Source organism: Scyliorhinus canicula, chromosome 7, assembly GCF_902713615.1.
Source record: "Scyliorhinus canicula chromosome 7, sScyCan1.1, whole genome shotgun sequence".
In the NCBI taxonomy this organism is placed as follows: Eukaryota; Metazoa; Chordata; class Chondrichthyes; order Carcharhiniformes; family Scyliorhinidae; genus Scyliorhinus; species Scyliorhinus canicula.
The window spans coordinates 104702264-104829585 of NC_052152.1; the positions used below are offsets into that span (position 1 = coordinate 104702264).

Consider the following 127322-nt stretch of genomic DNA (forward strand, 5'->3'; position numbering starts at 1 on the left):
TTGATCCAATAACATGTCATGTCTTGTGCCTTGCAGAATAATGGGGACGCGGACACAGAGACAGGGACTAAATGAGGGGACTGTCAGCAACCATCCAGTGCCTGCAGATGCAGATGGAGGAGTCCAACCACCTGCAGGTGCAGGAGGTGGTGCCAACCATGCATGTCTCCCAGGCCAACACCGCACGGGTGGCGCCCACGGTGGAGGCCTTGTGGGGAGCCGAAGATATCGACCATGAGTCGAGATGTCCGAGGCCTGGGGCATTCTGTGCGGGTGGTGGCTGAAGCACAGGACAGGGCTGCCCTGTCACATTGCCACCTGTACATTTCAGCGGTGCTCCATGACCACGAGCATTGAGACTCTGGTCGAGACGAGAGTGGGCCTCCAGGACTGACAGCACCAGGTGGGGGGAGAGCCCCAGGTGTTTGTTCTGGTTGCACTCCCATCCCACGGAGTGACCTGGGGATCATTGGGCCCCCCAGGGTGGAGGAGGTGATGGGGCCTATGCCGGTGACACCTGCAGGGGACGTGCCGGAACATGACAGCACCTTGGCCTCCCCCCTCCTCTCCGTGGTGCAGAAGAGGGTGACACCATTCCACCTGGAACACCCCAGAGATTGCTGGGCCCATCCAGGCCCAGTCATTCCAGCCACCAAAGGGACTGCAATCACAGCAGGCCGCCTCCACTCCTGATTTACCAACTGGGGATCCACCTAGTTGTAGCATTACAGCCTGTAACACCAGAAAGATAGGCACCAATTACGTTGGCATGGGTGCAGCACACGTCCCACTCCCGCCACCCCCCTCTTCCTGGCACCCCATCCCCACCTCTGACACTCCTAGGGTTTGGTTTGACCGTATACTGGAATGACCAGCCCGCATACAGAGATCGCTCAGGGGCAGGTGTCAGACGGTGTCAAATGCAACGTTGTGGAGGACACAACAGGCTGGTCACCCGACCTGCTCTGCCCAGCAAGGTCTGGATCTCGCCCTCACTGGGCGAGATCCAGATCTGAATACTCAAATTGACCAGTCGTAATGACATAAAGAATGGGTCTCCCAGGCCATTGGAGACCCCTGGGTGGGCAGGGACAGGGCAGAGTGCCACCATGTCACTCCCCCTGTCATCTGGGCATCTTTAATAATAATAATCTTTATGATTGTCACAAGTAGGCTTACCTACCGTGACAATGAAGTTGCTGTGAAAATCCCCTAGTCACCATACTCTGACGCCTGTCCGGGTACACAGAGAGAATTCAGAATGTCCAATTCATCTAACATCACGTCTTTCGGGACTTGTGGGTGGAAACCAGAGCACCCGGAGGAAACCCACGAAGACACGGGGAGAAGGTGCAGACTCTGCACAGACAAGTGCCCGAAGCGGGAATCGAACCTGGGACCCTGGCGCTGTGAAGCAACAGTACTAACCACCATGCTGCCCACTGCAGTGCCACCCGTGCACCATGCCAGGGTGCTCAAGTATCATTGCAGGATGCTGTGGCTTTGCTAGGATGCTGTGGCATTACCAGGATGCCAGTCTGGCAGTGCCAGGTGGGTACTAATGGACTCAGGCCCGGAAAGCGGGGACCTGCCAGGTAGAGGGGGTGAGGGCGGGTTCCCAGAGGCTTCCCTAAGTTTGGGTGGGGGGAGGGGGGGGTCCCAAAACATGATGGGGGGCCCTGAAAGGGGGCTGGGAAGACATGGACTACTTTCCAAAATGGTGCCCTGATGCATGGAGCCCTTCCTTCAGCTTACCAGCAGAATATCCCTGAGAAACTCTCCGAGACAAAGAAAGGTCAAAATGCTGTTGGTTTCCGGGATGTTTCTCAGCTGCAGCTGCCAAGAAACACCCCGCTGAACAAGCCTTTCAGATAACTTTAACTTGAGGCAACAGCCACGAGTCAAAGGTCAGAGTGCCACATCTGACCATGTGCTGTCTTCAGTGCATTCCAGTTATTAACATTTATATATTAGTTTAATGTCTTACGATGGCGCGTTTTATCAATAGATTCCATTTTTCATTTACACAATAAATAAAGCAACAACACTTCACACTGTAAAGACAAAAGACTAAATAAGCAATAATACTATATACCTGTACATTAGAGTTAACAGCCCATAAAGCGATGCTTTTAACCAAGATTAAGATTTGGAATTTATTCTGTCAACCAATGATTATTAATTATCTAAAATTCCAGGAGGGCTGATTCTAAATGGACAATGAAATGGGAATGCCCACACTACTTTATTCGTTCTTGGAATGAAGGTTATATGGGAAAATCTAGCTATTATCGCCCAAACCTAATTGCCCATGAGATAGTGATGATGGACTGCCTTCTTGGACCCATTGCTGGTAGATAGAAGTTTCAGGAAAAGGACCCAGTGAGCCTTGTCCTGATTAAGATCAATGCAGTCAGTGACCGCAATCATTGGAAGCAGTTTGGAGATGATTCACCAGGCTTAATCCTCCAATGAAGAGGTTGTCCTATGAGGGGGTGATCAAACAGATTGGACCACATATGAAACTTATCAGATTCTGAAGGGGCTTGACAGGATGCTGAGAAGCTGTTCCTCCTTGTGGGGAAATCTAGAACTATGGAGCACCATTGAAAAATAAGGGGTCTCCTATTTAAGGCAAAGGTCAATTTCAGTCAAAATCCTATTGAGATGGCAGATCAGGCTGGATGGGCCAAATGGCCTACTCCTGCTCCTATTTCTTATGAGTTTATGACATAGCACTTGGCTAAGTCAGCCTCAAATAGGGCATTAATTTTCTGATTGGCATTATTTTAACGTTGGTATTAACCCAAAACAGATCAAGGTAACAGACAGGAAAATCTAGGATCAGGGATTTTTGTGATCAATAAACTGTCCAGGGCTTTAAGCAACAGCTTATCAGGAACAATTTAAAGATACTTCTTCTGTGAGGCACAGAAGGGGCTTCAACTCTTGTCATCAGAAATGTAAATGTTGGAAGCCTCGAAATTCCGAGCTGTAAGCAGGCGGTTCATCCAGAAGCACTGGCTGCTGAAGTTATCTGAGTACTTTCACTGCTGAGACCTTTGACACATTCTGGATTTCTGACACAGAGGCTGTGGTGGTTTGCAAAGAAACATTTAAAACGTGCGACACCCAGGGGAATTTTCTTGCAGTGATGCTTCTGAACAGCTGTGTAACTATTGGCAATGCTGAGATTCACCATGACCCCAACAGCAAGGTGGCCTGGGTCGCCATGAGCAACATTCTTCCTGTCTATTAATCACCAGCTTAAAAATCCTTTGACTAGTCCATACACCCACCATAGTTCAATATATTTTGTGACAACAGGAAGCAAATCTTGCCCCACAAAATAGTCAGATGTAAAATTCCTGCTCTCCCTCTTGATTAGGAGTAGGCCGTCTGCCTTCAGGACAGTTCCCATTTCTGGTTGCACGGTTTGTCTCCAAAGATGAAGATTGTTTTGTTCTGGACCAGAGCCAAGATGCTGCAGTGAAGACAGGGGGAGATGGTGTTCGCGAGGTCAGACAACAGGAAGAGAATTCAGGGAACCGAGGAATCGACCTGGATGAAAGCTCGGAAAAAGAAGGAAGTGAATGATCCGCTGATGATGAAGGTCTGAAGGCTTTGGGCCTGGTATTGCATTTCCCCAGTGAAGGAAGAGCAGCATCCAAATCTTTGCTAAAGCCATTCAGTATTGAGTGTGTGGACTGGATAGAGAAGTCAGAGCAGGATGTGGTCAAGCCAGTGTCGACATCGGTCTCTGCCGCATCTTCTAGACCATTGGATGTGATTTCAGAGGTGACATCAAGTGCTTGGACTTTGATTTGTTGTCCTCTGTCACACGATGAAAGGACCAGGTCACCCAGCATCAGTGAAGAGGAAGCTGAGCCACTGAAAGTCGGCAGACAGAACAAGGACTTACTGCGCTGAGCAACCCGGGATATCCCAGAGGCTCTGCTGGCTGTCTTGCTAGAGTCTCCTTGACCTCCAATCCAGATGTCTTCTTGGGAGTTCCCTCGGAATCGGCTGAACCCACTCTGTTTGTGGTTAATCTGCCGGTGGCGACGGTATCTGTCTGGTGCACCGTAACACTGGGGAAGCAGGCTGCGTGAAGGAATAGAAGAGCTGCGCCTTGCTGTGGTGAATTGAGGAACTACACTTCTCTTCCCCAAGCTTATGGACGAACTTTGTACCTGTAAAAACAAAATTAAAGATAAACTTTACGCACTAACTGCATATGATGCATACTTGTGTCAAGAGTATGGTGCCAAGTTTCAATGCACTTGGTCTTAATGGACATGTTACTGTTGGCAAGGTGGCCAGAGCCATTTTGAAAGAGGATTTCTGATGGGTGGCCAAATCACCTGCCTGTTTTAGGTGATAAGCCCCTTTTAACTTGGATATTGGGGGTCCTGCAACGTTATTAGGAAGCTGGCATTTAGCGTCTGCACAGTGCAAAATCTAACCAGTTACACAAATGAATGACCCAAGGCCTGGCCAATTATAAGCGTCAAATTAATTTTCTGAGCCTTGGAGAGAAACAGTTCCACTAGGCACTACTGAAATAATCTGTTACCTTGCCAGCCAGGGATCTCATCTCTCCCATTGGAATGAAGTTGGGAACAACCTTATTTGTAGCACAGGTTCCAATTTTGTGTTCTGATGGAGATGACTCAGAAGAATCAAAATCTTATCATTGTTACAGATTCTGGCTGATCTGTTGTGTATTTTCTTATTTTTGCACATTCCACCTCATGAGATCCACTGGGATACCAATGAAGGGCAGCGAGGATGGGATTCACTGGGACTCCAGTGAGGGGCCGTGAGGATGGGATTCACTGGGACTCCAGCGAAGGGCAGTGGGGATGAGATTCACTGGGACTCCAGTGAAGGGCAGTGGGGATGAGATTCACTGGGACTCCAGTGAAGGGCAGTGGGAATGGGATTCACTGGGACTCCAGTGAAGTGCTGTGGGGATGAGATTCACTGGGACTCCAGTGAAGGGCAGTGGGGATGAGATTCACTGAGACTCCAGTGAAAGGCCGTGAGGATGGGATTCACTGGGACTCCAGTGAGGGGCAGTGAGGTAGAGATTCACTGAGACTCCAGTGAAGGGCAGCGAGGATGAGATTCACTGGGACTCCAGTGAGGGGCAGTGAGGATGAGATTCACTGGGACTCCAGTGAGGGGCAGTGAGGATGAGATTCACTGGGACTCCAGTGAGGGGCCGTGAGGATGAGATTCACTGGGATTCCAGTGAAGGGCAGCGAGGATGGGATTCACTGGGACTCCAGTGAGGGGCAGTGAGGATGAGATTCACTGGGATTCCAGTGAAGGGCAGCGAGGATGGGATTCACTGGGACTCCAGTGAAGGGCAGTGGGGATGAGATTCACTGGGATTGCAGTGAAGGGCCGTGAGGTTGGGATTCACTGGGACTCCAGTGAAGGGCCGTCGGGATGGGATTCACTGGGATTGCAGTGAGGGGGCGTGAGGATGGGATTCACTGGGACTCCAGTGAAGGGCCGTGAGGATGGGATTCACTGGGACTCCAGTGAAGGGCCGTGAGGATGGGATTCACTGGGACTCCAGTGAAGGGCAGCGAGGATGGGATTCACTGGGACTCCAGTGAAGGGCAGTGAGGATGAGATTCACTGGGACTCCAGTGAAGGGCAGCGAGGATGAGATCCACTGGGACTCCAGTGAAAGGCCGTGAGGATGGGATTCACTGGGACTCCATTGAAGGGCAGTGAGGATGGGATTCACTGGGACTCCAGTGAAGGGCAGTGAGGATGGGATTCACTGGCACTCCAGTGAAGGGCCGTGGGGATGTGATTCACTGGGACTCCAGTAAAGGGCCGTGGGGATGAGATTCACTGGGACTCCAGTGAAGGGCAGCGAGGATGAGATTCACCTAACGTTAGGGGCTGGTTTAGCTCACTGGGCTAATCGCTGGCTTTTAAAGCAGACCAAGCAGGCCAGCAGCACGGTTCAATTCCCGTACCAGCCTCCCCGAACAGGCGCTGGAATGTGGCGACTAGGGGCTTTTCACAGTAACTTCATTTGGAGCCTACTTGTGACAATAAGCAATTTTCATTCATTACATTTCATTTCATTTAACGTTGATCCTCTCAGTGCGAACTTAATTTTCTCAAGTCTAAGAAAACCAGCCATGTTGTTAAACCAAACCCCTGATTTTGGGGGCTTCGAGTCCCTCTACTCTAGCAATATACGTTTCCGGGCTACCAAGGAGCAAAGGCCAAAACGTCAGCCTCTCTCGCCTCCTGGACTCCCGGGTCTTCCGACACTTCAAACATCGCGATCTCTGGATCGGCGGCACTCTCGTTATTAGCACCGTGGACATGACATCCGCAAATCCCTGCCAGAATCCCCTAAGCTTTGGGCATGCGGACATGGTTTGCTGGCCCTCCCGCGTATCTCACACACCTGTCCTCCACCCCAAGAAAACTTGCTCATCCGGGACACCATCATGTGTGCCCGGTGAACCACCTTGAATTGTATGAGGCTGAGCCTGGCACATGATGAGGACGTGTTGACTCTGCTCACGGCATCGTCCCACAGACCCACCTCTACCTCCCCTCCCAGCTCATCTTCCCATTTACCCGTTAGCTCACCTATCTGGGTTTCCTCCCACTCCATGAGTTCTTTATAGATATCCAAAACCTTCCCCTATCCCACCCCCGCTCTAGAAACTACCTTGTCCTGTATCCCCTGTGACGGTAGGAGTGGAAAGGTCGAAACCTGCCTTTGCATAAAACCCCTTATCTGCAGATATCGAAACCCATTCTCACCCGGCAATTCGAAGTTCTCCTCCAAATCCTCTAAACATGGAAAGCTTCCAACAATAAATAGATCCCCCAGACTCTCAATCCCTGCTTTCTGCCATCCCCGAAATCCCCCATCCAGCCTTCACAAATTGAAGCCCACACCGATGCTCCCTCTACTCTCACATGCTTCCTCCACTGCCCCCAGACTCTCAGGGCCTCCACTGCCCCCAGACTCTCAGGGCCTCCACTGCCCCCAGACTCTCAGGGCCGCCACTGCCCCCAGACTCTCAGGGCCGCCACTGCCCCCAGACTCTCAGGGCCGCCACTGCCCCCAGACTCTCAGGGCCGCCACTGCCCCCAGACTCTCAGGGCTGCCACTGCCCCCAGACTCTCAGGGCTGCCACTGCCCCCAGACTCTCAGGGCCGTCACTGCCCCCAGACTCTCAGGGCCGCCATTGCCCCCAGACTCTCAGGGCCTCCGCTGCCCCCAGACTCTCAGGGCTGCCACTGCCCCCAGACTCTCAGGGCCTCCGCTGCCCCCAGACTCTCAGGGCTGCCACTGCCCCCAGACTCTCAGGGCCGCCACTGCCCCCAGACTCTCAGGGCCGCCACTGCCCCCAGACTCTCAGGGCTGCCACTGCCCCCAGACTCTCTGGGCCTCCACTGCCCCCAGACTCTCAGGGCCTCCACTGCCCCCAGACTCTCAGGGCTGCCACTGCCCCCAGACTCTCAGGGCTGCCACTGCCCCCAGACTCTCAGGGCTGCCACTGCCCCCAGACTCTCAGGGCCTCCACTGCCCCCAGACTCTCAGGGCCTCCACTGCCCCCAGACTCTCAGGGCCTCCACTGCCCCCAGACTCTCAGGGCCTCCACTGCCCCCCGACTCTCAGGGCTGCCACTGCCCCCAGACTCTCAGGGCCTCCACTGCCCCCAGACTTTCAGGGCCTCCACTGCCCCCAGACTCTCAGGGCCTCCACTGCCCCCCGACTCTCAGGGCTGCCACTGCCCCCAGACTCTCAGGGCCTCCACTGCCCCCAGACTCTCAGGGCCTCCACTGCCCCCAGACTCTCAGGGCCTCCACTGCCCCCCGACTCTCAGGGCCGCCACTGCCCCCAGACTCACAGGGCCTCCACTGCCCCCAGACTCTCTGGGCCGCCACAACCACCGGGCTTGTGGAGTACCGGCCTCCACTGCCCCCAGACTCTCTGCGCTGCCACTACCACCGGGCTTGTGGAGTACCGGCTTCCACTGCCCCCAGACTCTCTGGGCTGCCACTACCACCGGGCTTGTGGAGTACCGGGCCAGCGAGAACGGCAGAGGAGCTGTTACCAATGCCCCCAATCTTGTGCCCTTACAGGTGGCCACCTCTACTCGTTCCACACCAACCCCTTCCCCACTACCCAATTCCTGATCATGGCTATGTTTGTCATCCAGTAGTAGTTATTAAAGTTCAGCAGTGCCAGCCCACCTACCCCTCGACTCCGCTCCAGCAGCACTTTCTTTACTCACAGGGTTCTACCCGCCCACACAAACCCAGAGATCACCCTATTCACCCGCTTAAAAAAGGCCTTTGGTATAAAAATAGGGAGGCACTGGAAAACAAACAGAAATCTGGGAAGGAACGTCATTTTTATGGTCTGTACCCTCCCCGCCAGTGACAACGGGAGCATGTCCCACCTCCGAAAGTCCTCCTTCATTTGTTCAACTAACCGGGTCACATTTAATTTATGCAACTGCTCCCATCCCCGTGCCACCTGAATTCCCAAATAGCGGAAACTCCCTCCCGCCACTTAAAAGGCTGCTCCCCCAGTCTCCTCTCCTGACCCCTCGCCTGGATCACAAAAACCTCACTTCGGACATCACTGAGCTATTGCAATAGATCTGATACCAAGAATTTGTCATTGCTGTGAAATGAACATTGGCCAGTTTCTGTTTCAGATGTTCTTCTCTGCCAGTTTTATTGCCCAAGTGGCGAAGGTGAAAAACACCCAATTTGGACCACAACAAGGGACCATTACAAACCGGATGGTCTACACCTGGGCAGGACTGGAACCAATGTCCTAGGGGGTGCTTTTGCTAACACTGTTGGGGAGGTTTTAAACTAATGTGGCGGGGGATGGGAACCAGGGGCGGGATTCTCCGTTGCCCGTCGTAACGCGGGTTTCCGGCGAGAAAAATCGGTGTTAATGACTCCGGCGTCGGGGCCTTCTTTAAGGCCGCTATTCTCCGTTCCCGGAGGGGCTAGCAGCTGACTGACGCGATACGCGTCAGTTTCACCAGCTGCGGAAGTGGTGAGACCCGGCGTTTTTTTGGAGGATAAGGAGGAGAGAGACCGGCATTGGGGGGGGGGTGTGTGTGTGTGTGTGTGTGTTCCGGCATTTGGGGGGGGGGGGGGTGTGTGTTCCGGCATTTGGGTGGGGGGGGGGGTGTGTGTTCCGGCATTTGGGGGGGGGGGGTGTGTGTGTTCCGGCATTTGGGGGGGGGGGGGGTGTGTGTGTTCCGGCATTTGGGGGGGGGGGTGTGTATGTGTTCCAGCATTTTGGGGGGGGGGGTGTGTGTGTTCCGGCATTTGGGGGGGTGTGTGTTCCGGCATTTGGGGGGGGGGGGTGTGTGGGTTCGAATTTGGGGGGGGGGGGGGTGTGTTCCGGCATTTGGGGGGGGGGGGGTGTGTGTTCCGGCATTTGGGGGGGGGGGGGTGTGTGTTCCGGCATTTGGGGGTGGGGGGTGTGTTCCGGCATTGGGGGGGGGGGTGTGTTCCGGCATTGGGGGGGGGGGGGGGGTGTGTTTCGGCATTTGGGGGGGTGTGGGGGGGGGTGTGTGTTCCGGCATTTGGGGGGGGGGTGTGTGTTCCGGCATTGGGGGGGTGTGTGTTCCGGCATTTGGGGGGGGGGGTGTGTGTGTTCCGGCATTTGGGGGGGGGTGTGTGTGTGTTCCGGCATTGGGGGGTGTGTGTGTTCCGCATTTGGGGGGGGGGGTGTGTGTTCCGGCATTTGGGGGGGGGGGGGGGGTGTTCCGGCATTTGGGGGGGGGTGTGTGTTCGGCATCTTGGGGGGGGGTGTGTTCCGGCATTTGGGGGGGGGTGTGTTCCGGCATTGGGAGGGGGGGTGTGTTCCGGCATTTGGGGGGGGGGGGTGTGTGTTCCGGCATTTTGGGATTGGGGGGGGGGGTGTGTTCCGGGCATTTGGGGGGGGGGGGGTGTGTGTTCCGGCTTTGGGGGGGGGGGTTGTTTTACGGCATTTTGGGGGGGGCGTGTGTTCCGGCATTTGGGGGGGGGGGTGTGTTCCGGCATTTGGGGGGTGGGGGGTGTGTTCCGGGCATTTAATTGGGGGGGGGGGTTGTGTGTGTTCCGGCATTTGGGAGGGGGGTTGTGTGGTACGGCATTTGGGGGGGGGGTGTCGTTCTGGGCATTGGGGGGGGGTGGCGGTGTGTTCCGGCTATTGGGAGGGGGTTGTGGTTCCGGCATTTGGGGGGGGGGGGGTTTGGGGGCAGCGGCGGGCAGAGAGGGGGGCGACGGATGCCAGGGCCTACGCACCGCGCCCCCCCCCTGCACGCCGCTGCCCCCCTACCCCAACCCCCCCCCTCACCACCCCTACCTCAACCCCCCCCCTCACCACCCCTACCTCAACCCCCCCCTCACCACCCCTACCTCAACCCCCCCCTCACCACCCCTACCTCAACCCCCCCTCACCACCCCTACCCCCTTCACCACCCCTACCCCACTCCAACGCCGCACCCACCCCCCCACTAACGCCGCACCCCCCCCCCCACTAACGGAGGAAGGAAGGGGGGGAGGAGGAAGGAAGGGGGGGAGGAGGAAGGAAGGGGGGGAGGAGGAGAGAGGGGGGGGTGTGGGTACCGGCCTTCAGAGGGAGGGGGACGGGGTGTGGGTTGCGGCGTTGAGGGTGGGGGGTTGCGGCGTTGAGGGGGGGGGACCCGGCATTGAGGGGGGGGGACCCGGCGTTGAGGGGGGGGGGGGGGGGACCCCGGCGTTGGGGGGGGGGGGACCCGGCGTTGAGGGGGGGGGGGGACCCGGCGTTGAGGGTGGGGGGGGAACCCGGCGTTGAGGGGGGGGGGTTGCGGCGTTGCGAGAGATGGGGGGCGGCGTTGGAGGGGGGTAGGGGTGGTGGGGAGGGGGGTAGGGGCGTTGGAGGGAGGTAGGGGTGGTGAGGGGGGGTGGTTAGGGTAGGGGGCAGCGGCGTACGGGGGGGGGGGCGACGGTGCGTTGGCCCCGGGCATCCGTCGCCCCCCCCTCTCTGCCCGCCGCTGCCCCCAAACCCCCCCGATGCCGCAACCCACCCCCCCGATGGCCGCAACCCCCCGATGGCCGCAACCCACTCCCCCGATGGCCGCAACCCCCCCGATGGCCGCAACCCCCCGATGGCCGCAACCCACTCCCCCGATGGCCGCAACCCCCCCCGATGGCCGCAACCCCCCCGATGGCCGCAACCCCCCGATGGCCGCAACCCACTCCCCCGATGTCCGCAACCCCCCCGATGGCCGCAACCCCCCCGATGGCCGCAACCCACTCCCCCGATGGCCGCAACCCCCCCGATGGCCGCAACCCACTCCCCCGATGGCCGCAACCCCCCCGATGGCCGCAACCCCCCCGATGGCCGCAACCCCCCGATGGCCGCAACCCACTCCCCCGATGGCCGCAACCCCCCCGATGGCCGCAACCCCCCCGATGGCCGCAACCCCCCGATGGCCGCAACCCACTCCCCCGATGGCCGCAACCCCCCCGATGGCCGCAACCCACCCCCCCGATGGCCGCAACCCACTCCCCCGATGGCCGCAACCCACCCCCCCGATGGCCGCAACCCACCCCCCCTATGGCCGCAACCCACTCCCCCGATGGCAGCAACCCCCCGATGGCCGCAACCCACTCCCCCGATGGCCGCAACCCACCCCCCCGATGGCCGCAACCCACTCCCCCGATGGCCGCAACCCCCCCCATGGCCGCAACCCACCCCCCCCCGATGGCCGCAACCCACTCCCCCGATGGCCGCAACCCCCCCGATGGCCGCAACCCACCCCCCCGATGGCCGCAACCCCCCCGATGGCCGCAACCCCCCGATGGCCACAACCCACTCCCCCGATGGCCGCAACCCACCCCCCCGATGGCCGCAACCCACTCCCCCGATGGCCGCAACCCACTCCCCCGATGGCCGCAACCCCCCCGATGGCCGCAACCCACCCCCCCCCGATGGCCGCAACCCACCCCCCCGATGGCCGCAACCCACCCCCCCCCGATGGCCGCAACCCACCCCCCCCCCCATGCCGCAACCCACCCCCCCCCATGCCGCAACCCACCCCCCCACCCCCATGCCGCAACCCACCCCCGACACTGAACGGCGTCAACCATCATCAATGGTTGACGCCGTTTTAAATCAACTGTGATTTTCGCCGACGTGACCCGTGGCCACGTCGGCGGGACTTCGGCCCATCCGGGCCGGAGATTTAAGGTCAGTGCAAATAAAATGAAATCCCGCCGGCGCCAGCTGTTTTCACAGGCTGCCGGCGGGATTTGCACAACGCCGGTTTTTTACCGGCGGGAGAATTCGAAAACCTGCGGGAGCGGAAATAACGCCGCTTCCCGCCAATTCTCCGACCCTGCGTGGGGTCGGAGAATCCCGCCCCAGATTAGGAAGTTAGAGGTCAGTAAAGAGGCAGCAACTAAAGCCAGTAAGGTACTAGATAATAAACTCAATGTGACTAAGGGGAAGAGTAGACAGGGAAGAGATGATGAACGCAAAGGGACAGGTGGTCTGAGGTGCATTTGTTTTAATGCGAGAAGTGTAGCAGGTAAGGCAGATGAATTCAGGGCTTGGATTAGTACCTGGGAATATGATGTTATTGGTATTACTGAGACTTGGTTGAGGGAAGGGCAGGACGGCAACTGAATATTCCAGGGTATAGATGCTTCAGGAGGGATAGAGAGGGAGGTAGAAGGGGTGGAGGAGTTGCATTACTAGTCAGAGATGATATCACTGCTGTGATTAAGGAGGGCACGATGGAGGATTCGAACACTGAGGCAATATGGGTGGAGCTGAGAAATAGGAAGGGTGCAGTAACATTGTTGGGACTTTACTACAGGCCTCCCAAAAGCGAGCATGAAGTAGAGGTACAAATATGCAGACAGATTATAGAAAAATGTAGGAGAAATAGGGTGGTTGTGATTGGAGATTTTAACTTCCCCAACATTGAATGGGATTTGTGTAGTGTTGGAGGCGATAATGGAGCAGAGTTTGTAAGGAGCATCGAGGAGAGTTTTTTAGAGCAGTATGTAAATAGTCCAACTCGGGAAGGGGCCATACTGGACCTGGTGTTGGGGAATGATCCCAGCCAGGTGGTTGAAGTTTCAGTCGGTGATTACTTTGGGAATAGCGATCACAATTCTGTAAGTTTTAGAATACTCATGGACAAGGACGAGCGGGGTCCGAAAGGAAAAGTACTAAATTGGGGAAAGGCAGAGTATAACAAAATTCGGCAGGAGCTAGGGAATGTGGATTGGGAGCAGCTGTTTAAGGGTAAATCCACATTTGAAATGTGGGAGTCTTTTAAGGAAAGGTTGATTAGAGTGCAGGACAGACATGTCCCTGTGAAAATGAGGGATAGAAATGGCAAGATTAGGGAACCATGGATGACGGGTGAAATTGTGAGACTAGCTAAGATGAAAAAGGAAGCATACATAAGATCGAGGCAACTCAAAACTGATGAAGCTTTGGAGGAATATCGGGAAAGTAGGACGATTCTCAAACGCGCAATAAAGAGGCCTAAAAGCCGACATGAAATATCTTTGGCTAACAGGGTTAAGGAAAATCCCAAAGCCTTTTATTCGTATATAAGGAGCAAGAGGGTGACTAGAGAAAGGATTGGCCCACTCAAAGACAAAAGAGGGAATTTATGCGTGAAGTCAGAGAAAATGGATGAGATTCTTAATGAGTACTTTGCATCGGTATTCACCAAGGAGAGGGACAGGACGGATGTTGAGGCTAGGGATGGATGTTTAAATACTCTAGGTCAAGTTGTCATATGGAAGGGGGCAGTTTTGGGTATTCTAAAAGACATTAAGGTGGACAAGTCCCCAGGACCGGATGGGATCTATCCCAGGTTACTGAGGGAAGCGAGGGTCGAAATAGCTGGGGCCTTAACAGATATCTTTGCAGCATCCTTGAGCACGGGTGACGTCCCGGAGGACTGGAGAATTGCTAATGTTGTCCCTTTGTTTAAGAAGGGTAGCAGGGATAATCCAGGGAATTATAGACCTGTGAGCTTGACGTCAGTGGTAGGAAAACTGTTGGAGAAGATACTGAGGGAAAGGATCTATTCACACCTGGAAGAAAATAGACTTATCAGTGATAGGCAGCATGGTTTTGTGCAGGGAAGGTCATGTCTTACAAACCTAATAGAATTCTTTGAGGAAGTGACAAAGTTAATTGATGAGGGAAGGGCTGTAGATGTCATATACATATACTTTAGTAAGGCGTTTGATAAAGTTTCCCATGGCAGGTTGATGGAAAAAGTGAAGTCGTATGGGGTTCAGGGTGTACTAGCTAGATGGATAAAGAACTGGCTGGGCAACAGGAGACAGAGAGTAGTGGTGGAAGGGAGTGTCTAAAAATGGAGAAGGGTGACTAGTGGTGTTCCACAGGGATCCGTGCTCGGACCACTGTTGTTTGTGATATACATAAATGACCTGGAGGAAGGTATAGGTGGTCTGATTAGCAAATTTGCAGATGATACTAAGATTGGTGGAGTTGCAGATAGCGAGGAGGACTGTCAGAGAATACAGCAAAATATAGATAGATTGGAGAGTTGGGCAGAGAAATGGCAGATGGAGTTCAATCCAGGCAAATGCGAGGTGATGCATTTTGGAAGGTCAAATTCAAGAGCGGACTATATGGTCAATGGAAGAGTCCTGGGGAAAATTGATGTACAGAGAGATCTGGGAGTTCAGGTCCATTGTACCCTGAAGGTGGCAACGCAGGTTGATAGAGTGGTCAAGAAGGCATACAGCATGCTTGCCTTCATCGGATGGGGTATTGAGTACAAGAGTCGGCAGGTCATGTTACAGTTGTATAGGACTTTGGTTAGGCCACATTTGGAATACTGTGTGGAGTTGTGGTCGCCACATTACCAGAAGGATTTGGTGCTTTAGAGAAGGTGCAGAGAAGGTTCACCAGGATGTTGCCTGGTATGGAGGGTGCTAGCTATGAAGAAAGGTTGAGTAGATTAGGATTGTTATCGTTGGAAAGATGGAAGTTGAGGGGGGACCTGATTGAGGTCTACAAAATTATGAGAGGTATGGACAGGGTGGATAGCAACAAGCTTTTTCCAAGATTGGGGTGTCAATTACAAGGGGGTCACGATTTCAAGGTGAGAGGGGGAAAGTTTAAGCGCGATGTGCGTGGAAAGTTTTTTACGCAGAGGATGGTGGGTGCCTGGAACGCTTTGCCAGCGGAGGTGGTAGAGGCGGGCACGATAGCATCATTTAAGATGCATCTAGACAGATATATGAACGGGCGGGGAACAGAGGGAAGTAGACCTTGGAAAATAGGAGACAGGTTTAGGTAAAGGATCTGGATCGGCGCAGGCTGGGAGGGCCGAAGGGCCTGTTCCTGTGCTGTAATTTTCTTTGTTCTTTGTAAAGATCAAAGCCAAAGGCTCAGCAAGTGATCTGATCAAAGTATTCAAGATTACTAAAGACATGGGCACCACATATGTAGACGCTGCTTGAGATGACAAGGTTGAGTAGAATTAGAGCCATCCATAAAGCACAGAGTCAGGTTGGATATCTGCAGCTCTCACTATGCACAGTTGCTGCCCACTCTGTTGAGGAGGATTCTGAGAGTGGAGTAGGGTTTGATTCCTTGTAGCCCTTTGAGAAAGTGATCAGAACACGAGTAGGTCATTCTGCCGCTCGAGTCTGTTACTCCATTCTATGAGATCCTGGCTATTAACTCTATCTACTTGCCTCGATTCTGTATCCCTCACTTGCCTCATCTTTCAAATCGTAGTTTTGAAACTTCAGTTGACCCCTGGTCTCAACAGCTTTTTCCAGAGAGGTCCATGTTGCCGCCACCCAGTGTGTGAGGAAGTGTTCCTGATGTCGCTCTGAACCACCTTGCTCTAATTTTAAGGTTATGACCCCTAGTTCAGGACTCGCTGTCAGAGGAATTTGTTTCTCTCTATCTACCCTATTAAGTATCTTAAATACTTCAATCAGATCACCTCTTAATGATCTATCTTGAAAGGATTATTATTTTATTTTTTTAAATTTAGAGTACCCAATTCATTTTTTCCAATTAAGGGGCAATTTAGTGTGGCCATCTTTGGGCTGTGGGAGCGAAACCCACGCAGACACGGGGAGAATGTGCAAACTCCACAGGGACAGTGACCCAGAGCCGGGATCGAACCTGGGACCTCGGTGCCGTGAGGCAGCAGGGCTAATCCACTGTGCCACCGTGCTGCCCCTCTTCAAAGGAATATAAGCTTAGTTTACACAATCCATCTTCATAATCTTTTAGCTCCAATGCTATTCTGGTAAATCTGCACAGCAACCCTCCAAGGCCAATATATCCTTCTTGAAATGCAATATTCAGCACTGAACACGGTACTGGAGAAAGCATCTGACCAGAACTCTGTGATATCATTTCCACCCTTTTTGATTCCACCCGCGGTGCAGTACATACATTGATACATAGAAGGTAGGAGCAGGAGGAAGTCTTTTGGCCTTTCGAGCCTGCTTCGCCATTCATCACGATCATGGCTGATCATCCAACTCAATAACCTAATCCTGCTTTCTCCCCATAGCCTTTGATCCCATTCTCCCCAAGTGCTATATTCAGCCGTCTCTTGAATATATTCAAAGCAGTACTGAGGGAGTGCTGCATTATCAGAACTGCGTTTTCCAGATAATCTGGACTCCCATCTGCCCTCTCAGCGGGGCATCAAAGTTCCCATGACTTTATGTGAAGAGGAGCAAGGAGTTTCCTTCTATTCAAACATCACTAAAAAACAAATGATGCAGCCATTATTACACTGCTGTTGTGGGACTGAGCTATGTGTAAATTGGTTGCCGCAGTGCCTACATTGCAATAATAACGGTACTTGAAAAATAATTCATTGGCTGTAAAGTGCTATTGGCCATCCTGAGGCAGTGACAGACATATAACACAAGTTTTTTCCTTCACAAATGTAACTGTTATTGCCTCCAATCGACTTTGAGTCAATGTTAAAGTTGGTCTTTTTAAAATTATGGCAAATATTGCATGGGCAAAAACTTCCCCCAATCATTATCATCGTCCATTGGTGTCTTCCTAGCCAAATTGAATGGGTTCCAAATTGACCCGATATCTACTGCATTCTTGTTCTGTGGGTTGGGGTTCACTGTCCTTTTACTGTCCCTTCACCTACCAGTCCACTACAGGAATGGCTTGTGCCATTTTACAGGCGATATTGAGATCAGGCCTTTACTTTGTGTGCTGATTTGCTCCGGATTCTTTTTTCCCTATGGGAGAGGACAGATTCCCACTGGAATACCTTCTGGCAAGCGCGTTGATTGAGAAATGGTTCCCATTTCAAAATTGGGACTTTGCTTAGCTTCGCTGTGGAAGGCGGTCAGTGCTAAGTGTGCACTACGTGATGTATAAAGCGGTTCCCTTGTCGAGCCAAAGCCTTTAAAGCCTATTACCTCACTCAAGGGTGACCTAGCACAGCCTGGTATCCCCCACTCGTGTGTGTGTGCCAGAGAGAAAGTGCTCTAAATCCATATGAAATGGCTACTGACTGAAAAACAAAGACCATTTGTCTACTTGGCCACTCAATCACTCGGTCAACAAAGAGCGACATCAGAGAGACTTAACAACGACTTAAAGCTGTTATCAAAAGGCCATGCCGCAGCGTACTGGGTTACTGAAATATTTCTGTTTAGCTTTTATTAAGCATCGCTATGTTAGTAGAATGTTTATCATATAAAAAAGACACTAAGTTTTTACTGAATGGTGGTCGATTTTGACCATTTGCTGATCAGCTGGGTGAGGACAATGACCAGCTGCCTTCTTTGGCAGCCGAGGACGCCACCCCCTGACCATTTTAAGGTTACAGCCTCCCTTAAATCTGACAGACGAGCTGCACAGCAGCAACCAGACATGCAACACTTTGTGTTGTGACCCTTCTGCGGTGCCAATGTTTGCAGATGTGATTCCTGTCCAGTAACACAGCAGTAGCATCAGCTGTGGGCCTCAGTTGCTAACACTCTCGCCTGAGTCAAAAGGTTCTGCTTTCAAACCCCACTCCAGATCATGTAGTTGAGCACAGAACTCTCAGCTGACATTCCAGTGCCGTACTCACTGAGTGCCGCACTGTTGGAGATGCCAGCATTTGGATGAGGCTTTAAAGTGAGTTCCCCATCTGCTCTCTAAGATGGATGTAAAACATCACATGACACTATTTCAGGAAGAGTAGGGGAGCCTAGCTCGGTATCTTGGCCAATATTTATCCTCCATCAACATCACAAAAGCGGATTCTCTGATTGTTATCAAATCACCATATTTGGGATCTTGCTGTGCACACATCTGTTGCTGATTTTCCTATATTTCCAACCAATGACTACACTTCCAAAGTACTCAATTGGCTACAAAGTGCTTTGGGATTTCCTGAGATCATTAAGTCTGCAATAAGTGCAAAGATTTCCTTCATTCCACCCTTTGAACCTACACTGTTGTTCAGCTGATCTGTATCTCAATTCCATTGATCTGCCTTAGTCTCGTATCCTTTGATATTCCTACCCAACAAAAATATATTGATCCGTCTTGAGATGTTCAATTGACCTCCAACATCTACAGTCTTTTGAGAGAAAGACTTACAGATTTTTACCATCTTTGGTGTCAACGATCACGCCCTGATTTCACTCTTAAATAGCTCAACTCTTATTGTTCTAATAATAATCTTTATTGTCACAAGTAGGTTTACATTAACACTGCAATGAAGTTACTGTGAAAAGCCCCTAGTCGCCACACTCCGGCGCCTGTTTGGGTTCACAGAGGGAGAATTCAGAATGTCCAAATTACCTAACAAGCTGAGAAAACCCATGCAGACACGGGAAGAACATGCAGTCCCCACACAGACAGTGACCCAAGCCGGGAATCGAACCTGGGACCCTGGTGCTGTGAAGTGCTACCCACTGTGCTACCATGTTCCCCAGACCCAGCTTCCTCAACCAGGAAAAACAGTTCCCCTCTGTCTACCCTATTCCTTAGAACGTTTAAGAGGTATTTAGATGAGCACTTGAAATGCCATAGCATACAAGGCTACGGACCAAGTGGTGGAAAATGGGATTAGAATAGATAGATGCTTGATGGCCAGCACAGACAGGATGGGCCAAAGGGCTTATTTTTATGCTGTAGAACTCTACGACTCTACGGCATCGCTTAAATCATTTTAAACTATTCAGTTGAGGTCATCCCTAAACTCTCTAAACTCAAGGGAAGGCAAACCAACTGCAGCTTCATAATTTAACCCTTTAAGTTCCTGTGTCACTCTGGGGAAGCTGCATTACCCCCCCCCCCCCCCCCCCCTCTCTAAGGTTAATAGAACTACAGGAGGGTCTGTGCCTGAGCTCTGTGCATCTGCACCACTGAGTCCTCACTTCAGTATTCCAAACTCCAAGAGAGAAAAAAACATGTGAATTGTTTTTGTTTTGATTACCTGCGTGCTAGCATGTCGTGATTTGAGAATATGGGCACCTAAATCACTAACTTTTAGTAATTTTCTGAAGGTATGTTACAACAAATGTACACTAGACACTCTGGGCGGGATAACCCGACTCCGCCACTCCCTACGGTGTGTTTTCTGGCCACGGAGGCAGTTTATCATTGGCCACGGTCGGGGTTGTCGGGTTCCACTGCTGTTTACAGCGTTTTGTGTGGTTTGCCCGTCCTGCCACCCAGGAACCTGCTGCACGGGAATCACTTTTGGCGGGATCTTCTGGTCTACCAGTGGGAAGGGCCGGAAAGTGCCACCCTACATGTGCAGGTGTAAATTTCACTACATGTGTGAGCGCAGAAGTGTGTATGTGTGTGTGATAGAATGGAGTTCAGTGTATCTGTGAGTTGTGAATGCATCAATTTATGTTTGAGATGTAAGCGTTGCTGGCAGACAATCCTATAGTTTCATGGTAATTATTAATCAAGCTCGCATTTTATCCCAGATTTATTCATGAATTTAAATTCCTCCAGTTACTATGGCGCAATCTAAACTCTGCCTCCAGACCATTCAGCCCTCTAGATTACTAGCCCAGTAAATCACCACTCGACCACCATCATGTGAGCTCATATAATTGTCTTACATGTTTACATGTGTTTTTCTTTTCACTGAAAATGTAACAAGGTTGTTTTTTCTTTATTTGGCGCAGTGGCTGAATGAGTCTGTACAGCAGGTGGATAAGAGGAATGTCAGAGATGGACATTTCCAAGTTTGAAGGCAGAAACATTGAGCTGTTTTGACAAAGAGATGATGAGCACGGGGAAAGAGACCATGCCCAAAAAGTAGAAACAGTAAACTTGGTCCCTGTAGCTTGTATCATGTGGCTGTCCTGCCTTGCTCAGCCATTTGTCCTGACACTGCTCAATAAATAGATTTTTTTGAATGCCATTGCGTATTTTCTCTTTGTTGTTACTCCCAGCAGCATCCAGAGTTTAATCCTTAATTCCTAGAGACTCCCTAGCAATCCTGGAGGATTGACAAGCTTGAACAGTAATAGCTGATCCCCTGATCATTGTGTTAATTATTTTTTATATTATCTAATTCCACGGTGCTATCTGTCTGGATTTGACATAGAGCTAAGCGGTTAGTATTTAATATTATCTCGAGCAAACTGTAGGTTCCCCCTCCCCAAGTTGAGCCTTTTGCATGGGGCTCCCGCAAGACACAGGCTGCTTCTGATGGTAAAGTGGCTGTGTGGGCACTTCCTGTGTTGCCAGCTGCACCTCAGCGGCGTGCAGAGCTGGTGACAGGTCTTCCTATGAGAAGATAGCTCTTGGGGATGCAGACAGTGTGACGAACACAGACATTTTGAGGAGCCAGCAGCTCCTCCTATCGCTGAAACAGATGCAAAACAGTCGGAGCTTTATCGGAGCTAAAAACGCCACTCTTCCTTTAAGAAGGGTTGCGGCACAATAGCACAGTGGTTAACACTGTGGCTTCACAGCCCCAGGGACTCGAGTTCGATTCCCGGCTTGGGTCACTGGCTGTGCAGAATCTGCACGTTCTCCCCGTGTTTGTGTGGGTTTCCTCGGGGTGCTCCGGTTTCCTCCCACAAGTCCCGAAAGATGTGCTTGTTTGGTGAATTGGACATTCTGAATTCTCCCTCTGTGTACACGAACAGGCGCCGGAGTGTGGCGACTAGGGGCTTTTCAGAGTAACTTCATTGAACTGTTAATGTAAGCCTACTTGTGATAGTAAAGATTATTATTATTATTACATCGGCAAGGGGGATGAACATGTTACCCCCAACCCCAGCAATTCCTTCCACTTTGCAGCAGAGGGTGGTATTACCTGCAACAGGAGCTTGTTGCCATCGCAGTCTTCCGTTTGCCACCTCAAGTCACTGATTGGACTGCAGGGATTGGGCAGGAGTGGGATGAGGTGTCCAATGTTGTGAACTCTGAATTCGAGCAGGGCTGATTCGGTGGGGGTGGGGCACTGACCCTTTGGGAGCCTCTTCAGTGATAGCTGAATATCAACCTCCGTGTTGGAGTAGATAGTGAAGAAGACAAAGTCAGACTTCCGTTTAGACGACTCTCTTCTCAGGATCAGCTGGTACATCCGCACCATGTCAACAAAGTTGTCATAGCTGCAGTAAATGGTGAAGCGGATGATCTCTTTCCCATAGTGCACCTGCCTGACAGCCCAGAGAGCCGTCTGATTGGCCAGAGTGAAGAAGTCCTGGTTCCTGGGCATGTAAGGGAGAATCCTGCCCTTAACACACTCGGTGTGGTGGTATTGCCACGGGGGATGGAGGAAATGCTCATGGAGCTGCGAAATCCGTTGCTCACACTCTTCATGGACGAAGACAATCACAGCCAACGCCAGGTGGGCAGCACTGCCCCCACTGCCTGTCCTCATCAGCTGTGAGGAGCCGTGCTCAGAGGCGATGAAGAGTCGCAAGTTGGGGTTGATCCATGTTATGAGGCTGTCGACTGCTCCCTGCAGGGTGGCTGAGTTTCCTGGGTCGGTGATGATGTGCATGGTGACCAGGAAGGGATCCGGCACGTCCTCCAAGGACAGCTCACCTGCACACAGAGAAAGGAAGAGAAGGGAAAGACATTAGAATTATTGGCGCAGCAGAACCTTACAGAAAGAAGCCATTCAGCTCATTGTGCCTGGGCTGGCTGTTTGTGCTTTGTTCCACTCACCTGCTCGCCTTGCAAATATTTCCCTTTCAACTATCCATCTAACTATGTTAATCTATGTTAAACTATCCATCTAATTCCCTTAGGAAGGTTACTATTGAACCTGCTTCCACTACTTTTTCAGGCAATACATTCCAAATCGCAACAATTCACTGAAAACTTCATTTTACCTTTGTTACCTTGTCTTAGATTAATCCACTCAAATTTAAATCTTTGGAGCAATTGGATAAGCAATTGTACAGACTGGCTGGACTGAAGCAATAAGTGTGCCGACTGTGAGAGCACTAAGCACTAAGATCAGGGAGAATGGCACACAGGTTGTGAAAATCCAATCCCCGGAGGAAAGCCAGCACAAAACATCATAAAAGTTCGTAAAAGAGAAAAACCTGAAAATCCACCTTGCGTCTTTGTCAGTATTGAGATAACATCCTTTCTTGCAGGACTGGAATAATAAATTCTGTATACAAACATTCCCAATTTGGTGTTATCGCAATAGCAATATTGGGTTGATTCAGCATTTAAAGACATAGAGATTACAGCACATACAGTGCTAATCCACAGACCTATCCATGTTTACCCTTGTGATGGATATCTCGTTCATGCTTCATGGTAATAGTTTAGTGGTAAATTTTAGTTCTGGGAAGATTAAAGTTTAACTGCAAAAAAATGGGACAAATGCAACTAAAGCAGCTTGGAATCTATTACACTTAAGGGTTACAGCTAGAAAGGTAAGATTCGAAAACAGCAGGTGGGCTTACTTAGTTAGAGAGTTGTGCAAGTGACATCCAAACTGCTTGCAAAGAAGCGCCGTCCAGAGAAAAGTTTTGTTTCAGGAGTTGTACTTATATTAGTTTAAAAGCATTCAGTGAACCTGAGGGTGGAGTCTGAGACGGTTCTCTGGTTTCAATTTATCTGTGTGCTTGCTGAGAGAGATGGTTAGTTGCAGTTCGGACCTTGTGCAGTGTGCAGCTCGCAGAGAAGACAGCTTAGTGAAGCTAACAGTTTGCAAAAGAGTTAGAAGTGTGCTGGTAATTAGAGGTGGGCGTGCAGCTTTGTGATTATTGAGGCAGTCTGAGTCAAAGTAGTTTTTAAAGGAATTCTGAACCTAGATTTTCAAAAGTGATGGGCCGAATCCCTTGTGAAGGAGACAACATTTAAATGACATATTGTGACTCACAGTGGTCACTGACATCTGGCTAAGTTGTTGAAAAATCCATGGGATCTGTCTTGGTTGCATTTACCATTTAATATGCAGTGTGGTGTGTGTGCAACAACAATTTGCCTGTTAATTCATATGTGCCTCATGTTAATTCTGAATGTTAGAGTATAAGTTAGACATTGTAAATTGTTTTACTTTTCTGACGTTGTACAGTAGATTGTCTTGCTATTTAAAACAATGAAATCTTGCGGCTTGATCCTCCTAGTGGATAACTGGGATTTCCAACTTTGTCTACTGTAAACATATGTTACTAGTCCTGAACCGGACCATAACACTGTTTGCAGAAACAAACTGTCCCAATCCTATTTAACTGCCCTGTTCCCATATAACCTTATTGTCATTTTCCTTCATCCACATATTGAATTTAATTTTTTGGGGGGAATTTTTAAAATTTAAATTTTAACAATTTTTATGCAAAGTTTACAAAAACCAAACAGCAGCACACAAGAACAGTAATAACCCCCCCCCCCCCCCACAACAATATAAACTTAACCCCCCATCCACACTATCCCCCCCCCCCCCCCAACAGCTAACAGTAACCAAAAAGTACAATATAAACAGCCGCCATCTACGGTAAAACCCTTCCACCGACCCTCTCACCGTTAAATTGACCTTCTTGAGGTGTAAAAGCTGCATCAGGTCACTCAGGTGCACCAAGACGCTTGGGGTGTAGTCAACCTCCAGCCTAAGAGGATCCACCTCCTTTCTACAAATGATGCAAAGGCTAGAACGTCTGCCCCCGACCCCGTCTGGAGATCCAGCACAACCAAAACCCAAAATATCACTGCCAGAGGGCAAGACTCCAACCCAATGTTCAGGATTGCCGACATAGTCTCACAGAAGGACCTCCAGAAGCCGACCAGCTTTGAGCACGACTAGTAGTACATGTGCTCGTGGTGTGCCAGCCCCCAAGAACAAAGATCGCAGCTTTCCTCCATCCCATTGAAAAACCGGCGTGAGATGTGCTCAAAACACTGGGAGGGATTCTCCGGTCACCAAAGCCGAAATCTCGTTCGCCGATCGGCCGGAGAATCCCCGTTTCCAACGAAATTGGGGCGGCGCCGCTTTCGTGGTGCTCTGCCCCTTCCAAAACGACGTACTCTAGGAGTACACCGCGCGCCGTATCGATGGCCTCACCTCCCCCCGATGCTCCGCCCCCGACTAGCCGAGTTCCCGACCGCCTGGGTCTTTCATGCTATTATTTGTCAGGAACTCGGCGTGGCGGCTGCGGACTCAGTCTAGCGTCGCCACAGTCGGGGGAGAGCCGATCAGCGGACAGGAGGGACTCTGGCAGGGGCTTGGGGCACTGGTGGGGGGTGGTCCAGGGATCGCGAACCAGCCAAAGGAGGGGCACTATTTTCCAGGCCGAGTCCACACGTGGCTGGCGACATGTTGCACGGCGCGGCCGTTGCCATGCACATGTGCGGCCACGGACCCGGCAATTCTCTGGCTGTATCGGCAGCTAGACCCGGGTGCCTGCCTGCTAGCCCCCCCCCCCCCCCCCCCCCCCCCCCCCTCCACCAAACGGAGGATCAGTAGCCTTTTTGCATCGTAAAACGCCACCTTTCCCATGCCAGCGTCAGGACATAGCCTGAAAATCGGAGAATCCAGCCCACTATTTTTAGTTGAATGAGACTCAGCCTCGCCCAGGATGAGGTTGTGTTCACCTTCCTCAGTGCCTCGCTCCAAACCTCCTTCTCCAAAACTGGCCCCCGCTTTGCCTTCACTCCCTCAACCGAACCCGTCCCCTCCCCCATTATCCGCTGATTTTGGCCCAAAGTAATGGGCACCTCCGACCCCGAGCAGGATAAAATCTGCTCGAGCAAGGTAGAGGCTGCTTCACCAGGAAGGCTGGAAAGAACTTTCTGACCCAGTTACGCACCTGGAGGTATCTGAACCCATCAGCGTCCATGAGCCCATATTACTGCTTCAGCTCCCCCAGGCTAGCAAACTGACCTTTCAGAATAAATCTCCCACCTTCTCCAAGCCTTTTTCCTTCCAGTCCCTAAGCCTCACATCCAGCCTTGCAGGCTCGAATAAGTGGTTTACACAGATGGGAGCTATCCTTGAGGCAGCTTCCAAATGAAAATGTTGACGGAGTTCTGAAGGCAGACATAGTCATGCTGCAGGAGACGCACCTGAAAGTGGCAGACCAGGTTAGGTTAAGGAAGGGCTGGGTCAGTCAGGTCTTGCATTCGGGGCTTGATTCTAAGACAATGGGGGTTGCGATCCTAATTAATAAAAGGGTACAATTTGAGGCAAAGGGCACAGTCGTGGATGGGGGTGGCAGATTTGTTATGGTGAGGGGTAAGCTCGAAGGGGTGAGAGTAGTCCTGGTCAGTGTGTACGCCCCTAATTGGGACGATATGGATTTTATTAGGAGGATGTTAGGGAAGATCCCCGACTTGGACTCGCGTAAGCTGATCATGGGCGGGGACTTTAATACAGACCTGGACCCGAGCCTGGACCAGTCATGCTCAAGAACGGGCAGGTTGCCAGCAATGGAAAAGGAACTGAGAGGGTTTATGGAGCAAACGGGGGGAGCAGATCCATGGAGATTTAGCCATCCGGAAGCGAGGGAGTTCTCGTGCTACTCCCACGTCCACAAGGTGTATTCCCGAATTGACTACTTTGTTGTGAGTAGGGACCTGCTGGCCGGAATGGTCGGGGCAGAGTACTCGGCAATTGCCATATCGGACCATGCTCCGCACTGGGTAGACCTGCAGGTTTGTAAGCGCCCACCATGCAGGCTGGAAGTTGGATTACTCGCGGACGAGGCAGTGTGTGAGAGGCTGAGGAAATGCATGCAGAATTACCTGCAGGTGAACGATACTGGAGAAGTCTCGGCAGCGGTGCTCTGGGAGGCGCTGAAGGCAGTGGTGAGAGGGGAGCTGATTTCAATCCGGGCGTACAGGGACAGGACAGACAGGGCAGAGCCGGACCGACTGATTAAGGAAATTCTCCGGACGGACAGGAGTTACGCGGAATCCCCGAGGCCAGAGTTACTCAGGAAACGACAGAGGCTGCAGGCCGAATTTGGGGTGCTGACTACAGGGAAGGCTGTAGAGCAGCTTAGAAAGGTAAAAGGCAGGATTTATGAGCATGGGGAGAAGGCCAGTAGAATGCTTGTGCAGCAATTAAGGAAGAGGGAAGCGGCTAGGGAAATAGGGAGGGTAGTGGATGGGGAGGGTAATCTAGTGGGTGACCCGGCAGGGCTGAACAAGGTCTTTAGGGACTTTTATAGGAAGCAGTACACTTCGGAGTCCCCTGGGGAACCGGGGGGGGATGAGGCGATTCCTGGACGGACTGACCTTCCCAAGAGTACGGTAAGAAGTCTTACAACACCAGGTTAAGTTGGACTTTAACCTGATGTTGTAAGACTTCTTACTGTGCTCACCCCAGTCCAACGCCGGCATCTCCACATCATGGCTTCCCAAGAGTGGGGAGGGGGTTGGTGGATGGACTGGTGGCCCTGGTCAGGATCCCCATCTTTATCCCGCGGTCCTTCTTTAATGAAAATGAAAATCGCTTATTGTCACGAGTAGGCTTCAATGAAGTTACTGTGAAAAGCCCCTAGTCGCCACATTCCGGCGCCTGTCCGGGGAGGCTGGTACGGGAAGGTAAGAGGCTGAATAAAATTATTCTGGGATTTGTATGGGCAGGGAAGTCCCCGCGGGTGAAGAGGCTGATGCTTGAAAGGAACAGAGGAGAAGGGGGGCTGGCGTTGCCGAACTTCAGCAACTATTACTGGGCGGCCAACATGGCGATGATAAGGAAATGGATGGTGGATGCGGTGTTGGTTTGGGAGAGGACCAATAGTGGTGGTGGCTCTTCGAATCTGGGGCCAGTGGAGGAGGCATGTAGGGGAGGTAAGAGTATCGGTGTGGACCCCAATCTGCGGCAACCACCGATTTGTCCCGAGGAACATGGACAGGGGGGGGGGGGTATTGACTGTGGAGGAGGGCGGGGATTGTGAGGATGGAGGATCTGTTCCTGGAAGGGAGCTTTCTGAGCATGAGGGCGTTGGAGGAGTTTTGGGCTGGCGAGAGGGAATGACTTTAGATACTTACAGGTGCGGGATTTTGTATGCAGACTGGTGCCGTCCTTCCCATGTCTCCCACCAAAGGGGAGGCAGGACAGGGTAGTTTCTAGGGAAGAGGTGGGAGAGGTTAGAGTCTCAGACGTCCACAAGGAACTAATGGGAGCTGAGGATACGCAGACCGAGGACCTGAAGCTTAAGTGGGAAGAGGAGCTCAGGGAGAAGATGGAGGATGGTATCTGGACAGAAGCCCTGAGCAGAGTAAACACGACTGCAACATGCGCTAGGCTCAGCCTGATCCAGTTTAAGGTCATGCACCGGGCCCACATGACGGTGGCCCGGATGAGCAGATTCTTCGGGCTGGAGGACAAGTGTGCTCGATGCGCCGGAGGGCTGGCTAACCATGTACAGATGTTCTGGTCGTTCCCTAAACTCAGGGGGGATTGGCAGGGATTCGCAGATATGTCCCGGGTATTGAAAACTGGGGTGGTAATGAGCCCGGAGGTGGCAATCTTTGGGGTTTTGGAGGACCCGGGAGTCCAGGAAGAGAGAGAGGCCGACGTTCTGGCCTTTGCTTCCCTGGTAACCCGGCGATGAATACTGTTAGCATGGAGGGACTCAAAGCCCCCGAGGGCTGAGGTGTGGCTATCGGACATGGCGAGCTTTCTTGGCCTGGAGAAAGTCAAGTTCGCCTTGAGAGGGTTTGCCTGAAGGTGGCAGCCATTTATTGACTTCTTCGCAGAGGAGTAAGCGTCAGTGGGGTGGGGGGGGGGGGGGGGGGGGGAGGGAGAGAGAGCTAGGGGAGAGTAGAGTAGAGTAGGGGGATATTGAGGCAGGTCCGTGCGTGAACAGAGCCATGGTTTGCACTATGTTTAATTTGTGTCTTTTTTTTTGTACTGTACAATGTGACTTTTTCTATATGCCTAAAATACCTCTATAAAATTGTTTGTTAAAAAGAAAATGTTGATGGAGATGTTTCCAAATTTTTAACATGGCCACTACCACCGGGTTAGTCAAGTGTTTCTTTGGCAACACCCGGAGAGGAGATGTTACCAATGCCTCCAGGCTTGCCCTCCTCACAGACTCTGATTCCACCCAGACCCAAAGCTCTTCCCAATCCCCGTACCACTCCAGCACCTTTTCAGCATTAGTCGCCTATGGTAGTCGGTATTAGGGGTATTACGGTACCCAGGTTGATGCTGTAAGACCATTGGTGTGGGAGGTACCTGAGACAGCTATATCATTGGTGAAGCCTGCCTGCTGGATCCACCCAGTAAGGCGGAGTATAAGAGTCTGTGTCTCCCCAGCAACTGCATTCTGTACCTGCGCTGCTGGGGGAAACATCTAGTACAATAAAGCCTTCAATTGTCATCCAATCTCACTTCGAGAGTTATTGATCGAGCATCAATTTATTGGACTAGATTTTAAAGAATGGAGCTCCGCATCAAGCCGGAGTGTCTGCAACTTGGCCCCCATGCAGCAAACTCAGCGGCAACATTCAAACACTGGTTGGCGTGCTTCAACGGGTACCTCAGGACGGCCACAACTACACCCACGGAGGACCAGAAACTGCAAGTTCTTCACTCGAGGGTGAGCCCAGAGATCTACACCCTCATCGAGGATGCAGACACTTCGAGGCCACGATGGCCCTGTTGAAAGGACACAATATTCACCCAGTAAACCAGGTCCAGGCCCGACATCTGCTAGCTACCAGGCTACAAATCCCGGGGGAATCGCTAGACGAATTCTACAGCGCACTTCTGGTACTGCATCCCCCATCCCCTCACAACTCCATCACAACTCTCTCCACGGGCCACGTGCAGACAGCGGGCGCCGCCATATTTGTTTTCCCGGGCCACGTGCGAGCCCTGGGCGCCGCCATCTTGTTGCCCAGGGACCACGTGCGACGCGTGGGCGTCGCCATCTTGCACACCCCCAGCCATGTGTGACCCGTGGGCGCCGCCATCTTGGCTGGAGTCTCAGGACCCCGATTCGGATAACCACACACCGCCTGAGGAAAATCTTCAACTTTTACCCTGGACCAGTCTCGGCCCCGAACGCTCTCCACCGCGACGACAACCGTGCTCATCAACGGACACAAAACATCCTGCCTGATCGACTCCGGGAGCACAGAGAGCTTCATACACCCCAACACGGTAAGGCGTTGTTCACTTCCCATACACCCAGTTAACCAAAGAATCTCCCTGGCCTCTGGGTCTCACTCTGTAGAGATCAAGGGGTTCAGCGTAGCTAACCTCACGGTCCAGGAAAGGGAATTAAAAAATTTCCGACTCTATGTCCTTCCTCATCTCTGCGCTGCAACGCTCCTAGGGTTAGACTTCTAATGTAACCTCCAGAGCTTAACCTTTAAATTTGGCTGCCCTATACCCCCCCCCCCCCTCACTGTCTGCAGCCTCGCGATCCTCAAGGTTGACCCGCGTTTCCTGTTTGCGAACCTCACCCCAGGTTGCAAACCCGTCGCCACCAGGAGCAGACGGTACAGTGCCCGGGACCGGACCTTCATTAGGTTGCAAGTCCAGCAGCTACTGAAAGAAGGCCCGCCAGGCCTTCAGCCGCATCAAAGCGGACATTGCAAAAGCCACGATGCACACAATCGACGTATCTCTTCCATTCCAAGTCGAGAGCGACACGTCCGACGTAGCTCTGGCGGCCACCCTCAACCAAGTGGGCAGACCCGTGGCCTTCTTCTCATGCACCCTCCACGCTTCAGAAATCCGCCATTCCTCGGTTGAAAAGGAGGCCCAGGCCATAGTAGAAGCTGTGCAGCACTTGAGGCATGACCTGGCCGGCAGGAGATTCATGCTCCTCACTGACCAACGGTTTGTTGCTTTTATGTTCGATAATGCACAGCGGGGCAAGATAAATAACGATAAGATCTTACGGTGGAGGATCGAGCTCTCTACCTACAACTATGAGATCTTGTATCGTCCCGGGAAGCTAGACGAGCCTCCTCTTGCCCTATCCTGCGGCACATGTGCCACCGCACAAGTGGACAGACTCTGGGCCCTCCATGAGGACCTCTGCCACCCGGGGGTCACTCGATTCTTCCATTTCATCAAGACCCGCAACCTGCCCTACTCCATCGAGGAGGTCAGGACCGCCACCAGGAACTGCCAAAGCCGCACATTTACAGGCCAGAGAAAGCGCACCTGGTAAAGGCTTCCCGTCCCTTTGAATGCCTCAGTATGGACTTCAAAGGGCCCCTTCCCTCCACCGACCGCAACACGTACTTCCTGAACGTGATTGACGAGTACTCCCGGTTCCCATTCACCATCCCCTGCCCCGACATGACCGCAGCCACCGCCATAAAAGCCCTCCACAGTATCTTTACACTGTTCAGTTTCCCCGCCTACGTCCACAGCGATAGGGGGTCCTCCTTTATGAGCGACGAACTGCGCCAATTCCTGCTCAGCAAGGGCTTTGCCTCAAGCAGGACAACCGGTTATAACCCCCAGGGAAACGGACAGGTAGAGAGGCAGAACGGAACAGTCTGGAAGACCGTCCTACTGGCCGTACGGTCCAGGAATCTCCCAGTTTCCCGCTGGCAGGAGGTCCTTCCCGATGCACTCTACTCCATCCGATCACTGCTGTGTACCACGACCAACGAAACACCTCATGAACGTCTCCTTGTCTTCCCTAGGAAGTCCTCCTCTGGGACCTCGCTCCCAACCTGGCTGGCAGCTCCTGGACCAATCCTGCTCCGCAAACACGTGTGGGCGCACATGTCGGACCCATTGGTCGAGAGGGTCCACCTCCTTCACGCTAACCCTCAGTACGCCTACGTGGCGCACCCCGACGGCCGACAGGATACGGTCTCCCTCCGGGACCTTGCGCCTGCTGGATCCCCACCCACAGAACCCCCCCCCCCCCCCACCTTCCCTCCCACCGGCGAACCCCACGGCCGCCCCCTTTCCAGGTGGATCAGTTCTCCCACTGGTCCGATCCAAGGGTGATAAAGCTACCGAAGAAACCGAAGTCACGCTCCCGGAGTCACGGATGCCCTAGCCGGCGCCAGCATCACTGCCGAAACTTCGACGATCACAGAGGACGACCAGGGTCCCCGATCGACTAATTGCTTCATTTTGATATGTACATGTAAATAAATACTGTAAATAGTTGTGACATGTAACAAGACAAAACACTACCACTGACGGGTACCACCATAATCTCAACCTCTACCACCGTATAACGCAAGGCCACCACCCCCGCCAGACTCTTTTTTTAACAAGGGGTGAATGTGGTAGTCGGTATTAGGGGTATTAATGTACCCAGGTTGATGCTGTAAGATCATTGGTGTGGGAGGTACCTGAGACAGCTATATCATTGGTGAAGCCTGCCTGCTGGTTCCGCCCAGTAAGGCGGAGTATAAGAGCCTGTGTCTCCCCAGCAGCTGCAGTCTGTAACTGCGCTGCTGGGGGAAACATCTAGTACAATAAAGCCTTCAATTGTCATCCAATCTCGCTTCAAGAGTTATTGATCGAACATCACCGCCCATTAGTAATATTGAACGTTTAGTAAGGCCAAGCCCCCTGCTTGCCTCTCTGGAGCACCACCCTCCTGAGCATCTGATCATCGGGCGCTTACCCGCATGAAGAGTTCGGGCTGGTCTGAGGCCCCGAAGACTGCCACGTTTGGGCATGGCTCCACCCACACTTCCATAATCCTGGACATTGCCTCGAAAAAGCTTGCCTTGTACCTGGTAAGTCTGGGGCAGGTCCAGAACATGTGGGCGTGGTTGGCTGGGCCTCCTTGGCACAATTCATATTTGCTCTCCACCTCCGGAAAGAACCTACTCATCCGGGTTCTTGTTAGGTGCGCCCTGTGCTCCACCTTCAGCTGCATTAGGCTCAGCCCTGCGCACGTGGAGGTTGTGTTTGCCCCGGGCAATGCTTCGATCCAGAGCCCTCCCCTATGTCTATGCCTAGTTCCTCCTCACATTTGTTTCTTGTCTCGTCTGGCAGAAGTGTACCTCCTCCAACAGGCACCCTTACAGGTTCCTACAGTTCCGGAGCCATGAGGTCATGTTGCAGCTGTACAAAACTCTAGTACGGCCGCATTTGGAGTATTGCGTACAGTTCTGGTCGCCTCATTATAGGAAGGACGTGGAAGCTTTGGAACGGGTGCAGAGGAGATTTACCAGGATGTTGCCTGGTATGGAGGGAAAATCTTATGAGGAAAGGCTGATGGACTTGAGGTTGTTTTCGTTAGAGAGAAGAAGGTTAAGAGGTGACCTAATAGAGGCATACAAAATGATCAGAGGGTTAGATAGGGTGGACAGTGAGAGCCTTCTCCCGCGGATGGAGGTGGCTAGCATGAGGGGACATAGCCTTAAATTGAGGGGCAATAGATATAGGACAGAGGTCAGAGGTGGGTTTTTTACTCAAAGAGTGGTGAGGCCGTGGAATGCCCTACCTGCAACAGTAGTGAACTCGCCAACATTGAGGGCATTTAAAAGTTTATTGGATAAGCATATGGATGATAAGGGCATAGTGTAGGTTAGATGGCCTTTAGTTTTTTTCCATGTCGGTGCAACATTGAGGGCCGAAGGGCCTGTACTGCGCTGTATCGTTCTATGTTCTATGTTCTATGTACAGTTTCCGTTCCCTAGGTCTTCAACTAATGAGTGTCCTGGTATGTGGGCGTACGTCGTTATTTCCTTACAGAGGAAGCTTTTGACCTGGATGTCATAGTGTCATAGATGTTTACAGCATGGAAACAGGCCCCTCAGCCCAGCTGGTCCATGCCCCCCAGTTTCTATCTCTAAGCTAGTCCCACTTGCCCGAATTTGGCCCATATCCTCTGCACCAACCCTGCCCATGTAACTGTCTAACTGCTTTTTAAAAGACAAAATTGTACCCACCTCTACCACTGCCTCTGGCAGCTCGTTCCAGATGCTCACCACCCTCTGTGTGAAGATATTTCCCCTCTGGTCTCTTTTGTATCTCTCCCCTCTCACCTTAAACCTATGCCCTCTAGTTCTAGACTGCTCTACCTTTGGGAAAAGATGTTGACTATCTACCTTATCGATGCTCCTCATTATTTTATAGACCTCTATAAGATCACCCCAAAGCCTCCTACGCTCCAGGGGAAAAAGTCCCAGCCTACCCAGTCTCTCCTTATAACTCAGACCATCAAGTCCTGGTAGCATCCTCGTAAATCCCTTCTGCATTCTTTCTAGTTTAACAATATCCCCCCTATAATAGGGTGACCAGAACTGAACACAGTATTCCATGTGTGGTCTTACCAATGTCTTGGACAACTTTAACAAGGTGTCCCAACTCCTGTATTGAATATTCTGACCAATAAAACCTAGCATGCTGAATGCCTTCTTCATCACCCTGTCCACCTGCGACTCCATCTTCAAGGAGCTATGAACCTGTATTCCAAGATCTCTTTGATCTGAGCTTGTTTCCTTTTGGCAACTGAATATCTCTGTGAGTTCCCCAAATGTCACTACTCTGTCGTCCATGCTCATGTCCTTAACCAGCAGTGTCCCCTTGTCCTGTCTCCACCTCTTGAAGGTGGCATCCATTATTGTGGTGTAGCCACCTGGGGTGGCCACGTCCCGATTCCAAAATGGACACTCGCAAAGAGCGCAGGGAAAAATGGACAGCACTAGAGAAAACAAGCAGGTGCAAGGTTTCCTGTGTATTAGGACCTGCAGAGCCCAGACAGAACTGAAATCAATAGCCATTAGCATAGTAATGAGCTATCTCCGGGGACAAAAAGAAACATTGAAACAATCGAGACCAGGACAGACTAGCCAGTGAAAGCTAAAACAAAGGCAGGCCAACGATTACATAGGGCCCGCCCAACGATCAGGGAACAACCCCGGTATTGGAGAAAATCAATACGAACGATTGGGACATGGTCCAATTAATTGGGACCCAGTCCGGGGTCCGCCCAGAAGGGCGCAAAACCCTGGGGACTATAAAGCAGAGTCCCCAAGGTCAGTTCGCTCTCTTGGTAGCTCTTGGAAGCTCTTGGAAGATCTCTTCACCTTGGCCTTGGCTCTCAGTGACGAGAGGCCCGCCAAGCACCAACCAAGTAAGTCTAAGGTCAACGCACGCTACGAGATAGGCGCTCCGAGCTACTATTCTATACCAGTTCGAAGCCAGCAGTATCAGAACCGGACAACGGCCATTGTTCCTCTGACTGAGTGGGCCACTCGAAGCTAAGTATAGGCTTTTAGTAGTAGTTGTAGTTTAGCGAGTAGAGTTTGTGCATGAGTAATAATTGACTGTGTGTGTAAATAAATGTGTATTGATTTCAAACTTACTAACTGGTGTATCGAGTCATTGATCAGTATTCGGCTTTGAACCCTGTGGTGGCATCAGAAAGATACCTGGCGACTCTTGAGCAAAGGTAATTAAAACAGAGCAAATTAAGGGAAAGCATAACGAGCAACAGCGGGAGTAAACCTGTGGTTGTTGCAGATCTGGGCCCTGGTGGTGGGCAATGTGTTGCCTCATTTGGTACCATGTCCGGAGCATGGCTACTACCACTGGGCTTCTGGAGTGCTTGGCTGTGGGGGGGGGGGGAGAAGAGCAGTTGAGACTAGGGCTCGAGGGGCATCCCAATGCGGCACGATAGCACGGTGGTTAGCACTGTTGCTTTTCACAGCTGCAGGGAAGTAGGTTCGATTCCCGGCTTGGATCACTGTCTGTGCGGAGTCTGCACGTCCTCCCCGTGTGTGCGTGGGTTTCCTCCGGTGCTCCGGTTTCCTCCCACAGTCCAAAGATGTGCAGGTTAGGTGGACTGATCGGTAAATTACCCTTAGTGTCTAAAAAGGTTAGATGGGGTTACTGGGTTACGGGGATAGGGTGGAGGTGTGGCTTAAGTATGGTGCTCTTTCCAAGGGCCGGGGCAGACTTGATGGGCCAAATGGCCTCCTTCTGCACTCTATGTAATTTCTATGAGTCTATGCAGGAACCCTCCTCCATCTTCACCCACTCTGCTCCCAGTTCCTTAACCACCTCCCCCCCTCTTTTTGCTGTGGCTACCCAGTGGTAGAACTGTAGGTTTGGATCTCATGTTTCTTTTCCTTTGTAGACCTTCTTTTGGATCCTCGGGTTCTCTCCCCCCACCCCCCCCCCCCCCCCCCCCCCCCCCCCCCCCCCCCCCCCCCCCCCCCCAACCCCACACACACAGACGCCATAATTAGTTTATCTGCTCTGTTGAAAAAGGCTTTGGGGTGTAGATCAGGAGAGATCAGAGCAGGAAAATGAACCTGGGCGGTAGGTTCATTTTGATCATCTGGACTCTCCCTACCAGGCTCCACTCGACTCCACCAGACTTTTCAAGTTCCATTTGTGTATCCGTGTCCAGTCAGAACCTATTTGGATCCCCAGGTAGCAGAATTTGGTCTGGGCTTGTTTGATTGGCAGTTCCTCTAGCTCTGCTTCGCCCCCCGCCAGTTCACAGGGAAGATCTCACTTCATCTCAGGTTACGTTTATAACCCAAAAAAGCTCCGGACTCCTTTAGGACTTTCATAATCCTTTCCATTCTGGCTGGGGGATTTTGAGATGTAGAGGAGCAGATCATCAATGTAGACTGAAACTCTATGCTCTCTGTTGTAGCCATCTGGGATGGCCACTTCCAACTTGTTACAGAGCAACCCGCAAAGACTGTTGGGTAAAATGGATAAGCCAAGAGTCAGGCAGGTTCTGAGCCTGAAATGCATATTTGTCAGCAAAGTCCAGACGGTATCGAAACCCCGTCCCATTAGCATGTTAATCAGGCTGATCAGCAGGTGATGGCCCATCTCCCCCAACACAAAGGACAGGTACTCCAGCAACCGGGACAGTCCCGGTCAGTGACCGCCTGAGACACGCCCAGTCATCCAGATCCCCGCCCACTTATTCGCTAAGGAATCGAACGGAGTGATCGGGGATCACCCAATTAGTAAGGCCCAAATCGATGGACTGCCCAAAAGATCGCGAAAGCCCCCCGAATATAAAGGAGGAGTTCACCATATGTTCACTCTCTTTTGGCCTTGGTACCCCGGTCACGGTCATCGCCAATCGCAGCAACACCAGAAACAAATTCGAGTTCAACGCCCACTACCAGACGGATGAGACTCGCTGAGCAGCAGTTACTCCTTCGAACCCAAGAGATCCAGAATTGAACAGCAGCCACTGTTTCCTGACCTAAACCGGGTGCCCGAAGTTAAGTACAGGTTGTCTTAGTAATAGGAGTAGTTAACTAGTAGTGTTTATGTTGCATGATTGATTGTATGTAAATAAAGTGCCCTTGACCTTGAACTAACTAACTGGTGTTTGGCTCTTTGATCGATAGCCGGTTGAGACTTGCGGTGGTGTCATTCAATACCTGGCGACTCTAAGCATCCGGACAGAGACAATATAGAAAGAAGGTAAATTCACTGATTGCCCTAATTGGAACAGAGCCACAGAAAAAACCAAGTAGAGAAAATGCACAATACTGTCCCGCCTTTGGATTCCTCTCCATCCCATTGCCTTTCAGAGGGTGATAGCCAGTGTTTGTCCATACGCTCACCATGGGAGCGCTGTATAGTAGTTTCACCCAGGAGATGAACCCTGGTCCCAACCCAAACTGTTCTATGAGGTACTTCCACTCGACTCTGTCGAAGGCTTTTTCTGCATTCAGACAGATATTCACTGTAGTGATATCATGGTTGTGTTGTAATTCACCGACTGACCACTAGGAGTCTCATTAGTATATAAGTGAATGTTGGAGTCAGGTGACCTCAGACTGACTAGGAGCAGGGGAGAGAGGTTGCTTGTGCATGTTCGTACTGTTATTCATCTGTTGTTTTGTATATATTTGACCAACAGTTAATGTTAATAAAGCATTTATCGCTTCAGCTACAAGTGTTCTTATAATATAAAGCAGGCCATCCGGCAAGAAAATTACATGGTACCAGGCTTGGATGGTATTAAACACTGAGAAACCCTGCTACGAGGATCACAGAGATTTGAAGATTTTGCAGACTGCAGGAATTAACAACATGGAACTGTTGAAGCCACCAATGAGTCTCAGATTTCATGGTAATTTGGACAGCAACTGGCTTGTGTTTAAACAACTATTTAGTCTGTTTCTTACTGCAGAAATTTAGGAGAGCAATCAAATTCACGGAAGGTAGCAATGTTCCTAACAGCGGTAGGGCCTGAAGCAATTGCGGCGTTTAATACGTTTAAATTTGCAAGCGATGAAGATAGTAAAAATTTTAACAAACTAATTTGAAGATTTGATGAACATTGCAGCCGCAGAAAGAATGTAATTAATGAACGCTATGTGTTTAGATTACGTTTACAAAAGACAGGAGAGTCCATGGATCATTTTATCACTGATTTAAAGCTAAAAGCTAAAACCTGCGGTGGAATCTTCCATGATCCGGGACCAGATTGTGTTTGGTATGAATGAAAATAAGATGAGGGAATGGTTGCTGAGGAAATCGGAGCTGTCTTTGGAACAAACAGTTAAGATTTGTCAGGCTCACGAGCTAGCAGCACAACATTTTAAAATGTAATGGCAGTGTCTTCTTGGAGGAAAGTACTCCGGTTGCCACCCATTTTCCAAAAAGGCGGGACACTTCCGAAAAAAGGCGGGAAAGTTCCTGCCGTTTCTCGCCCACCAACAAACAGGTTAAAGATCAGGACAAAGTATTTCTGTGTAAAAGATGTGGTCAAAAGCACAAATTAAGGCAGTGTCCAGTGTTTGGCAAGTTTTGTTCCAGATGCAAAGGAAAAAATCACTTTGCTCAGATCAGTCAACGCAGTGGAAGACACAGTCTCCAGTGATGAAACATTATTTTTTGTTGGAGTAATAACAGAGAAGAATTTTTTTTGTAGACATCAAAAAATTCTCAAGCACTTAAATAGATGCAAACTGATGCTCCATTTAAAATAAATGCTGTTGATGAGGACAAATGGCTGCTATCACTTGAAGTGAACGGTACAGTGGTCCAACTGAAGTTAGACACTGGTTCAAAGCCAATTTAATCAGCATGACGGATTTATAAAATCTAAAAATTCAGTCAATTAGAAAAAATCACAAAATCTCTCTGAGAGATTATAATGGTTCAAACATTAAATGTTATGGTGCTTGTGACCTGAGTATGGTAGTTAAGAACACAGTTTATTCCGTCCCATTCTGTATTGTATCCGAGGGCTTGGAATCATTATTAGATGATCAGTCCTGTGAAGAATTAGGTCTAGTGCAGTTGGTATATAGCATCCACAAAGGATTGGATCAACACTCCAAAGACTCTGAGAACATTATCCGCAAATTCAGTGATGTGTTCACTGATTTTTAGTACACTATCATTCACCAACGAGATACAATTTAAAGAAGATGCATTATCTAAAGCACCGATACAAACTATTAGTAGTGAAATTGCTGAAATTGTAGATATGCATGTCAATCTCATTTCTACCCTGCCACCCATATCAGATATGAAACCACAAGTTATCAAGAAGATAGAACGTACCAATGGGGTAAATTCCATGGTATGTGTGAAACAAAAAAAATGGTGATGCTCATATAGGCATGGAACCCATGGATCTCAACAAAAAAAGTGTACAGATTGTAAATCAATCATTACAGAAAGCAATGGACAGCCACTCTGATCCATATCTTGTGAAATCACATTTCAAAGCGTTACTATTGTCACATAGTAGGTCGCCAGCAGAGTTACTCACAAATAGAAGGTTGTGTACCACACTTCCATACTTGGCAAAGAAGGAGTAGAATGCAGGGGTACTGCAGGAAATGAAAAACATTAAAGCAAAACAAAAGCAGTTCTAGGATAGAATGTCTAGAACTTTACCACCTCTGAGTATTGTGAGAATAGAAGATTCAGGCAATTGGTTGAGAAAAGCCATTATACTTGAAGAAGTAGCGCCTCGTTCCTACAATGTACAGACAGAGGATGGGTTGGTTTTAAGAAAAAATCGTTGCGCGCTCTTGAAAACCAGAGAAGACTTTCACAACAACGTGATGGATGACGAATCTACATGAGAATCAGCGTCAGCTGCAGTGTCAGATAATTCAGCAGTTCCTGAGCATGAGAATGTCATGGAGAATATTGAATCTACAAGTTCTGAGCAGCAAGGTCAAACTTTGAGAAGATCAACCAGAATCAGAAGAAAATCTGATTGACTCAATTTGTAGATTTGGACTATTTGGACATACAATGCTTGCTGTCCTTGTGTACATATTTTTTTATTTATCTATATATATATATTTGTCAAATCAGTCTAAAAATTTAAAAAATATATTGTTAGATTCACAGGCTAATGATATCAGATGTAAATCTGAGGGGCAGCACGGTAGCATGGTGGTTAGCATAAATGCTTCACAGCTCCAGGGTCCCAGGTTTGATTCCCGGCTGGGTCACTGTCTGTGTGGAGTCTGCACGTCCTCCCCGTGTGTGCGTGGGTTTCCTCCGGGTGCTCCGGTTTCCTCCCACAGTCCAAAGATGTGCGGGTTAGGTGGATTGGCTATGCTAAATTGCCCGTAGTGTCCTAAAAAGTAAGGTTAAGGGGGGGGTTGTTGGGTTACGGGTATAGGGTGGATACGTGGGTTTGAGTAGAGTGACCATGGCTCGGCACAACACCGAGGGCTGAAGGGCCTGTTCTGTGCTGTACTGTTCTATGTTCTAAATATACCGATGATGATGTATTAATTGATTCCTTCAAAGGAAAGGGGATGTAGTGATATTATAGTTGTGTTGTAATTCACCGACTAACCACGAGGAGTCTCATTAGTATATAAGTGAATGTTAGAGTTAGGTGACCTCAGACTGGCTGGAGAGCTGGTGTTCTCTTCCTGAATGGGGTCATCATCACGTTCAACAAGCATCTGATGTTCGATGTTAGCTTCGTGCCCTTGACAAAACCCGTCTGGTCCTCCACGACTACCTCTGGCACGCAGCTCTCCAGCCGCTTTGCCAGGATCTCTGCATCTACGTGGTGCTATCTTTCAGATGAGATGTTAAACCAAAGCTTTGTGTGCCTTATTGGGTAGATGTGAAAATGATCATGCATTAGTCAAACAATAATTGAATGATAGCACATCGGAGACAACCATTCAGCCCATCGTTCCTATGGTGGAACTATCCAATTAACCATGCTCCCCTGTATTTGTGTCCTTCTGCGTATTTATCCAATTCTCTTTTCAATGTTACTATTGAATCTTCCCAAACCACCCTTTCAGAATATTGCAAATTACAGCAATTTGTTGTGTGAAAAACTGTTCTTTTTAAAAAATTCTTTGATGGGATATGGGTGTTGCTGGAGATACCAGCAGTTGTTGTCCATTCCTAATTGTCCCTTGAACTGTGTCTTTGAGGCTTTTTCAGAGGGAAATGGGTTTTGATGAGATTTCCATGATAGTTTCAAGGTCGCTGAGATGATGGTGCGATTCAGCGGACTTCAGTTCAGTCTGCTGAACTGCGTGTTTAGCGGGGTGCTTCATGGTGTCTGCAGCGCCAAGAAACATCTCACTATTTCACGGCACTTTGCCATTTATTTATACCTGGGGTAGATTCTCTCCGCCAAGGCTGCACTTAGAGGGATTTCCTGAAGCTCCCAGCAGGAAAGGCTCTTGCAGATTGGTGTGCTATTTTGGAAGGCTGCCTCGATCTTACCCCCCCCCCCCCCCCCCCCCCCCCTCCCTCAGACGCGTCCTGTTTTCGACTCCCGCCCCGCAGCTCCTCAACCTCGGGAAGGCCGGTGAGAACCCTCACTCACTCTCCCTCTACCTGGTAAGGCCCCCCCCCCCCTCCCCCCGGGACCTATCCATGGCAGTGCCAACCTGGCACCTCGGCATCCTGGCACAGCCAGCCTGGCACTCTAGCAGTCCCCCTGCCAGCCTGGCAGAACCACTCAGGGTGTCCAGGTGCCATATGGATAATTTAAATATGCCGATCTGGCTCACACCCGCGGCGTTTTAAGCGTCGCAAATCTCATCGGGCGTGACAAGGCCGCTGAATGAAGGGCAGGACAAATTCTAGGCTGGTGCAAGTGTCTGGAGTGGGGCTTGAACCTATAGCTTTCTGACTCCAGAGGTGTGTTACAACTGAGTCATAGCTGTTATTGCAATGGCAAAATAGCAACACCCCACAGGAGACACAATTACACAAACCTTCTAATCTAGAGCGTATATCAATGCACAAATCTTCTGTATTAATCATTGTTGATTGTCTCCCTGAATCCAATGTTGTGTGTCTTTGTGATTGGCTTTCTGTTGGCAGGATAAACGGGCAGCCCTCCTTTGACCGGGGCTGCAGTGTGCCTATCTCCACCAGCTCTGAGGAGTGAAAAACAAATAGAGACACACAGTTCAAAGCACAGTGCACAATGGAAGGTCACACACCCACCCATGAAAAGCAGCTTTTGTCTGAGACGGATGACACTGAACACTGGAGCGATGGAAGGGAGAATAACCAGCAGGCACCATCACAGTTCAGAAAACCAACTCAAGTGATTACTTTCTGACAAGGCCCTCCCTTCATCTGGGCAACTGAATAAAACTATGATCCCACACTGTTTGACAAGGACATTTAATTAAACAAATTGAATGTTTTTCTCTCGCTAATTTGCACAGATAATACACAAAGACAACCTGTCCCAGGTTCCACAGGATCTGAGTTATATTAAGTAGCTCCTTAATCTGTTCCCCAGCTGCTTTTGTTTGTTAATACCACATATTAATTGAAATCATAAATCATTAATGAGTTTCAACGGATTCCGGTTTGCAACTGAATCTCAAAATGCATCATTAACTTTTAATAAAATGAACTGTGTTTTAAAAGAGGAGCAATGAAAGTATAGGTACCAGTTTTAATAATAATAATCTATATTAGTGTCACAAGTAGGCTTACATTAACACTGCAATGAAGTTACTATGAAAATCCCCGGGTCAGGGGCAGCACAGTGGCGCAGTGGTTAGCACTGCTGCCTACGGCGCCGAGACCCAGGTTCGATCCCGGCCCTGGGTCACTGTCTGTGTGCAGTTTGCACATTCTCTCCGTGTCTGCGTGGGTCTCACCACCACAACCCAAAGATGTACAGGGTAAATGGGTTGGCCATATCTTTTTATTAAAACAGTAAAAAATATAGGCCAAACGGTACAAACACTAATTTTGTAAAAACAAAAGAACCTTCAATTATGATATGCCAGATTCCGGTAGATGGATTGGCCATGCTAAAATGCCCCTTAATTGGAATAAAAAGTGAATTGGTACTTTAAATTTAAAAAAAAAGAAAATCCCCTAGTCACTGCACTGCGGCGCCTGTTCGGTTACACTGAAGGAGAATTCAGAATGTCCAATTCACCTAACAGCACGTCTTTCGGGACTGTGGGAGGAAAGCTGAGCACCCGGAGGAAACCCACGCAGACACGGGGAGAATGTGCAGACTCCGCACAGACAGTGGCCCAAGCGGAAATCGAAGTCGGGTCCCCGGTGCTATGAAGCAACAATGCTGCCCACTGCGCTTCTATGCCTTTTAATAATAATAATAATCTGTTATTGTCACATTAACACTGCAACAAAGTTACTGTGAAATGCCCCTAGTCGCCACATTCCGGCACCTGTTCGGGTACACAGAGGGAGAATTCAGAATTCTCAGCTGGTACGGGAATTGAACCCGCGCTGCTGGCATTGTTCTGCATTACAAACCAGCTGTCTAGCCCACTGAGCTAAACCAGACCTTTAAAACCTTTAACCGAGGGTGCACCCGGACAGCAGTCAGCCTATCAATTAATAAACATTCAGTCTGCCTGTGAAGCAGATTTTATCTAGAAATTTGAAAATCAGAGCCGCTGCATAAGATAGTTTCTCTTACTCACTTCACATACATTTCCAAAGCGTGAACTGCATTTACATAGCATCTTTAACATAGCTAAACGTTCCATGATGCCTCAATAGATGCATAATCAGAAAAAAACATTTACATTGAGCTAAAGAGGCAGTTCTGTGTTTGGGTGACTAAAAGTCTGGTCAAAGAACTAAAAGGAGCATCTCAAAGAAGTGACCGATAGAGTGGCTCAGGAGGGAATTTCAAACGTTTAGAGCCCACACAGCTGGTGAGGCAAAGGAAGCCAGCATGGATGAATTCCAGAGTTAGAAGATTGCAGTAATCTCAGGGAATCGCAGGGCTGGAGGTGGTTCCAGAGATAGGGAGGGATGAGACAATTGTGGGATTTGAACACGAGGATGAGAATTCTAAATATCTGGGTGCTGGTAGACTGCAAGCCAGTATGCGTAAGGGTGCAAGGGTCTTAGGGAAAGTTGGGATATGGATTGATGTCTTTTCCATTTTTAAAACAAAATCATTCATAGGGTGTGGGCATCGCTGGCTGGGCCAGCATTTATTGCCAATCCCTAATTGCCCTTGAATGGCTCGCTGGGCCATTTCAGAGGGTATTTAAGAGTCAGTTTGTTTCTTTGCATCATATTGTTGCATTACCTGTGGAACTACTTGTCAAACCTTAAGAAAATGCGTATGATATTTCTGGCTAATAAATTGAAAGGTTTTGCATCATACAATTCTTTAAGACATTAAAGGTCATTACGCTTTCAGGCTATCATGGTTTTTGATATATCCTGACTCGTCATATTACAGGCGAAGCATTAGGCTGAGGGTTCCTCTGGCCTCTCACATGGGCACAAATGAAGAGGGGCATGGATGTCCTCTATGCTGACCTGACTGGCATTATATTCCTCAGTCAGCAGCAGTAAAACATAACACCTCATCTGGTCATTTTCCTATTGCAGTTTGTGGGATCTTGCTGTTCGCAAATTATCTGCCCTATTTTTCAACAGTGACTACTCCCCTTCAAAACTAAGATGTTCCAAAGTGCTTCACAGCCAAAGTCTGCAAGGGACTATGTAACTACAGGTTTTCTCTTATCAACCAGCTCGACAGAACACAGGTCTGCACGTTCTTCTGACCTCTGCTGGACATGGGCGAAGCTAGGCTGGGCTATTTGGGGTTGGCTGGATCTTGGTTTTTGGCCAATATGGCATTAAAGGGGGCTGAGCTAAGAACTGAGGAGGGTCAAAGTATCTGTTTCCAAGTCTCAGTCAGGACCCCCACAAACTTGCAGGTCAAACATGGAGACTGAAGATCGGCGGGGGAAGTTCCTGGGTGTGAAATGCCGAAGCCATGTGGGGCCAAACACAAAATGATTCTGGATCATAGAACATGGAATTCCAGCAGCACAGAAGGAGGCCATTTGGCCCATTGGGTCTGCACCAGCCCTCCGAAAGACCTGAGGCCCAACCTCCCATTCTATCCCCGTAACCCAGTAACCCCACCTAACCATTGGACACTAAGGGACAATTTAGCATGGCCAATCCACCTAACATGCACATCTTTGGACTGTGGGAGGGAACCAGAGCACCCGGAGGAAACCCACGCACACACGGGGAGAAAGAGTAAACTCCACACAGTCACCTAAGGTCGGAATTGAACCCGGGTTCCTGGCGCTGTGAGACAGCAGTGCTAACCACCGTGCCACCATGCAGCCCCATCATGACCTATGCCTGACCCACACCCCCACCAACTGGCGCGATGCCAAGACAAGAGATTGTCCATGCAGAGGAAGTGGTGAAACTCAGAGAGGCAGACTACATCTCCAGGTGGCAAGTTTCAAGAGTGGCTTTGGGAGGAGCTTGGAGGCAGAATTTCCTTTAGTTCTGCGCCACAAGGATGACACTGGCACGAAAGCCATCCTGGAGTTATCAGAGAAAGCACAAATATAAAACCAACACCCCTCCTTTCCCATGCTATTTGGTCGACATGCTATATAAATATTTTATAGAAGTTCTTCCTCTTGGCTGGCTTTCAATCATTGCAATGTCATACAAGTATGTTCAGACTAACTTATACTGGCTTCTCCAGCCATGACAGTGTGAAGTGCACAGCCACACACCCCCCCCCCCCCCCCCCCCCCCCACACCCCTCTCCAGACCTTTCCTAATGTCCTTACGTTTACCAAATCTGTTCATCAACCTAGACTGGCACTCTTTTCAATATGCTGAGGGGAAGTGGTGCACTGGGGGGGGGGGGGGGAATACTGAACTATTGATTGTACCGTTTTGTGGATGAGACATTACACGTCTGTCCTCTCAGGTGGGTGCAAAATGCAACTGGACATTATTTCTAAGAACAGCCGAGGATTTATCCCTGTGGCCTGGTCAATTATTTATCCCTCAAACCAGCACCATTAAAATGGATGATCTAATCATTGTTACATTACTGTTTATGGGAGCTTATTATATACAAATTGGTTGCTGTGTTTTCCTACATCACAACAGCGAATGCCATGAAGTTGTGAAAGGTGCTATATAAATGCAAGTATATTCTTTCTTTATTTGTGACTCTTACTGTAAATCCTCTGTTGAACTTTCAGCCCCCTCCCCCGCCCCACGCCCTCCCCTGACATTCAGAAAACGAATGTGTGAGTGAACGAATGTTTCCTAAATGTACCGCTTTGCTTAGTTATTTTGTTTCGGAGTCCAGTTTGTTGATAGGTGGTCTAGTGGCAATGGGTAGAGCCCCTGCCTCTGAGCCAGAAGCTCTGGGTTTGACTTGACTTGACTTGACTTTGACTTCCCAAGACTTGAGAATCAACCTGTAAATCCTTCCACTACATGTCAATCGAAGGTGGTAAGAAAGGGCGAGATCTCTGGTCAACCATAAGACATAAAGAAAATTGGAACCTTTACCATCACTATCCACAGCTAGAGGTCACAACCTGCATGTTGCCACAGCAACTGGGATTCCCAGAGTAACTCCACACCAACTTCTAGTTCATACTATCGATTGTTGCTGATGCTTCCACCTAACCCTTGATTTTGCATTAGTCCCTTAATCTGATGTGACATTTCTTGAAGGCTGTTTGTAAAGTTGCCACCATGACTTTAAATCCTGCCATTGCCAGTTTGTGCGTTCACTTAAAATCAGGAAATAAATAGCTGGTAAGAATGATCGTGAAATAGTTGGGTTGTTATAAAAACCGAACTAAAGATCAAGGAGAAATGGGAAGCGGAGTTGTGAGGGGAGATCAATTGGGGAGTACGGAGTGAAGCACTGCGAAGGGTAAACTGGATCTCCTCTTGTGTAAGGATGAGCCTGATACAGTTTAAGGTGGTGCACAGGGTTCAAATGACTCAGGTGTGAATGAGTGGGTTCTGTCAGGGGTTGCAGATGAGTGTGAGAGGTGTGGGGGGGGGGGGGGGGCAGCGAATCACGCACACATGTTTTGTGGTTGCTAAAAATTGGGAAGATTCTGGGCGGGAGTGTCCGCAGTCTTAGCCAGTGTCGTGGAGGAGGAGGTGGACCCGGACCCTTTGGTGGTGATATTTGGGATTTTAGAGAAGCCGGAGTTCATGGAGAGGAGGAAGGCTGATGTCGTGGCCTTCGCCTCTCTGATTGCACGGCGCGGCTTTACTGGCGTGGTAGTCGGTATTGCCGTCGGTATGAGTTAAGGGGATCTGCAGAAGGGTTTGAGAAAAGGTGGGGGATGTGTGTGACTGTGTTTAAGGGGCTGTTCGTCGCGGTGGGAGGAGGGTTAAAATGGGGAAAATCTGTACAGACTGTATAGCTGATTGCTGGGAAGCATGTTTCCCGGGGTGTTTATTTGTTGTAACCCGCTTTGATACATGTTTGTAATAAAATACATTTTTTAAAAAACGAACTGCAAGTTTTTCTTCAGGGAAGGACAGCTGATATCTTTATTCCGTCTCGTCCATCTATGGCTCCAGTCCCACACCAAAGCACCCGTTTATAACTGGCCCCTAAAATGGACTAGGTACTCACTCAGTTGCACCAACATGTTACTGTGGGTCCAGCAGATGTCCCATCACCATCTTCTCAGTATATCTAACAGCAGGCAATAAATCCCACTCTGGCTAGTGACACCCAAGGCCCAAACCAGAAGAATAATCATTTGTGATTTGAGTTCTACATGGATTCACACACTCTCTTTGACATGTTTATTTTCCTAAGTCTTCCATCAGGTTGTGCCAGACCCATCAGCAATCCTTCCTTCCCGTGACTCACAGACACTGCCAAAGACATGCGACTGTCAGGAACAAGTGGACCTGGAGATATTGCTCAGAGATTATTATCCTACTTACAGGAATAAACAATTTTAGCTGCCTCAGAGTACAGTGAGTAACCAGAAATTCAGCAGATTCTTGCCACCCACTATAATATAAGCAGGCACCATTCGGAAAAGTCCCAATCCAGGAGCTGCTCCTTTATTTTCTTTTAATAAAAGCAAAAGACTGCAGATTTTGAAATTGGAAATAAAACTGGAAAATGCTGGCAAAACTCAGTAAGTCTGGCAGCATCTGCAGGGAGAGAGAAACAGAGTTAGAATTTACATCTCTGAAGGAGAGTGATACAAGTTTGAAACATTAACTCTGTCTCTCTCTCCGCATATACTGCCAAACCTGCTGAGTTTGTCCAGCATTTTCTGCTTTTAGAACATAGAACATAGAAAAATACAGCACAGAACAGGCCCTTCGGCCCACGATGTTGTGCCCAACTTTTGTCCCAGATTAAGAACAAATTAATCTACACTCCATCATTCTACCGTAATCCATGTACCTATCCAATAGCTGCTTGAAGGTCCCTAATGTTTCCGACTCAACTACTTCCACAGGCAGTGTATTCCATGCCCCCACTACTCTCTGGGAAAAGAACCTACCTCTGACATCCCCCCTATATCTTTCACCGTTTACCTTAAATTTATGTCCCCTTCTAATGGTTTGTTCCACCAGGGGAAAAAGTCTCTGACTGTCTACTCTATCTATTCCCCGATCATCTTATAAACATCTTTTTTTTTTAAAGTTAGCTTATCTGATTTGTAAATGGGCTCGCTGCTCTGTCAGTGCTGCATGATGCCTTCTGTTGTAAGCACATTTGGGATGATGAGGTCATGAAAGGTGCTTTATTAATGCACTTTAAGAGCATTAAGTTTTAGGAGCAGGAATAGACCATTTCAGCCCCTCGAGTGTGCTCCACCATTCAGTGAGATCCTGGGTGATCTTTCACCTCAAATCCACATTTCCGTCTGGTCCCCATCATCCCTCAATTCCCTCGCAATCTGAAAAATTATCACAACCTTGGATACACTCAATGACTGAGCACTCCGTGTCCCCAGGGATAGAGAATTCCCCAAAATATTTTTCTTTCACTTAAGTGTCCTCAGTTGTATCAAATCGCTTCAAAGACTACAAAAATAATGAAACCGGACGGACCACCCAGCATCAATCCAAATCAGACCTTTCCCACAATGTCCCAGGCACCACTATCCCATTCCTGGTTATGTCCTGTCTCACCGGCAGGACAGACCCAGCAGAGGTGGGGGCACAGTGGTGTACAGTCGGGAGCGAGTTGTGCTGGGAGTCCACAACATCAACTCTGGACCCATGAAGTTTCACAGCTTCAGGTTAAACATGGCAAGGAGACCTCCTGCTGGTTACCACATACCGGCCACCATCAGCTGATGAATCAATACTCCTCCATGTTGAAAACCATTTGGAGGAAACACTGAGAGTGGCAAGGACACAATATACTCTAGGTGGGGGACTTCAATGCCTATCACGAAGATTGGCTCATTAGCATCACTACTTTTTTTGTGTGTACCTTTGCACACTTCCTTCCCTTTGGGGAAGGGGTGGAAAGATTCCCAAAATGGTTATCAGCCCATTGAACCAAGTTATGAATGCTCCTTTCCATTCGTGGCCAACAAGTCCTGGCACTGAACTTGAACCCAGAGCTTCTGGTCCAGAGGTAGAGACGCTGACACTGTGCCACAAGACCTCCTAGCGCTACTACTGAACAAGCCCTAAAGGACACAGCTGCTGGATTGGGTGGCAAGCAAAGCAATAAGAAGTACCTCCTCACCAACCTGCCTGGTAGAGGTAGAGACGCTGACACTGTGCCACAAGACCTCCTAGTGCTACTACTGAACAAGCCCTAAAGGACACAGCTGCTGGATTGGGTGGCAAGCAAAGCAACAAGAAGTACCTCCTCACCAACCTGCCTGCCGCAGATGCATCTGCCCATGACCTTGTTGGCAGAAGTGACCAGCGCACAGTCCTTTTGCGGACAAAGTCCTGTCTTCACATTGAGGATATCCTCCATCGTGTTGTGTGGCACTATCACTGTGCTAAATGGGATAGATTTAGAACATATCCAGAAACTCAAGACTGGGCATCCATGAAGTGCTAGGTGCTACCAGCAACAGCAGAATTGTATTCTGCCACAATCTGTAATCTCATGGCCCGCAATGTACCGCAGTCTACCATTACCACCACGCCAGGGGATCAACCCCGGTTCAATGAAGAGTGCAGGAGAGCATGCCAGGAACAACACCAGGCATAATAATAATGAGGTGTCAACCTGGTGAACTACGACACAGGACTATTTGTGTGCCAAACAGAATAATCAGCAAGCAATAGACAGAGCTAAGCGATTTCACAAGGAGGTTTCACAAATATCCCCATCCTTGGAAGGGGCGGCATGGTGGCACAGTGGTTAGCACTGCTGCCTCATGAATCCGAGGGTTCAATCGTGGTTCCAGATCATTGCCCTTGTGGAGTTTGCACAGTCTCTCTGTGTGTCTGCGTGGGTCTTTCCCCCACAATCCAAAGTTGAATTGGCCACAATAAATTGCCCCTTAGTTGGAAAAAAAAAGAATTGGGTATTCTAAATTTATATTTAAAAAAATAAAAAAATAATAAATCTCCTGCATATGCTGCAAATGCTATGGGTCCTGATAATATTCCAGCAATAGTCCTAAAGACTTGTGCCTCAGAACTTTCCATGCCCTCAGCCAAGCTGTTCCAGTACAGCTACAACACTGACATCTACCCGGCAATGTGGGGAATTGCCCAGGAAGGTCCTGTACACAGAAAACAGCTCAATTCCAACCTGGCCTTTTACCGCCCATCAGTCTACTCTCCATCATCAGCGAAGTGATGGCAGGGGTGTCGACAATGCTATCAAGCGGCGCTTACTGGGCAATAACCCGCTCATGGACGCTCAGTTTAAGTTCCGCCAGGGCCACTCAAGCTCCTGACCTCATTACAACCTTGGTTCAAACATGAACAAAAGAGCTGGACTCAAGAGGTAAAGTGGGAGTGACTGCCTTTGACATCATGGCTGCATTTGTCTGAATATGGCGTCAAGGAGTTTTGCAAAACTAGAGTCAACAGGAATCAGGATGAAAATCCTCCACTGAGTGAAGTCATACCTGGCATAATAGAAGATGGTGTGGTGTTGGAGGTCAGTCAACTCAGCTCCAGGACATCACTGCAGAAGTTCCTCAGAGTAGTGTTCTAGGCCCAACCATCTTCAGCTGCTTCATAAACTGCCCTCCCTCCATCATAAGGTCAGAAGTAGGGTGTTCACTGATGATTCCACAATGTTCAGCACATTTGTGACTCCTCAGATAATGAAGCAGTCCATGTCCAAATGCAGCAAGACCTCAAATATCCAGGCTTGGGTTGACAAGTGGCATTTACATTCGTGCCACAAAAGTGGCAGGTAATGACCATCTACAATAAGTAAGAATCTAACCATCGCACCTTGACATTCAATGGCATTACCATTGCTGAGACCTCATTAACAATATCTTGGGAGTTACCATCGATCAGAAACTAAGCTGGATCAACCACATAAATATTGTGGCCACCAGAGCAGGTCAAAAGTGAGGAATCCTGTGGCGAGTAACTCACCTCCTGACTCCCCAGAGCCTGTCCACTGTCTACAAGGCACAAGTTGGGATAGTGCTCCACTTGCCTGCATGAATACAGCTCCAAGAACACTCAAGAAGTTTGACACTAACCAGGACAAAGCAGCCTGCTTGATTGGTATCCTTTCCACAAACATTCACTTCCTCTGACACAGTGGTCACAGTGTATACCATCTACAAGACGTACTGTAACAACTCACCAAGTTTCCTTCAACAGCACCTTCCAAACTTGTGACCACTATCACTTAGAAGGACAAGGGCAGCAGGCACATGGGAATGCCACCACCTGGAAGTTCCCCTCCAAGTCACACACTATCCTGACTTGGAAATTTATTACCGTTCCTTCACTGTTGTTGGGTCGAATCCTGGAACTCCATCCCGAACAGCACTATGGGTGTACCTACACCTCAGGGTCTGCAGCGGTTCAAGAAGGCAGCTCACCACCACCTTCTGAAGGACAATTGGGGATGAGCAATAAATGCTGGTCTAGCCAGTGATGCCCACATGGCCCGAAAGAATAAAAATAATCCGCAATATACAAGGACATTTTTGAACTGGAAATATATGGAATAATAGTTACATGTTGCCAGGGTAGATACTGCCTCAGTAATGAGACATCATCTTCCAGTTGTACATGATGAAGAATAGTTTGATTTTGTGTGGTCACATCCAAATTGCTCCTATCAATACAATATACTTGATAAGTAGGAAAATAAGCATATCGAAAATGCTTTTAATACTCACTGCTCGTTGATGACATTTGACTGTAGACTGACCTGAAACAGAAACAGTGACAGTTTTAGTACATCATATCAGTCATTTGAAAGCTCTAGCTAAAAGGAAAGAGGTCTCTTGGCACAGTGGATAGCGTCCCTATGCGGAGGCTCGAAGCCCCGAGTTGCTGTTCCACTCAGGACGTGATGGTCATCGGAAGTGCAGGCGTAATGTGGTGGAACAGGTTGTTTATCAGCCTGTAAATCCTTACAACATGCCTGATGATAGGCATGAACGAGTGGCAAAGATTTCTGGTCAGACATACTGCAGAATTCCGCAACAACCAAACCTCTCCAGTACTTTGCCTAGCATAACCATGGACAATCCATTGGAGGTCCCTAATCACCAACAGCCCTCTGAGGATCATGGTGCCTGAAGGAGGTGGCTTCAGGCACTGCTGAAAGTCACTTCCTGGAATCTGGGTCAACAGGTCAATGGATGTGACAGGGGCCCCTTCTGCTTGATTATATAAACAAGATAATACAGATGTTAGACTGTTAAAATACTGAAGTTAAATGAAGCATATGTGAGGGATGTTACAAACTGTGAAAAGAAAAGCTCTAATGAGCAGTGGAAGTCAGCAGATCATTGGTGTTAGATCACAGCCTTAAACCTGCTCCCTGCCAACATACAATGATGCAATGTCTACATTTTAAATAACCTTGACATTTAAAAAGAAACCTTTTTGGCTGGGTTTGTGGATGGAGTAGGATTACAAGTTTCAGAGTGATAACACTTCCGAGCTCACCTCAATTGTTACTAATCTCACAAGCTCACTCTCAAAGCAAATGCAGCAGGTTAGTGAGAAACATTGGGCAGGATTCTCCAGTCGCCGACGCCAAAATCACATTCGGCCTATGGCCGGAGAATCCCGTTTTCCGACGAAATTGGAGGTGGCGCCGCTTTTCCGATGCTCCGCGCCCTCCAAAGCAGTACACCACGCGCTGTATCGATGGCCTCAGGACGCTTCTTGAGGCCCACTCTCAGTACTCCTCCCTCGACTGGCCTAGTTACCGATGGCGTGAGTTAATGATGCCACTTTTGTCGGGAACTCGGCGTGGTGGCTGCGGACACAGTCCAGCACTACCATGGTTAGGAGAGAGATGACGTGCGGGCAGGGAGACTTTGGCAGGGGCTGGGGGTGGTCCGGGGCTCGCAAATCAGTGAAAAGGGGGACACTATTTTGCAGGCCGGGTCCCGTCTGCATTGTACAATTAGCCTATCAAAACTCTCAGCTCAGTTCTCTGCAGACTCACGATGTTGCATTATCATTGCTCCCATCATTCCAGTTCATCAATTCCATCTTTGTTTTTTTAAATGGACGGGCAAAAACAACATGCATTGACACATCTCCGGCAAAGTAAAGTGTCCCAACAAGGCACCTCACAGAGTGTTAGCAACAGAATTTCATACCGAGTCACATAAAGAGATATTCCGCCAGTGACCAAAGGGGTTGATTTCAAGAAGTGAGCTAAAAGTGGGGAGTTAGAGAGATGGAGCGGTTTTAAGAAAGAATTCTGGAGCTTAGGGCCCACTGTCAGTGACAGAGCGATTGAAATTATGGATACGCAAGAGTTCTCAGTGGGTTGTGGGGCTGGAAGAGGTTACAGAGGTAGGGAGCGGTGCAATCGCGGAGGGATTTTAACACCAGGATAACAATTGCAGTCATCTTGTGGAGTGTTATTATGTTTAAAGTACAAATTACAATTCATATCAATTGAAGGTATCCATCATACTTTGTATTTTACAAGTACGCAGCTATGTAAGATAAATTATTTTGTACAGACAATTGACCCTTGATTATATGTACCTATATATGTCCTTTCAAACACATAGTGGGTAAAAATAATGGTACACTAGCTATGCAATGTTAAACCGGCTTGTCAGTTAATATAGCATGTAAAATACTTAATGACAATGGTTTACCCTGACCAGGAGCAGCTGTCAGGGTATATCGCTTGTAACACGACCAAGGGCATGGGTCAGACAGCAAATCAAAGCCTTGCTCCAGATCTAAACTTGAAACAGGTCTTCAGCTTCCATTTTAAAGGCTGATACAAACAATTTAAGATATCCAAAGGTTCTTTCTCTCTATTATTACGAACCCAGACCCCAACAGTGACCAGGATACTGGAATAAAACCCTAGGTAGTTTATTTTAAGACCGCGGATCACCCCAGGAATGATTGCATGAAAAAATAGGGCTTTGGTATTTGTAAAACAAAATATTTATTATAAATAACATATTAAACTTTTAACTTCACACCCAAAAATGAACAGCTTACAATTATCCCTTAACACAACTATACAATTTCCCATTAAACAACAAGATAAGAAACATACAGCTCTCAATCCACCTTAAAATTAGCGGGGCAATAGAGTAATATTTGCAGTACAGAACAGGGACGGGATTCTCCAATAATGGGGCTATGTCCCCACGCCTGCGAAAAAACACAGAGGAATCACTCTGGATTTACCTGGAGAAAGTCCAGGGCGATTCTCCGATTTGCAGGGGGCAAGCAGGGCCCTTGAATGCTCCTCGCAGCTCCGGCTGCCGATATGGGGCCCTGAACTTCCGGTCGGGGGTCCGAGCATGCGCACGGCGGCAGCCGCCCTGCATGACATGACCAACCCACACCGCGGACTGGCACCGAAAATATAGGCCCACACCAGATCGCGGGCGCCCACAGATCGGTGGCCCCTGATCGGTAGCCTGCCCATCCTGGAGGCCCCTCCCCCGGTGAATGATCCCCCCACCGGCGCGGTAGTCCGCAGCCACTGCACCAAGTTCCCGACAGGTGGAACCATGAGAGAACCACGCCGTCGGCAAATCGGCCACCAGCACTCGGTGAATCGCCGCAGGGGCCTCGTTCAATGGCCCCCAACCGGCACCGCGTCAATCGCACGCGCGCGATTGCTGGTGACCCGATCTCGAGATGCCCATTTTCCGCCTCCGTGCCCACCCAATTTCGGCTCAGAGAATCCCGCCCCCTATTCTGGCTCTTGTTAGGACCTCTTCAGACTTTGGCTGAATATCTTCAAATAGCTGCTTCCACTAAATGGTTTCAGCCTCTTTGTCTTCAGAATGAGACTGCTCTGCTTTAAAATATTATTACTCTTTTCCCCCTACCCTATTGGGAAAGAAAAATGCCTTTACCTTTGGTCCAAAAAACAAGGATTACCAGATCAGACTTCACTTCTCTTCCAAACGCCTGTCTCCCAAACTCTGTCTCTCTCCACAGCTTTCTCCAAAACTGCCTCTCTCCTCAACTTCTCAAAATGTCTGTCTAATTCACTTGCCCCACTCAGTAATGACCTCCTCTCCACAAGATTAACAAAAACAAATTCTCTCTGCAAAAGCACATTAACACGTCCATGACCTCCCCAGTCAAACACAGCCCATTAGCCTAGAGCAGTGTTCTTCAAATTTTTTTCCCAGGTACCCATTTTTGCCAACCGGCCAACCTTCGGGACCATACCCGGCCGACCTTCGCGATCCACGCCGGCCGACCTGCGCGACCCACCATTTTCTCTTACCTTTTTTGCTGCTGACAAAAATGGAGGAAATGGTTTTGGGTCCCTTTGGCCCTCTTAGACCATCCTCCAATGGAACCTGTTGGATGAAGGGGAAGCCTTCCGGTGTCGGAAAGTATGGAGTCTCCAACTGTCCAAAGTTCTGCATTTTTTTCCTGTAAAATTTTATCAATATGCACATAGTTTTGCGCATGCGTGCCGATGATCTGGCACGCATGCGCAGTGCGGCCGCATCTTTTTTACATGTTCGCGGCCATTTTCAAGGCCGTTTGCAGCTGGCGTAATTAACAGCTGGCTGCTGCGGCTGTTGTGCGCAGATTTGCGCGATCGGGAGCGCCGCTACGGACGGCTCCACGACCCTCCCGACACCCACCCATGACCCACCCCCAAGGTTGACAATGCCTGGCCTAGACTGAAAAACACATTCCTTGTCAACTTCACCTGCCATTCCCGAAAAGCAAAACAGAATCCTTTTTAAAACCATGATCACTGCAGCCACACATTATACCCCCAGGCTTTTAACTCTTAACTTGTCCCAGTATTTAGAAGACAATATTCCTAAAATCCTCCAATTGTTACACCGCTCATTATTAATCTCAAGGTTCATCGAATCTACATTGTAGAAGGAGGCCATTCGGCCCATCAAGTGTGCACCTGCCCCTGGAAAGGACACCCTACTTAAGCCCACACCTCCACCCTATCCCCGTAACCCAGTAATCCCTACCTAACCTTTTGGACATGACGGGCAATTTAGCATGGCCAATCCACCTAACCTGCACATCTTTGGACTGTGGGAAATGGGAGCACCCGGAGGAAACCCACGCAGACACGGGGAGAACATGCAGACTCCGCACAGACAGTGACCCAAGCCAGGAATCGAACCTGGGACTCTGGAGCTGTGAAGCAACAGTGCTAATCACTATGATTGTGAATGTGTCTCTAATTCACTTGTCTCTCAGTCCGGAAGAAACGGTCTCGAACACGTTCGTACTTTAGAATATTCTTTATTGCGATCGGGGCAGCCCTCTAGGTATTCCAAAGAAACACCTCTGAGTGTGCCAAAGTTTTGCTCAAAACATCCTGTCTTTATATGTTTTTTTAAGGGGCTGTCCCTTACATTCACTTGAGCTTGCCCCCATTACAAAGCATAACTTGTTATTGCCATAATTTCAATACATGATTTTACAGACTTTGAAGTTATCTATTGGCACATGAGTATATAGCAACTTTAGCAAAACAACAGGTGTTAGCCATAATTGCAAGCAGCTCCCACATTTCATATTCCGTCATCCAGCCATCTTCCTTGTTTCTCAAGGCTATTCGGCTTACAGTCATGAGCCGGCTCACAAATTCAATAATAACTCCCTTATTAGTAACTTTCCACTAATGTGTCCCATTAATTCTGGAGTGTTCTAGCTATTAACCCTTGCTTCACATTCTCATGATAACATGCCGCCCTACGAAGGGACTGATGTTCAGAAGCTTCACTTGGATCACTAGAAATAGGGGAAGCCATTAGTCCTTTAAGCCAGTTCCACCTTTCAATTGGATCACTGCTGACCTGTACCTCAATTCCATTTTTAAAAATTACAAGATGGGGGCATCACTGGCTAGGCCAGCATTTATTGCCCATCCCTAATTGCCCGTGAGAAGGTGGTGGTGAGCTGCCTTCTTGAACCGCTGCAGTCCCTGTGGTGTACTATGAGGGAGGTAGATTCAGGATTTTAACCCAGCGACAGTGAAGGAACAGTGATATATTTCCAAGTCAGAAGGGTGAGTGACTTGGAGGGGAATGTACAGGCAGTGGTGTTCACATGTGTCTGCTACCATACTCCATATCTGCCAATAGTCTTACCGAATTAAACTCTATTTATTTCACACTTAAAAACTCCAATTGACCCCCAACACCCACAGACGTTTGGGGAAAGCGATTTCCAAATTTCCACTACACCTTGTGCAGTAAAACACTCTCTGCTTCCATTCCCGAATGTCCCGCTCTAATTTTAAGATTGTGCCTCCTTGCTCAGGATTCTCCTCCCCTGTCCCCCCATGAATGAAATAGTTTCTCAGCATCAAATCCTTCAATCAGATCGCTCCTCACCTTCTATATTCAAGGGAATACAAGGCACATTTGTGCAAACTGTGCCCGTATTCAAAGCACTGAAGTGTAAGTGAAAAGTTTGGCTGTGCATTATCTTTTCACCCATTCAGCCACCTGAATCAGAAGGTCGTGAGTTCCAGTCCCACTCCGAAAACCTGAGCATATCATCCAGGATTGCACACCAGTGCCGTACTGAAGAAGTACTGCATTGTCAGGGTGGGTGTGGGGAGGGCAGGGGGAGTCTGCAACGGTGAGGGCAAGGTTGTCATCTTTCCAATAAGATGTTAAACCAAGGGCTGTTTTTGTCTCTCGGGTGGGCATGGAAGAAGAGCTGGGGAGATCTCCCCTCGGGTCCTGGCCAACATTTGTTCCTCAGTCAACATCCCTAAATAGGTCATCTGCTCAAGACTCCATTGCTGCACGAAGGAGTTAGGACAGGGGTGGGCAAACTACGGCCCACGGGACGCATGCGGCCCGCCAAAGGTATTTCTGCGGCCCACCAAGTCATTTAAAAAAAAAAAAAATTTTTTTAAAAAAAATTTTTTTTTTTAAGGTTAATGGGGGTGGGGGGGGGGGGGGGCTGTTGGGTTACTTACTGGTATAGGGTGGATACGTTGACTTGAGTAGGGTGATCATTGCTCGGCACAACGTCGAGGGCCAAAGGGCCTGTTCTGTGCTGTACTATTCTATGTTCTATATGAGGCGTCCAGAATCATAACCTGGTGAAGTAATTATTTTACTTAATATACTATGCGGCCCTTTATGAATTGTGAATTTCTGAATGTGGCCCTTGCACGGAAAAGTTTGCCCACCCCTGAGTTAGGAGTTCCCTACGTTCTAACAGTGACCACACTTCCAAATACTGCAATGATTGTCAAACACAGTTGGGGTGTCCTGAAATTGGGACAAATACTGTGTAAACCCCAGTCTTTCCGTTTTTGTTCTTAACTAAAATCTTGATTTCCCAAATGTTTTAACATGAGCCTAGAACCAAGAACTCACCACAATCAGTAAATTGAACTGGTGTTTGGATAGCAGTGGGAGAGGGTTTCTGTACTCGTGCTTGTGGACTGACTGGAGGATGTATGAACTCTCTGTATTCCACTGAACAGAGTGGATTCCAAAGCTGTCCGACAGAGATGTTGTGAGGAGCTTGCCAGTTCAATGCTTGCTACATTATTGAGGAAATAGGTACGAGGAAATAAATTCCAAGGCTGGATTCTAATTGCTGGACCTAGACAATGCTTATCGTTTCTGTTAGCTTTGCTTCTGATCCAGGAATCTGGCATCCCTTTGCCAGATTCCAACTTCCCATCTCACTCCCAGGTACCTTTGTCGTCATTTCTAAAAAATGGAATTAATTAAGCTGTTTGCAAACACATAAAAATGCACGATCCTCATTTTATTGCATCATAAAATGACAACATCAATTTACATTTATCTAGCACCTTTAACATTGTAAAATGCCCCAAGATAGTTAGAGTATAGTCAAGTAAAGCAGGACATACAAAAACTTGGCCGAAGTGGCAAGTTTGTGAGAAGGTTCTCAATGGAGCACAGTGAGAGGTAGAAATGCTGAGAGATGGGGCGGAACGGTGGCAACAGTGGTTAGCACTGCTGCCTCAAAGTGCCAGAGACCCAGGTTCAATTCTGTCCTCGGGTGACTGTCTGTGTGGAGTTTGTACATTCTCCCCGTGTCTGCGTGGTTTTCCTCCGGGTGCCCCTGTTTCCTCCCACAGTCCTAGATGTGCAGGTTAGGTTATGGGGATAGTGGGGAAGTGGGTATGGGTAGATTGCTCATTCGATGGATTGGTGCAGACTCGATGGGTCGAATGGCCCCTTCTGCACTGGAGGGATTCTATGATTTGGGCAGGGAGTTCCAGAGTTTACCACATAGATGGCGGAAGGCACAGCTGCTAATACTGGGGCAAGAGGAGTGTGGAATTCACCGATGGAGGAATGCAGAGATCTCAAGAGGGGTGTGGGGTTGGAGGAAGGGCGAGGTTATCCAGGGATTCAAAAGGAGAATTTGAAAATCATGGCGCTGGTGGGCCGGGAGAGGGTGTAGGTCAGCGAGCACAGAGGTGATTAGTAAATGTGACTTGATGCAGGCTAGGATATGGGTACCATATGGATGAACTCACGTTTATGTGGAGTGGGGGGGGGGGGGGGGTGTCAAAGAGGGGTCCACTGGAACATTTGGGAGAGATCAGAAACATTGATGCTGCTGAACAAAAGCTCCAACATCCACAAGAGTTCCATCTCCTTTGTTTTAAGAATGTTGCCTTTGAGTGACATGGCCGTGCTCTTATCTGGGAACTGGCGCACACTGCATCTTACTGATTGTATTAGAGTCAGACAGTTGTGCCATTTATTCCTAGCTGCGAAATCTAACCCCTGTGTTCACTGCAGGCCATGCTGTTTCTCACATAACCAGTTAGTCACAGCTTCACCCCATGTCATGTTCCAGGGATTACCAAGAGCCCCACACCTGCCAGTGACAGATAGCTGCAATTCTTTTCAACAAGCCTAACTTTTGACAGCTTTCAGAGACTGGATATGTGAGAGATAAACATATTTAGAGAGAGAGAGAGAGATTTATATCACATATAAACAAAAAAGCACATCCTCCAATTAAAAATAAAACTCAAAGGCGTTGTTCCTGTGGACTTGTGTATTGTTATTTAAGAGGAAACTGTCTTTCAAATGGGGACCTCATTCAATGTGTTCACAGCAGGTTCCCCAGGGACCGTTTAATACGGATCAGTTACCAGGACTGACAATTACTTTGTCTCCTCTCGTTCTCTCTCTATTACACACACTGACAATCTCACAAAGAGACTTGCAATTACAAACACATATTACTTCTCCAATTGTAACAGTCTGATTTTGTTTGCACACACACACACACATACTCGCTTACCCTCCGGTCTCTGCTCCCGAGTCCTCCCCTGGACCTTTCCTCTCCATTGCTCTGTTTCCACTCCACTCGCCTCTCCTCCCCTGTCCTGATCGCCCAGTCACCCAGGCTCCACCTCTCCTGGGCTGGGCTGGCTTTCGGAGGCTTGAGATGGACAATGGCCAGAGGGGCTGAAGAATAGCGCAGAGCAAACAAAAAATAATACAAGGGTTCCAAAAAAAGAAAGGATGCAGAATCGAGCTTCTAATACTCTCGAACAATCTGAATTCTGAACTAATATATTCACCATTTTGATCCTTGAAACTAAAATCGGTAATAAACTGGAGAGCATTTCACATCATTGGAAATTACTTCGGCGTCTGGACAAACTAAAAGTCGTTATAGTGCATGGGGCAGTTCTAATAAAGAGGAAGTAGATTTTTTTTCCTTATGTGTACTAAACCGGTGAGGTCACCAAGGGTTAATTGTCCCTGCCCTTCTCCTGGAGTTAATGTGGCATTGCCCATGGTAATCGGGTGGGATAACCCTATTACCTCCATTTTGAAGAGGGCTGACCACCAGGTGACAAAGAGATTGTCCACCCCAGGCAATGGGGTGCTGTGATGGCAATTGCCATTTTAGACTGGAACCAGTCAGGGTGTGCCTAGTTCGACAGGCGATGGAAGAAAGTGGTTCGTACAGAGCTGGGCATGCAGTTACCTTTGTGGGTCTTGGAGGAGCAGGAATTTTGCCCTGGGCCTCCTCCTCGCCATCCCTGGGTTTTTAGTCTTCAGTCTGACACGCTTTGTCAGGAGCCCGACTCTGCAGCTCACCCAGAACATTTAAATGAGGGCCGGGATCTCAAAATCAGGGAGGCCTCCTCTTCACTGAGACTGACGCTTGGCCGCTGCACTTCCACCCAGCGACCTCAAAGACTCACATAATACATATACAATAGTATTATCATCTCAGCAACAAAAGTGGTTTATCACTGCATTTAATTTTCCTTAATTTGATCTGCCTAGGACACCGTGTCATTTAGGAAACCAAATAAACAAAATCAACAAATTGAGGGATAAATTAAAACGCACCTCCTTGAAGGGATATTGCATCAAAGTAAACAGGAGCTCACAGGAAACTTTAAACATCAAAACAAATGTGATTAAAGGGGTTGATAAAACACCCCAGTCCCCATGGTGCCCACCGGGCATGGAAGGCCTAGATCATGCTAGCGGGCACCATGTGCTCCCTTTCCAGGGACACCTGGTAGTGAGCATAGCCACGGACGAGGAGCAGACAGTGGAGATGCATGAATCCTTCAACCGCATGCTGCCTGGACCTATTGATAGTCAGCTTGGCCAGGCCAAGGAGCAGGCCCACAAGGAGTCCTCTTCCCTCCCCGACTCCCTATGTACCGGGTTAGGACACTGTGTGATTGCACAGGTTTAATGGGTTTAACAACCTACCCTCCCCCACCTGAGAGACACATGATCCACATCCAATTCTCCACCCTATCACAGAGAAACTCTTCCCACCTTCAATCCCCCCAGTCCACACTGACACTCATCATATTCCATCTAACGGTTCTTCTCTAATCCACGTTTATAGGAGTTAGACTCTCTCACAGCTATTTCCACAGTTCAAACTGACACACTCTCTCCCAGCCAATTCAAACTCATACTCCTTCACTCTCAGTGTTGGCTCTTTCCTTCCCCCCCAGCCTCAAAGTTCCTTCCTCCTTTCCCTCCCGCTTTCATGTCCTCCATTCATTCCCCTTCCATTTTTCCCTTATAATCTGTCCCCTTCATTAGCATTGTTTTCTTCCTGTCTTCCTTGTATACTACCATCCATTTTCTTCTTCTCCTTCTTGTTTGGTGTAATCTGTTCCTCTATACCCCACGCTTACCTCAAGCCATTTTCATGCTGTCCTTAATGCTACTTCAAGCTGAGTCCTGTTGGCATTTAACTGACTCCAGCTGCTGCATACTGTAGGTGGGAATTTCTGTTCTTGGAAGAATTCTTGCGACGGTATTCCCATCCATCAACGGCAGTACTGGGATTGAAACAGGACTGAGGGCGGGGGGGAGGGGGCTCATCGGTGCAAGTTCTTTCTTACTTTTCAATTGGGATAACATGCCCCTGGCCTCCAACTCCACTTCATCTGTAACACCTTGTTATAGAAAAGGAATTCTTGATGCAAGTGTGGGCTGTTTGATCACGCTCAAATGGAGCTTTCCATTCCACGAGTACTGTGGAATTATTCTCCAGGATATAATGAGGCACCAATTAAAGTGAACAAAAGGACGAGGAAGAAAATGCTATGGAAGCTAAGTTCAAATCCTGAGCTGGGCCATGCTTTGCCTATATCCTGCATCCTCTTGTGACCCCTCTTCGCTTGATTTTCGATGCTTTTAATAAGTTGTGAATCCATTGCTCAAAGTTGAAACGAGCACCATTTCAGCCTCCTGTTTTTCCAAAGATCAAATATTGCTCCAATAAAGGAGAAAAAAGGATTTTAGACTGGGTTAAACTGCAGGGATGTTCCGGCAGCCTGAGGATTATTGTAGAATGTTTTATGAATACAGGCCTGCCTTCTGTTGTAGAAATGTTCATTGTTTTGCATCGAAGCTCCCTCAGGGGGATAGGGCTAAAGAGGATCAGACACCAGCAGGGAAATATTGTGATTGCAAAATAGGTGCATTTGCTGGCTTTTCTATGTTTAATCTTTGTTTTGTGTTAAAAGTGGCAGTGAGGTGTTGAGAATCATTGCAAAAGCAGACTTCATTACTTTGAAAATCATGTTAGGCAAATGAGTGGGGGGAAAGCACGTCACCCTAAACTGTCTGGTCAGTAAATTATCCATGCTTTTTCGGCAAGTAACAGTGCTTTGGGACAGCCTAAGTTTATGAAAGGCGCTATATAAATGCAGGTCTTTCTTTATTGTAGCAATGGTAGTTGTGTTTCTTCGGCAATCAGTGAAGGATTCACTTCACCATCATTGTGGATGCTGGTTTTGTGGTTGAGACGTTAAGCCCGGGTAACATTACTCAGGGAAAGACGCACCTTCCCATTTTAAATACAGCACTGAGTTTCCCCAATGTTCTGATTAGCATTCCTTCCTCCCCAACACACCGAAAAACAGATGAGCTGATTATTCATTCTTTGGCTGCTTGTGGGAGCTTGCTTTGCACAAATTGGCTATCATGTTTGTCTACCTTACAACAGTAACTGCCCTTCAGAAGTGCTTCATTCACTGGAAAGCATTTTGGGCCATCCTGAGATCATGTTAAGGTACAAACATAAATGCAGGTTTTTGTCTACCCTGTTACTCATTACTGAACACTGTCAGCGTTAAGAAGGGACAGAGAGGTCGACACATTTAGCAAAGCCATTGGGCGGGATTCTCCATTGGCGGGATCCTCCTCTTCGCCTGCAGCGCACTCACGCCCACGGATTTCCCGACAGCTTGGGGGTGGCTACAATGGAAAACCCCATTGGCTGGCTGCCGGGATGGTGGATCCCACTGCCGGCGGGCGCATGCCGCGCCAGAAAACAGATCTGGCGGGGTGGAGAATCCTGCCCAATTTGCTCCCAATTTTATTGAATATTTGTTTGTCCCTTCCTTAACGGACAGATTGCTGTTTGCCAAGAAAGACAAGTAATAAGGGCGAATTGAAAACTTTTACAGTGTTCATTTTGTACCTAATAATAATCAATAGCATAGATATAAATCAATATGATTATATCCTTTCCACATTAGAGATCTCTGACATGAGAGAGGGATCTTGTAGGGTCAAAGTAGAGAAAATATTTGATATAGTGGGGAATTCAGAAGAAGGGGACACAATTTTACATGTAGTGGTAAGCCGTTTAGAAGTGAAATCAGGAAGGGTGTAAGGGATCTGGAACCCTTCCTCCACCATTGTCCCCCACAATAGGGTGATGGATGCTGGGTGTTAACTGAAATATTCCAAACTGAGATTGGTCGATTTTTGTTGGGTCGGGGCGTTAAGTTCTATGAAGCTTAGGCAGGTAAATGGAATTGAAATACAGATCAGCTGTGATCTGATAGAGATGGGGAGCTGGCTAAGGAGCTGAACAATATCAGAAATAAAAGCTATGATTTGGTGGTATGTTTCTTCCTTCGGAGTCCAGATGTTGGGGATTTGAGTCCCTCTCGAGGCCTGAGAATAATTTCCAGGCTAATACTTTAGCACAGTACAGGGGAAGCGCTGCTCTGGCAGAGGTGTGGTCTTACAGATGACAACATTGATGTTGTGTCTGTCTTCTCAGGTCCCATGAGATTATTTAAAGAGCCGATTATCAGGCCACTATCAAATTGAAGTTTATGGGAACTGGCTTTGTGCAAGTTGGCTGCAGTAATTCCCTTATGCTCCCAAAATTGAAAGAAACTCTCTGAGGAGACCCCTGAAGCGCAGGAGCATTTCAATGAGTAAATTGTTTGCGGTGCTGGAAGGGTTAATGAGGTTGTTAAAGGGAAGCAAACATTTTAAATAGAAAAACATCATTCTCTGAGATGAGGATAAAGACTATCTAGAATGTAAACTTCAAATGCATTGTATCAGTGCTGCGTGACATTTGTTAGACATTTGGAATGCAATGACTTAAATATAGTGGGTCTTCAAATAAACACAAAGTCTATCAGGTTTCAACTCTTAACCTCCTCTGCTGAGTAACTCTAACCACGATGCCGTGCGGGACACAGACACATGCAGCTGCCTTTGTCTCTGATGCCCCATTTCCTGAATTTTAAAGTAAGTTATTCAATTGTAAATTAACTAAAAGGTGCTTCGAAGTGGATATCTTTGCAGTGTCTGGTTTAGCTCAGTTGGCTGGATGGTTGGTTTGTGATGTAGAGCGTGGGGTCAATTCCCTTACTGGCTGACGTTATTCACAAAGACCGTGCCTTCTCAACCTTGCCTGAAATGTGGTGATCTTCAGGTTAAACCAGCACCAATCAGCTCTCCGCCTCAAAGGGAATAGCAGCCAATGGTCATCTACCATCTAGCACTATGGCAACTTTATTCTGCTCTGGCAGCAGAATGGCAAGAGAAATACGTTCTTGCAGTCTGGTGCTGCTAGGCACTTCCCCATTATTTGCCTTATCTTCAAATAATGCAGTTTCAATAAAATACGGAAGCTCAACAAGATCTGATGTTGCATTGCAGCTGATTTTGGGGCAGATCCTGAGACAGGGTGGATGTTGAAAGGATGTTGCTCCTAGTGGAAGAGAGTAGGACACGACTTAACAATAAGGGACCTCCCATTGAAGAAGTAGATGTGGGGAAACATTTTCTCTCATGGATCATGTGTCTTTGGACCTCTCTTCCCCCAGAGAATATTGGAGGCAGGGCCATTGAATATATTTGAGGCTGATTTGGATAGGTTCTTGACTAATGAGTGAGTCAAAGGTTATCGGGGTTGGGTGGGAATAGAGTTGGCCACAATCAGATCAGCCATGATCTTACTGAATAGTGGAGCAGGCTCGAGGGGCCGAGTGGTCTCGTCCATAGAGGGGGGCGAAAGGAAGATTCATGACCATGTCCCAATTTCCTGCCATCATTTCCTATGGGCAGTGGAACTGCCTGTCCATATTTAGGAGTAAGCATGGAAATGAGGTGCTGATGATATGGCAAACTCAGATTTCCATCTTCTGTTATTACTGACTTATTTCCGCCGAGGCTTAATCACTCAATACATCGGTCATTCATTCATAGGCACTGAGCCAAAGACCTGGAATTCTCAACCTAACAGCCTTGAGGTAGCACCTTCATCACATGGACTACTGTAGCTCAGGAAAATGCTCACATGACACCACTTTCCCCAGTGCAACCTGGGTGGAAAATAAATGCCAGCCTGACCTGCGATGGCCACCCTACAGGAAAGAGTAAAAAAGCATTTTCTCCTTCAATTCCTTGAGCAATATCTCCCATCTGGAGATTTAATGGTCACTCCTTTTGTGGACCATGATGGTCAGCATGACTCAGGCATATTCATGTCAACGTCAATTGGTTATGGGACCAAAGCCCACATTAGCACGTGTGACAATCCAGTACAGTACTGAGGAAATCTTACATTGCCCAGGGTGCCCTTACATTGCCCAGGGTGCCCTTACATTGCCCGGGGTGCCCTTACATTGCCCGGGGTGCCTTTGCATTGCCCGGAGTGCCCTTACATTGCCCAGGGTGCCCTTACATTGCCCGGGGTGCCCTTGCATTGCGTGGGGTGCCCTTACATTGCCCGGGGTGCCCTTACATTGCCCGGGGTGCCCTTGCATTGCCTGGGGTGCCCTTACATTGCCCGGGGTGCCCTTACATTGCCCAGGGTGCCCTTACATTGCCCGGGGTGCCCTTATATTGCCCGGAGTGCCCTTACATTGCCCGGGGTGCCCTTACATTGCCCGGGGTGCCCTTACATTGCCCGGGGTGCCCTTACATTGCCCGGGGTGCCCTTGCATTGCCCGGAGTGCCCTTACATTGCCCGGGGTGCCCTTACATTGCCCGGGGTGCCCTTGCATTGCCCGGGGTGCCCTTCCATTGCCCGGAGTGCTCTTACATTGCCCGGGGTGCCCTTACATTGCCCGGGGTGGCCTTACATTGCCTGGGGTGCCCTTACATTACCCGGGGTGCCCTTGCATTGCCCCGGGTGCCCTTACATTGCCTGGGGTGAGATATTAAAATCCTGCCTCCCTGATAGGCTGGGTGTAAATATTCCCTCAGCATTTTCTAAAAGAAGAGCAACCAACCTTACCAAAACTGGTCCTTCTTCACATTCTTGCTTCTGGGATTTTATTGTGCATGACTTTACTGTCATGTTTGCTTACCTAACAGCAGTGACTACACTCCATCAGTTGTGAAGCATCCCCTGCTTTAGGGATGTCCTGATTACATGAAAGGTGCTGGATAAAGAAAATGAAAAATGAAAATTGCTTATTGTCACAAGTAGGCTTCAAATGAAGTTACTGTGAAAAGCCCCTAGTCGCCACATTCTGGCACCTGTTTGGGGAGGCTGGTATGGGAATTGAACCATGCTGCTGGCCTGCCTTGTACTGCTTTAAAAGCCAGCTATTTAGCCCTGTGCTAAACCAGCCCCTGATGAAACTCCAACCCGTCCAAAAACCGCCTCATCCCTTCATCCCCCACTGGAGGTTCAAGTTATACAACCTCCTATAGAAGGTCTCAAAAATCCCATTCATCCCCTCCGGCTCTGATACCATCATGCCCCCCCTCACCCCTAATCCTTCCAATCTCTCCCGCCACCACCTGCTTCCTCAACTGATACACAAGCATCCTACTTGCTTTCTCCCTACACTCATAAACTTCCCCTCTGACTATGCAGTTGTCCCGCTGCCTTTCCAGCGGACACCAACCCAAATTCCATCTGCCTCTTCTTTAGCAATGCCTCCTCAGGCCCCACCGAATATCTCCGGTCCACCCTCAGGATGTTCTCCACCAACCTCCGCCTCTCAGCCCATTCCGCGCTCTCCCTGTGTGCCTGAATCAATATAAATTCCCCCCTTACCAACTCTATCAGCGGCTCCCAAAACGGGGAAGCAGGTACCTCCCCTCATTTCGGATGGCCACCCTCTCACAGACCGCCTTGTCCACCAGTAACCCCACATCCAACCTCCACTGTGGCTGAAAAGTCTCCCCCTGCACCACCCGCAACCCAACCCAGTGCTGATCGTGGTCACATATCACAGGCCGGATTCTTCATCGGCGGGATCCTCCGCTTCGTTGGCAGTGCACTCATGCCAGTGAATTTCCCGATGCCACGGAGGTGCCCATAATAGGAAACCCCATTGGCCAGCTGCCGGGATAGAGGATCCTGCTGCCGGCGGGGGCACGCTGCACCAGAAAACGGAGAATCCCGCCCCACAATCGCCAAATACTCCAATCCAACCACCTCCTAACAACAAGACCTTGTCTTACACAAATAAATCTATCCGAGAAGTACGAAAACTCCTTCGCCTTCAGCCACTCCTGCAGCCATGGGGTTCTCCCCCCCCCCCCCCCCCCCCCCCCCCCCCCCCCACCGATACGCTCCATAAACCTGAACAACTCCCTCGCCGTAGCCAAAACCTTCATGGACCGAAGGCAGGACTGGTCGAACCTAGGATAAAGAACCATGTTAAAAACTCCCCCCATAGTTAGCACTGCTGCCTCACAGCGCTGAGGTCCCAGGTTCGATCCCGGTTCTGGGTCACTGTCCGTGTGGGGTTTGCACATTCTCCCCGTGTCTGCGTGGGTTTCACCCCCACAACCCAAAGATGTGCAGGTTAGGTGGATTGGCCATGCCAAATTGCCTCTTAATTGGAAAAAATGAATTGGGCATCTAAATTTAAAAAAAAATAATAATAAATCTCCCCCCATAATCAGCCGGTACGTGTCCAGGTCTGGAATCCTCCCTAGAATCCACCGCAAGAAATCAACATCATCCCCATTTAGGGCATATATATTCAGTAGCACCACAGGTATGCCCTCTAGCTTCCCACTAACCATCACAAACCCATCCCCAGGATTAGTTACAATACTGCTGACCCAAAGGCCATCCTCTTATTGACCAGCACCACCTCCCTCCTCATAGATCATAGAATTTACAGAGCAGAAGGAGGCCATTCGGCCGATCGAGTCTGCACTGGCTCTTGGAAAGAGCACCCTATTTAAGCCCACACCTCCACCCCATCCCCGTAACCCCTTCTAACCTAAGGGCAATTTAACATGGCCAATCCACCTAACCTGCTCATCTTCATATCCACCCCCGAGTGGAACAACTGTCCCACTCAGCCCTTCCTCAGCCTCATCGGGTGCCCCAGCTTCAGGTGCGTCTCCTGAAGAAACACATCGTCTGATGTGTTATGTACTCTGGGATGTACTCTGCAACTCAATGCAGCTTTGACCAAAAGATACTCCAGACTTTGAAGTAAGTTCAATGTGATTTATTGAACCATTAGCATAGTTCTCTGAGTTCGACTCTCCTGCTAATCTCGCTGTAGCAAATCAGTCTAACTAACCAATCTGCTCTAAGCCACGTGGTGGGTGTGATGCTTCTGATCTGCCCCTGTCCTTCTCTCTGAGTGTTGCCTGTGGAAAGAGACAGAGCATGTGTGCCCTGTCCTTATATATGGGTTGTGTAATGCTCCCTTGTGGTAGTGTCACCTCTGGGTGTCTTGACTGCCCATTGGTCATGTCCTATTCTATGTGTTCATTAGCTCTATGTCTGCATGTCATGACATCTCCAGTGCTTTCTCTAGTGTTTACTTAGTTGTAGTGTATGTACACTAACCCCTTGGGTATTTACAGTGATGCATATCACCACATCGTCCACCTTCAAACTGCTTAGATGTGCGTAAACACGCAACCTTTTGACTGGGCCATTAAACCCCTTACATTCCACGTAAACAGCCAGGTCGGGGGGCTAACTGCCTCCTCCCCTCACAAATCAGCCATAAACCCTTTTTAGCCAGCTCCCCCAGGTCCATGCCTCACTCACCCTTGGGCCCTCTCTAAGATGTCTACCGCCATTTCCTCTTAACCAACTGCGTCTCATGAACACCACCCATGTCAGTAACCCCCCCCACTCCACTCCCCTCCATAAACACAGACAAACAAAACCCAACCACAATTTTCCTCCCACAAGTCCTGAAAGACGTGCTATTAGGTAATTTGGACAATCTGAATTCTCCCTCAGTGTACCTGAACAGGCGCCAGAATGTGGCAACTAGGGGATTTTCACAATGACTTAATTGCAGTGTTAATGTAAGCCTACTTGTGACAATAAATATTATTATTATTGATTGTTTTGAAAATCCAGTTTTATTAGAGATACAATATGGAGTTTAACTAGTGATGCTATAAATTCAGTCAACTATATATCTCGCCAGTACCAGTTTAAACCACTGTCCCAGTTTAGAGAGAGAAGACAAACTTAAAACTCACCAACCTGCTCACCTAATTAAAGTCTCGAGGATATCACTTTTTCAGCTCCCTTTGTTGGATCGCTCCTTTTTTATCAGAAGACCAGACAACACCTCTTCTCCCACTGCATCAAATTCCCTCACTTTCCAAACTCCCAGAGTTAAACAATCTGCCTTACTGTACTCAGGTGAAAGCTGCGTTTTTGTGCTACTATATCAATGCCTTAGATGAAAGGGTTGTGTGTATTGTGCCCAGGTTTGCTGGGAAGTTAAGCTATCAGGAGGGCACAAAGAAATGAAATTATAATTTGGAACAAAATGAATCACTTAGGAAAATGTGGCATAGTTAAGGAAACCCAACATGAATTTGTGAAGGGCAAACATGTTTAGCTAACTTGCCTGAGTTGTTTGATGAGATAACAAAGAGGGTTGATGAGGTGTACACGGGCTTCCAAAAGGCATTTGATAAACTGTCATGCAGCAGACTGTGAACAAAGTTAGAACTCATGGAATAAATGGGACAGAAGCAACATGGATATGAAATTGGCTGAGTAATGGGAAACGAAGAGTAATGGTTAATGAATGTTTTTCGGATTGGAGGAAGATTTATCGTGAAGTTCCCCAGGGGTTGGTGTTGGGATCATTGCTTTTCCTGATGTATATTAATGACCTGGACATTGGTGTACAGGGCAAAATTGGTGGACGATGCAAAACTTGGAAGGAATGTAAATTGTGAGGAGGTTTCAAATGGAATGGGCAGACAAGTGGCAGATACAATTTAATGCAGAGACGGGTGAAGTGAATTATTTTGGTAGGAAGCATGTGGAGAGACAATATAAAATAGTGGGTACAATTCTAAAGGGAATGCAGATCAGAGGGGTCAGGGTGTATATGTGCATAAAACATTGAAGGTGGTAGGACAGGTTGAGAAGGCGATTAATAAAGCATACAGTATCCTATACTTTATTATAGAGAACAAGAGCAAGGCGGTTATGTTAAGCTAGAATGGAACACTGGTTCAGCCTCAGATGGAGTATTGCATCCAGTTCCGGATGCCACACCTTAGGAAGGATGAGAAGGCATTAGAGAGAGTGCAGAAAAGATTCATGAGAAAGATGCTGGGGATGAGGACCTTCAGATATGTAGATAGATTGGAGAAGCCAGGACTGTTTTCCTTGGGAAAGAGAAGATTGAGAGGAGATTTGATTCAAAATCATGAGGTGTCTGGACAAGTAGATAGGGGGGGAAAAAATCTTCCCACAGGTCGAAGGATCGAGAACAAGCAGACATAAGTTTAAAGTAATCGTCAGAAGTAGCAACGATGACCTGAGGATAAATTTTTTAACACAGCGAGTGGTTAGAATCTAGAATGCACTGCCTGAGAGTGTGGTGGAGGCAGGTTCAATTGAATCAAACAAGAGGGAATTGGGTTCTTATTTGAAAAAGAAGAATGTGGACTTCCAGTTGCGACCATGCCGAGGTAGGTCGCACGTTCGGCAGCTCCCGCCAGGAACGGACTTTTGGGCTCTTTTGAGGGGCCCCAATGGCAATTGTTCGACGGTTACCAGTGTGGGAAGGTGACAGCACGGTTCCCCCGGCACTGGATGGATTGGACCAGGAGTAGAGCGGTCAAGAAAGCGATTTTAGATCAGCGAAAAGTGCGAGAGAGGAGAAGCAAGATGGCGGCGGGTGGAGACCAAGCAACATGGGCGCAATGGTCACAGGAGCAGCAGGAGTTCCTCAAACGCAGCTTTGCGGAGCTGAAGGCAGAAATTCTGGCGCCAATGAAGGCGTCGATTGAGAAGCTTGTGGAAACCCAGAAGGCCCAAGGGGCGGCGATCCGGGAGGTGAGGCAAAAAGCCTCGGAGAACGAGGATGAGATCTTGGGCCTGGCGGTGAAGGTGAAGGTGCATGAGGCGCTACATAAGAAGCGACAGGAAAAATTTGAGGACCTGGATAATCGGTCAAGGAGGAAGAATCTCCGGATTCTGGGTCTCCTTGAGGGAGTGGAGGGGTCCGATGCCGGGGCATATGTGGTCACGATGCTCAATTCGTTGATGGGCGCGGGAGCTTTCCCAAGGCCCCTGGAGCTGGATGGGGCTCATCGAGTCCTGGCAAGAAGACCAAAAGCCAACGAGCCGCCAAGGGCTGTAGTGGTGAGGTTCCACCGCTTCATGGACAGGGAGTGCGTCCTGAAATGGGCCAAAAAAAAACAGAGCAGCAGGTGGGAGAATACGGAGGTCCGAGTCTACCAGGACTGGAGTGCGGAGGTGGCCAAGAAGAGGGCTGGTTTCAATCGGGCTAAGGCGGTTCTTCATCGGAAGGGGGTGAAGTTCAGGATGCTGCAGCCAGCGCGATTGTGCGTCACATTTCAAGATTGACACCATTACTTTGAGACGCCGGATGGGGCGTGGACCTTTATTCAATCAGAAAAGTTGGACTCAAACTGAGGGTTTGTCGTGGGGGTTATGGGGTTCACTGTGTTTTGGAAAGGTTCTGTTTTTGTTTGGTGGTGGGTGGGGTTGGGTGAATGGATTTGATGTGAGGGCTGTGTGAGAGTGTGGGCACCGGGGCCTCCGGTGGCGGCAATGCGGAGCTAAGCCGCACGATCGGCAGCACCCGGAATAACAGACTTTGGGGCTCTTTTCAGGGTCCTCAACGGAACTTTGTCGACGAATCCTGACGTGGGAAGGGGACTGGAGTTGATCCCTAAGGTCCCTAAGAAAAACGGTGGAAGCACCCCTGGAAAAGCGGGTGAAGAAAAACAAAATGGCGGCCGGCGGAGGCCCGGAGGAGTGGAGGCAGTGGGCGCAGGAGCAGCAGGAGACTCTGCTGCGCTGCTTCCAGGAGCTGTAGGTGGAGCTGCTGGAGTCGCTGAAGGCTACCACCAGAGAGCTGATGGAGACTCAGACAGCCCAGGGGGCCGCGATCTGGGAGCTGCAGCAGCAGGCCTCCGAAAGGGAGGATGAGGCCGTGGCCGTCGCGGGGAAGGTGGAGATGCACGAGGCGCTCCATAAAAGGTGGCAGGAGCGGTTCGAGGAGCTGGACAACCGGTCGAGGCGGAAGAATTTGCGGATCCTGGGCCTCATGGAGGGGCTGGAGGGGTCGGACCTGGCGGCCTACGTGGTTGTTGTGCTGAACTCGCTGATGGGAGCTGGGTCCTTCCAGGGGCCCCTGGAGCTGGAGGGGCCCACAGAATTCTGGCTAGGAGGCCCAAGCCGAACGTGCCGCCGCGGGCGGTGTTGGTGCGGTTTCACCGGTTCGTTGATCGTGAGTGCGTGCTTCGGTGGGCCAAGAAGGAGCGGAGCAGCAAGTGGGAGAACACGGAGGTGTGGATCTTCCAGCACTGGAGTGCGGAGGTGTCTAAGCGGAGGGCTGGGTTTAACCGGACGAAGGCGGTGCTCCACAGACGGAGCGTGAAGTTTGGCATGTTGCAGCCGGCACGTCTGTGGGTCACCTACAAGGACCGGCACCATTATTTTGAGTCCCCGGAGGAGGCGTGGGCCTTTGTGCAGGCCGAGAAACTGGACTCAAACTGAGGGTCTAAGATGGGGGATTTTGTATGATAATGTAATTGTCTTTGCTCTGTTTAATGCAAGATGTGGGTTGGCTTTAGGGTGGGTGGGGTGATGTTGTTATGTCTTTTTGTATGGGTCTGGTGGACGGGTTCAGGCAGGGAGGTAATACTGGGAGTGCGGGGAGCTGGTGGTGGGGACCGGCAATGGGAGTTGCCCTAGAGGAGGCGGGGTTGGGCAGGGCGAAAGTGCGGGCTTTTCTCTTGTTTCCCGAGCTGCTGGGTGATGGGGGCGGGGTCGGGGCTGAGAAGCGCGGGCCGTTGCTGGCTGTTATTTTCCCACGCAAGAGCGGGGGGGGGGGGGGGGGGGGGGGAGTAGGGCCTGCTGATGGGCACGAAGGAGGAGGAGTAGCCCCACGTGGGGAGGAGTCCGAGGTAGGGCGGGAGTCGCCAGGGTAAGCAGAAGTTAGCTGCCTCACGGGAGTGCTATGAAGGGAGGGGCGCGGCTAGGAGGGGCCTTGCCTGGGGTGGGGGGGGGGGGGGGGTACCGGGTTGCTGCTGAAATGTTCAGGAAGGAGCTGGAGGATGCAGGGGGTGCTGGAGGGGGGGGAGTTGCCGCCGTGGGGAACTGGCCGAGTGGGGGACACTGGCCAGTGGTGGGCAGGGGATGGGTTATGGCTAATCGGCAGGGGAGGGGGGCAGGGAGCCCTCTGATCCGGCTAATAACCTGCTGGGGGCTGAACGGGCCGGTCAAACGGGCCCGGGTGTTGGCGCACTTGAAGGGGCTGGAGGCGAATGTGGCCATGCTCCAAGAGACACACCTGAAAGTGGCGGACCAGGTTCGGCTGAGGAAGGTATGGGTGGGCCAAGTATTTCACTCAGGGCTGGATGAGAAGAGTCGGGGGGTGGCGATCCTGGTGGGAAAGAGCGTGTCGTTTGAGGTGTTAAATGTGGTGGCTGACAGTGGCAGGAGGTATGTGATGGTGAGTGGTAAGCTACAGGGGAAGCGGGTGGTGTTGGTGAATGTTTACTCCCCAAATTGGGACGAAGCGGGGTTTATGCGGCGTATGTTGGGCTGCATTCCGGACCTGGAGGCTGGGGGCCTGATCATGGGGGGGGGGGACTTCAACATGGTGCTGGATCCCCCATTGGATCGATCCAAGTCCCGGACGGGTAGGAGCCAGCGGCGGATAAGGTGTTGAGGGGATTTATGGATCAGATGGGAGGGGTGGATCCCTGGAGGTTTGCGAGGCCAAGGGCCAGGGCGTACTCGTTTTTCTCCCACGTGCATAAGGCCTATTCGAGGATTGATTTTTTTGTCCTGAGCAGGGTCTGGTTTCGAGGGTGGAGGATGCGGAATACTCTGCCATAGCCATTTCGGATCATGCCCCGCACTGGGTGGACCTTGGGCTGGGGGAGGAGAGGGACCAACGCCGCTCTGGCGCTTGGAGGTGGGGCTGCTGGCAGAGGAGGAGGTGGCCGAGATGGTTCGGGGGTGTATTGAGAGGTACCTTGAGGCCAACGATAACAGGGAGGTCCGAGTGGGGACGGTCTGGGAGGCATTGAAGGCAGTGACTAGTGGGGAGTTGATTTCCATCCGAACCCATAGGGAGAGGGGGGAGCAGAGGGAGAGGGAGAGACTGATAGGGGAGATGGTGCGGGTGGACAGGAGATATGCGGAGGTTCCGGAGGAGGGATTGCTGGGGGAGGGGCATAGCCTTCAGGCCAGGTTCGACCTATTGACTACCAGAAAGGCGCAAGCTCAGTGGAGGAAAGCACAGGGGGCGGTGTATGAATATGGGGGGTTTCCTCTTGGGGTGGCGCTGGGGTTAGGGTGGGGTGTTTCCCGATCTGTGTTCTTATTGTTATATGGGGGGCTATTGTATTTTGGGAAATCCTATGTATGATTATTGTGCGTTGTGTTTCTTTTTTCTGTAAGGGGGGAGGTTTTGTTGAAAATCTGTTGAAAACTTCAATAAATATATTTTTTAAAAAGGAAAAGGAAGAATGTACAGGAGTAAAAGTAGAAGATGGGGGCATTGCACAAGGTGAATGGTTTCTTCACAGCTCCGAAAGCGGGACGCGGCCAGGGAGATTGGGGGAGTGACGGATAGAGCTGGGAAGGTGGTGTGGAGGGGGGGTAGATGTTAATGGGGTCTTCAGGGATTTCTATGGGGAGCTGTACCGGTCTGAACCCCCGATGGGGCGCTTCTTAGACAAGCTGCGATTTCTGAGGGTGGAGGGACTGGGGGCGCCGATTGAGCTGGATGAGCTGGTTAAAGGAGATAGGGAGCATGCAGTCGGGGAAGGCGCCGGGGCCGGATGGGTTTCCGGCCGAATTTTATAAAAGGTATGCGGACCTGTTGGGCCCCCTGTTGGTCTGGACCTTTAACAAGGCAAGGGAGGGGGGGGCTTTGCCCCCAACTATGTCACGGGCGCTGATTCCTTGATCCTGAAGCGGGACAAGGACCCTCTGCAGTGTGTGTCATATAGGCCGATCTCGCTGCTAAATGTAGACGCCAAGCTGCTGGCAAAGATCTTAGCCACAAGTATAGAGGATTGTGTGCCGGGGGTCATTCATGAGGACCAGACGGGGTTTGTGAAGAGAAGGCAGTTGAATACAAACGTACGAAGGCTCCTCAACGCTATTATGATGCCGGCTGTGGAAGGGGAGGCGGAGATAGTGGAGGCATTAGATGCGGAGAAGGCCTTTGATAGGGTTGAGTGGGGGTATCTGTGGGAGGTGTTGGAAAGGTTTGGGTTTGGGGAGGGGTTTGTCCGTTGGGTGAGGTTGCTCTATGAGCCCCCGATGGCGAGTGTAGCCACGAATAGGAGGAGGTCGGAGTACTTTCTGCTGTACCAGGGGACGAGACAGGGGTGTCCCCTGTCCCCCTTGCTCTTTGCGTTGGCAATTGAGCCCCTGGCCATGGCGTTGAGGGAGTCAGGGAACTGGAGGGGCCTGGTGCGGGGTGGGGAGGAGCATCGAGTGTCACTTTATGCTGACGACCTGTTGCTGTATGTGGCAGACCCGGTGGGGGGGGATGCAGGAGGTGATGAGGATTCTTAGTGAATTTGGGGGCTTCTCTGGGTATAAGCTGAACCTGGGCAAGAGCGAATTGTTCGTGGTGCACCCGGGGGATCAGGAGGAGGGGATTGGTAGGCTCCCACTGAAGCAGGCAGGGAAGAGCTTCAGGTACCTAGGGGTCCAGGTGGCTGGGAGCTGGGGGGCCCTGCACAGGCTCAACCTCACAAGGTTGGTGGAGCAGATGGAGGAGGAGTTCAAAAGGTGGGATATGTTACCGCTGTCACTGGCGGGGAGGGTGCAGTCCGTTAAGATGACGGTGCTCCCGAGGTTTTTGTTCCTGTTCCAGTGATTCCCCATCCTTATCCCAAAGGCCTTTTTTAGGAGGGTCAACAGGAGTATTACGGGATTTGTGTGGGCGCATGGGACTCCGAGGGTGAGAAGGGTGTTCTTGGAACGGGGCAGGGATGGGGGGGCTGGCGTTGCCCAACCTCTGTGGGTACTACTGGGCTGCCAACACAACGATGGTGCGTAAGTGGGTAATGGACGGGGAAGGGGCAGCATGGAAGAGGATGGAGGTGGCGTCCTGTGTGGACACGTGCCTGGAGGCGCTGGTAACGGCGCCGCTGCCGCTCCCTCCACACGAGCCCGGTGGTGGCGGCTACCCTCAAACTTTGGGGACCATGGAGATGGCATAGGGGAGAAGTGGGGGCTCGATGGAGGCCCCGATACGGAGGAACCATCGGTTTGTCCCAGGGAGCATTAATGGCGGATTTCTGGGCTGGCACAGGGTAGGGGTTAGGAGGTTGAGGGACCTGTTTGTGGAGGGGAGGTTCGCGAGCTTGGGGGAGTTAGAGGGGAAGTTTGGGCTCCCCCCCAGGGAACATGTTTCGGTACATGCAGGTTAGGGCGTTTGCCAGGCGGCAGGTGGAGGGGTTCCCCTTGCTGCCCCACGTGGGTTACGGGACAGGGTGCTCTCAGGGATGTGGGTTGAAGGAGGGAGGATTTCGGACACATACCGGGTAATGCAGGAGGTAGACGAGGCCTCGGTGGAGGAACTGAAGGGTAAATGGGAAGAGGAGCTGGGTGAGGAGATTGAGGAGGGGACGTGGGCAGATGCCCTGGAGAGAGTGAATTCCTCCTCTTCCTGTGTGAGGCTTAGCCTCATAAAGTTCAAGGTGCTGCATAGGGCCCACATGACTGGGACGAGGATGAGTAGGTTTTTCGGGGGCGAAGACAGGTGTGCTAGGTGCTCGGGGAGCCCATCGAACCACGCCCATATGTTTTGGGCGTGCCCAGCGCTGGGGGAGTTTTGGAAGGGGGTAGCAAGGACGGTGTCGAGGATGGTGGGATCCAGGGTCAAGCCAGGCTGGGGACTCGCAACTTTTGGGGTTGCAGTGGAGCCGGTAGTGCAGGAGGCGAAAGAGGCCGGTGTTCTGGCCTTTGCGTCCCTAGTAGCCCGGCGGAGGATCTTGCTCCAATGGAAGGATGCGAGGCCCCCAAGCGTGGAGGCCTGGATCAATGATATGGCGGGGTTCATTAAATTGGAGAAGGTGAAATTTGCCCTGAGGGGATCAGTACAAGGGATCTTTAGGCGGTGGCAGCCTTTCCTGGACTTCCTGGCGGAACGGTAGGGAAATAGGCCGGCAGCAGCAGCAGCAACCCCGGGGGGGGGGGGGGGGGGGGGGGGGGCGCGGGGGGGGGGGGGGGGGGTTGGTTAGGTGGGAGGGAGAACTGTGTACATGGGTTTGTGGGATGTGGCAGGTGTTATCTCTTTCCCTGTTGTTGTTTGTTGTTTTCTGTTTGTTTACAGTTGCTTTTGTAGTTGGGTGGTTGTTGTTCTTGGGTTTTTACCATGGTTGTTTTGTTAATGTTGTTTTGTTGTTTATATTTTGTGAAAATTTTAATAAAAATTATTTTAAAAAAAAAGAGAGTGTGGGCACCGGAGTTGGAGGAGCAGGGCCCCGCGGAGGAAGTGGGGGTTGGAGGCCTGGGGATGGGGAGTCGGGGTTAGGCCGCAAAATGGGAGCTGCGCCAGAGGGGGCGATGCCGGCTTGGGTGGAAAGCGCGGGCTTTTTTCCGGCACTTGGGAAGGAAGGGGGCGGGGCCGGAAGAGAAGGGCGATGCTGGAGAGGAGCACGCACTGATTGCCAAGGGGAGGTGGGGGGATTCTCACAAGGGGGGGTCGACGGAATGGCGGGAGAGGCCGGGGTCAGCAGGAGTCAGCTGACTTACAGGAGTGTCATGGGGGGAGCAAAATGGCTAGATGTGGATCTAGCTGGGGGGCGGGGAAGGAGGCAGGGAGGGGGGGGGGGGGGGGGGACTGGGTTGCTGCTGCATTGACCAAAGGGGAGCTGGAGGTAGGAGAAGGAGTTGAGGCGAGGGTCCGCCGCCTGGGGGACTGGAGGGTGCGGGAGGCGCGGACATGTGGCTGGCCTAGAAAAGGAGATGGCTAGTCGGCGGGGGTGGGGGCTGATAACTTGGAATGTGAGGGGCCTGAACGGGCCGGTCAAGAGGGCCTGGGTGTTCGTGCACTTAAAGGGACTGAAGGCAGACGTGGTTATGCTCCAGGAGACGCATCCCAAGGTGGCAGATCAGGTTAGGCTGAGAAAGGGGTGGGCAGGTCTTCCACTCGGGGTTAGATGCGAAGAATAGAGGGGTGGCGATTCTGGTGGGGAAGTGAGTGTCGTTTGAGGTGCTGAACATCGTGACGGATAATAGAGGGCGGTACGTGATGGTGAATGGTAGGTTGCAGGGGGTGCGGGTGGTGCTGGTGAACGTATATGCCCCAAACTGGGATGATGCCGGATTTATGAAATGCATGCTGGGTCGGATTCCAGATCTTGAGGTAGGAAGCTTGATAATGGGGGGGGGGGGGACTTCAACACGGTGCTGGACCCAGCACTGGACCGGTCTAGGTCCAGGACGGGTAGGAGGTCGGCTGCGGCCAAGGTGCTCAGGGGGTTTATGGACCAGATGGGGAGAGTGGATCCATGGAGGTTCGCTAGGCCGGTGGCCAGGGAATTTTCCTTTTTTCTCCCATGTCCATAAAGCCTACTCCCGGATAGATTTTTTCATTATGAGTAGGGCGCGAATCCCGAAAATGGAGGGAACGGAATATTCGGCCCTAGCCATCTCGGATCATGCCCCGCATTGGGTGGAGCTGGAGCTTGGGTAGGAGAGGGACCAGTGCCCACTGTGGCGTCTTGATGTGGGTCTGTTGGCGGATGAGGAGGTGTGCGGGCGGATTCGGGGGTGCATCGAAAGGTACTTGGAGGCCAATGACAATGGGAGGTACATGTGGGGGTAGTCTGGGAGGCTTTGAAGACGGTGGTTAGCGGAGAACTAATTTCCATTAGGGCCCATAGGGAGAAGAGAGAGAGGAGGGAGAGGGTGGTGGGGGAGATATTAAGGGTGGACCAGAGCTATGCAGAGGCCCCTGAGGGAGCGACGGAACCTCCAGACGGAATTCGACTTACTGACTACAGGGAAAGCAGTGGCGCAGTGGAGAAAAGCGCAAGGGGCGGCATATGAGTGTGGGGAGAAGGCGAGTCGGATGCTGGCACATCAGCTTCGTAAGAGGAAGGTGGCCAGGGAGATTGGTAGAGTCAGGGATAAAGGGGGGAACACGGTGCGGAGTGCGGTGAAAATAAACGAGGTATTTAGGGACTTCTATGGGGATCTGTATAGGTCTGAGCCCCCGGTGGGGAGGAGGGGATGCGACAGTTCTTAGATCAGCTGAGGTTCCCGAGGGTGGAGGAGGAGCAGGTGGTAGGGCTGGGGGCACCGTTTGGGCTGGAGGAGATGGTTAAAGGATTGGGGAGCATGCAGGGAGGGAAGGCCCCGGGGCCGGATAGGTTCCCGGTTGAATTTTACAGGAAGTACATGGACCTGCTGGGCCCATTGCCAGTGAGAACTTTTAATGAGGCGAGGGAGGCGGGGACCCTTCCCCTGACAATGTCCGCGGCGCTGATTTCTTTGATTTTGAAGCGGGACAAGGACCCATTGCAATGTGGGTCGTATAGACCGATCTCGCTCCTCAATGTTGATGCTAAGTTTCTGGTGAAGGTTTTGGCCACGAGAATTGAGGACTGTCCCGGGGGTGATTCATGAGGACCAGACGGGATTTGTGAAGGGTAGGCAGCTGAATACTAATGTGCGGAGGCTCCTCAATGTGATTATGATGCCCTCAGTAGAGGGGGAAACAGAGGTAGTGGCGGCCAAGGACGCGGAGAAAGGCCTTCGATCGGGTGGAATGGGAGTATCTTTGGGAATTGCTGCGGAGGTTTGGGTTTTGGGGAAGGGTTCATAAGTTGGGTTAGGCTACCATACAAAGCCCCTGTGGCGAGTGTGGCTACGAACCGGCGGAGGTTGGAGTACTTTCGGTTGTACCGGAGGACGAGGCAGGGGTGTCCCTTATCCCCCTTGTTGTTTGCACTGGCAATTGAGCCATTGGCCATGGCACTGAGGGAGTCCAGGAACTGGAGGGGACTGATTCGGGGGGGGGAGAGGAACATCGGGTGTCGTTGTACGCCGATGACCTGTTGTTATATGTTGCGGACATAGTGGAGGGGATGTCGGAGGTCATGCGGATCCTTAGGGAGTTTGGGGACTTATCGGGGTATAAACTCAACATGGAGAAGAGTGAGCTCTTTGTAGTGCATCCAGGGGACCAGGAAAGGGGGATAGACGAGCTTCCGGCTGAAGAGGGCGGAAAGGAGCTTTCGGTACCTGGGGATCCAGGTAGCTAGGAGTTGGGGGGCCCTGCATAAGCTCAATTTGACGTGGCTGGTGGAGCAGATGGAGGAGGATTTTAAAAGATGGGATATGTTGCCACTCTCACTAGCGGGTAGGGTGCAGTCGATTAAAATGATGGTCCTACCGAGGTTTCTCTTTGTGTTCCAGTGCCTTCCCATTTTGATCTCTAAGGCCTTTTTCAAATGAGTAAGTAGGAGAATCATGGATTTCGTGTGGGCAAATAAGACCCCGAGGGTGAAGAGGGTGTTTTTGGAGCGTAGCAGGGACAGAGGGGGGCTGGCGTTGCTGAACTCTTGTGGCTATTATTGGGCAGCTAACGTGGCGATGATTCGCAAGTGGGTAATGGAGGGAGAGGGGACAGCGTGGAAGAGGCTAGAGATGGCGTCCTGTGTGGGCACGAGTCTGAGGGCGCTGGTGACGGCACCACTGCCGCTCCCGCCGACAAGGTACACCACGAGTCCGGTGGTGGCGGCAACTCTGAAGATCTGGGGGCAGTGGAGGCGGCACAGGGGCGAGATGGTAGCCTCAATTTGGTCCCCGATTCGAGAGAACCATCAGTTCGTTTCGGGAAGGATGGATGGGGATTTCTGAGCTGGCATTGGGCAGGGATCAAGAGAATGGGGGACCTGTTCATTGACGGGGCGTTTGCTAGCCTAGGGGCGCTGGAGGAGAAATGTGGGCTACCCCCGGGGAACACTTTCAGGTATATGCAGGTGAGGGCGTTTGTGAAACGACAGGTGAGGGAATTCCTGCTGCTTCCAGCAAGCAGTATTCAGGATGGGGTGATCTCAATGGTATGGGTTGGAGAGGGCAAGATCTTGGTGATTTACCAGGAGGAGGAAGAGGCCTCGGTGGAGGAACTGAAGGGCAAGTGGGAGGAGGAGCTTGGGGAGGAGATTGATGTGGGTCTGTGGGCTGATGCCCTAAGTAGGGTTAATTTTCCTCCTTTTGTGCCAGGCTCAGCCTGATACAGTTCAAAGTTGTTCACAGAGCGCATATGACAGGGGTGAGGTTGAGTAGGTTCTTTGGGGTGGAGGACAGATGTGTGAGGTGCTCAGGGAGCCCAGTTAATCACGGCCATATGTTCTGGACGTGCCCAGCGCTGTCGGGATTCTGGAGGGGCTTTGCGATGACTATGTCCAAAGTGGTGAACACCCGGGTCAAGCCGAGCTGGGGGATAGCAGTATTCGGGGTATCGGACGAGCCGGGAGTGCAGGAGGCGAAAGAGGCCAGTCTTCTGGCCTTTGCGTCCCTAGTAGCCTGACGGAGGATTTTGCGACCGTGGAAGGATGCGAAGCCCCCTAGCGTGGAAGCTTGGATCAATGACATGGCTGGGTTCATCAAGATGGAGAGGATAACGTTTGCCTTGCGAGGGTCTGTGCAGGGGTTCGCCAGGCGGTGGCAACCATTCCTAGACTTCCTGGCGGAGCGTTAGGAGGAGGTCAGCAGCAGCAGCAACCCGGGGGGGGAAGGGGGACGGGGGACGGGGGACGGGGGACGGGGGGTTTCCTCTTGGGATGGCGCTGGGGTTAGGGTGGGGTGTTTCCCGATCTGTGTTCTTATTGTTATATGGGGGGCTATTGTATTTTGGGAAATCCTATGTATAATTATTGTGCGTTGTGTTCTTGTTTCTTTTTTCTGTAAGGGGGGAGGTTTTGTTGAAAATCTGTTGAAAACTTGAATAAATATATTAAAAAAAAGAAAAGGAAGAATGTACAGGAGTATAGGTAGAAGGTGGGGGCATTGCACAAGGTGAATGGTTCCTTCACAGAACCCGTACAGACACAGGTGGGTTTAATGGCTCCCTGTGCTGTAACCATTCTGTGATTCCCTGGCTATGATATATAAATAGGTTAAGTGAGTGGGCTGGAATGAGACAAATGGAACACATTGCGGAGAAATGTAAAGTTATCTAATTATCTAATTCGTTCACAAAAATAGAAAAGCAGAATATTTTTTAAAAGGTCAGTCTGGGAAATGTTGGCGTTCAGAGGGCTCTGGGTCTCTGTACATGAATCGCAGGCAGTTAGCATACAGCTACAGCAAGCAAATAGGAAGGCAAACTGTGTGTTAGCCATTATTACAAAACCATTGGAGTAAAAGGATAAAGAAGTCTTATTGTAATTATATAGGGCCTTGGTGAGACCATAGCTGAAGTATTGTTTCTGCTTTGCCTCTTTGCCAAAGGAATTAGGGGCTGGATTCTCCGATCCTACGGCTATGTCTGCAGGATCTGTCCGGTCTTACAACCAGAAAGTCGTCACTGCCCCCGCACCGATCCTCCACCCAGTGAGGGGCTAGCAGCCGCACAGCGTAATAGCAGATACGGCTGCAGAATGGCCAGGTCCAAGGCCGCTCATGCGCATGATGGCGGCCTGCGCCATGCAACATGGCGCCGACTGCGTGGGGGCCCGGAGTGCCATAAACTGCACCCTTGTAACCAGCCTTGCCACCCCTGGACCATCCCCACCAGTCTCCCCAGTCCCCGCCAAAGCCCCACCTGCCAGCGGAACGCCCCCCCCCCCCCCCAGACTGTGGCTGCGCTGGACTCAGTTCCCAGCCGCCACGCGAGGTTCCCGAACGGTGTGAGCACACGCGAGCGATGCCATCAGGTAGTTGGCCCATCAGGGGAGGAGCATCGGGGGAGGGCCTCAGGTGATGTCCTGAGGCCGTTGCAATGGTTTGCGGCGTACTCGAAGAGTATGCCGTTTTTTGAGGGGCGGAGCATCGCAGAAATGGCACCGCTACCGATTCCGGTGTAAAAGTGGATTCCCCGGCCGATCGCCAAACGCGATTTTACCGTTGGCGATCAGAGAATCCAGCCATGTGTATTTCCCATTCAGGAAGTGCAATGAAGTTTTTGCGAGACTAATTGATAGGATGAGAGGCTATTTAATAAAGAGAGATTGATGTCTGCTGTCTTGGTCAATCTTCATCCCACAACCCACCGGGCAGCATGGTAGCATTGTGGATAGCACAAATGCTTCACAGCTCCAGGGTCTCATGTTCAAATCTGGCTTGGGTCACTGTCTGTGCGGAGTCTGCACATCCTCCCCGTGTGTGCATGGGTTTCCTCCGGGTGCTCCGGTTTCCTCCCACAGTCCAAAGATGTGCAGGTTAGGTGGATTGGCCATGATAAATTGCCCTTAGTGTCCAAAATTGCCCTTAGTGTTGGGTGGGGTTACTGGGTTATGGGAAAAGGGTGGAGGTGTTGACCCTTGGGTAGGGTGCTCTTTCCAAGAGTTTGTGCAGACTCGATGGGCCGAATGGCCTCCTTCTGCACTGTAAATTCTATGAAACCAACACTAACAAACAGATTGCCTGGTAATTTGTGTCATTGCTATTTGCTGTGAGCAAATCGGCTACTGTATTTGCCTATACAACGAGGGTGCAACACGCCAAGGGTATTTCATTGGCTGTGAAATGTTTTGGGATGTCCTGAGGGCAAGAAAGGTGCCAGAAATCAAATCCATTCAAAGATGCTATGTGGAGCTACCTCCCTGTGTTAAAAATTCCCTTTGTGATGACCCACCAATGATTGTACAAGAGTCCCTCAAGGAAAAGACTTTAATAAAACCTCACCTGGCATGCTCAGAGAGTAATTTCTCTCTTTGGCTAGGGTCCAATTGTCATAATATACACACAGGTATATGATGGAGTGCAGACAGGCAGTGATTGACACACAGGATGACCAGTGAGCACACAGAACACAGCAGCCAATCACCGGACAAGACACAACCATTATAAAGCCAGAGGGCACTAGTTTTCCCGCTCTCTCGGGATCCAGCCTCTGAGACAGTCAGAGCTCGTGAGCAGCAGCTAGTACAAACACCATGTGGTAGTCAGTTAGTCTGGTCAGGTTAGCCTCAGGTCTCCAGTCAAGTCAGCATAGTGTCAACCCACAGTTAAAGCATGTATTATAGTTAGTTGTTCAATAAAATCGTGTTGCATCTCTTCAAGTGTTGGAAGCCTGTCTCTCTCTACACTGCATCAAACACAGTCCACGTAGACCCAGCATACCCAACACATCACCAATCTTCTGTTTTTAGAGTTGTGGGACTCCTTAGAAAAGTGAAAGTTCTGTTGCTGTTTTCTACTTTTTTTGGAATAAATGAAACCCAGCCCCTTCAGTTCCTGGGCTGTGCGTTGAGAGACAGGCACAGTAACTTTATCCAATCCCATTCATGATTTAACACTCCTGCAGCTCTGAAATGTTTAGTGCTGAAGAAGACATAGCCACATTACTTTCAGAATTGTTGCAAAGAGTTGCTGTTTCCTAAGCACACTGTATTCAGTGGAATACAGTATGCTACCTCCAGCATCTTTTGTCCGTTAATACCTGTCAATATTGATGGCTGAGCTACTCATGCTGTACCAGGCTGTCTCTCCGTTTTTCCTAATTGATATTTTTGGATTAATGATATTTGATTGGGTGACGTAGGCAAAAGCTTTTGTTTGCAAAGGGACAGGGACACTTGAGCCCAAATACTCGTGTGACAGAGAAGGAGATACGATCAGATTTCAGCTTGTGTTACTGGAGAATCAACTGTCCCCTGGCACTTTACTGAGCTCTACATTTATCCCGGCACAATGCAGGTCTGAGCATCTTGGAAGCGGGGACTGTGAGCCACAGTTTTAATACTGGGCTGCTTCCATGTGTGTGGCTCTGGATGTCCTTTCAGGACCTTGGTCAGTACCCATCCTTTTGGTAAATATAAGAATGGCCACAGATCTCTGATCATTAAAGGATGAGGTTGGAAAGACGCTTGCTGAACGGATGATGTTTTAAGTGATCAGCCCAGGGTGGTAGTACAAGGCAAAGCCTCTTTTTCACAGACTTGTCGAAATGATAACCCCACCGATGCAAGCACACTGTCAACTAAGGTTCAGCTTCTCTCTGTGAGGATATCAGCCATTGACTCCTCACAGCCCAGGGACACTGCAGCAGGGCCATGCTGAAGAAACTAAACTCGATGTTTCACCCGCACGTGGAAAGAAAACTGGGTGAGTCTGAAGGAAATACAAAGTGGCAAAGAGAAGAGTCTGGCATCAGGTTGGTCCGCAGCACCTCCCTTTACCTGATCGGGGAAAGTCACCAAAACCAGGGCAGCTCTTTGAAACGGAGCCAGAGCGCAGTAAGTGTGAACTCCTCTATCTACCACATCAAGGCCGAAGACCGCCTCTGGATGTTCTCCAGGACACAGGACTGCCTACAGTACCTGCAGGACCTGATAGTCCTGCGCCAACAATACCAGCAGGTCTGCAACCTCAACAAGAATAAGGAGAGTAAGCCAGATCCATCCGCTGCATCAACAAACCATTTCAAATCAAACAAGAAAGTGTCAGCTTCTAAAGTAAGTATTTCACATCTCTCCATACTGAACAAGGATTAGATTTCTAATAACCAATTGAATCTCATTGCAGCTGTTTGCAATTATATTAATGGTAATAAAATAAGACAGATGGCAAAAAGGAAACCTTGCCATTTAACCCTTTTAAAAATGTACATGAACATTAAATGATCTACACAGAGGTGTACATACCTGATTCCAATACACTGCTCAAAGAGAAGGAGCCTTCTTCTGGCCAATACAGAACAGACCATCCAGTCAGTACTGGTGTGGGATCCTGCTGTAGAGAATTGGCTGCCACATTTCCCTCCATTACAGCAGTGATTAAAGAGATTTATTGGCTATTGGTTGCTTTGGGCTATCCTGGGATAGTGAAAGGCCTCGTAGAAATGCAAATCCTTTTTTCTTCACTTCACTGGAAATGATGTTGAGTCAGATATGTTTGAAATGTATAGCAGTTTGTTTTCAGGGACTACAGCTTGCATGTGCCAAGCATTAAAACATTTATTAGTTAGTTTTGTCCTGCAAGATGTATGAGGATTAAGTCATTTTTGGTCAGAGTCTCTAATTATGTCTGAGAGTTGCTTCCTTTACAACCAAACTAAGTTACCTCAAGATTTCCATCTGAGAAAAATGATAAACAACTTCAGGTCTTTGCAAATATTGGTGCCAATTAAAGAACAATGTGAAAAAGGACGCTTAGATCAGCTGCTTCATGGAATTTTCACTCTCCATTGTTGTACTCATCCATCACCCTTCCACCCTCATGCAGCCATTCAATCTCCTGGGAGAGGCAAACAGAAAACAGGGAAAACACTTCCACTAATTAGAGAGAAAGCCAATGGGACATTTCTCTCCAACACTCCCAGGAAATCAACGTGACTGTGATCACGGGTTAATGTAACGACTGCGTGTAACAGGAAGGATGTCAACCATGGTTCAATGGGTAGCACCCTCGTCAACAAGTCAAACCTTTGCAGGTACAGGCCCCACTACGGAGACTTTTTAAACGTTAATTTCCGGGATGTGGCCAACACTAGCTAGGCCAGCATTCATTGCCCATCCCTAATTGTCCCTGATAAGGTGGTGGTGAACTGTCTTCTTGAAATGCTTCTGTCAATGTGGTGTAGGTACACCCATAGTGCTGTCAGGGGGGATTCTGGGATTTTGCCCCAGCGACACTGAAGGAACGGTGATATATTTCCAAGTCACGATGGTGGGCGACTTGGAGGGGAACCTCCAGGTGGCGAGGTTCCCATGTATCTGCTGCCCTTGTACCTCTAGATGGCATTGGTCGTGGGTTTGGAAGGTGACATATCGCAAATTGAGCACATAATGTAGACTGACATTTCAGTGTAGCACAGAGGGAGTGCTGCATTGTAGAGGTGCCTATTTTCTGGGTGTAATGTTGAACTGAGGCTTTGTCTGCCCTCTCCAGAAGGAGCAAAAGATCCATGGAAATAGGGAGAATACAAATTAGTAGGGGTGAGCCTTGTCTAGCATTATGAGTTTAGCTATGTCAGACAGACTGCAGTAGTTCAAGAAGGCAGCTCACCACCATCTTCTCAATTAGGAATGGACAACAAAAGCTGGTCCAGCCACGATGCTCACATCCCATAGGAGAACAGAATAAAATGTCTTGCAGCAGTCCATAATTCTAATGTGGAACTGGGAAGAGCACTCCTATCTTCACATCCTGATAAATAAGATTAACTTTAGCTATATCTTCAAGCAGAAGATCCCAAGAGTGCTTTTAAGGACCCAACAATTTGGCTACTAAGTGCCTGAAAAAACTGACTAAAGCCCGCTAATGCAAGCTGTGGCCAGTCATGAACTGTTATCACAAAGGGCTTGAAATAGGCATCAGACAATTGATTGTCATATCCAATGTGTGTAACTCTTGGATGACTAGAAGGAGCCATAACCAAAGTGGCATAGCAGCCGTTTTATTTTTGCAATATTGAGCTCAGCAGACCCAAGTTTGCCTGAAATTCTAGGCCAAAATCTCTTATTAGATGGTCAAATGTCATTCAGCTGAAAAAAATATACAGCTTTGACATTGTAAACTTGGTTTACCTTTAAGGGGTAACAACACTTTGTTCAGGTCAATCTTGTCACCTCCACATTTAGTGAGGTTCTTCACTATGAATGGAGCTGTGCACTATCATTGTTCCTGTTTATAAATCCTTACAGCTGTCCTGTATCATCAGGGTCACTCTGTCTCATCTCAGGTGAGTGGATTTTGATGTTCGCTGTGGTTGACTGACCAGTGACAGGGCCAATAGCAGCCTGCGTAGTTTTGAGGCTAAGCTGGGAGGGAGGGCACTCCTGGTCTCCATATTTATGTTAAGTATATTTTATTAAATCTACCTTGTTGGTTGTGGTCTGCAGTGGTCCTTTAAGAACTGCCCATTAGGCTGCATATGGATCAGATTTTCCTGAGCACAGTTGTGAGGGGGGCTCTCAAACAGATGTGAGGCACCTTATTTGGACATGCTGAGGGACTATTGCTGGTTTTGGATGGGCGCCCTCCACACCTATTTTGGCTTTTTCACTTGCAATGACTGTGTATTTCCTGTCCGCCAGTTTGGAGTCTCAGAAATCTGTTTAATGCCTGAAAAACAGGCACTTGATATGGCTGATTTTCTACATCAATGAGTTTTCAAAAATTACTTCCCTTCAGATTAATTTTTGGGGTATGGGCGTTGCTAATAAGGCCAGTGTTTATTTCTCACCTATAGTGGCTGACAAATACATAACACAGAAAACATTGTCAATCATTTGGGCGGCACGGCAGCACAGTGGTTAGCACAGTTGCTTCACAGCTCCAGGGTCCCAGGTTCGATTCCCGGCTTAGGTTACTGTCTGTGCGACGTCTTCACGTTCTCCTCGTGTGTGCGTGGGTTTCCTCCGGGTGCTCTGGTTTCCTCCCACAGTCCAAAGATGTGCAGGTTAGGTGGATTGGCCGTGCTAAATTGTCGCTAATGTCCAAAAAGTTTAGGTGGGTTACGGAGATAGGGTGGAGGTGTGGCATTAGGTGGGGTGCCTTTTCCAAGAGCCGGTGGAGACTCGATGGGCAAATGGCCTCCTTCTGCACTGTAAATTCTATGGGGCGGATTCTCCACGAACCGGTGGGGCGGGCCACTCCGGCGCCGAGGAGTGGCATAAACCACTCCAGCGTCGGGTCACCCCGAAGGTGCGAAATTCTCCGCATCTTCAGGGGCTAGGCCGGCGCTGGAATGTTTGGCACATGCACAGGAACGCCAGCATGTGCTGGCGTCACCCCAGCGCATGCGCAGGGGGGTTCTTCTCCGCACCGGCCATGGCGGAGGTTGACTTCGGCTGTTGTGGAGGGAAAGAGTGCCCCCACGGCACAGGCCCTCCTGCAGAACGGTGGGCCCCGATCGCGGGCCAGGCCACCGTGGGGGCACCCCCCAGGGCCAGATCCCCCCGTGACCCCCCCTAGGACTCTGCAGGCCGCCCATGGAGCCAGGTCCCTCTGGTAAGGATCTGTTGTGATTTACGCTGGCGGGACCGGCCGAAAACGGGCGGCCACTCGGCCCATCGCGGGCCGGAGAATCGCCGGCGAGACCGCTGCCAACAGCCCCCGACCAGCGTGATTCCCGCCCCTGCCAAAACCCCGGCGCCGGAGAATTCGGCAGCAGGCGGTGGTGGGATTCATGCCACCCCCCCACCCCGCGGCGTTTCTCCAACCCAGCGGGGTATCGGAGAATCCCGCCCCAGGATTCTATGACTCATTATAAAATCCCATCTGGTCACTAATGTCCTTTAGGGAAGGAAAGCTGCCATTCTTACCATGGTCTGGCCTACTCATGACTCCAGATCGAATGTGGCTGACTCTTAACTGCCCTCAGAAAAGGCCGAGCAAGTCACTCAGTTCAGGGCCAATAAGGGATCGGCAACAAATGCTGGCCCAGCCAGAGATGCCCACATACCACGAATGAATTAAAAAATTATTTACTTCACTGCATATTAGAAAGGGGAAATAATATACACTATGGATTCAAGCATTTTGCATTTGGCATTGTATACAGAGGGTCCATAGGGGGCGGGGAAGTTCTCAACATCTCTTCAAGTAGATTGGTTGTTATTTTAGTAATTGTAATATTGAGGTTAATGAAAAAGCACTTCATTCCAACATCTCTTGAAACAAAAATATAACTTACTTAAAAAATATATTGAACAAAACCAACCACCATCATGAAAGTAAAAGCCTCTGGATCTCCTTTGAATGGATTTGTTTGCAGCCCATGCTGCTGTACAGAGATGATGACGATGGCTGAGTGGGCCACACTTTCAATAAGAAAGTTGCAATTTCAACTTTCACTCTTGAGAGCTGAGCACAAAATACAGACTGACACTCCAGTGCAATACTGGGAAATGGCTGCAATGTCAGAGGAGTTTGGAGGAATTCTCCGTTCCTGTGTTGAAGCCGGGGCAGGATTCTTGCACTTCTACGACAGAAAAACTGGCGCCGCACCTGGACAGAATCAGTGACCGTTAAGGGGCTAGCACCGACGCTACATGGAACACAATCGATTCCAATGAGAAACGGTGCCAGATTTGCCGGATTCATGACTGACACTCAGGAGGCTGACAAGCTGCAGCCACTTTTACACACTTCACTCCCCACACACCAGCCCAGCCAACAAGATGGCAGCGAGGAGAGCGGCACCCCGTTTTACAGACACCGAGTTTGAGACCCTGCTGGATGCCGTGGAAGTGATGCAGGCCACCCTTTGCCCCGGCCCAGGAAGGAGGCTGCCAGCCGTTGCCATCGCCATGCCTGGGCTCAGGTGGCAGAGGTGGTCAGCGCCATCAGCAACACTGTCCAAACCAGCCAGCAGTGCCTGAGAACCTGCACGATCTCCTCAGGGTGGGTAGGCACGACAGACGGCAGTGACTGACAGCCTCCTTCCCGGACCATGTACAGGGTTATCCGCCTCTCCTCCACCGCGTCCAGGAGAGTCTCCAGCTCGGCGTGGGTGAAGCGTGGAGCTGCTCTCCTTGCTGCCATCTTGTTGGCTGGGATGGTGTGTGTGTGGGGAGTGAAGTGTGTATATGCGTCTGCAACCTGTCAGCCTCCTGAGTGTCAATTGCGAATCCCGCACCATTTCTCAATGGAATCGATTGTGTTCCACATTGCGCCGGTACTAGCCCCTCAACAATAGCAGAATCATTCCAGGCATGGCGCCAGTTTTGCTGTCGTGGAACTCCAAGGATTCTGCCTCGCCGTCAACACTTAGGACTGGATTCTCCGATACTGCGGCTATGTCCGCAGGTTCCGTCTGGTCTTCCGACCAAAAAGTCAGGGGCGCTCCCACACCAATGCTCTGCCCGGTGAGGGGCTAGCAGCCGTGTCACGTAGGCTTTACCTGTCGATACGGACGCAGAATGGCCAGTCCCGTGGCCGGGCATGCTCACGCCGGCGGCCTGTGGCAGCCGGGCCGTACAACATGGCGCCGGCCCCACTGCCTGCCAAAAACAGCCCCCTGTAACCCACATCCGGACCCATCCCTCACCAGTCCCCTCCAGCCCCTGCCAAAGCACCCCTGCCAGCAGAACGACTCCCCCCCGCCCCCGACCGCCTCGACTGTGGCAGCACAGGACACAGTCCGCAGCCGTCACACGAGGTCCCAGAAAAGTGAGAGGACACACGGTCCACGCCATTGGGTCTCGGTCCATCAGGTATGCTGTTTTTGAGGGGGCGGAGCATCCAAAAAACAGCACCGCCCCCGATTCCGGCCGATCACCGAACGTGATTTTGGCGTCGCCGATCGGAGAATCCAGCCCTTAATCTCAGAAATGGAGAATGCAACCTCTTGTGTCTGTCTTCATGACAGAGAGGGGCAGTGCAGAAATTGCAGTGAGGAGGAGGACTATGAAATATTTGACAGGGCAAACTTAACGAGAGAGGAACTATTGAGGGTTTTACATCTTGGGGAGTAGATAAATTGTCAGACCTGAATGAAATGCATCTCAGGTTGTTAAGCAAAGCAAGGAAGAGAATGATGGAGCTAATTATCCAATCCTCTCTGGCTACAGCCACGGAGCCATTGTCTTGGAGGACAGTCGGCCTGCTAACTTTATAACCATCATTTAAAGAGGAGAAAAGGAACGGATCAAGTAAATATACCTTGAAGCTGGCAAATTATTGAAAAGCATAGTGAGAGTATTAGTTGTCATTTAGGAAGACATATTGGGCGGGATTGTCCCGTACCCAGCGGGGCAGGGGGTCCCGGCAGGACGGAGTGGCGTGAACCACTCCGGCATCGGGCCGCCCCAAAGGTGCGGAATCATCTGCACCTTCAGGGGCTAGGCACGCCCCGGAGTGGTTGGCGCCCCGCCGGCTGGCGTGGAAGGCCTTTGGCGCCACACCAGCCAGGGCCGAAGGGACTTCGCCGGCCGGTGCTGGCCCGCATATGCACGGGAGAATCAGCGGCTGCTGACGTCATCCCCGCGCATGCGCGGGGGGGTCACATTCGCGCTGGCCATCGCGGAGGCTTACACGGCTGCCGCATTGGAATAGAGTGCTCCACGGCACAGGCCCGCCCGCGGATCGGTGGGCCCCGATCGCGGGCCAGGCCACCATGGGGGCACCCCCCAGGGCCAGATCATCCCGTGCCCCCCCCGAGGACCACCAGGTCCCGCCGGTAAGGGACCAACTCCAATTCACGCCGGCGGGACCTGCATATAATGGGTGGGACTTCGGCCCATTGCGGGCTGGAAAATCGCGGGGGGGAGTCTGCCGACCGGCGAGGCACGATTCCCGCCCCCGCCAAATCTCCGGCGCCGGAGAATTCGGCAGCCAGCTTGGGCGGGATTCACGCCGCCCCCTGGCAATTCTCCAACCCGGCGGGGGGGGTCAGAGAATCCCACCCATTAATTGAGACAGTCAACATGGGTTTACTAAGAGTTTGTGTCTGGCAAACTTGGTTGGATCTTTGGAGAGTGTAACAAGGAGGGCTGTGAGGTAGCATGTTTGACAGAACCTACAGGAATTTTAACAAGGCTTTTGACAAGGTGCCACACAGCAGGCTGGCTAGTAAATTAAATGTTCATGGAATCTAAGCGAAAATAGCAAATAGATCCAAAACTGTCTCAGTGGCAGGAAGGGAATGGTTGACGGGTGTTTTTATGATTGGAAGGCTGTTTCTAGTGGGGTTCCATAGTCCTCAGTATAAGGGCCCTTGTTTTCTGTGGTTGATCGTGAGGAAGAAAGCTGTAGACAGCAGGAGGATATCAATATAAAGTCAGGCAATAGAGAGCTGGCAAATGGCATTCAATCAGGTGAAGTGTGAGCTGATGCACTTGGAGAGGACAAACAGGGCAAGGGAATACACAATAAATGGTAGGATATTGAGTAGTGTCAAGAAGCAGAGGCACCTTGGGGTGCATGTTTACAGATCCCTGTGAGTAGGTAAAGTGATAGAAGGAATATTTTCCTTTATTTGTCTAGGCATTGAATATAAGACCTGGAAGGTTATGCCAGAACTCAATAAACCACGAGTTAATATGTACAGTCTGGTAACCGTATCACAGAAAATATGTGTTTACACAGGAAAGAGGGCAGGGGAAGTTTATAAGAATATTGCCAGGACTGGAATAAATTCGCTGTGGGAAAAGATTGGATGAACTGCGGTTGTTTCCTTTGGAGCAAAGGTGGCTGATGGGAGATTTAAGTGAGGTCTATAAACTTATGAGGGGCCTAGAAAGGATAGGAAGGAATTATTTACTTTAACTGAAAGATTGAAAACTAGAGGATACAGCTTTTAACACAATTGCCAGAAGGATTAGAGGAGAGTTGAAGATATCTTTTCACCCAGAGGGTGTGGAATTCCTAAAATCACTGCTTAAAAGGTTGGTAGAGGTAGAAACCCACATTGCATTTAAAACAAACATTTGGCTTTGCATTTACAGTGCTGTGACCTCCAAGCCCATAGGCCAAGAGCTGCAAATTGGGATTGAACAAAGCTTTTTCCCAGTTGCCACAAATAGGATGGGCTGAATGGCCTCCTTCTGCGCCATAAATTTCTATGATTCCACAATCTTTTCAGGCGGATGGGAAAGATCCCATGGCATTATTTCAATGTTGAGCAAGGGAGTTCTTCCTCAAATTCTGGTCAATATTTATCCCATCAACCAACATCACAAATACAGATTCTCTGACCTTGATCATATTGGGGCAGCAGGGTAGCATGGTGGTTAGCATAAATGCTTCACAGCTCCAGGGTCCCAGGTTCGATTCCCGGCTGGGTCACTGTCTGTGTGGAGTCTGCACGTCCTCCCCCTGTGTGCGTGGTTAGGTGGATTGGCCATGCTAAATTGCCCGTAGTGTCCTAATAAAAGTAAGGTTAAGGGGGGGTTGTTGGGTTATGGGTATAGGGTGGATACGTGGGTTTGAGTAGGGTGATCATGGCTCGGCACAACATTGAGGGCCGAAGGGCCTGTTCTGTGCTGTACTGTTCTATGTTCTATGCTATGTGTGGGAGTTTGCTCTGTGCAAACTGGATGATGTGTTACAACAGTAACTATGCTTCAAAAGTGACTCATTGATTGATTGATTGATTGATTTATTGTCACATGTACTGGAGTACAGTGAAAAGCGTTTTTCTGGGAACATACGCAGTACATGCACAATAGATAAAAAGAATAATCAACAAAGTACATTGACAAATAATGATTGGTTACAGTCCAGAACATTGCCAAACAAAGCAAATACATGAGCAAGAGCAGCATAGGGCATTGTGAATAGTGTTCTTACAGGAAACAGATCAGTCCGAGAGAGAGTCGTTGTGGGGAAGAAGCTGTTTATCTGACTGGATTTGTGGGTCTTCAGACTTCTGTATCTTCTGCCTGATGGAAGGGTCTGGAAGAAGGCAATGCCTGGGTGGGAGGGGTCTCTGACAATGCTGTCTGCCTTCCTGAGGCAGCGGGAGGTGTAGACAGAATCAATGGGAGGGTGGCAAGCTTGTGTGATGTGTTGGGCTGAGTTCACCACAGTCTGCAGTTTCTTGCGATTGTGGGCCGAGCAGTTGCCATACCAAGCTGTGATGCAGCCGGATAGGATGCTCTCTATGGCACACGTGTAGAGGTTTGTGAGAGTCGATGCAGAAATGCCGAATTTCTTTAGCTTCCGTAGGAAGTAGAGACGTTGTTGGACTTTCTTGACTGTTGCATCAACATGAGTGGACCAGGACCGACTGTTGGTGATGGTGACTCCCAGGAACTTAAAGTTAACGACAATCTCCACTTCAGAGCTATTGATGTAGATGGGAGGTTGTATCATGCTATGCTTCCTGAAGTCGATGATCAGTTCCTTGGTTTTGCCAACATTTAGGGAGAGGTTGTTTTCGGTACACCACGCAACCAAGTAATCCATCTCCCTTCTGTAGTCTGATTCGTCGTTGTTTGCGATACGACCCACCAGTCGTATCATCCACAAACTTATAGATTGAGTTGGAGTTAAATCTTGCCGCACAGTCGTGTGTGTACAGAAAGTACAGTAGAGGACTGAGCACAGATCCTTGCTCACAGATGGTGAGGACTATTGTGGAGGAGATGCTGTTGCCTATCCTGACAGATTGCAGTCTGTTGCTGAGGAAGTCAAGGATCCAGCTGCACAGGGAGGGGTCAAGTCCAAGGTTGCAGAGTTTGGTTATTAGTCTTGTCGGGATAATGTTGTTGAAGGCAAAACTATAGTCTATGAACAGTAGTCTGACGTAGGTGTCCTTGTTGTCGAGATATTCGAGTGTTGATTGTGGAGCCAGGGAGATAGCATCTGCTGTGACCGGTTGCGGTGATAGGCAAACTGCAATGGCTGTAAAGTGTTCTGGAACAGCCTGCAGTTGGGGAAGATGATATGTAAGTGCAAATCTTCCTTTCTAATTCATTCCAGAATTTAAAATGTATCAAAACACTCATTAAATCTGAAAGATCTTTAACCTTTAATGAGCTAGTTTATTCCAGCGACACACTGTTCTTTACGCACCTCCTGTGTACGGTTAGAATTTTTGTTGGTAATATTTTCCAAACTTGCATCAATAAAACTGTTTTTATTTATTTAACAGAAACCAAAAGACAAATCTAATCCTGCACCAGTGTCAACAGAAGCAGAGACTCTGGCATATTTTGATTCCGTCATCGCTGATTTTGATCAGGAAAGCAAACCCAAAGTTCAACCAGCAGATGACACGCACCTTGACGTGGATTTTGTTAGTAAGTATGTCTTAGTAGGAAACAAAAGCTACATTAATTACTATGGGTACGATCTTAACATAAAGTGTCAGATCTGGTGAGAAAAATCGAATTTCGAACTTCTGACGCAAAGGTTTTTTTGCCACACGAATCACTCCACCCTCTTGGTGGCCTCCTGCTGATTCGCTCACCCCGGGGAAACTTAATCACTTCAATCACTGGGGAGATCCTCCCCAGCACTCCCCAGCATTTGTTCCAGACCCATTGGAGTCAGGAAACCAGCTCCAAGATTCTTGGAGGGAGGCCTGACTTTTGGATGGTGTCAAGCAGAGGTGGGGCGTTCTGTACCCACAATCCAGGAAGCGTCCCACCAGCAAGGTGACCACCACTACCTGGGACGCTATAGCAGCAGTAGTGAGTGTCAACTCACTGTAGAAGAGGATGGGCAGAGTGCCAGCAGAAAATGAATGGCCTTCTTCACATAGCCAGGATAAGTCTGCCATCTCCAGTCTCTCAATGCAACCCCTCACCCCCCCCTCGCACCTCCAAGGTGATCTTGCACCAGCCACCTCACAGGTTCATCACCTGCCCCCCCCCCCCCCCCCCCCAAACCCCATGGTGTCTTGCAGTCTCAACTCACCTCCTCACATCCCTGTTCCCACTCCAATCCCACACGTCATACTCCTGAATCATAGAATGGACAGGACTCCCGCCTACACTCTCCCCATCTGTATCCACGCAGGACAAATTGGAACACAACCGGCGTGAGGGGGCGCAGCCACCCGGAGCTATGAGAGAGCTCCGCAACCGCACCCCATGAGGAAAGAGCCCCTGAGCTGGGTGGAGCTTGACCACACCTGTGCTGATGGCGAAATGGGGGAAGCGAACAAAAGTGAGACCCCAAGGACAAACAATCATTCCTCACACCTCACGCGCATAAACATCACGCATCATTTATCCCCTGTGATGTACTAATGCATTTCCCTTACCTTGCATGGCCATCAGGAGAGCAGCCCGGACCATCCTCGTGCCCCCTGGACACCAAAGACCCGAGCAGCTCAGAGCGCGAATTCTCGGACATCACCTTCAAAGAGGCATCACAGCTGTCACCCTCCACCACCGCTCAGAGGGATTAACTAGTTGGCAGGTTTCTGGATCATCACTGGTGAGCACCTCACACCTGATGATCCACAGCAAGTGGAGGCAGGGATGTCCCAGGGATCCAGTACTCGGGGCTTAGGACTCTGCTGATGAGGTGCCCCTAGGTCCGGTCATCCCAGAGCTGCTGGAACTGCAGACGCAGAGTCACCAGAATCAGGAAAGGATGACAGGATCCCTCCTCGGATTGCAAAGCTGACTGGAGGAGTCCATTCGCTTTCTTTCTGAGGAGATGGTGCTGTCACGCCAATGCAACAAGGCCAAAACTGCTAGGGTGGCATCCACAATGGAGACCTTGGTGCAGATTGTGCCCTCCATGGTGGGGGATGCCTGCTCCATGGTTCCGCTCATGTCCTCCATGGCTGAGGGTGTGAGCTCCATGGTGCATGGTGGGAATTCATGAGTGTTGGTGCTGGAGGACGGCGGAGCTTCGGGATCTCACCCCAGCTGCCCTGTATCCCAGGGGAGCACAGGGGCCCTCGGGCACCTGAAGGGAAGAAGATTGACAGGAGCGCAGCCTGGGACCCTCCACCCATGGGATCTTGGGACTGTCCGGCCCATCTGACACCCCCCCCCCCCTCCCTGTAAGCAACACACCTCCACCCCCACACACACTGAGGAGGGTAGCACTACAACATCCGTGCTGCTCGAAAGAACACCCGGACCCTCAAGGTCCCAGCCCCTCAGGAAACACCTGACAAAGTTATCTCAGGCAACAGGGCATGGAAGGCAGCAAACCACCTCAACCTCCACTGTGGATCCTGGAGAAACACCTAGTGGGAGGGTGAGAAAGAGTAAGAAACAGTAGGCACCTAGTGGGCATGGGTGAACATGGCCACTAGTTAAGATAGGTCACCACTGATGTGTTAGGCAGGTTGGTTCGATGTTGACTGCAACTGGATGCAGGGAAGCTAGAAACAAACGTCTAACACTGGAGATGATCCAACACTGTTTTATTTAACTATGGACTGCTGTACATGTTCAGCTGTGGGTTGACACTCTACTAATCCTACTGACGACCTCTTACTGGCTCGACCAGACTTACTAGCTACCACATGGCAATAATATCCACTGACTTGTGCACTCTGACTGTCTCAGTGTCTGGGTCCCGAAAAGAGCGGGAGTCTTAATGCCCTGTGAGCTTTATAGTGGTGGTGTCTTGTCTGGTGATTGGTTGTTCTGTGTTGTGTGTTCATTGGTCATCCTATATGTCAATCACTGTCTGGAATCAGCCGTTGAGCCGTAATTACATGACAGCGCCAGGATGCGGAGCTGGGTCAGGAAGGACTGAAAAGGTTCATCCTTACCCTGAAGCCTCTGTTGGAAGATGTACCGTTCAAAGCTCTCATTCATTTTAATGTCGCAGTGGCTGTCGAATTTTAGCAGGACTGTTTTTGAACTTCGTCTCGTCTTCGCCATCGGCAAACGTGAGTGAGTTATAGATGTGGATGGCATGGTCCCCCGCAGTCGACAGGAACAGCGCGATCCCCCCCCCCCCCCCCCCCCCCCCCCCACCGATCAGCCATCATCTTTCTTGGGCCAGTTTCCAGCCAGCACTCCACACATCCACAGGCCTGTCCCCCAGCAGCCCCTGTCCCTGACCTCCATATTGTCCCACGGCAAAAGTCCCTCCCCCGTCAGCAGAACATTCCCCCCCCCCCCCATAGCAGCACTATACATACAGCCCCTTCAACAAGCATAACATCCTCTCACCCCATGCAGCACTTCCGTGAGCTAGCCCGCCCAGCTAGCTTGGTGGCCCCCGCCCATGACGCCAGACATTTTCCCACCTATTGCACCCCCCCCACCCCCCCTCGTGCGTAGCCCAAAGACGGGCCGGGTACAGTAGTCCAAACTTTACCTTCTTCTTAAAATGGGTCAATTTTATCTTGTTGAACCCTGCTCTTCTCCTGGCCACATCCGCGCTCAGGTCCTGATATATACGCAGGACACTGATATATAGGCAGCTCCGCGTCTGCCTGGCCCACCATAGAATTCACTCCTTGTCCAGGTACCTGTGGAATCTCACCACCATTGCTCTCGAGGGGGGTGGGGGGTCACCCACACACGGCTTCCTCGCTAGCACTCTGTGCGCCCTGTCCACCTCCAATGGTTGGGTGAACGGCCCCTCCCCCAGTCGCATCTCAAACATAGCCACTATGTATGCCCCTGCGCCTGTTCCTTCGGATCCCTCCGGGAGACCCACAATTCTCAGGTTCTGCCGGTGGGACCTATTCTCTAAATCCTCCACCTTCTCCCCTGGAGCCTTTTCTGCTGGTCTCTCAACATTCCCACCTCCAACTCTACTGCAGCTTGGTGCTCCTCCTGCTCAGTCAGTGCTTTCTCCACTTTCTGGATCGCCCAATCTTGAGCATCCAGTCTGAGTTCCAGTCATGCAATCGACTCCTTAATTGGGTCCAAGCAGTCCTGTTTCTGCTTGTGAAGCCCTCCTGAATAAACTGCATCAGCTGCTCTGTTAACCGCTTGGTCGTCGAGCCAGAACTCCGGTTGTCCGCCATGCTTTCTCCCATTGCAGCCTCAGCCCAAGCCTTCTCTGTTTGCCTATGTTTGCACTGTTTGCACTGATGTAGGATTCCTCGTCACAGTTGAATCCAACATCAATTTTCCACTTCAGATCCGACAAAAGATCGGGGGAAAAGGTCCAAATTTCCGACCCGAGCAGGAGCCACCAAATGTGTGACCTACTCCTTCACAGCCGCCATTGGAAGTTGGGTCGGTAAAATTCAGTCACTGCTGGTGGATTTATAGAGAAGCCCAGGAAGGCTGACAGATATATTCAAAAATAGCTGTTGGGGCATAATTTGGTGTAAAGTGGAGCCTTGCTCATGCTGAAGGCCATCTGAATATTCCACAAATAACAACACATCCTTCTGTCAGCTCAAATTTCTGGCCAATTACCTCACTTTGCCAGGTAAATGTGGGTGATGGTGGTTGGGGGCGGGACTTGCATTTAAAGAGTGCCTTTCATGACTGCATGATGTCCCAAAGTGCTTTGCAGCGAATGAAGTACCTCACACAGTGGTCATTGCTGTAATGTAGGAAATGCAGCAGTCAATTTTCCCGCAACGTTCCGTAAGCAGCAATATGATCATCTGTTTTAATGATGTTGATGAGCAATGAATATCAGCCGGGATGTCATGGGAAAGTCTCCTGCTCTTCCTCAAATAGTGTGCTGGGATATTTTACACCCACCTGTGGTGAATCACAGTAGCGTAATTCACACTGTTATTACATATGATGTACTATGTCTGTGTAAGCTTGGCACACGAGCAGTTGCGCAGCTCTGCCCCTAGGGGGAGATGTACTGGGAGTGTACGGGAGTTTGTACTGGGCTCCACCCTTGACTCCGCCCATGGCTCCTCCCACCAACTGGTTGTATAAAGCTTGGCAGTCTGAGCCTGCCTGCCAGTTCATCTCGTCGCAGGCAGGCTCCGTTGTGAGATTATTAAAACCACTGTTCACTTCTAACCATGTGTCTTGTGAATTGATGGTCACATCACCGCCTCAGTGGGCAGACGGGAAGTGAGGGCTGGCAGTTAGGAAAATGCAGGAACTGGATTCTCCAGATATCAGGAGGTTTTCCTGGAGCCATTCGATGCTCTTCCACCACATGGTTCGGTGGTGACATTGCAGCACTGCTGTACACGCATGCCTCATGTGATGTCACTCTGTGGAGGCAAGTGGTCTGATTGGCCCAGCTTAGTGCCGTGCTCTGTTTGCAGGAATGAGGAAGGTGATATGTAGCTCTCAGGCTATAATGTAAAGGAAGTTTAGGAGTTGATTAAACGCTGACTCTCTCACTTAGTGAGTGCTGTGCTGGAGAATACAGAGCAGATGGGAATCAATAAAAGCACTCAACAGAGTAAACAGTAGTTGAACAAATACTGATCTGATCAAGTGTTTAAAATGGTTACAAAATTGGAAACTTTCCTCTGGTGAGCTAATCCAGAATAAGGAGACATTACGGGCGGCATGGTTGCACAGTGGTTAGCACTGCTGCACCAGGGACCTGGGTTCGATTCCAGTTTTGGGTCACTGTCTGTGCGGAGTCTGCACGTTCTCCTCGTGTGTGCGTGGCTTTCCTCCGGGTGCTCCGGTTTCTTCTCACAGTACAAAGCTGTGCAGGTTAGGTGGATTGGCCATTGATCAATTCACGGATTTAGAGGGATATCGGGAAGAATGCTCTTTCAGAGGGTCTTTACAGACACAATGGGCCCAATGGCCTCCTTCTGCACTGTAGGAATTCTATGAATTCTACCTTAAAATTAGAGTTAAGCTATTGAGAGGTGATGTCAGAAAACACTTCTTCAAACGAAGGACAGCCGACACTCAGTCCCTCAAAAAGGTGTTGAGGTCGAGAGTCAAACTAAGAGAGAGATTTCTGTTAGGTACCTGATTAAGAGATCCGTAAGCAAGGAGGGTGAATGAAGTTAAGACATAGATTATTCATGATCTAACTGAATGGCGAAACAGGATGATTGACCTGCGGTTGTTCCTATGTTTATCCATGTCTTTGTTACCTTGACTCTGGACTATTCCAATGTTCTCCTGGTCAGCCTCTTACCCTGAAACCTCCATAAAATTAAAGTCACCCTTTACTCTGCTACCCGTATCCTAACTTGCACCAAATCCCATTGACCCATCGTCCCTGTGCTCAGTGAACTACACATCTCCTATCAGGCAAAGGCTCAGTTCTAAAATCCTCATTCTTGATTTCAAATCCCTTTTTGTCGCGTCACCTCTTTCCATCTGTGTAACCTCCTGTCGACCTGCAGCCCTCCAATATATCTGCACTCCTCCAATTCTGACCTCTTGCCCAGATTTTCAACTCTCCACCATTCATAGATTATAGAATTTACAGTGCAGAGGGAGGCCATTCGGCCCATCGAGTCTGCACCAGCTCCTGGAAAGAGCACCCTACCCAAGGTCAACACCTCCACCTTATCCCCATAACCCAGCAACCCCACCCACCACTAAGGGCAATTTTGGACACTTAGGGCAATTTATCATGGTCAATCCACCTAACCTGCACATCTTTGGACTGTGGGAGGAAACCAGAGCACCCGGAGGAAACCCATGCACACACGGGGAGGATGTGCAGACTCCGCACAGACAGTGACCCAAGCCGGAATTGAACCTGGCACCCTGGAGGTGTGAAGCAATTGTGCTATCCACAATGCTACCGTGCTGCCCATTGAAATGAAATAAAATGAAAATCGCTTATTGTCACAAGTAGACTTCAAATGCAGTTACTGTGAAAAGCCCCTAGTCGCCACATTCCGACGCCTGGTCGGGGAGGCTGGTACGGGCAGCAATGCCTTCAACTGCCCAGGCCCAATACACTGGAATCCCCTTCCTAAAACTCGCCATCTCTCTCTGTTTAAAACCTATCCCTTTGACCAAGTTTTTGGTCATCTGGCCTAATGTTTCTTTATGTGGCTCAGTCAATTCCTGCCTGATTACTCTGATGCCATGTTAAAGGTGCTTTTGAAATGCTCATTGTTGGGTTTATTTGTAACAGACAATTGGTTGCTTTGTCGTTATAACATCCAATGTGCTTCTCTATCTATCTCTTTGTGTAAAGTTGCCAGCAGCACCAGTGAACACAGTTTACATTCAAACTGGATCCTGAAGTCACCGAGAAGGTACTCGATTGACGTGGCGCACTTGGCAAAGACTGATCACCTGCCTCGAAGACACAGTGATGGTATACGGATGAGCTTCAAGAGATTTGAGCGACGCCCGATGTACCTCCCGAAATTGGTCGAGAGTCCGATGCACACGTTAAGGTTTAAGCCGAAAGCACGTAATGAAGATGACGAGTTTTAGGAACAGAGTGTCAAATGCTTTGAAACTTGGAGCCCCCTGACAACAAACTTCTGTTTAATCCTTCATAAATGCTTTGTTTCGCAACCTAAATTCCTTTTGCAACCAAATCATGTAAAATCATTCATGTTTGGACGAGGCTTCATTGCTATTTTGTTACCGTTTTTTTTTCTATATCTGATGGAATTTTAAAAAATGTATTTGCACTATTTTTCTAACTTTAGTTTCTTTCTCGGAGAAGGGGAAACCCTAACTGTGTGACTAGCAGCCTCAATTCTGAGCTGTGTCCACTCAATGGGACACGGGGTTATGCCAATAGAGCTCCTCACTGTGAGGTGAAGCAATTTACCTTCATTGGAGAGATTGAGAACCCAGCACAGCCCAGCATGGTGTGGGTAACATGGACGGCTCTCAGACAGCAGTTACCATCTCATCTAAATGATAGCAACTACAGACAGGGAGGTCATCGGCCATGACCTCTGAACCCCTCAAACTGTGCACATGGGTAAGTGGTGTTTGAAGCTTATACTCCAGTGGGAAGAACATGGATTGAGCTACGAAGGTTGAAGAAATGTTCATACTGTGCAGGATGAAGATCTCATGCTCACAGTTCCCCATTCGGCTGTTTCTTCTTTCCACCCAGGATGACAGCAGCAACAACTTGCATTTATATAGCGTCTTTGGCCTAGTAAAATGTCCCATGCTGCTTCACAGGAGCATTGTCAGATACAATGTGGTATCAAGGCCACATCAGGGGCGTGGCCAAATGCTTGGTCAAGGTGGAAGGTTTTAACAAGCGTTTTAATGGGTGATAGAGCACTGGAGAGGTTTAGGGCAGGAATTCCAGAGTTTAGGCACAAGGCAGCTGAGGGTACATTTGAAATTGGTGACGTCGTTAAAATCAGGGATGCGCAAGAGGCCCGAATTGGAGAAGTGCAGATTGTAGAGCTGGTCAAGGTTACAGAGATAGGGAGGGGCATAGCTATGGAGAAATTTGAAATGAAGGATGAGCATTTTGAAGTTGAGGCAAAGGAATTTCCACAAGGTAGAGGGACTCATGCTGGCCAAGGTTCTAGTGTGTCACCACACAATAAATACTAGGAAGCAAATTATCACTCTGTAAGCTGCAAATACTGTGAAAGTGGTTAACAATGAGGAGGAATATTGAAGCTTGTAGGGTAGCAATGAAGCTTTACATTAGCAATCTCACAGTGACTCTGGTGGCAATGCCAGGGCACTTAGTCAGAACCAAGACCCAGTCCAGTTCATATTCATTCAAAAACATATTCAAAGTCATTATTATATTATTTTTAAAATAATAAATTTAGAGTACCCAATTCATTTTTTCTAACTAAGGGGTAATTTTACATGGCCAATCCACTTGCACATCTTTGGGTTGTGGGGGCGAAATTCACGCCGACACAGGGAGAATGTGTAAATTCCACACAGATGGTGAATCAGGGCCGGGGTTGGCCTTGGTGCCGTGAGGCAGCAGTGCGAACCACTGCGCCACCGTGCTGCCATATTCAAAGTAATTAAACAATCCTGACAGTTGTTGACCCCCCCACCACCGATTCTGCTGACAGCTTCAAACCACCTGCCCCCCCCCACACTGCTCCACATGGAATAGTCTTGATCCTGTGACTATATTCCAGCCCTTTACCACAGGAATGATCTTGCTGAATGTTCCACCTCCATCCCATGGCAATGATTTACTCTGTTGCCATAAATTCCTCCAGCCTGGGAATTAGACTGCGATCCTCCATCCAGTTCTGTGGAAAGAAATTGAACTGACTGCGATATGAGGTTCGCAGACGTGCGGTGTCCAGTTTAAATCGGATGCGAGCCTGGTTGACTGTGAGGATAGCACACCACTCGTCGTCGGGATCCACACTGAGGATCGAAAGGCGGGTTGCCGGTGCAGTGGGGACCAGCACGTGTGTGGTTATGATGCCCACCCAATATGGAGACTCGAGGCAGTCAGCATCGGGATCCGTTAGGCTGTCGGGATCAGCATCATGCATGTCTTGTACCGAGTGGATACTTCTGCGCCGTGTCTGGGGCCGCTGGCTGATAATCGGTGGAGTGGACGTGCAGCAGGCCGCATAATGGCCAGGTTTCCCACACCGTAGGCATTGGACATTCTGAATTCTCCCTCCGTGTACCCGAACACGCGCCGGAATGTGGCGACTAGGGACTTTTCACAGTAATTTAATTGCAGTGTTAATGTAAGCCTACTGGTGACAATAAAGATTATTATTAACATGAATCAGGGGCAAGAGTAGGCCACTCGGCCCCTCGAATCTGCTCTGCCATTCAGTAAGATCATGGCTGACCTGCTTGTAACTTCAACCTGCCTACATTCCTGCTTACCCCTGATACCCTTTAACCTCCTTGTTAAACAAGTGTGAAAATTGGCTGCCATGTTTCATACGTGTCAACAGTGATGACATTTCTATGGTTGTAAAGCCGCAGACCATGAAAGGTGCCATATAAATGCAACTTCTTTCTTCCATTTCCATTAAAGATTTGAACAACAATAAAAAAGGGTTGTTTTTCCCTCGTGAATGTAGTTGAGGCATGTTGATTGAATTGAGACAAAATATGAATACTGCTCATGTTGCGATCTCTTTGTGACTTTGATGGGGTAAGGGGGAGATATTGTGAAGTTCACCTCCAGTGTAATGGTACAGTAGATGGTGGACATTTGGATGGTTCGCAGTATTTTCTATTTAAATTGAGGCGCCTTCTTTACAGGTGGGGATTCGAGACACCTAGTCCTCCATTACTTGCTACACCCTGGTGTGCCTGGCAATGAGTACAGTCCCACAGCATTCCCCCTTTATCCTGTAGCAAGGGTTCAGCATTGGTGTTCATGGCATGTTTTGTGCAGAGGCTTGGTGCAGTTAATGACTTCACTCGATTACATACTGCTGTCCATTTTTCTGTAAATATTTTGCCTATTTTCACCTCATGTTTACCTGTGCCTCGGAACGACCCTAACCGGAGAGGGGAATCAGCTGACCTGTGCTCATCACTGCACTTCAGCTGACCATTTTTCTGTAAATATTTTGCCTATTTTCACCTCATGTTTACCTGTGCCTCGGAACGACCCTAACCGGAGAGGGGAATCAGCTGACCTGTGCTCATCACTGCACTTCAGCTGACCGCTGGAGAGGGTGACCCATGAATGTTACCTCTCGCTATTGGTTAAACCACCTGACTAAAAGGTATAGCCAATATTGGGAACTCAGTGTGGAGAATTGTGAGTAGGAATTCACATTCACGCAATCTCAGCATAATATATATTTTTTTAATTTAGTGTACCCAATTCATTTTTTACCAATTATGGGGCAATTTAGTGTGTTCAATCCACCTACCTTGTACATCTTTGGGTTTTCGGGGTGAAACCCACGCAAACACAGGAATAATGTGCAAACTCCACACGGACAGTGACCCAGATCCGGGATCGAACCTGGGACCTCGGCGCCATGAGACTGCAGTGCTACTAGTGCGCCACCGTGCTGCCCTATCTCAGCATAATATAGGGGCAGAATGGTGGCACAGTGGTTAGCATTGCTGTCTTACGGTACCGAGGACCCGAGTTCGATCCCAGCCCCAGGTCACTGTCCGTGTGGAGTTTGCACATTCTCCCCGTAGTTGCATGGGTCTCACCCCCACAACCCAAAAAGATGTGCAGGGTAGGTGGATTGACGACTCTAAATTGCCCCTTAATTTGAAAAATTTAAAATATATATATATTAGGGATTGTGTCTAAATAGCTGAAACTAAAAAAAAACATATTACTTGTTGGGAAAAGTATTACTTCTAGAATTGTTCAAGTCGAAGGCATAAATTATTACTTTGAAGACATATCAGCTAAGGACAGCAGAGTGGAATGTGTGGCCTGTAACATATAAGAAGTTTAAAAAAAAATGAATTTACAGGATATGAGCATTGTTGGTTAGGCCAGCATTTATTGCCCATGCATAATTGCCCTTCAGAAGGTGGCGGTGAGTTATCTTCTTGAACTGCTGCAGTCCTTGAGGTGTACGTACACCCACTATGCTGTTGGGGAGAGAGTTCCAGAATGTTGCCCAAGTGACAGTGAAGGAGCGGCGACATATTTCCAAGTCAGGGTGGTGAGTAACTTGGAGGGGAAACTCCAGGAGGTGAGTTACTCGCTGTAGGATTCCTAGCCTTTGGCCCTATCTTGGACCATAATAATAATTAGTGTCACAAGTATGCTTGCATTAACACTGCAATTAAGTTACTGTAAACAGCCCCTTGTCGCCACACTCCGGTGCCTGTTCGGATACACTGAGGAAGAAGACAGAATATCCAATTCACCGAACAGCATGTCTTTCGGGACTTGTGGGAGGAAACCAGAGTGCTGGAGGAAACCCACTCAGACACAGGGAGAATGTGTAGACTCCACACAGACAGTAACCCAAATCAGGAATTGAACCCAGGTCCCTATCGCTGGGAAGCAACAGTGCTAGCCACTGTGCCACTACCAGTGTCCTAGATGACCACATGTGTGAGAAGTGCTCCCAACAGGCTGGGTATTACGTGGGTCGCTTCTTTAGAGAGGTGGTCCCACAGCTCAAGGGACAAGAAGAAAAAAGGAAATGGGTGAACACTAGGCAGTCCAGGAAGAACAGGCAGACTTTGCTAGAGTCCCCTAGGGTCCCACTCGCAAATCGGTATTCCATTTTGGAAGCTGATGATGGTGCTGGTACCTCAGAGGAGTTCAGTCAGTGCCAAGCTTCTGGCACCACAAGCAGCGTAACTGTACAGGAGGGGAGGAAGAAGAAAGGAAGAGCAATAGTATTGGGGATTCATTAGTCAGGGGAGCAGACAGCCATTTCTGTGGCCACAGGCGTGACTCCAGGATGGTGTGTTGCCTCCCTGATGCCAGGATAAGGGATGTCATTGAAAGGCTGCATGGCATCCTAAAGGGAGAGGGTGGAAAGTCAGAGGTCATGGTACATGTTGGTACCAACGATATAGGTAGAATGCAGGATGAAGTCTGGTTTCAAGAATTTAGGAAGCTAGGCAATAGATTAAAAAGCAGGATCTCCAAGGTTGTAATCTCTGGATTACTCCCGGTGCCACATGTTAGCAAATATAGAAATAGGAAAATAGGGCAGATTCATGCATGGCTCAAGAGTTGGTGCAGGAGGGAGGGCTTTAGATTCTTGGATCACTGGGAGCGTTTCTGGGGAAGGTGGGATATGTACAAAAGGGACGGTCTGCACCTAAACCACATTGGGACCAACATCCTTGCAGGTAGGTTTGCTAGTGATGTTGGAAGGAGTTTAAATTAGTTTGGCAGGGGACAGGGACACAGGGTATAAGTAAAATAGAGACACATCATGCTATAATAAAGGAAGCAAGTCAGAGTGAGTTCAGCTATGTTGAATGTCAAGAGAGTAGTCAAGGCTGGATGGTCTTTACTTTAATGCCAGGAGTGTAATAGGTAAGACTGATGAGTTAAGGGTGTTGATTGACACATGGAATTGACATTGTTGCCAAGTTGTCATCACAGAGACATGGTTAAGGCAAGGGCAGGACTGGCAACTTAACATTCCAGGGAGTAGGATTTTTAGGCAGACAGAGGAGGGTGTAAAAAGGGAGGTGGTGTTGCACTATTAATCAAGGAATCAGTTACTGCAATGAGGGGAAATTATGAGTGCGACTGAACGGAAAAGTTTCTAAGTGTCATTTGTGGCGGGTTTTTTCAGGAAGTTTCCCGCTGGCTCTGCCGGCGAGTTCCCCATTGCTACTCAATGACACTTAGTCACCTTATTGGGCCCTGGAGAGTTTCTCTCCGGTTTAGCCCACACTTAAAATTTATTTCATCACTGGGGAGCTGAAATCAGAGATCGGGCCCCATTTAGAAAAGGTGCCCCAATCTCTAAGCGAGCTTCCCCCCACCCATAGACAATGTCACCCCCAAAACACATGGGCATTATCCCCCATCCCCCCGTCCCAAGTGAGGACACCCCACTATGGGGTCCCTGGGGGCACCTCCTTTTCAGCACCTCCCCCACATCCCTTTGCAGGTCCCCGCCTTCCAGGACTCCCATCCATCACCCTCCTCGAACGGGCCCTTCTTAGGTGCCCTGCAACTCCCATGCTTCATACCCCCTCTCCACTCTCCTTTCATTGTCATGGACCCCTCGGGCCCTGACCCTTGGTAGTGTTGCCCTGGCACCCGGGCATCCTTGGACGGCACCCAGGCACCCTTGCACTGCTGGCTTGGCAGTGCCACCTGGTCATCTTGGCAGCACCAAAGTGCCAGCCTGACAGTAACAAGGTACCCATGTTCCAGGGGGAGGTTCAGGAGGCCACCCTGCACTGACCATGGCCACCCAGGGGCATCCAATGGCCTGGGAGACCCCCCCTGGTGCCATTCTGCCTGGTCCATGTTTGTGTGGACCAGCACTGAATGGCGCCCGGCTTCAGCCTCCCTGGGAGGCCAATAGATCCTGGAAAGCTGGTAGAGTAAGTTTAAGGCCTACTTACCCGTGTGCGACATGGTCCCACCCATTGTGATTGTGGCCGGGTTCCTGTCCCGGTGCCTTGTGGGACTTGGGTAGATCCCGCGAGGCATCGTGGCTGTCAGGAAGCTTCTCCCTCTCTAACATCCAGGCCACGCTCCCATTGGGGCACGGCATGGCCGGTAGATCGCGCCCGATATCTTGGAAGGGTCTTTAAAAGAAATTCATGGGTAGAACTGAGGAATATAAAGGGGGCAGTCACATTACTGGGAGTATATAATAGGCCCCAAAGAGTAATTGGGAAATAGAGAAGCAGATATGTAGACAAATTACTGAAGTGTGTAAGAATAATAATCGGATAATTACACAAGGGGATTTTAACTTCACCAACATAAATTGGGATAGTGATAGTGTAAAGGGTTTAGAGGGGGTGGATTTCTTAAAATGCATTCAGTGGAGTTTCTTGTATTAATATGTAGAAACTCTTTCAAGAGATGGCGCAGTGCTGGATCTGTTTCTGGAGAATGAAGCTGGACAAGTGTTCAATGTGGCAGTGAGGGAGCATTTTAGTGATAGCGACCACAACACGGTACAGTTCAAGTTAGTTATGGACAAGGTAAAAGTTGACCTGCAAAAGATGGTTTTGGATTGGGGAAAGACAAATTTTACTAATATAAAAAAGAATCAGCCAATGTTGACTGAGAAACAGCTTCTTGTGGAAAAATCTACAGCGGAGCAGTGGAGGTCATTCAAAAAGGAAATGGGGAAAGTACAGGTCCAACATGTTCCCTGTAGGTGGAAATGTAGGAGCAATAAGTTCAGGAAACCCTAAGGTCGAGAACAATGCAGGAGTGGATATGGAGGAAGAGAAAGACTTTGGCAAGTCCAAAGGGAGAAATTCAGCTGCAGCCTTGGAGGAATGTAGGAAGTGCAAGAGGGAATTTAAGAAAACAATTAGAAGATCAAAAAGGTGGCATGAAAAATGACTTCCAAATAAGATTAGGCAGAACCCGAAGATATTCTGTAATACATTAAGAGGAAGAGGTTAACCAGGGAAAGAATAGGGTTCATTAGAGACCAAGGGGACAGTCTGTGGGTGAAGCCGCAGGACATTGCTAGGCTGTTAAATTAATACCTATCGGTCTTCGCTGAGAAGGAGGTCACATTGGTACAGATTCAGGAAATGGGACTGTGAGGACCTTGAGCAGTTTGACACAGGGTGTGAGGAGATATTGGAGGCTTTGACAGGCTTAAAAATAGACAAATCCCCAGGCCCAGATTAATTACATCCCAGGCTGCTGTAGGAGGCAAGGCAGGACATTGCAAGGGTTCTGAGGCAAGTTTTTAATTCCTATCTGGCCGTGGAGGATAATAATAATCTTTATTGTCACAAGTAGTTTACATTAACACTGCAATGAAGTTACTGTGAAAATCCCCTAGTTACAACATTCCGGCGCCTGTTGAGGTACATGGAAGGAGAATTCAGAATGTCCAATTCACCTAACAGCACGTCTTTCAGGATTTGTGGGAGGAAACTGGAGCACCCGGAGGAAACCCACGCAGACATGGGGAGAATGTGCAGACTATGCACGGTGACCCCAGCCGGGAATTGAACCTGGGACCCTGGTGCTAAGAAGCAACAGTGCTAACCACGGTGCCACCGTGCTGCCCACTAGGAGAACAGCTAATGTTGTTGCACTGTTCAAGAAGAGTGATAGAGATAAATCAGGGAATTAGAGACCAGTGAGTCTCTTAGTAGGGAAACTGTTGGAGAAAATTCTGAAAGAGAGAATTCCTTTCTACTTGGAAAGGCATGGGTTGATTAGGGATAGTCATCATTTTGCCAAAGGGACGTCATGCCTAACAAATTGATAGAATTTTTTGGTAAAGTGACTGAGTGTGTGGATGAAGGAAGTATAGTTGATGTAGTTTACATGGATTTTACCAAAGACTTTTAAGCATGAAATTAGGGATAGTTATTGTCGGTGCAGACTTGATGGGCCGAAGGGCCTTTTCTGCACTGTACCGCTCTATGACACTATGGCTCTATGATGGCCGGTGCCTACTGCAGCTAAATAACTGACCCCAACACCTAAAGCAGTACCCTGAAACATCTGATATGCGGCACTTGTGGAAGAACCTACCTCACCCAAATTGGTCTCTTCGGACATTAGCAAAACATGGACCATATGAAATAATCCCATCTTGAATGGATTTGCTTCATGCCCATCTTCTATAGAGGTGAAAGGGTGTCGATGGTGATAAAATAAAAATGGCAATATGGGAAAAGACCATTTGTAGTGTGAAAAATCATCCCTACAACTCCTCATCATTGCATCCAACTGTCTGCTGAACTTTCCTGACTAAAGTATTACTGTGGTATCCTGTAAGGCTGATGACCGCCAAGTAGATCAATGAATAGATGGTTTATTTAGGTAAGTAACTATTTACAGAGTGTGAGATAAAATCTACCGGACTCCACGACTCCAAACTGTCAAGGAAAACCCACGTTCAGCTCCAAGATTTGCTGCACTCCGGCTCATTAGCTGAACAGGTCACATGATCCTCCAAGAATTTGCCCTTTAGAGGAGCACAGTACCACATCCCTCTCCCTTTAAGTTCCTGATTACTGCACTTCAATAACAAAATTTTATCGAGTCATGATGTCCTTTCTCTGCGTTCAGTTTTGCCTCCACTGCCAGATTCAGAAATACCAGATCCAACTTTTTCTAATACGTCTGCCCATCAGTAACTCAGCAGGTATAACAAGGTGGCACAGCAATGGTTAGCACTGCTGCCTCACAGTATCAGGGACACGGGTTTGATTCTGGCCTTGGGTGACTGTGTTGAGTTTGCTTGTTCTCCCCGTGTCTGGTTGGGTTTCCTCCACGTGCTCCGGTTTCCTCCCACAGTCCAAAGATGTGGGGTTAGATTCTCCGTGGGCGGGATTCGCCATTACACCAGCAGCGCAGCCACGCCCGCTGATTTTCCGGTGGCATGTGGTGGCTACAATGGTAAATCTCATTGGCAGGTGGTGGGAACGGTGAATCTCGTTGCTGGCGAGGACGTGGCACCCAGGAAAACGCACCGGAGAATCCCACCCATGCAGGTTAGGTGGATTGGCCATGCTAAATTGCCTCTTAGTATCCAAAGGTTAGGTAAGGTTAAAGTGTTACGTGGATAGGGCTGGCGAGTGGGCCTAGGTGAGGTTCACTTTCAGAGGGTTGGTGTAGACGTGATGGGCCAAATAGCCTCCTTCTGCACTGTAGGAATTCTATGATTCTATGAACACCTGTGGTGACATGAGTTGTTCTATAGGCGATCGGGAAATGGACCAGTCTGGTTTGTAGAGAAGCTGTTTCTTCATGTCAGCTTTGAATGTTTGGACAGCTCTCTCAGCCAGTTCATTTGAAGCAGGGTGGCTGGGAGCATTTCGAAGATGTTGAATGCCATTAGTTCTCATTAAATGCTGGAATTCTTCAGTGAATGCAGGCCCATTACCCAAGACCAGCATCTCGGGCAACCCATGCGTGGCGAATGTCTGTCCTATTTTTTCTACCCTTGCTGATGAGATTGTGGACTTAATTTTGTTTATGTCCAACCACTTGGAGAGCAAATCTATTATGAGCAAGAATATGATGCCCATGAATGGGCCTGCAAAATCGACTTGCAGACGCATCCATGGTCAACCTGGCCACTCCCAAGGATGCATTAGGGCCGCAGATGGCAATTTTTGCTGCATTTGACATTGGTCACATTGTTTGACCAGATTCTCTATGCCAGTGCCCATCCCAGATCACCACATATAGCTGCATGCGAGCATCTTCATTTTCTTCATCCTAGGATGGGCACAATGTAACTCTTGTAATAATAGCTTTCTAACAGGAGTGGAAACAACCACCCTTGCTCCCCATACTAAAATGCCGTCTTCACAAATTAACTCATCTTTTCTTATCTGAAAGAGTCTCAATTGCTCAGACCTATTATCGTAATTCCAGCCGTGGAGGACCATGTGCTTAACTCTAGACAATATGGGATCCTTCTGGGTCCAAAACACGATCTGTCATGCCGACCTAGGTAGTGTATGGAGAAAGTATAGAGTAAGAACAATTTCCAGTGGTACTGGCGGAGACGGTATACTTTCCAGTAGGGGAAGGTGGCTTAAAGAGCTTGCGTTTGATATGTGTGTGCCCAGCCTGTGCTGAAAGGTATACTCGTGGCCTACCAATAATAGAGCCCAGCTTTGGATTCTAGCTGAAGCTATGGGAGGAATGGCCTTATCCTCTCTAAATAAGCCGAACAGGGGTTTGTGGTCAGTAACTACTATGAAGTGCTGTCCATAAATATATTGATGGAACTTCTTCACTCGGTCTTCGAGGCATAGGCAATAGGCCTTTCTGTCCCAGAAAGTGCATGGAGTGCAGCTGTTCAAGAAGGCAGCTCACCACCACCTTCTCAAGGGCAATTAGGGATGGGCACCAAATTTTGGTCCAGCTAGCGAAGCCCACATTCTGTAAAAATGAATTAAAATTTAAAAAACCATCTTCCATCTCATGCCATGAAAGCCGTTCCGATTCCGTAGGGAAATGTGTCGCAGGTAAGAGGATCAAAATGAACCAAGAGCCTGGATGACCGCAAAGTTAGTTTAACTTGTTTAAAGGCTTCTTTCTGATGTTCTCTCCAAAACCACCTCCAAAGGGGCAGCACGGTAGCATAGTGGTTAGCATAAATGCTTCACAGCTCCAGGGTCCCAGGTTCGATTCCCGGCTGGGTCACTGTCTGTGTGGAGTCTGCACGTCCTCCCCGTGTGTGCGTGGGTTTCCTCCGGGTGCTCCGGTTTCCTCCCACAGTCCAAAGATGTGCGGGTTAGGTGGATTGGCCATGCTAAATTGCCCGTAGTGTCCTAAAAAGTAAGGTTAAGGGGGAGTTGTTGGGTTACGGGTATAGGGTGGATACGTGAGTTTGAGTAGGGTGATCATTGCTCGGCACAACATCGAGGGCCGAAGGGCCTGTTCTGTGCTGTTCTGTTCTATGTTCTATGTTCTATGTAAAGCTGTTTCAGCAGTGTGTGTAGGGGCGCCAACATTGTAGAAAGATTAGGAACAAATTTTCTGTAATAATTCAACATTCCTAAAACAAATTTAAATTTTGACACATTTTTGGGGGCCGGTGGTTTCTTAATTACTTTTGCCTTCTCCCCAAATACGTCATTCCATGAGACTGGAACGTACACATTTCCTTTTTGGCTGTATCCTGGCCTTCTTATATCTTTGAAAAACTTCTTGGAGATTTACTAGGTGCTCCTCTTCGCAGGCTACTGTAATCAGTACATTATCTAGATAGACAACCACCTTAGGTAGGTCTTATAACAAGCTGTCTATCGTGCGCTGGCAAACCACACTCGCTGATGAGACTCTGCAAGGTAGTCAAGGTTACTGGTACAAACCTTTGCGAGTATTTATAGTGACAAGTTCTCTAGATGTCTTGTCTAATTCTTTTTTTTTGGAAAATAAATTCCATCTTTGATCGAACCCACCAATTGCCCCCTCACCATGAATTTAACCTTCTCGAGATACAAGACCTTCATTAAATCACCCAGCCATGCTGTGGCATTGGGCTGTGCTGCCTATCTCCAACTCAGCAGGATCCGCCTCAAAGCCAACAATGAAGCAAAAGCCAAGTGTCCGCCATCACCCCGGTGCTCAATTCCGGCTGGGCTGACACCCCAAATATCGCTACTAATTGGCAGGGCTTCAAAATCCACATTTAAAATTGCCAATATGGTCTTTTAAAAAAGGCCCCCAAAAACCCACCAACTTGGCGCAGGACGAGAATATTATCTGCTTCTTACCTTTCCACCGCCCAAACAGGGCATCAATTTTCCTCGGCTGAGACAAATGGGGCTGAATTCTCTGATTCTGAGGCTATGTCCCCAAGCCGGCGTGGGAACGGTGGCGTTTTACAACCGAAAACTCAGCGTAAAATGGCCACCGATCCTCCGTTTGACTGGGGCTAGCAGCCGAGCAGCATAGAGGACCCGGCTCTAGCTGCCGATACGGCCGTGGAATTGCCGGGTACGTGGCCGCACATGCGCACTCGCGGACCCGGCCTGCAAATAGTGTCGCCACTTTGGACGGCTCGTGAGCACTGACCACCCCCCAACAGTGCCCCCAGCCCCTGACAAAGTCCTCCCTGCCCGCTGATCGGCTCTCCCCCGACTGTGACGGCGCTGGACTCAGTCCGCAGCCGCCACACCAAGTTCCCGATGGATGATAGCACACGCGACCGATGCTATTGGGAACTCGGCCGGTCGGGGGCGGAGCATCTGAGTACGCCGCTTTGGCGGGGGCGGAGCATCTGAGTACGCCGCATTGGCGGGGGCGGAGCATCTGAGTACGCCGCTTTGGCGGGGGCGGAGCATCTGAGTACGCCGCTTTGGCGGGGGCGGAGCATCTGAGTACGCGCTTTGGCGGGGGCGGAGCATCTGAGTACGCCGCTTTGGCGGGGGCGGAGCATCTGAGTACGCCGCTTTGGCGGGGGCGGAGCATCTGAGTACGCCGCTTTGGCGGGGGCGGAGCATCTGAGTACGCCGCTTTGGCGGGGGCGGAGCATCTGAGTACGCCGCTTTGGTGGGGGTGGAGCATCGCAAAAGCAGCTCTGCTCCCAATTTGAGCGGAAACGGGGATTCTCCAGCTAATCGCTGAACATGATTTCGGTGTCGCCGACCGGAGAATCCCGCCCATGGTTCCCACAAATAGGGGATCACCTTGGCAACAGCCACCCATGCAGCTTGAAATGCTGCCGCCATATCGTTAGTGTAGAGATGACCACCGGGTTCGACTAATATTTTGCTGGAGTGAACGCCACAATAGCCACAACCAAGCTTCCAGACACGACCTCTTACATGACCCCGATTCCATCCATACCCAGACAACGTCCTGGTTCCCGAATCAACTCAACACCGTCTACGCATTGGCCGCCCAATAGTAAAACAACAGGTTCGGCAGCGCCAGCCCCATCCCCCGCCTCTCCCTCTGCAAAACATAACCTCTGAATTTGAGGTGGCCACCCTGCCCATATTATCCCCATTATGAATCGCTCCAGACCCTTAAAAAGTGCTTTAGGCAGAAAGACAATAAGGCACTGGAACAAGAAGGCGAATCTTGGCAAGATATTCATCCTAATTTCCTGCCCCCGATCTGCCAGAGATGCTGGAAGGCTGTCTCAGCTCTGTAAATCCACCCTCCCCCTACTCACCAAACTCGTAAAGTTCAGTCTGCGAAGCCACGACAGTGTCGCGTCACCTGAACCCTCAAATAGAGAAAGCTAGTCCCAGCACACTGAAAGGGCAGCCCCCTCACCTCAGCTCCTCCCCCATCATGGGCCCAATCACAAAAATTCATTCTTCCCAATATTCAACTCACCCGAAATAAACCAAACCTCTCCAATATTCCCATAATATCACCCATTACTGTCCCTGAGTCCCTTACATACAACAAAATATCATCAGCGTACAAAGGCACCTAATGCTCTACTACCCTCCACCACCCCGCCTCACAATCCCACTCAATTTATCTGTGGCTCTCAAAGCAATTGTCAATGGCTCAATGGCCAATGCAAATAACAATGGGGACATAGGACAACCCTGCCTTGTCCCCAATACAATTAAAGGCCCCAGAATTTGTGTTGTTAGTTCGTACCCTAGCTGAAGGTACCTCACACAACAACCGCACCCACGACACAAACCCAGGCTCAAACCCAAATTCCCCTCGAACCGTAAACAAGTATCTCCATTCAACCCTATCGAAGACCTTCTCTGCGTCCAATGGCTCAATTATCTCTAGTTCTGGTCCTGTCTGAACCACATTGAGTAAAAGCCTCACATTAGGTGACAGCTTCCTGCCCTTCACAAAGCCTGTCTCTCCCACAACCTTAAGGCTAAAACCTTAGCTAGAAGTTTGCGTCCACATTAAGCAGGGAAATAGGCCGATATGACCCACATTCTGTGGGAACCTTATCCTTCTTTCGGAGGAGGGAGATCGAATCCTGCTCCAGCATCCCCAGAAGGGAACCCCATGACCGTGAATCATTAAACATCCCCAACAGCAATGGGGACAACTAATCCACAAATCTCTGAGAAACCTATGTCAGGAACCATCTGGTCCCGGCGCTTTCCCAGACTGCATCTTCCCCAAAGCTGTGCGCACCTCCTCCAGCACCAATGGTGCCTCTAATTCTTCCTAGAACTCCTTTGCTGCCTGAGGAAACTTCAACGCCTCTGAGATCCCCAACATACCCTGCTCGTCCTTCGGCAGCTCCGACTTATAAAGCCCCTCATAGAAGCTCCAGAACATCCCGTTAATCTTCTTTGGGGCAGAAACTCTGTACCTTTTACCCAGGGTGCAAAGTCTTACCCATCATGAAGAAGTCAAGCCTTGAGTACACCTTATGCACCAGCAAAAAATATGAAAGTTCCTTACCGCCTAGGTTCACAAACCGTGAGGCATCCACCCCCCTGCTCCCACCCCACAGCCTCATTAATGAATACTGCCAACACCTTCACCATCCCCAAAAGAGTCAGTGACCTTGGCCTGGAGCGCTCCAACTTTGGATCTAATTAAAATCCCCCCTAAAATCATCTGGTTTGTGTCTAGCTCCAGAATGGCAGCCAACTCCAGAAACTTAACTTTGTCCCAATTTGGGTCATACACGTTCACAAACACCATTCCCTTCCACTCCAGTGTGCCTGTAACCATCACATAGCGACCCCTCACCCCCCCCCCCCCCCCCCCCCACCCCCTGGCCTGCCACTACCTGCCCCGTCTGAAACCGAACCCTCTCACTAAATAAAATCGCCACCACCCTTGGCCTACCGTCAAACCCTGAATGAAAAACCTGGCTCACTCACGCCTTCCCCAACCTGATCTGGTCCCGCACCCAAAGGTGAGTCTCCTGCAGGAACACCACATAGGCCACCAAACCTTTCAAAAGGGGAAACATCCGTGCCCTCTTTACAGGCCCCGCAGATTACAGGTGATTAACCTTGTCACGGCTCTCTCACCTCCCCGCTCCCCCCAACAGACTGTAGCCTCTCCCCCCACTCCGCTCCCATTCACTAGCCTCCCCTCTCCTCATCACTAGCAAAGTGGCCTCTAGCCAAAGCCCTCCTCCGAGATCCCCTCAGAAACAACAACCACGCCATCCCTCTGGCCCAACCGTCCCACCAACACGCCCAAACCCATCATTAACAAGCATCTTTCCCCAGAAAAACACACAGGACCAACCCCTTATCTATGCTAAAACCCCTGTAGAGTCTGCCCAGAGTGAATACACATGGAACAGCAGACTGGATGCAACAATACTGATTTATTCTTTAGACACAATGGGCAGGATTCTCCGTCGCGACATACCCGTATTCTGGTGTAGCACATCCCGCCGGCAACGGATTCTCCATCCTGGCAGCCGGCCAATGGGGTTTCCCATTGTGGGCACCCACACACTGTCGGGAGATCTGTGGGCGTAAGTGCGCTGCTGGAGAAACGGGGAATCCTGCCGATGGAGAATCCAACCAAATAACTCTCCACTCCCTGAAGGGTCTTCCTCCTGGACCAGCACCCAGGTTGGAGTTTTGACACTATAAGGGGAAGCCCTGCCCCATTGCCGGGGAAGTTCATATTCCACGGAGATCACGGGGAGCTGGATGGTCCACACAGGTGACCTCCATGGGGGTTGTAACACTCCTCCCTGACCCCCCCACGTCTGAAGTGGTGTTCGCAGACCGGCTCGAAGGACCCCTCATTCACTGAGCCCAGGGATGGTGCTTGGGCACCATCTGTCCGGGATCCGGAGGTGTTTGCCGGACAGGAGATCAGCGTGTGAAGTGTCGAGGCAGGATCGGTGTGGCAGAATCGGGGATTGCTGCTCCAGGCTCCACTGGCAGCTGAATGTCCATGTCGGAGTCGGATAGGTCTATGTCTGGCATCGATGGGTCCTGGATTTTGATGGTTGCAGGAGCCAGGGACGGTGGCGGCAGTGGTGGCAGCAGGGGCAGTGGAACATGTGCGACTGGGGTGTCCGGAATCGGGTCCGGCACTTCGGGAACGCGTCCACGGAGGTGGTCCACGTGTCGGTTGGTCTCCCAGCCTTGTGCCCACACTTTGCAGGTGCCTGGCCCAGACTTCAAAACACCATGGGCGAGATTCTCCGCACTCCCGACGGTGCGGAGAATAGCGTGGCTCGTAAAATTTTACGGCCACGCTGTTCCGACGCCCTCCCGCTATTCTCCCCCCACGCCCAACTCCTAACACGAATCGCTGCCGCCGTTTTTTTACGGCCGGCAGCGATTCACAGCTGATAGATGGGCCGAGTTCCCAGCCCTTTACGGCTGTTTTTACGAACGGCAAAACACCTGGTCTGGCCGTTCGTAAGAACGTAAACACTCGCATTTTATAACCATGGCACCGATTGGCACGGCAGTACCACGGCCGTACTACGGCCGTGCCAAGGGTGCCATGGGCCCGCGATCGGTGCCCACCGATCGCGGGCAGCGGGCCCGATGCCCGCGCACTATTTGTCCTTCCGCCGCCCCGCAGTATCCATTCGCGGGGTGGCTGAGGGGCATCCCGGCCCGCGCATGCGCGGGTTTCGCGCAAATACGCGATGACGTCATCCGCGCATGCGCGGGTTGGAGTCTTCCAATCCGCGCATGCGCGGCTGACGTCATATGACGCGTCAGCCGGCGCTAACTCGGGCAAGCGGGCTTAACGAAATTCGTTAAGCCCGTGATGCCGGAGCTTACGGCGTCGGGCTGCTAGCCCCGACCGGGGACCAGAATCGGTTCCCGGTCGGGAAGGGGGGGCTGGCGTCAAACCAGCCCGGATTTGACGCCAGCCTTACGATTTCTCCCCATATGGGAGAATCTCGCCCCATGTGTGGGACCCATGTGGCAACGTTGCCAAAATTGCAGACATATACTGAATGTCCTCGGGCGAAACCGCGCAAAGGACCTGCATCGGCCTCGGTCCTGTCCTGTCCGCTGTGGACCTTCCCCGAAATGTCCGGGATGACCAGGCTCAGCGGAGGTAGCAACCTATCAACAATTTGGCTTGCACGTGCCCGTCGTGGCATGCGGTGTGGTCCGGTAGCAGAATGGGAATCGTGCCAATCGAACATCCCAAGCTCCGAAGGTTTGCTGCTCCATGCTTTGTTGGAATGTTTGGACCGCCCGTTCGGCAAATCCATTGGAGGCCAGGTGGTACGGGCCGGTGCATACATGACAAATCCCACTGGTGGTCACGAAAGCCCCAAATTCTGACCTTGTAAAATCCTCAGGGATGCAGTGCGTACTGAAAATCTGGTGCAGTCCCTCAACGGTGGTCATAGCAGTGATTGCATGCATTTGTTGGACCTCCATCCGCTTGGAGTGGGTGTCCACAATAAGGAGAAACATTGCCCCCTGGAAAGGACCCACAAAGTCAATGTGGAGGCGGGACCAGGGCCAACCCGGTCATTCTCACGGGTGGCGCGGTGTCACCAGAGGCAACTTCTGATGTTCTTGGCATGGCACACAACCCTGGGCCAACCTCTCAATGTTGGCGTCGATCCTAGGCCTCCAGACGTAGCTGTGGGCCAGCATATTTATTTTCAGCACCCCTGGTTGCCTGTTGTGAATGTCTTGCAGGAGTAGGCGGCACCCGTGTTCTGGAATTGCCGCATGTGTTCCCCACAGAGTAACGCCATCCATGATGGATTTTGGAAGTATCGGCCATCAAAACGTCCGGCAAAACCCGGTTCTGGGCCCCATACTGAATGATGAGTCAGACACGGGATAATTGCGGGTGCGTCTGGGTCCAACCTCAGATACGATACGCCGTGACTGGCAAGGAGTCCATCAAATGGATGACAGTGATAACTTTGTCGACCGGTGCTGGAGGCCTGGTGGGGAGGGGGAGGCGGCTTAATGCATCCGTGTGGGGAATCTTTGCCCGCGAACAGTGTTCCAGAGTGCACACATATGTGGCCAGCAACAGTCCCAACACTGGATCTGAGCGGACATTATGGGGAGAATCCTCCTTGCACAGGCCGAACAAAGGTTTGTGGTCCGTGAATACCCTAAACATGTGCCCGTAGACCAGGGGTGGGCAAACCTTTCCGTGCAAGGGCCACATTCAGAAATTCACAATTTTAAAGGGCCGCATAGTATATTAAGTAAAATGATTAATATTTTAAATAGCCAAAATAAAAGGTCTTTAAAGAAAAAAAAGCACATTTATTTGAAAAACAAAGTAACTCAGTAAGTAACAGAACAATGTCAATGAGAATGATGCATCTGACTGCAGTCATTTACCAGTTTGTTGAAATCAGGTGTCAAGTTGCTTGTGCTGATCCTTAACACTGACAGAAGCACAGCCTAGCCGAGTCAACGATAAAAACGCGCATAGTGGGGTGGATGAGTGGGACTGCCTTATTGGTCGGCTTAGTTGGGTGTGCGACCAATAGGAGTCCAGGTTACAAACAATAATAAGGCTTATTGTTTGTAACCTGGACTCCTATTGGTCGCACACCCAACTAAACCGACCAATGAGACAGCCCCACTCATCCACCCAACTACGCACGTTTTTATGCGGCCCGCCAATGAGGTGCCCGGAATCATAACCGGCATTTTTGAAAAGCCGCCGGGGAAAAGCCGCTGAAGTAAATGCACTTATTCAATAAGCGCATTTACTTCAGCGGCTTTTCCCCGGCGGCTTTTCAAAAATGCCGGTTATGATTCCGGGCACCTCATTGGCGGGCCGCATAAAAACCTTTGTCGGGCCGCATACGGCCCGCGGGCCGTAGTTTGCCCACCCCTGCCGTAGACATACTGTAGAAATGTTTTCACTCCAAAGAAGATGGGTAAATATTCCTTCTGGATCTGTGTGTCGTTCTCTTACACATCTGCGAGTGTCCTGGATGTGAACGCGATGGGGCGCTCCGAACATTCGTCCATACGGTGGGAGAGGACAGCCCCAACCCCATAAGGAGATACATCGTACGTTAAAATGATTGGCTTGGATGGGTCAGCAATTTGAAGGATGAGAATTACCACTTAACTTAAGAAAAGGTTGCCCTCTGCGGCTGGGCCCATTCCCATGGTTGGCCCTTTTTCAACAGTCGGTGGAGGAGGGCTAATAGGACAGCCAGGTTTGGGATGAACTCCCTTCAATAGTTCACGAGGCCCAGGAAGGAATGGAGTTCTGTCACTCCTCCTGGCATGGGGGCCTGTCTAGTGGCCCAAACCTTGTCCTCAATGGGGTGTAGCCCATGGCGGTTTACACAGTAACCCAGATATGTACCATTGGCCTTGTGGAAGGCACATTTCTCCCGTCGGAGGCAGACACCAGCTCCCTCGAAACGCTGAAAGACTTTGGCCAGGTTTTGTAGGTGCTCCTGGTCGGAGGAGCTCGTGATCAGGACGTTGTCTAGATACACCGCCACTCTGGGTAGGCCTCACAGGATGTTCTCCACTACAATGGAAGATTGTAAAACATGCCAAGGAGACCCTGAAAGGCAATCAGGTATATTTGTTTAACCCTTGGTGCGTATTTGTTGTCACAAAATGTGGTGCCAAACTCGCAGGTTTCAGCCAGTTTGCGCAGTTGGGCCTAGATGCCGTTAGTCGATTCGCCCTCAGCCTGAATGGCGGGTATGGAACCAGAATCGGTGAACTGTTAGCAGGGCATAAAGGGGATCAAAGTGGTCCCCAGAAAGGACCACTAAGGCGGCAAAAGACCGCGTATCCAGCACATTCGGATGAATCAAACTTTTTATGATACCGTAGGTTGGTCCACCACAAACTGTTAGTAGTATTATTATTTGCCGTTCATCCCCAACGATTACATTGATCCCAAAAAAGTATTGAATGCGTTCAATGTAATGTTCTCAATCATCAGTGCCTGCATCATACGGCACCAATTTTATGAAATGAAGCATCTCTGCCGGTGAGTGGGAGGCCGCCTGAGGCCTAAACAAAGTAGTCTGGGTGCGTAGCGCTTGTTGACGATGGCAACTCCACTTAACCCTCGTCGCCAGTGTAGAATCTGTGCAGAGTGAATACACATGGAACGATAGGCTAGATGCAACAATACTGGTATATTCTCTGTGCACAATAACTCTCCACTCCCAGAAGGGTCTCCCGCCTTGACCTGCACCCAGGTCTAGAATTTTGTACCTTGAGGGCTCTCCTCATTAAAGAGGCAGCCCCACCCCTTTACTGGGGAAGTTGGTGTTCCGTGGAGGTCACAGGGAACTATTGGTCCACACCCCATGCCCTCCATGGGGGTAGTAACACTCCCCTTCCAAACAAGACCAAAAACATATAGCCCACAAGAACACAGGCATCAGTCCTTCATACCCAGACTCCCAGGCAATCCATCTCACAACGGTCCAACTTCTTTTCTCTGGTGACGTCGCCTCCTCCAGCATATGGAAGAGATGATCCTTTGAGTCCACAGTGAGCTGCAACCTTGACGGATACACTTATCAAATCGCACGCCCTTTCTGCAGAAAACAGCTTTAGGCCTACTGAAGGCCGCCTGGTCTTCGCCAGCTCAGTCCCAGTGTTCTGGTATATCCACACCGAGTCCCTGTCCCAGTCGATAATCTGAATCTTCTTCACCCTCTGCAAAACCCGCTCCTTCCATTGATAATTACGGAAATGGATAATCACCGCTCGGGGAGGCTCCAACATCTCATCCATTACCCCTCCAAAAAAAAGACGGAAATTCCCCAATTCCTACCCCCACTTCAAACATGCTCCCAACCATTATAAAGTGCCAGCACCCCAGTTCCCAAGCACTGTCTGCTCAGTTCTCCCCCAGTTTCTGCTCCTTAATGAAGTCTTTGGCTGTTTCTGGGGTCTCGAAATAATACTCCCGGCCTCTGAACGTCACCCATAATTTCGCCTGGCAGAGCATCCCAAACCTGATCCGCCGCCGGCTCAGCACCACCATGACCTTATTGAACTCTTCCTGCCGCTTTGCCAACTCGGCTCTGATGTCCTGATAAATTTGGACCTTACTCCCCTCTGAGTCGCAGGTACACTTCTCCCTGGCCCAATGCAAAATCTTCTCTTTCTCCACATATTTGTGGAGTTTCACGATCACTGCCCACGGTAGCTCCCCAGCTCCAGGCTTCTACCTCAGGGACCTATTCGCTTGGTCCAGTTCAGAGGCCTTATAGAATCATAGAATTTACAGTGCAGAAGGGAGGCCATTCGGTCCATCAAGTCTGTACCGGCTCTTGGAAAGAGCATCCTACCCAAGCCCACACCTCCACCCTATCCCCATAACCCAGTAACCCCACCCAACACTACGGGCAATTTTGGACACTAAGGGCAATTTAGCATGGCCAATCCACCTAACCTGCACATCTTTAGACTGTGGGAGGAAACCGGAGCACCCGGAGGAAACCCACGCACACACGGGGAGGATGTGCAGACTCCACACAGACAGTGACCCAAGCCAAGAATTGAACCTGGGACCCTGGAGCTGTGAAGCAATTGTGCTAACCACTATGCTACCGTGCTGCCCCTTATCTAGCACCCCTTCTGCCACCAGCCCCGCCAGCATCTTCAAGACGTACCTCGTGGCACTCACGCCTTCCACTCCTTCAGGCAGGCCCACTATTCGCAGGTTCTGCCTTCAAGAGGTATTCTCCTGCTCCTCCACCTTTGCCCTCAACATTCTACAGAGTCCTCCTAAGAACCTACCTCCGCCTCCAGAGCCACCACACGATCGCTGTGGCCCGAAATCACTCCTTCGATCTCCCGAATCTGTAAACCCTGCATCTCCAAACACTTCTCTTCCCGTTCCAACAAACTCTTCAGGGTTGCCACAGCTCCTTCGACGGCCTCCGAGCGATCCTCCTGCATTTCCTTCCTCTGCTGCTGGAATTCCTCCTTAATAAACGCCATCAACTGCTCCATCTGGGGCCTTCCAGCTTGCATCAATCCTTCCTCCTCCGCCTTGCTTGCACTGGCTGCTACTGCATCACAGGCTTGTTCCAACTCTTTAGCCTGGTCTCTCACTGTCTATTGCCGGGTTTGATTACCAGCAAATGTACCTGAGGGAAACTACCAGTTTCCTGAGGGAAACTACTCCTCCCACTTTCACCTACACCTTTTCATCAAAATTGCACCCAGCAGCAGGTAAAAAGAGGACTTGTCTGTGCATTCAAGCAGGAGCTGCCCTGTATGTGACCACTCACACCATGGCCACCACCAGCAGTCCGGCATCTGTTTTCTTAACTATTACTAGGGCAGCACGATGGCTCAGTGGGTTAGCCCTTCTGCTTCAGGGCGCTGAGGTCCCAGATTCGATCCCGGCTCTGGGTCACTGTCCATGTGGGGTTTGCACATTCTCCCCGTGTTTGTGTGGGTTTCGCCCCCACAACCCAAAGATGTGCAGGTTAGGTGGATTGGCCATGAT

The 127322-nt window shown here is 50.0% G+C and overlaps 2 protein-coding genes across 2 annotated transcripts; one reads left to right on the forward strand and one right to left on the reverse strand.

Annotated features, from left to right (window-relative positions):
- Positions 1–1384: 1384 nt before the first annotated feature.
- On the reverse strand, positions 1385–60633 carry LOC119969241 (protein FAM124A). Its single transcript, XM_038802592.1, has 4 exons — positions 60570–60633; positions 51983–52014; positions 21342–22078; positions 1385–4193 (listed from the first exon to the last, which is right to left on the reverse strand). Exons 1-4 carry the CDS (start codon positions 60614–60616, stop codon positions 3354–3356), a joined length of 1656 nt encoding a protein of 551 aa, XP_038658520.1. The 5' UTR covers positions 60617–60633; the 3' UTR covers positions 1385–3353.
- Positions 60634–86728: 26095 nt separating this feature from the next.
- On the forward strand, positions 86729–104353 carry LOC119969111 (uncharacterized protein C13orf42). The gene is made up of 3 exons (XM_038802325.1): positions 86729–87130; positions 97219–97366; positions 104109–104353. The coding sequence occupies exons 1-3, from the start codon at positions 86729–86731 to the stop codon at positions 104351–104353; spliced, it is 795 nt and encodes a 264-aa protein (XP_038658253.1).
- The last annotated feature ends 22969 nt before the right edge of the window (positions 104354–127322 follow it).

Excerpts from the sequence above, each read along its gene's own strand:
- LOC119969241 (XM_038802592.1), bottom strand. The coding sequence starts at position 60,616 with ATGGAGAGGAAAGGTCCAGGGGAGGACTCGGGAGCAGAGACCGGAGG. Across the intron at positions 52,015-60,569 it reads TCGGGAGCAGAGACCGGAGG|GTCAGTCTACAGTCAAATGT; the intron begins GTAAGCGAGTAT and ends TTTCTGTTTCAG. Across the intron at positions 22,079-51,982 it reads TCAAATGTCATCAACGAGCA|GTGAGCTGTCCTTGGAGGAC; the intron begins GTGAGTATTAAA and ends CTCTGTGTGCAG.
- LOC119969111 (XM_038802325.1), top strand. The coding sequence starts at position 86,729 with ATGCTGAAGAAACTAAACTCGATGTTTCACCCGCACGTGGAAAGAAAA. Across the intron at positions 87,131-97,218 it reads AGAAAGTGTCAGCTTCTAAA|AAACCAAAAGACAAATCTAA; the intron begins GTAAGTATTTCA and ends TTTATTTAACAG. Across the intron at positions 97,367-104,108 it reads CCTTGACGTGGATTTTGTTA|TTGCCAGCAGCACCAGTGAA; the intron begins GTAAGTATGTCT and ends CTTTGTGTAAAG.